At 37.6% G+C, this 144,179-nt stretch overlaps 3 protein-coding genes across 8 annotated transcripts; all 3 read left to right on the forward strand.

The window, feature by feature from the left end:
• Positions 1-46,644: 46,644 nt before the first annotated feature.
• RGS17 (regulator of G protein signaling 17) lies at positions 46,645-75,387 on the forward strand. The gene is made up of 4 exons (XM_028103368.2): positions 46,645-46,769; positions 63,938-64,027; positions 66,182-66,416; positions 75,146-75,387. Exons 1-4 carry the CDS (start codon positions 46,651-46,653, stop codon positions 75,332-75,334), a joined length of 633 nt encoding a protein of 210 aa, XP_027959169.1. The 5' UTR covers positions 46,645-46,650; the 3' UTR covers positions 75,335-75,387.
• Positions 75,388-83,391: 8,004 nt separating this feature from the next.
• Positions 83,392-95,198, forward strand: MTRF1L (mitochondrial translation release factor 1 like). 5 transcript variants are annotated; one of them, XM_028103366.2, is made up of 7 exons: positions 83,397-83,788; positions 87,940-88,019; positions 89,535-89,718; positions 90,215-90,378; positions 91,931-92,048; positions 93,469-93,605; positions 94,816-95,187. In XM_028103366.2, exons 1-7 carry the CDS (start codon positions 83,530-83,532, stop codon positions 95,014-95,016), a joined length of 1,143 nt encoding a protein of 380 aa, XP_027959167.1. In that variant the 5' UTR covers positions 83,397-83,529; the 3' UTR covers positions 95,017-95,187. The 5 variants fall into 5 exon arrangements, with proteins under 5 accessions (XP_087879960.1, XP_087879961.1, XP_027959167.1 ...); XM_028103367.2 differs by having other exon boundaries at positions 83,701-83,788; positions 89,560-89,718; positions 94,816-95,188; XM_088023834.1 differs by lacking the exons at positions 91,931-92,048; positions 93,469-93,605; positions 94,816-95,187 and having other exon boundaries at positions 83,392-83,788; positions 89,535-89,591; positions 90,215-90,346.
• A 7,704-nt stretch (positions 95,199-102,902) lies between these two features.
• On the forward strand, positions 102,903-114,150 carry FBXO5 (F-box protein 5). Of its 2 annotated transcripts, XM_028103364.2 has the most exons (5): positions 102,903-103,420; positions 109,292-110,006; positions 111,219-111,309; positions 112,224-112,406; positions 113,568-114,150. In XM_028103364.2, the coding sequence occupies exons 1-5, from the start codon at positions 103,324-103,326 to the stop codon at positions 113,817-113,819; spliced, it is 1,338 nt and encodes a 445-aa protein (XP_027959165.1). In that variant the 5' UTR covers positions 102,903-103,323; the 3' UTR covers positions 113,820-114,150. The 2 variants fall into 2 exon arrangements, with proteins under 2 accessions (XP_027959165.1, XP_027959166.1); XM_028103365.2 differs by lacking the exon at positions 112,224-112,406.
• Positions 114,151-144,179: the final 30,029 nt, after the last annotated feature.

The raw sequence follows: 144,179 nt of genomic DNA on the forward strand, positions 1-144,179 counted from the left end.
GTAGTTCCGGGAAGGGAACATGAGGGAGGGAGGGCACCGAGCGCCTTACAGACCTCCCTGTCCTCTGCATTTGCCACTCCCTCTGCCTAAAAAACTCTCCGCTGATCCTTCTCCTCATTCAAGTTTCAGTTCAGGTGTCATTTCTTCAAAGAGACCTTTTCTGGACTGTCTGCCTCATGTTGTTTTTCCCTAACAGTAATCTGCTTTGATGAATTTGTAGTGTTTACTGCTCTCTTAAATTATGATCAGTCTCCTTCAGCCCATATGGCTGAATGTACACTAGTACACTGAGCAATGCCAAGAACAGAATAGGTGCGCGGTACGGGGAAGGGATGAATGTTTTGTGGATGGGGAAGAGCTCAGTTTAGCATTGATGCGGTCTCTAAACGGAGGTAGTGCTGGGAATGGTTAAGTTCTCCCTAAAATGGTAGCTGAGAAGAGAATGATGATTATAATAATGACATATTTTTTACTGGGAATTTTAAGAACACTGAGGTTTAAAAGAAGAGCACAGATTCTCTGTACATTTTCCTTTCTTTCTTTCTTTTTTTTTCTTTTTTTACATTTTCCTTTCTACTCACAAGGAGCCATGGCACTAACAGGACCGGTAAGTTCATGAATATTCGTTGATCAGGTTTCTAAGGGGCGGAGCCTAAGTGGGAAGAGCACAAAGGGCCCTACATTGTGGCAAATTCCCTTTTCTCTCTCTTTGCATAAGATTATTTAATATTACCCATTTACATTTTGAAGAGTATCTTTCAAACGTATCTTATGCTATTTTAGCATAAGTAATGTGGCAGGACTCTTTCTAAGAGTAATTAGCTATGAGGTACAATTCCTTTTAGGATCCCTCCTGACAGCTAACAATAAAACCCCTATTGTGTTAAATGTGTGTGTGAGCACATGTGGGTAAGGAATGCATGGTGGGTGTAGCAGAAAAGAATGCATCAAAGTTGCCTAAAATGTAAATCAAGTCACTGACATACAAAGAGAAAAGCCAGGTGAGGGAAGAGGTGCCAGGTGAGGGAAGACCCTTAGTAATGAGGAGGAACTAGGTCGCAGCTCTTGAGAGACTGGAACCGGAAAGGGAGGGGAGCAATAGAGATGAACTTTTTGAAAGAACTAAGGAGAGGATTAAGTGGAGGAGGGCTAACAGCAGCCTCAGGTGGGGAGCAGAGCCAAGGAAGACCTCTCTTAAACATTTATTTTGGGTGTGGAGAGGACGAAGTTTGTTGGCAGTGAGAGGCAGAATTATCAATGGAGAAGTTTTGGGGAAAATGCCATAGACTTATCCGGAGCACTCGTTTTATTCATTCTTGAAAAATTTAAAATGTTTCTGTATCAAAATAAAAACAAATATATAATATTACTCATTCATTCATTCATTCATTCAAGGTCAGGCCTGGTACTTGGAAGAAATTTTGATTATTTAGCCCTATTTTGAGGTTTGCCTCCAGACTCCAGGGTAGTTAGCAGTGCCAAGGTAGTGGAATTTCCCCAAGGTTATGGGCAGGCAAAGGATTTTAGAACCATGGAGCATAATAAGCTCAAAAGGCACCTTGAAACTATCTGAGTCCACAGAAATAATGGGTTCTTTTTTCCCTCATCTCCTAATCACTAAATTTTAACTCATAGCCGGAAGAAAGATGTTGTGGGGCAACTATTACAAATTGGGTTTTCTCTAATGGCTTTACTGGAGGCATCCGAAATGACAAGAAGCATCTGCAGCTTAGAAGACAGAATAAAACATTCTCAATCTGGTTTTCCTTGTATGCTGAATGAGAAGTTTTAATCAAAGTATTAACTGTATTAGTCAATTGATGAAATGTTTGGTTGTTAAAACAAACAAGTAAGCAGAGACTTTCCTAATGATAATTTGTTAAATCATTCCAAATGGGGATGTCCGAGCTAGACAGTGTTGCCTTTCGTAATGAGCAAAAGTAAATTATCATGGTGTCAAATGAGTAAGAATGCAAGTTTAAAAAATAGAAATTAGCGTTCAAAAGAAAAATACCTCACAAACTCGTTGGGAAGGCAGTCTTTTGAATGCAAAATGAAATAAGGTAGATTTTCATACATGCTCATTCTCCTGTTTGAAGACAGAACAGTGACCTGTCATTCAAAAGTAGGGGAATAAACAGGAAACTGAAGCCCAGATAATAACAATGAAAGGAAGAAATCAGTGTTTAACTGCAAACCTCTCAAACTACAAAGCAGAAGCTATATTCATAATCTGTGATATTTTGTTGTTTGTTTTTAATACTGTACTGCATTTGGCTTTTATAGGAATAATCTGGGAATGAAGAATAAGTGATTTGGGGAAAAAGTTGTAAGTAAAATAGATCATGAATGATTGGGAGGCAGAATTTTTGTGCATCGCTCATGCAGTAAAGTTTCTCTTTTTTTTTAACATTTTTTTATTTTGTTATGTTAATCACCATACATTACATCATTAGTTTTTGATGTCGTGTTCCATGATTCATTGTTTGCGTATAACACCCAGTGCTCCATTCAATACTTATTGAGCATTTACTATGTTCAGACACTGATTCAAATTTATTAGAGAACAAAGCACACAAAAATGCCTGCCTCCATGAGCCATACATGTTTGATCTTTGATTTTTTTTTTTAATAGACTCCTAGAGGGAATCATATGTAAAGCACTTGGGATCCTTACAAAGCAGGACTATCAAAAAAACTGTATATGTATATTCTATACACACACACACACACACACACACACATATATATTCCTTATATATGTATATGTTCTTTATATATATGTTCTTTCACTCCTATATTAGGTGCAAATAAGTGATGCTAAACGGGGGTGTACCAAAGACATGGTAGCTATATCAGACTGGAATGTAATGGGAATTTTCTAGACTTTAATTCTTTTGAAAATTGACATGACTTGTTATCAGTTCATTTCAAACCAATATGTTGTACTACTACAAATGTATTAATTGCAAGTCAGAAAATACTGGAACAAGTATTCCTCCTAACAGAGGAAGGAGACTGCATTCTCCTGCCTTCTCTCATTCAGGGAAATATATGGCTGATAGCGTTCAAAGTTTTGGGCACAAGAGGGAGAAGTGAGCTCATTTTTCTTAGGCTACAAATCTGACTTCCCTCCAGGTTTTTCCCAGGAAGAAGCTGCCTGTTTTATGTCCATCCCTTAGTTGTTTCTTGCAGTGGCCTGCCAAACTTGCTTCCTAGTATGCTATGCTCTGAGGTACATTTCAGAGAATTTAGAGCGTAATTAACTAAAGTAGAAGATTTCTGAAGTACATCAGAAAATGTAGATCCCATTTAACAGAGGTAGAAAACCAAAAGGAATAAGTCCCTGAAATGCATATTTAGACAGTAAGATAGGAATGCAGTTTTATTGTGTCTAAGCTCTTGAAAAAATTATGTATGGAAGTTGTATAATACGCAGAGCCAGCATGGGAGTGAAATGAATAAAAATGAGTGAAGTTGTAAAAGAGAAGAGGCAGAGGCAGCTTAAAATTGCAAGGAAGGATGTGGTACTTTTTTTTCCCCCCCTTTGGACATGTGTTTAGGAAATTGCCCTGTGACTGACATGTACTCACAGTTTCCAATTATATTATAAGAGAAGCAATATTTCCTGGAAGAACTGGTTTGGGGCAATCCGAGCGCCCCTTTTACCTGTGATTTGTCTCGGTTTGTAATGACACATGCAGAATCACAGGATGGCTTTGTTTTCAAGGATGGCACTGAAGCAAGGAATGATGAATTATCAAGAGCTGTTACGGATTTGATTGTTGCCAAGGGGAAATGAAGGAAAGACGTCTGAATGTGTTCCTGGAAAAAAAATAAGTAAGGGTAGCTACGCTGTGGTTGCTATTTTATTTGTGTCTCAATAATGGACTTGAGAAGACATTACGAGTATTCTGCCACCACTTGCAATAATTTAAGGCTAAACCGAGCAAGTGATATTTTTACAGCTGGGACTTTAAAATATTTTTTAAAGTGATGTGTTGTTTGGGTGGAATTAAAATTTGATTATCCCTGTGCCTGATGATAGAAAAGATAGTATAGACTTTAAGAGGCTTATTTTGTAATTGTTTTATACAAATAGTATGAAAAAGTCATCATAGAATTTATTTAGTTTAACTTCCAAGAACAATTAAAGGCTTCATGGTGAAATGAAATCAGCTCAAATGAAGTGTTAAATTTGTTTTTGACAAATTAGATGTTGGGAGAAAACAGGGCATCCGTGGCTATGCATATTGAACTGCCAGAATGTCCGTTTAATCTTGACATGGGATTCAGGAGGGCCAGGTTCTAGCTCTAGCTGCAGAGGGGCTCAGTAGGATCTTGTGAATCCTAGCATGACAAAGAATTGTGATATTTAAGTGGGATCACCATCAGTATCACCAGGATGTTTCTGGGGGCTTCCATGCATCATCTAGGATTGCTGATCCACAGTGGACCACGATGCCTCACTCAGTAGTAAATCCTCTCTCCCAAAAGGAAGATTTTAGTGCAGACTCCATGCCATTTGAGGACCAACCTGTTCTTCCCTTTTCTTCTCCCGCTCTTCCTACTTCCAAAGACCAATATACTTAATCTGCAGAAAATACTTTCTCTGCTGCCACTTCCATGCCTTTCCTCGGACGTTTTTCTGTCTGGACTGCTCTACACGTTTCCCTTCCCTTTTCTAAACCCTGACCGTCTTTAAAGATCTAAGCTAACTTCCTGAGACCTTCTTCACGAATCCTTCTCTGGCCACCTTAGAGGGACCTGTCCCTCCACTGAAACTGCCTGCGTCACAACAGTGACCCTTCTATTCTTGTCTCCACCAGGAGCAAACCCTTTTCATTCCCGTATTCTCAGGAGAGGGTGGCATCTACACAGTCACTCATGCTGGACCCCCGGGAGTTGACCTTGAACCCCCTCTCACCCACACCCTGCTCCCAACTAATCTATCCCTAACCTGGGCTTAATTTACCTCCTGAGTGCTTCTTACATCTGTGCCGTTTCTACATTTCTGTTCTCCCCATTCACCATCATTGTCTTGCCTGCGGTAGCCTCCTGCCTGCGTTCTCACGTCATTCCGCCTGTTTCGCCACGGGTGCTAGAATGGCCAACGTATGACTTCTGTTGCTGCTTTACACTCAGAAAGCATGCCGTGCCTCCCCATCCCCTATGGATAAAAATCTAAATATTCTGCATGGCCCTCTCCATGATTCTTCCCAGCCTGATTTTCTCCAGTTGCTGTTACTTCTCAGGCACCTTATGCCCCAGTCACACTGAATGAATGAATGGGTGGATGGAATGAATGGATCCTTAAAAAATAGGCCATGCTATTATAAGCCTCCTTGTTTTTGCTCATGCTGTTGCCTCTAGATGAAATGTTTTACCTGCCTTTATCCACTTAGGAAACCTCACCTTACATATTGCTTTCAATAAAACTATCTCTGGCTACCCCTGGCCTAATTCCATGCTTGCTCTTCCACAAGTGAACACTCGGTACAGATTTTTATGATTTTATGAACTCACAGCTAAGTTATAAGCTTATTGAAAGTGGGGACTAGGGGTGCCTGGGTGGGGCTCAGTCGTGAAGCGTCTGCCTTCGGCTCAGGTCATGGTCCCAGGGTCCTGGGATGGAGCCCCCGCATTGGCCTCCCTGCTCGGCGGGAAGCCTGCTTCTCCCTCTCCCACTCCCCCTGCTTGTGTTCCTGCTCTCCGTATCTCTCTCTCTGTCAAATAAATAAATCTTTAAAAAAAAAAAAGAAAGTGGGGACTAATTTTTGTTGGGGTTGGGGTGGCAGAGGTGAGGAGAGCTATTTTTTAAAATGCCCAGCATAGATAATAGGTGTCTAGTAAATATCTATTTATTAGCTGTCCACAGAGCTGGAATCTTACGTGTCAACACTCTCTAGAATAGGCAATGCTTTATAATATAAGGTAGATATAGAGTGACGTCTGTTGGCCAAGTAACCCAAGATTAAATTGGACTGATGAAGTAGACATACTTGGGATGCCTCAGACAGGTTGATTGACGTTGACGAGATTTCAAATTCCTTGAGGCTACTCTGCCTAAGGTTATCATTTGGCGCTGAGTAGAACCCAGAGTCCTTCAAATGCTCTTCAGGCGCTATTTGATATGTCCATGGGCTCCTCTCTGTCCCCTGCCCCCCATATCCCTCTGAAGTCATCACCTCCACTCCCCCATTTCTATGATGCCCCAGCCACACCGCTGCTTAGCTGTTCATGCAATGGGCCAGAACATTCCTAACTCAAGTCCTTTGTTCCTCCTGCCTGGAATGGTCTTCCCACAGATACCCACGTGGCTCACTTCCTTGTCTCCTTTCTCTTTGTTCAGATGTCACCTTTTCAGGGACAACTTCCTTGACCGTTATTTAAAATTGCAAGTTCCCTCTCCCTTGCTACCTTCCACCTTGCTTCTCTCTATAGCACTTAGAGGTCCTGTGTGATTTTTATGTCTTTTACTCATTTCTGTATTCCAGGTACTAAAATAGAGCCTAGCTCAAAGTAGCCATTCAATGAATATTTGTTGAATAAATTGAGTGAATCCATCTGACATGTGCAACAGCTCTTCTTGGGTATTTCTCTTCGAAGAATCTTTATGTCCATGAACTAATTTCAGGTCCAGTAGTTGGTTAATGTCTGATCTTAGTCAAACATGTTCTGGCTTAAGAGTCATTTATCTTGGGTTTCACTCTTGGCTCTGCCACTTACTAATTATGTGACCTTGAGCGAGACATTCCAACTTTCTGGGTCTGGTTTTTCTCATTTATAAAACAGGGCTAATGATACCTAGTGAATTACCAGGGGTATGACAAATACTTCAACAAGCAAACATGTTGGTTGATAACTATTTTTATTTATTATCTGTACGAAGAACCCAAGAGGCAACGTGGCAAAATGAAGAGTCAAACGGATGTAGATTTGATGTCAGTCTCTACTGCTTATTAGCTGTATGATTTTGAGGAACTTGACCTCCTTTCCTTAAATAAAGAAGATATTTTATCTCAGAATTGATTGAAATACCAAGTGAGGTAATATACCATGTTTCAACAATTCTGTGTACAGGTGGGTTTTTTTTTTTCATATTTTAACATTTTCAGAACTCAGTATGTACTTGGGACTTTACAATCAGTGATGTCTTATGTTCAGTGAAATGGCATCTGCTTCAAAACTTTTATATGTTAAACAGGATGGTAATTACAGTTTAGACTCTTTGAGGTCACTCTGACAATTTTAAAACATTTGTCTCTCTCCTTTATTGGGAAAAAGTGGCTTTCAGTGAATAATGACAAAGAAGTGAATTTTTATCTTAAAATGTTTAATAGCCATTATTTTGCAGGTTGTCTTTAAAATTTGTAATTTCTTCTTCTTATTTTACACAAAAGAAGAGAAACCGTATATTTATCGAACGTATTAACCAGAAGGTAATTTGCTCAGCTTAGTTCCTTGTAATAAGAGGAGGGCCCTTTGTTTTTCTGGGTCCCTCTCCCGTATCTTCACCTTGAGTTTGGTTTACGCTTTCTCTTCCCTTTGGTTCGGTCATGGAGAACAAGAATAGAAGAATATCCTGGCAACCTCAGCAACCGTACTTTAACAGAACATGGTTGCTAGGAGAAGAGGGTAGTAGCCGCACTTGAGAGGACACGTGGTTCTGCTGGCCTGGAGGAGCCAGTGGGCTGTGGCAGAAACCACCAGCCAGGGCAGCCCTTCTCCACCCTGCCTTCTGCAGGAAGGCATGGAAATAGAACTCTCCTGCTGTGCCCTCTGTCAACTGGTGGTAATATTTTCTGGCCTATTTTAAATAAAATATACACACAAAGGGAATAAAAACTGTCAACTGGTGGTAATATTTTCTGGCCTATTTTAAATAAAATATACACACAAAGGGAATAAAAACGTGATTACTACTAAAGATGTCATCGTAAAGAAATGGCATATTTCAGCCCATTAGTCCTAAAACCCTCTCCTGTTACACAGAAACTACCGATGCAGTGTTGTAATCAACAGTAGGCCATTACTCAAATGCCGCATCCCCCTGTATGTTTTGTGGTTTGTTGTAGTGCCCTGGTTTTTAGTTAACAGAATTGGAGAAGAGTAAACGACAAGGACTATGTGCATGACTGCAAGAAATTCTATACACATTAGCCATGCTCTTTGCTCACTGGACTATAACCATTCGGAGATGGATGTATACTTCCATAATGATTTGCAGGGAGAAGGCTCATTGCATAGTTCATTTTATTCATTGCACAATTATGGCTGAGGTTCCACCAAGTGCCAGCCATGGAGTATCAGGGCCATGGCCAAAAAGAAATATTTTAAGATAGAATGCATAAAGCAAGACCCATACACAATGAAAATAGAATGCCTAATGTTTGCATTGTACTGCTTCTTTAGTTGATAAGGGCACCAAAATGTTTTGGGCCTAGCCCTTATTAGCATTTGAAAGAAAGCAATATTCAGACAAATAAACATTTTTGGATCCATCCACATAGGCTAGCCCTCATTTGGCAACTGTGATTAGATTCCTCCCCATGCACGGGGGGGTTCCTGAGGGGACCCTGAGTAACCACCTATGACATTGTCTGTGAGGGAGTGAGATAGGCCCACAAAAGTCAATGAACAATCCCTGGAGAATTTTAAGAACACTCAGATAGTCATCGGTCCTACCTGTTTTCATTATCTGCTTGATGGGTTCTGGACAAAGTCGGACTGCAGTATACACCTATTACATTCTGTAGCTGCGTTTCTTAGACTAAGGAACACGTGATTCCGTTCATCCAGTTGCGAGGCCTGTTTTCCCTTCTCTGAAGAACTGATTAACCAGATGGACGTGGAAGAAATTCCTCAAACTAGTGAGCCTCTGCTAATTCTTTGATTCTTTTTTCCCTTTGATCTGAACATTAAAAAATAATGTTAGCTTCCATTTGGGTATGCTTCAATCCAAAATAAAAATGGAAAGAGGTTACAGAGTGATGCGGCTATGACTTCAGTATGGAACTTAGAAACACTGTTTTTCTTTGGGAAAGACTAGAAATTCATATCCAAAAAGAAGGTTCTAGTACAGTGCATTATTCTACTCCTTCTTAGTCCCAGATCACATTTTTGGGAACATAACAATTCTAGAACTAGTCTTTCTGCATGTTCGCATATGTTTGTATACATATACACATATTATATTCATGGTTTTACTTAACTTGAAAGATGTGTGAGTTTTGCCAGGTTGACCCCTAGGGAAAAAATCAGCGACAGACTATGTCTCTGGCAGGCTACGTTTCGTCTCCTCCCTACTGGTGTCCCATCTGACTCTCCCAGCATCATCTGGTATCTGCTGTTAGGACTTACGGAAGGAGCGAGGTGATAAGGCTTATCAGCTTCCCTTAATAGAAGGCTGTGAAGGAGCAAAATGCCTTTGAAGTACAAAGACAGGTCACTGCGTCTGGTGGGATGTCAGGCATTGAATCTAGTATCTTGCTGGTCGGTACCACTTCATAACCACCTAACAAAGTCACCCAGAAGGTGCTAAGGCCACTCCTACCAGCCTCCATTCTCCTTTTATGAAGGGATTCTGCTGTAGGTAGAAAAGATGTCTGCCATAACTTTTAAATCAATTGCATATAATATGGTCACGAATAGAATATGTAGCAGTAGAGTGGGTGGGAACTTTGAAGTCTATGAGACTAGGTTCAAATCTTAATTCAAGTGCTTGTAAAGTGGAGAGTATTTACCCTTCAGAATTATAAAGAATAAATTAGGTAAATTAAAACATCTAGCAATCATGTTTTGTATCTCTTAGTACTTAAACTTTTATTCCCAGACTTCAGCAATCCTTTGACCACACAGGGACCTAAACTCCATTAATGAACTGTCCTTCATCCCCTTGATGTCCTCTCACTCCTGGATGCGAAAACTTTTGTAAAAGTTTGTCTCCAGATTGCTATTGTCTAAACGCTATTGGGCACATAATAGTTGTTCAATAAGCGTTGGATTAAAAGAAGAAGAAATGAAGGTAATGAACGTTTAAACCCACAGGTTATTTTTCTTTGCTTTTCGTTCTTAAGAAATATTTGACCATTTTCTCATGCAGTAACAACACATATTTTATCAAGAGCTACAGATAATAGCTGACTAGTTCACTGCTTTTTCCATTATTTGTCAAGGAACAAATAAGTCAAAGTGCCCATTAAGCTATTACACTTCATTCTTAAGTTACAATCCAACAAGACACTGAGTTGAAACAGCCACAAAACAGAGCTTCTGGATGTTTCTGCTATCACCAATGTTATTTTTAGAGGAAGAGGCCCTGTGATAAAGAAGGCCAGTCTCTACCTTTGGTCATGTTTTTCACATGCTTTCTACCATCTTCCTAAAACCTTGTAAGAAAAGTTCATTTATCTGAGATAAACATGAAAGTCAGAGATTTTCAGTTTTAAATGAAGCATTCAACCTAAAGACATGAAGGCCAGTGCTGTGACCCTTTTGTCCATCAAGTTCGACAGCTCAAATTTTGTAATGGGACATTTTCCCTCTAGACAAACAAAATATCCTATATCCCTCTAGACAAACAAAATATCCTATATTTTATTTATTTATTTATTTATTTAAAGATTTTATTTATTTATTCATGAGAGACAGAGGGAGAGGGAGAGAGAAAGAAGCAGAGGGAGAAACAGGCTCCCAAGGAGCAGGGAGCCCGATGCGGGACTCGATCCCAGGACCCTGGGATCATGACCTGAGCCGAAGGAGACGCTTAACCATCTGAGCCATCCAGGCGCCCCAAAATATCCTATATTATAGAGGTTAATGGAAACTATTATTTACGTGGTAATGGCCACAATGGCCATAGAGTTGTAATAGAATCATCTGTAAGCTGAAAGAGACGAGATTGTCATCTAGTTTGATCCTCCTCCTGTTGGGGAAAAGGCAGGAGAAACCCAGTGAGAAGAAGTAGTTGGCTTACTGTGATAAGGAAGTGAACCCAGCTTGACACCCATGATCTCAGTTTTGCAGTTGCTCTTGCTTACTGAGCGTTTAAGTGCAGAGCAAACACTTTGCCAGGCCTTTTTACGTGCATCACAAAATCCTCACAATAAGGTAGTGAGGTTAAGTCTTATCATTCCTTTTTTCTTTTTTTTTCAAATGAGGAAACAGCCCAGAGAGGCTAAGTAACATTTCTATATTACACAGCAAGTAAGTGTCAGAGCCTGTCTTCAGACTCACTGAATGCATTTTCCCCCAACCCTTTATGTCCTTTCCTACCCTATGCTTTTGCATATGATGTCTCTCCTACCTGGCAGTCCTGTTAGCCCTCTTTTCTCATTCTTTTCTTTTTTTAATTGTATTTACTTATGAAACAGAGAGAGAGAGGGGGCAGGGAGAGGAGCAGAGGGAGAGGGGCAAGCAGACTCTGTGCTGAGTGCCGAGCCAACACTGGGTTCAATCCCAGGACCCTGAGATCATGACCTGAGCCCAAACCAAGAGTCAGATGCTTAATCAACTGAGCCACCCAGGTGCCCCCCCACTTCCCTCATGCTTAACACCCAACTGAAATGTCACTACTTTGGGAAGCCACTCCAGCCCTCTCCTCTGGGTTCCGGTAACACTTTGTTCATACCTCTGTCAGAGCCCATACATTGTGGCATTATGAATCCTCTACTCGTGTCTTTCTGCCCACAACACTGTTGCCCACCTGAAGACTCTGTCTTACTTTTCCCTTACATTTCTTGGACTTAGCCTTACTCCAGGACGTAGAAGATGCCTAACAAGTGTTAGTTCGATGATTATATTATAAGACAAACTGTGTTTTCAAGAACTGGAAAGCTGATATATTCAGATTTTCAGAGCTGAAAACAGTTTGGATCCTAAGTATTATTTGTAGTTATTTGCGAATCAAGCTACAAATATTTCTTACAGACTCTAAATAAATTAAGTGCCTTCCCATATGGAGAGTTATGCATCCCTTTTACGATTCAGCCAATATGAATAATATATAATTAGATCATTTTTTCATAATCTGCCAAAAATTGGAGAAATGGCATTCTGTAACCAATTTGAGATCCTTCCTCTTAAAATACTTATTTGAGAATCATTTGGAGTAGTTTTAGAAATTTTGAATTCTGTATCTCTCTAGAATAGCATGTATAATTCAAAACCCCGCTGTACTACACATTCAATTATTAAACGGATAGATTTTCCTAGAGTAAATACATCCGGTATTCAATTTCAAAATAATTTATCAAATTGCGGCATTTTACCAGAACACAGAGTAGAAATATTTAAAATTGTGAACATAACAATACCACTTCAAAAATGTTTCTCCTGTTTTATTCATGTTGTATTCTTATTGCTGCTTCTGTTTTGTTTTTTTTTTTTAAGATATCTATCACATGGTGGCCAAGATGTATACCCTTAAATCACTTTTAATAGACTCTCTTTAATATCAAAGTACTCATTATGGAACATAATGATTTTCTCTCTGCTACTCAGAATCTTTGAATTATTTGCCAGCAGCTGAACAAAACTGAATTTCAAAAATATTGTGTATGTGCCCTCAGAGAATAAGTCACGTAAACTTATATTTTCCCCAAATTATATGAATTTTTTCCTCAAAAAAAAAAAAAATAAGATTACTAGTAGCCAGAATCACCGAGACGGAAAATAGGATAGTGCTTGTCACAGGCTGGGGGGTGGGGGGAGGGGAGAATGGGGAGTTACTATATAATGGGTTTACAAGGCAGAAATAGTTCTACAGGTGGATGGTGGTGAGGGTAGCACATTCTGAATGTATTAAACGCCACTAAACTGTACACCTAAAAATGGTTTAGATGGTAAATTTTATGTTTGTATATTTTACCACAATAAAATTTTAGAAAAAAAAAAGTCATGATAGTCCCTTCAAAATCTTTTTACGCTGGAAAAAAGTGCTAATGAGAAATAGGAGTTGGTCAGTGATATTTTACCAAACTTTTGTCAGAACTCCATTGAAAAGAATTTAAGAGCATGGTGCTCTGATTTCAACACCGGCATCATTAACTCAATGTATTTATTGAATAATTGATCCCAGCTTTCTGCTTGATCTTCAGTGATAGTTTAATCAAAAATCAGGCTATTAATCTGATTATTTTCACACTCCATGACAGGCATATTAATGCAAACACAGGAATCCATACATAAAAATAAATAGCATATCCGTGATGGATTAATAAAAATGATATGTATATTCTAGAAATATATAATTACTCTTTCAGAAATTCCCACAAAAACATATAAAACAAATACTAAACTCTTAATGGACATGCCTGAGATTTTGCATTATTATAAAAATTGTTTTTTGGAGATAAATGTTTATCTTATTTAATTTATGAAGATTATGTTAGCCACAACATTATATTTGAATGTGGTAACTATAAAAACTACCTGTTGAATGTGGTAATATTTTTAAAGATTTTATTTATTTATTTGACAGAGAGAGACACAGCGAGAGAGGGAACACAAGCAGGGGGAGTGGGAGAAGGGAGAAGCAGGCTCCCCGCTGAGCAGGGAGCCTGACGTGGGGCTTGATCCCAGAACCCTGGGATCAAGACCTGAGCCAAAGGCAGACGTCTAATGACTGAGGCACCCAGGCACCCCTGTGGTAATTTTTTAAAAAGATTTATGTATTTGAGAGAGAGAGAACGTGCATGTGCCATGGTGGGGGGTGGGGGGTGGGGAGGAATAGAGGGAAAGGAAGAGGGACAAGCAGACTCCTCACAGAGTGCAGAGTCCAGTGTGGGGCTAGATCTCATGACTCTGAGATCATGACCTGAGCTGAAACCAAGAATCACATGTTTAACCAACTGAGCTACCCATGTGCCCCTGAATGTGGTAATTATAAAAAAGATTAAAAACTTTTTTAATTTAAACATCCTGACTCAAAAATGTTTTATGGAGATTTAACTGACAACAAAATGGATATTCTATTTGGAAGAAGGTATAAAACCCCCTGCACTGAAAATATATGCCTGGGGATGGATGAGCAGGGGATAAGAAAGAAAGGGGGCTGGAAAATTATTTTGAGACTTTTGCCCTTCTCCCATTGATTGCTTATGCAATTTTCAATTTATTGATACATTGAAAACATCTCAAAGAACTACAAGAGAAACAGCACTGATAAAGAATTAAAATTACTGGGGCGCCTGGGTGGCTCAATCAGTTAAGCACCTGCCTTGGGCTCAGGTCATGATTTCAGGATCCTGGGATCGAGCCCCACATCAGGCGCTCTGCTCAGCAGGAAGCCTGCTTCTCCCTCTTACTCTCCCTCTGTGCACGCTCTCTCTCTCAAATAAATAAATAAAATCTTAAAAAAAAAAAAAGAATTCAAATTACTCAGTGGAAGCTCATCTATTTCCTAGTGACACAGAACCAGACTTCCTAAAGTTGTTCAGTGCTCTGAATTTTCTGTATTTAATGTTCAGAGTAAGTGTCATGATGAAAACGTAGAAATTAGATGGAGAAAAGCAGAGGACAAGCACTTGTTCTCAAATAAAGGGGATTTTTTTCCTCTAGTCACCAATTGTAAATGCATATCACTTGAATATTATAGTCACCCTACCTTGAATCATGGGTGCGTAACAGAGTGTAGAAGACTACGTACAGAAAAACTCATCCCTTGATGGTACTAGAAGGAGCATAATCATATGTATATACTACACTTCATACACACTCCAGTATTTGGGCTTGAGGACAACCCTGTAGGTATTAGAGGACTTTATCCCTATTTCACAGATAGAGAAACAGAGGCTCAGTGAATTTAACTGACCTGTTAAAGGTTACCCAGGGCTGAAGCCCAAGTCTTCTGGCTACAAGACCAGTGATCCTTTTGCTAGATCACTTTGAGTTTCTCTCCAGGAAGCTAAATGGAAATTTATTGTATATTTATCCCCTTATCTACTAAACCAAGGTTGTGTTGAGTAGTGCCCTTTGGGCCTCTCTCTGTTCTCCCTATCTCTGTGCACTCTGTAAAGTATATGTACCATTTATCCTACCCTTTAATTATCTTCCCCAGATGTGTTGCAGTATCCCCACCACTTGCCCCCTGTTTACTCCTCATCCTTGAAGAAAGGCAAGGAATGGTCATAATCAGGAGTTGGGTCCCTTGCATGGTAGTTAAGGGGTTTATGGAAGATAAAGTGAACTTTCTCCTTGTGGAACAAAGAAAGATGAAGCAAACCAATGCTAAAATCACATGTGCATCATTGCCTTAAAAAATGGTCACCATATTAGTTACCAGTGAAAAGACATCCCTGGAAAAGAGTGAGTTTCAGGGATACAGCAAGGATCAGGTCAGATTACCCTAATAGTCTAAAATGGAGTTCATCTGCCTCCAGATAGCAGGAATGTACCATGAAAAATGTCCGTGTTGAACACCACCAACCTAGGGGCGCCTGGGTGGCTCAGTCGTTAAGCGTCTGCCTTTGGCTCAAGGTCATGTTCCCAGGGCCCTGGGATCCAGCCCTGCGTCGGGCTCCCTGCTCGGCGGGAAGCCTGCTTCTCCCTCTCCCACTCCCCCTGCTTGTGTTCCTTTTCTCACTGTGTCTCACTCTGTCAAATGAATAAATGGGATCTTAAAAAAAAAAAAAAAAAAACCCAGAACAATACCAACCTAAAATCTGGAATCAAAGGAGACACCACATGTGCAGTATTTTTTTAATTAAAAAAATGTTTCAAGTGCATAGTACCTGGTTGTAAGACTAATTAATTACTGTTGATAATAACATTTCCTAAGTAACATCTTCATATTTCTTGGTTTCCTCAAGTTATCCATAGTCTTTGGTAGGACTCTCTTTCTCCTATAGGAGAGTGAAAATTTAGTATTCTGAAGCTCCTGATAATGTCAGGAGTTAGTCAGTCCATGTCCCCCCTTTTACTGGTTTCCAAATGAAAGCAAATCATAGAAGGAAATTGAAACCATAACTGCTTCTGTAACACTTTGTTCCTCAGGGGGTACTTGGACTAAAAGGAATGCACAACAGCAAAACACATTTAAGGTACAAGTTATATGAGTCATCAGATGCTGTTTGTATAATTCCAAAACATTCATAAGCTAAATTGTACTGGGATAATTTGTGAGCTATGTTCTGACCTCTAGCATTTCCAAGTCTCACTTGACTTTGTAGCTTAGAGGTATTTTTTTAAAGTGGACTGTGTCACTTTAGTTTTGTGATTCCCAAGCCCATTCAGCTCCAAGCCATGTATAATTGTACATACATTCTTTATTCAAAAGGCAGGGTGAATAAGGATGGAGTTGGAGGTGGGTGAAGACAAGAAACACTCTATGACAAAACAACCAAGTTAATGGATATTAATTTTTAGAATACTGATACCAAAATACTGTGGGTTCTTAGAGAGATCTTAATAAAACATATTGATAGCAGGAAGGGAAAAATGAAGGGGGGGGAATCGAAGGGGGAGACAAACCATGAGAGACTATGGTCTCTGAGAAACAAACTGAGGGTTCTAGAGGGGAGGGGGGTGGGGGGATGGGTTAGCTTGGTGGTGGGTATTAAAGAGGGCACGTTCTGCGTGGAGCACTGGGTGTTATATGCAAACAATGAATCATGGAACACTACACCAAAAACTAATGATGTGTGGTGATTAACATAATAATAAAAAAAACATACTGATAAAAGTTTTAGCATTAAAAACCAAACAGCAAGAACACTTTTGACTGTCTTAAAGAAGTGAAGACCTAAGTCTTCAACTGCTGCTATGAAAATCATGAAGTTAAAGTTGCACCTCAGTATTTATTTTTTAGAGAGGGGAGAGAAAGAGCGCGCGCACGCGCGCACACGTGGTGGGGGAGGGGCAGAGGAAGAGAGAGACTCTTAAGCGGGCTCCAGGCTCAGCACAGAGTCCATAACAGGGCTGATCTCATGATCCTTGAGATCGTAACCTGAGCCAAAATCAAGAGACGGACACTTAACCAACTGAGCCACCCAGGCGCCCCATGCACCTCAGTTTTTAAATAGATCAACAAAATAGCATTTTCTTCGGGCAAAGAAGACTTATCCAAAGTGGACAGTCATATACTTTGTAAGATTCTAACATAGCGCTTCTCTAGATGGGTTAAAAGATGAATTATGTCTAAAGTTTTTTAGAAGAAAAGAATACAAAACAGTAATGTTTTGAAAATTTTTTAATGATTTTCTTAAATAACTGGCTCACATTAAGTTTTCTTGTAGTAGTAAACATCTGTCTGTGGATATTTCCAGCTGAATCTGGGCATCACATTTCCATCAGTTTCCCTAATGCACTCTTTCTTTTTCGTGTAAGAAGCTCATGGTTTGATCTAAATATGTGTTTTGTCAAATACTGATTGAAAATTGATATTCATTTTTTTAATTCCCCCAAATTTACAGAATATTATTCAATGAAAACAGTATTTTCAACTCAAGTATTTGTACTAGGATCTTTATGCTTAAATTATGGATTTTAAGTGTTGTATCTTTGCATAAAACATACCCATACCTCTGGGAACATTAGTTCAACAGCCATTAATGATGGTATTTCCTTAAAAATACTCAAGGGTTTATTACACTTGACAAAATTATGAGACAGTTCTCCAAAATAACCACATTTTTCAAGAGTGAAATCCAGTATCTCAATACACCAACGGAAGACATTTTTACAATCAGTTGTGCTTTTAGACAATTGTATTTCTAGGCAGCCTCAACATGTGAATATCATTTTCTAATGACCTTAATTAGTAGGAATCTATTCTAGATTCATGATTTTTATAAACCAAACTTATTTTTCCATGTAACTTTCTGACCTCTAAAATTAAGTAACTATAAATACGAAAATTTCTTTAAAATATTTAAAAATGTTTAAATTTAGTCTTCCTAAATATGTTTATCCTTGCCTAAATCTTGTATTTATTATTGTATCGATTGTTGTTAAGTGGTGTTATTGTAGGCATTAGCAACTAGGGGGTGAAATGTATATTTTTACCTCAGTCTATTGTAGAATACCCTTAATAATGAAGTTATCTGCATCCCAATATTTCCTTTTTCATAAATTGATAATATTTCTTTTATCTAAATTGATTTCTCTAACACTGTAGAACAAATAACATTTGTGAAAAGGAAAATTTGATTATTCTGAAAGCTTCATATACTGTTCAGTCCTTAAGTTAATCAAAGAAAAGTAGGTCAACAGTAGATGGTACTGCCAAGAGAATCCTCTGTTAACGATTATGTGGACTATATGTTGATGTCTGGAAAAGATTTATTAACACCTTATCTTTTACCTGGACAAAAGGTTTCATTACACATTTAATAGACTAGGCCTAGATATTTTAACCAGAATGATACAAAAATTATAAAATTATGTAATTATAAATTATATATATATATATTTATATTACATGTATAAAATACTAGGAGATTTTTTTTCTTTAGCAGACTGTAAAAATGAGTAGATAGTGAAAGAAAAAACAAGTTTAAACAGATCATCAGTGTGGGTAATTGCCTTGAAAAAAAGATTGTGTAATCTTCTGTATCAATTTTAGAATTACACTTTTTTGTATACATCTACCCAAATTTTCTTAATATCACGTTTTTTTACACAAAAGTACCATGCCTCTTTAATGTGTTGATGGCAGAAGCAGCATTCACCAAATGACTGGACCACTTCCAAACTGTTCCTTTCAACCACTTAATCACCAACATTACAGTTAGTTTAGAACCATGGTTTTCAGTTTTATTAAAATTGGACTTTGTTTCTAGTTGAAACATTTTTTAGAATTCTAATTTCAAGAATATAAATGTTTTTACTAATTGGATTCAGTTGGCAAGATGAGCACATAAATGTAATCCTGCCTGCCCAAATCCCTTAAGAAAGAAATATATGTATATATAAATATAAATAAGTGTTTTATGATACCTCCTTAATAATAATGGAGGAAAAAAAGAGAGTACCATTGGCTGAATCTTTGATTTTGAGGCATTCCTGAAAGAAACAAGACAAAAGGAAACCATAGTCCAAAAAATGTTTGACAAAACTCTCTTATAGGTGGGAACAGTTTTAGAGCTTCTGCAAACACATAGTCAAAATACATAGGGTAGGATGTGTTTCTGGGAAAATCATTAGATGAGCAATTGGAACTGCATGTGGACCAGCTGAATTGTTACTCATTCTTTTTCCCCTTATAATAATCTGGGCAGCTGCAGTGTTTACCCTAGGCTAATGCAGCAAATATGGCTTAAAAAGACATGGTACTATCCCAGATGGCTTGTAATCCGAAATATAAATGGGTAAACCACATACTCCAAAGATAAGCTACCTGCATGCACCTTACCCCCAGCATGGCACACTCTGCACCCCACAGTCAACAGAAGTACCTGCAGATGGGCAAACAGATGGGAGTCTCACGTACCAAGATGAGTAGACCGCCAAGGAAGACCAAGACAGGCAAATATCATGAAAGAAATGCAATAATGCCAACAAATTGAGGGCCTAACATCTGGGAAAACAAAAAAAAACTTTAAAATAAGAATAATGATGTCCTCAGAGTTCATATAAAACATAAAATACCTCAAAATAAAAATAAAGTTCTAAAAAGGAAACAGTTAGACATCGGAAATAAAAATACATTTATTTGTAAATGTAACAAGGATAATAGGTCAGGTTTAATGCATATGAGATGTTTAATGAAAATAATAAAACATGGGTTCAGTTTTATATTGTACTTGGCATCTGTACGAGTTATTCACTGTTATATAAAACTTGTCACCCCAAAACTTGATAAGTAGTGAAACCAACAAATATTATCTCACAGTTTCTGTGGGTCAGGAATCTGGGCACAGTTTATTTGAGTGCTTCTGACATAATTTGTCTCACGAGGCTGCAAAGAGAGTGTCACCTGGGGCTTCAGTCATCTCAAGGCTCAACTGGGGACAAATCTTCCAAACTCAGTCATATGGGTGTTGGCAGAAGTCTTCTAGTCCTCTCTGGTTGTTGGCTGGACACATCAGTTCCTTACCACATGGGCTCTGCCACAAAATGTCAGAGTGAGGGAAGAGAGAGAGGGGCCAAGACAAGCCACAGTCTTTTTATAACCTAATCTCAGAAGTGACATCTCATCACTTTTGCCTTATTCCTTAATGGTGAGTCAATAAGTCCAACCCATAGTCCAGAAGAGAGGATCACACATTTGTGTGACTACAGGGAGGCAGAGATCATTGGGAGCCATTTCAGGTTCTCAAAAGTGCCCTCCCATTACATCATTAGCTCAAAGCTCAGACTCTCCTCTAAATCAGATCCAGGTCTGCTTAGGCATAGTTCCTTAATAAGAGCTCACTGAGCACTCCATCTGTAAGATGAAGAGACATCCAACACCCAATGGTGGGACAGGCAAAGGAGAACCACTATAGACATTTCTCTTCAAATGTGGGGAGGGGGGATGGGAAACTCAAAAAAATTGCTGTTCCATAGAAACTCTGGAAAATGTTGGGGAAGCTGGGAAAATGGTGGAAGTTCTTGATTAGATCTCAAGGGCTAGGATTAATTCCCCATGCCTCTCAGCTCTGCGTCTGAGACATCTTTCCTTTTCTTTGAAAGGTGGCATGTGTTTGCAGCCGAATAGTATGTGCAAATGTTTGCATTGTGAAAAACTAGAGGCTATGTGTATGTGTGGAGACACACACACACACACACACACACACACACACAGTTAAGAGTTTCTAGGTTATAGAATATTTTTCATCATTGTGAATATCTGTGTTTCCTAAATTTTCTGCAATAAACATCTTCAACTTTTGTAAAAGACACACACAAAACTTTTTTTTTTTTAAGAATGGAGGAAAATACACTTAATTCAATATCCAAAAGTAATCTAATGCACTACCTTTTATTACCAGATCACAAGACACAAAATGTATAAATCACATTGTCAGTTTATTAATTCATATTAAGAAATATTACTGCCAGCATTCTTTCCCTATAGCATTAGTTATGTGAAAACTAAGTCAAAATGAGACGATTGCTTGAACACCGAATCCAAGCAAGAGATAGAACGAGTAACCTGTATCTTCACAACGTAGGTTGATCAGTGTTTTCACTGTGGTACAAATGGTTAAAATGAGTCAGTCTGTCCAGTGATACATGGCCTTGAGCTGAGCTGGTTTTGCCTTCCCAATCTGTGTCTGCTGTGTGAAGAGATCATCTCTCTTCTGTTATCACCGTTTTCCTCACAGAATACAATTCAGTAGCTTAGATTTCAGTCTTAAAATACAATTGCATTTGTATCGTGTCTCCTAAACCACTTTATCCCAGCAGTTACAAAAATATCGGGGGATGATTCTTGCAAATGACAAACACCTTTATATTTGAATTCTCACTAATTTTACTCTCAGAGTTCTGTTACTTCTTTGTTACTTTCATGTACTGAGAATATTTTGGTTGCGCTTCCTAAATTACTTTTTAAAGATTCAGTGTCTTTGACATTGGTAGACTTTTCCTCCTCTAGAAACCTACTTACCACCTAAATAATAGTGCCTACTTCTCAGTTAAATGATGTAATATATTTAGTGTGTTTAGAATATTGCCTGCTGGCATTAACCGTGGTAATAAGAATGCTTAAGCATTTTAAACTATCCTGGAAGGGACATTGTAGGAGTTTGCATTTCCTTCAGGGCAGCTATAAATATGTTACCCATCACAGTGAATGTGGCATCGCTTCTTCCTCCAGAGATCTTTAAAAACGGGATTCATAATTTCAGTATAATTGATGTGCTGGCTGATTTTATAAAGTGAGAAATGAAATCAATGACCCCTGGTGTTCTGTTTTACCCTGATGATCCAATGGTAATTTTTCTCATGCTTAGAATTAACTTTCAGATAGCTTGTGAGTTATAGAATATATTTATAAAGGTGCATTTTGTGGTTCAATTACGGCATAAAAGAATTCTTGAAACACTTATTTTAGTGTAGTGGTCAGGAATGACTAAAGGCTGTGAGTTAGAAGGGATGTAATTATCCTTCAGGGGTTGAAGGTTGTTTCTCTTAGACCAAGACAGGAGAACATGGATTTCAGGAACTCTGCTGAATTATCAAACAGTACAATTGATCAGGCTAAAAGGACATCCCATCTGCTTTCCACTCCATCTTCATATGTGAATCCCTCTGAATAAAATCATGTAAACCTGCACAGTAAACGTATTATACTTGCAGACCGGGTGTGTGTGCTTTTTTTTCCAAAAGGTCAATGTCTTGGGCACTTACTTGATTTTGTTAAGGAAGAAAATGTAAGAATAATGAGTAAATGTGGCTATGAAATCCAAAATATTATTTACTAATGCCACTGATAGCTACAGAGACAACCAGACATTTTGTGAGTGATTTTTCTTTCAATTAGGGCCGTACTACTCAAAGCATATTCTGTGGACCGATGCTGGTATGTGAGCTGATCGCTACTGATCAGTCACAGAATATAAAGCAGTGCACTGTTTTCCTTATTCTTTTGCAAACCCCTGATCTCAGTGTGGACCAGTAATACTCATTTTAGACTAGAAATTTGAGAAGCACTGAGCTAGAGGATTATAGTTCCAATCAGTTCTGCTAGCCTGCTGTCCATGTTATGGCCTCAGGGTCTGGTCTTGACCTTGCTGCTCATCTGCTATATGACCCTGATGAGATTTACTCAGCTGTTTTGCATCTTAGTTTTCTCCTCTGTACGAAGGACGTGGCACTGATGATCCCTGAGCTCCTTTGCAGAGCTGTAATTCAAATTGATGCCGTGATTGAGTTTAGGTGTAGAGAAAAGGCTAGGTAAATTATGGCAATTAAAAAATTATACTATTAACAGATGCCTGTGAATCCTGTGTGAGGTGGAAACATGATTATGATAAGTGAAACAAATAGTATGCCCTATACCATCTGCAGAGACACTGTATTTCAACTATAAAAATACATCCACAAAGACGACTGAGCATACCTTTCAAAAACCACAATTTTAAAAGCATTGTGAAACTCTGAAGGCTATGCATTGACTTTTTTTCTCTGTTACCTAAATTTTTATAACATGGTTATATTCTTCACCAATATAAGTGAAGAAGTGGCATACAAAGGTATTCAGTTAAATGTAATACACCTACGATTTTGACTCTTTTTCTATATTCCTTAATGAATGTAACTGCTCTGTTTTCACTATTTGGAATATCCTGTGGCATCTCTCTGTTCCTTCTTCCTGTACCAAGTAAGGCTCTTCCAGAGCAAATACTTGTATATTTCCAGTCACTCTGGATTCAAAGAAGCTGTTCTGTGGACAGTACCTGTGTTACCTTCTATTACATTAAAAGAGGCACAGCTTCCAGCTAAGCTAAGGCAGGCTCCACCTGTCCTTTATATTACCTTCTAGTCTTCCCAGAAACCTTAAATCACTTCCACCTTTAAAAATACAAAAATTTACTCCCTTGACTCTACATCCTTTTTGAGCTATTCTCTACCATCCCTCTCCCCTTCACAACCAAACTTCGAAAGAGATGTTGAAGCTACTTGCCTCCCTTGCCTTGCCTCACCTTTGTACCTCACCCCTTCTAATCATTCTGATGCCCTAGACCATATATATAACCATTTTCTGATTGTCATTGACCCCCGTGTACTTAAATCCAATCAGTTATCTTGATTTCAGTGTCTATCAGATACAGAATCCACACTACAATAAAACAGAAAACAAATTTGCTAAGGGCTTTTTAGTAGCTCACAGATTTCTAAGAGGGCCAGTGGGAAGCTCTATAGCTAAATGTCCAGGAGCAAGGCCCAGCTGGGACATTTGTAGAGAAAATACCACTGCTACTTCTGTTCAGCATTGATAAAGCTCCAGGCTGGATGACAACCTCTGCTACTCCCATCCTTGAATAGCCAAACCCTTCTACCACCTTACATGCCAGAAGACCAATTCTCTGCAATGTGGCCATCTCTACCCCCCTTATAAATAAACAAAGCAGTCATTCATCTAAATTCCAATGAGTTATTCATCACTACATTCTCACAACCCAAGATCATACATCATGCCTGAATGTTCCACATCAATACTATCAACGTTCCTATTTTATGACAATGAGGTTTTCAGTGATATTTTCAGTATTTGCATGTGTGTGCATGTGTCTTTAAAAATAACCTCTTAGGGCGCCTGGGTGCTTCAGTGGGTGAAGCGTCTGCCTTCGGCTCAGGTCATGGTCCCGGGGTCCTGGGATCAAGTCCCACATCGGGCTCCCTGCTCGGCGGGAAGCCTGTTTCTCCCTCTCCCACTCCCCCTGCTTGTGTTCCCTCTGTCACTGTGTCTCTCTCTGTCAAATAAATAAAATCTTTAAAAAAAAAAAAAAAATAACCGCTTAATCTGAAATCTGTATTACAGTTTTTGATATGGTAAAACTAACATTGTCTCCTTGAGAAAAACATGCCATTTGGTAGTTTGCAGCATTAACAAATTCAGGCAGTTTTAACTTCTGACCTGACAATTTTAGCTTAAAAATATTTACGTTTTTCTTTGTTAAAATGTCGCTCTTTGGGTTTAAATTTAATTTATGTTGTAGCAGTTCTTACATTTCAATTCCAAGATCTCGCCCTGGAGTAATATTTACTGGTTTTGTTTCTTGTTTGTTTCTCCTTCTGCCCTCCCTCATCAGTATTGTCCAAGAATTAATGAGTTGTGTCCATCAAAGATTAGTACTAATGACCAAATTTCCATAAAAACAGACTCACCACTCTACCAGCTTTTTCTTCTGCAAGCTTGCCTGTAGGAATGATCCATTAATTAAAAATTAAAAGAAACTAGAAGATGTTTGTCGCCCATAAATCTGACTATGCCACTGGCCTTACCCTGTTTCAGCATTTTAAAAAAGAGATATTTTTTAAAAATCTGTGATGAAAGCTATAATAACTACTCTTTAATCTGCCCTAAAAACTGATGAAGAAAACTAGCTTTCTTGGCTTCATGAGATATTCACTGATTCATTGGAAATAAGACAAAATGTTTCCTCACCATCGGAATTCAGATAAAACATTTAATTAGAGATACAGCCTTACCTTGGAGGAGGTGGAGACTGGAATTTGTAGGGAGGAGTCTAGAGAGGAGGGAAGTTTTCAGATAAAAAACTGCAGAAATCTGCTTAGGGTCTTCTTGACTTGCTGGGTACTAGGCCATGAATGCATCAAGTAAAATTCCACAAAATCAAGCAAAGAAAGAGGCGAGAATAGCAAGAAACAACTCCCAGGGCTTACAGTTAGGCAGGAGGCCACTCAAACTCCAACCAGCCAGAGTAGATGGATAGTCCATAGTAATCAGCTGGCGCATCTAGTGGGGACCCTGGTAGGGTCAAGCCTTAGTAGGAGATCTGAATTGCGTTTGGGGTCATGGTTATTCTAGACCCACTAGCAAACCTTGCAAAGGGGCCTTCAGTGGATCATGCCTATCTGCAAGTAGCTTACTAGCCTGCCAGAACAAAGTCCAACTACCATTAAGAGAAGAAAACAAAATTTCTTCTTCAAATATGTGAGTGGATTAAGCAACTATTTGGACCTTATTTGGGGGGAAAATTTTATTTTTTAATTTTTTAAATTTTATTATGTTAATCACCATACATTACATCATTAGTTTTTGATGTAGTGTTCCATGATTCATTGTTTGCATATAACACCCAGTGCTCCATGCAGTACCTGCCCTCTTTAATACCCATCACCAGGCTAACCCATCCCCCCACCCCCCTCCCACCTAGAACCCTCAGAGACTATGGACTCTGAGAAACAAACTGGGGGGAAGTTTTAAAGTTATGAATTCTCTGCTTTCATAATTACAGGAACATTTAGATTTTCTGTTTCTTTTCTTATGTCTTTCAAGGAATTAGTCCATTTGATCTAAGCCGTCCATCATTGGCATAAAGTTGTTGATAGAATTCCCTTATTCTTTTAATATCTATAGGATCTGTCATGATATCCCTTTTTTCATTCTTGATATTGGCAATTTGTCTTCTCTCTTTCTTCGTTGACTTGAATTTATTTCAGTTAGCTAACCCCCACATTCAGGGACATTTTGGTCATTTCCAATCTTTTATTACTGTAAATTATGTTTTAATGTATAACAATGTGCATGTGCGATTTCATATTTAGAGATGTATCTTCATGGTAGATTCTTGGAAGTGAGTTTGGCTAGATCAAAGGGCAAATACGTATGTACTTTTGTTAGATATTGCCAAATTTCCCTCCATAATGGTTGAACCATTTTGTTTTCCCTCTAACAGCATATGGAAATTCACTCTTTACAGCTTTTCTGACAGGATATGTTGTCAAGCTTTTGATTCATAAACGTGATATTTGAATAGTGGTATATCAATGTAATATAATTTGCATTTATTTATGTTTTCTTACATTAAAGTACAATTATATACTTGTTTCTAGTGAACCATCTATATACATCTTTTGTCCACTTTTTATTAGGTTTTTGGTCTTTTCTTTTGTTTAAAAGAGCTCTTTAGATTGGCAAATGGTAACCATGCCCAGACCAAACAAATGCTCTCTGATAGTCTTCACACCTCTCGGTATTTGTACTCTACATATCCCATTGTTGTAGTTGCTTCTTCTGATGAAAATTAACCCTCTAAGCTCTAAATTTTTTTTTTTAATTCTTCCAGTTTAGCATTTGTCTACTGATTATGCTTATGGTAGTGTTACTTTTGTTTTGTTTCTTGTCATGCAAAGTCTTTTATTTTTTTTTTTAATTTGATCATGGTTTGCAAGATTTTCCCTTCTCCCAGATTATAAAGGAATTCACCCATATTGTCTTGTAATATTTGTATATTTTCAATGTTTGCATCTATGTCTGGGATATATTTAGAGTATATTCTGGTATATAGTTGGAAGATTCAATGAACATTATCTCTTTCTAAATAACTATTCATTTCTTATAGCACCACTTAAAAGAACCCTTTTCACTTTTATTCTGTACTAAATTTCCATTTTTTTGGACTCTAAATAGTAGTATGAATATTGAACTAGGTTTACCTATGAATGACAATGAAGAATGGAATATTGCAAAACAAGAAATCAAATTATTTTTGGTTTATTTAAAGCTAGGTTACCTAACTTGAACTATGTAAATTTTTTTTGTTTTCTTGAACTATGCAAATAATTTTTAAATACAGCACATAATAAAATGTGTGAATTAATTTATTTATATTGTTACTTATTCACCATTTTGTAAATTCATGTTGTTGACGTAATCCGACCAATTTTGCTCTCTATTCTGATCAGCATCCAGGGCAGAACAGCTCATAGTTTCATGCTGAATTGCACTAACACAAGAATGGGTGATGGCCCCTGCCTCCTCAAGCTTCTTCCCTCCTAATGGTGTACTTCAAAAGGAAAACTCAAAGAATAGATTTTAGTTCCTTTCCCAAACTGAGGTTTCCATATGAAAGTCAAACAATCAATCAACCAATAGATAGTCTATTTTGGATACCAACCATGGACTGCTGTACATACAAAAATCCTTTTCAAAATATCACCAACCCAATTAATGGTGAGACTCTTGATTGCCGACAACAACCAATTTACTAAGGCTAAGGAGGAATTTCTAATAAACTGTATCCTGTTTGTAACATCTGTATACCTGGTAACTGGGAAGGCAGCCTTTTCCTGCCAATTACAGAATTAAGGAAACACTTTTTTTTTCCATTTTACTCCATAGTCATTTCAATATGTTAACTAGAGAGTTCCAAATATTTCTGACATGCTTTGACAGGGACTTTGGTAGTGAGGAAGCTGTTGAGAATGAATAACGTTCTATATAACCTATCTTATGTGACTAGTTAAAACAAGGGATGCAGAGCCAAACAAAATGAAGGGCATGGATTGTTAGGAGGAATATTACTCAGGTGGAATCGATTTTGTCTGCCTGTTAAAACTCAGAAACACTGGGGCACCTGGGTGGCTCAGTCGTTGAGCGTCTGCCTTCTGCTCAGGTCATGGTCCCAGGGTCCTGGGATCGAGCCCCACATTGGGCTCGCTGCTCGGCAGGAAGCCTGCTTCTCCCTCTCCCTCCGCCCCTGCTTGTGTTACTTCTCTCGCTGTGTCCCTCTCTGTCAAATAAATAAATAAAAAATCTTAAAAAAAAAAACAAAACTCAGAAACACTGACTTGGGATCAACAGACCATTGCTGACTTTGGGTTGTGCAGACTCCTGTGTAAATGAACAGCCAACAGCCAATTGTTATGCAACAAGCCATAGAAAACACTATTAGCTTTGGAAACGGACGATTGCATAAATTTGTGTTACAAATAGGGATAGCTCTTCTCTTCGGAATAGTAAGGTTCATTTCCTCCTCAAGAATTTTTTTAAATGGGGCGCCTGCGTGGCTCAGTCGTTAAGCGTCTGCCTTTGGCTCAGGTCATGATCCCAGGGTCCTGGGATCGAGCCCCGCATCAGGCTCCCTGCTCTTCGGGAAGCCTGCTTCTCCCTCTCCCACTCCCCCTGCTTGTGTTCCCTCTCTCGTGTCTCTCTCTGTCAAAGAAATAAAATCTTTAAAAAAAAAGATTTTTTTTAAATGTTGGGAAAACAATTCCTTCTTATATTTCAAGAGTGACAAGAAACTCTCATCTTAATAGTCTTAAAATATATCTGAATTCTAACTCACCTACTGAGATAGGTCTGAGTTTCATTTCTTCCTTATTTTAGGTCTGGATGACATACTTAGCAACATTCAGTAAGGATCGTTGAACTGAACCCCTTTCAGTACATTTTGTCATCAGTCAGTGAGAACACAGAACACACATGAACATGGGCCAACAGAGCCGCCATTGATGGTGGATAGCCACCGTTTGTCCCTCTAGAATATTCTCTCTTCTCTAGCCTCCTGTGTCCCAGGAGACTGATCAGTATGGCCTCAATTGAAGAGCTTGGCCAATATGGAGCATGGCAGGAGGTCAAAGGAAGGCAGAAGGGATGCTTGGGATATTACTTCCTGCACAGTCACCTGAGCTGCCTGCTTCTCTTGATTTACCTCGGATTACAGCTTTGGTCAGAAGGCCTGTCCCAGTCTCTTAACCATTTTACTCTCCTTGTACCTGCATGACTAGGAACCATAACATCACTTATATTACCTATACCTGTCACCTGTTCTCCAGAATACTGCCTTGTCCTTTGGGATCTCCCTACTTTCCCCCACACACACACCCTTTTTAAACAACCCATTATTAAACACTCTTTAAACCTGACTGTGCCATCCGTTACCTCCTGGGATCCTGACTGCTAAACCCTCTGAAAATTTCACAAAATAGCCTCCAGCTGTCACAGGCATGCCTGTGGCACCTCAAGATAAGACTAGAGAAGTAGCAGATGCTAATAACACTTTCTCAAGTGGAACAAGCCTGTTTGGATAAAAAGCCAGGAACTGCCTCTTCTGGGCAGGGCTTGAAGAGGAAGAGAACAAGAAGAGAGAGTAGAGCAGAATCGATGGCTGCACAGAAGATGAGTGATACCTCTCCTTACGGTAATTGTAGTGAAACAACATTTATCTTGTTTTCTGGAATGTTTCATTTTATTTATTTTTATTTATTTTTAAGATTTTATTTACTTGAGAGAGAGAGAGAGCGAGAGAGAAAGAGCTCAAGCAGGGGGAGGGGCAGAGCCAGAGGGAGAAGCAGGCTCCCCTGCTGAGCAGGGAGCTAGATGCTGGGCCTCCATCTGGGGACTCCAGGATCATGACCTGAGCTGAAGGCAGACGCTTACCCAACTGAGCCACCCAGCTGCCCTCTGAAATATTTTAGAAGCCCCTCGGGAGATGTATTTACAGTGAAGGGGATGCCCTTTTACTGCAAACCAACCTAAAAACTTCCACTGTAACCAACTTAATGAAAACTGATGGGCCATCAAGATGAAAAACATGACACCATCTTTAGACTGATATGAGCTGTACATATAGGAATTTAATGTATGCATGTTCATTGATTTTCTAGATTTGTAAACCTTCAATTGCAAATCACGATCTTTATATTTTTAATTTTGTATCAGATATTTCACAGTTCATATGAAATCAAAACCAAGTATTATAAATTTATTTCTATAAGGAACAAGTATTTCCAACAGGTATTTAAATAAAGGCTTTTATAGGCTTCTTCACTGAATAAAATAATGTAACTCTACTGTGGAAAAAAACAGAAGTGTAGACAATCACAAGAGATTGACAAAATCATGCATCATGGATGGACTGAACTATCCAGCCTTTCTGGAGCATCTGGGATACGCCCATTGCCTGGCAGAGAGATTTACAAGAGGGCTGTTATCAGGTTCTGGTCACTTCTTGGATCCTATCGGAGGTTTGCCCTACAAATCTGTGCTAGAGCGCATTGCCTAGGAATTACTAATAAAGAAAGAAGGATCACAGACTTTGGAGATAGGCAGGCTTAAGTTTAAACCTATACTAGGTACCAGCTGGATACCAGGGACTAATCTCTCTGGTTTCAGTTTCCCTAGATATAAAGCGGCAATATCTACCTCACAGGTTTGTTTTGAAGGCTGCATGAGAACCTATGTAAAAACTGCTCAAAGAAAAAAAAAATCTGGTTGAGTGTAATGGCACAGCCCCGTTGGAAGACATTTTGGCAGCTTCTGACAAAACTAAACATATTCTTACCGTATGATTCAGCAATCACACTCCTTGGTATCTACCCAAAGGAGCTGAAAACTTATATTGACATAAAAACGTGCACACGATGTTTATAATAGCTTTATTCCTAGTTGTCAAAACTTGGAAGCAACTGAGATGTCCTTCAGTAGATGAATGTATAAATAAACTGTGATACATCCAGACAATGGAATATTATTCAGCTCTAAAAAGAAATGAGCTATCAAGCCATGAAAAGACATGGAGGAACCTCAAATGCGTATCACTAAGTGAAAGAAGCCAATCTGAAATGGCTACATACTGTATGGTTTGCACTGTAAAACATTCTGCAAGAGGCAAAACTATGGGGACAGTGAAAAGATAAGTGGTTGCCAGGGGTGGGGAGCAAGGGGAGGGATGAATAGGCAAAGCACAGGGGATTTTTAGGGTAATGAAAATTCTCTTACGATATTACAATGATGGATATATGTCATTACCCATTTGTCCAAATCCATGAAATATTAAACACTAAGAGTGAACCCTAAGGTAAACAGTGGACTTGAGGTGATTATGATGTGTCAGTGTAAGCTCATCATTCTGGTGAATGATGATAATGGGGAAGATATGCATGTGTGGGGGGTATATGAGATATCTCTGTACCTCCCTTGCAATTCTGTTGTAAACCTAAAACTGCTCTCAAAAAAATAGTCTTAAAATTTTTTAAAATAATTATCTGCATCCCACTTCTATTTAATTATATAATCCATTTCTCTCTAACTCAGTAACACAATGTCAGAAGCCCTACTTCATGAGGCTGACTTTTGCTGCAACCTATAATAATTGCAGTGTGTTTTATATTTTAGTATTTTAATGGTTTATGAATTATGTGGAATAGAGCAATGTAGTAGCATTTTTTCCAACAGCATGTGAATTTCTGATACATTCTCACTCTCCGAAGTATACTAATATTTCTGTTCCTACACGACAAATCATTACCCTCAGCATTAACTGAGCAGCTAATGACAGTGGGGCACTGCCTTAGATACTGAAGATACATATAGTAATTCGACAGTACCCTTCTCTTCAAAACATTCATAGAGAAAGGACAAAAGCATACAAATCAGTGTAATTACCAAAAACTGAGAGCGCACCGTGTGCCCAGCGCTGTGCTTATTATAGGGATCTTTTCATTTAATCTCATGCATTTTGGTGAATTATTAGGTAATGTTATTATCCTGATCTCATAATTGCATGACCTAGAGCTCAAAATAGTTAGGTAACTTGCTCACAGAGTAAGAGATAGAGCTTTAATCTGAATTTTCAACTCCTGCAATAGAGTATATTCTCCCTAACAATGCTAGTTCTGACATCGGGTACAGACAATTAAGTGTTAGAACATTGCTACTCAATGTGTGATCACATGTGATTCCTGCGCTGGTTTGCAAAACATTTGTTATTGGTCCATAACAAAGTAAATAATGCAATCGAGAGTAAGCTTTTAGAAATGTTTAGAGCAAATTTGACAGAGTAATTTTATGTCTATTAAATCTAATAATAAAAACAAATTGTTGCTTTATATTGCATTTTTCCCCATTTTATTATTTGTTTTTGTTGTGTTTGACCAAAGTATTGCTCCATGGCTGATTGGAAATTTAAAAACAAAAAACAAAAGAGGGGCGCCTGACTGGCTCAGTTGGTAGAGCATGCAACTCTTGATCTTGGGGTTGTCGGCTCAAGCCCCACATGGAGCCTAGAGCTTACTTAATAGGAAGGAAGGAAAGAGGGAAGAAAGAAGGAAGGGAGGGAGGGAAGGAGAAGTAACCTCTGTTAACATTAAAAAGAACAACACAAAACAAAAAAACACCCTAGTCCTTCACTACCAATAGTGTGCGAGTCACTCTTCTAATCCAGAGGATTAGTGGGATGGCAAAGGGTCAGAGGTGAAGTAGGAATTATGACAGTGTTATCATAGCATGAATAGCTAATGCTGAGTACTTAACTATGTGCTCAAGACTGTGCTTAGTTTCTCTCTCTCTCTCCACACATACATACACACATACCATATAAACCACATGTATACCATACACATGTATATATGTACATACATGTATAAATATATACATACAGTACCATATATATGTGTATACACATATTTCTTTGTATAGAGTTATCATTTAATATCTATACAACAACCCTAAAATTGTCAATTAGATACCTACCATGTCCATTTTACCTGATTATTTTCTGGATATCACTGCTAATATCTACTTCTTCCCCCAGAGTTATTCTTTGCTAAAAAACAAACCAATGGAGTTCCTCTCATTACCAGTGCTCTTTGGTGAATATATGAGGATGGAGAATAATTATGCTTCCCCCCTCAAAAAAAAAAAAAATAAAACCTGTCACTCTACTTCTTCTCTCTTTTCTGTATTTCAGAGGGTACTTAGTGGGAGGTTGGGAATATCTGTGTCAAGGGCTTCGGGAAAGCCTTTATTCCCTCATCATGCTTAGCTTTTCTAGTAACTGCTGCCCGCTCTTCCTGGAATGAGTAAAAATGTTTTGCTGTGTGAGTGAAGAGTGCTGGCTGAATTGATTCCATCACTTGTGTACTTCCTGGAGTTTGGTGAATTCGTTAAAAAAACAAAACAAGGAAATTGAGATGAGGTGGTATGAATTTTCTGACAGGACCATGTTGCTGAACATGAGTATGTTGAAGGCAGAGTGAAGGGAAGTAACTGTCTTGATTAAACAGACCTAATAATGACCATAAATCCTCTTCAATGAATTTTTACCTTGAGTAGAACACAGGCCAGCTTTTGAAAAAATTTTCTGGTTACTGGATTGTGTCTTTAAATGTTCCTTCTTCTATAGATGTCTGTTCGTGTGAGACAATATATACGGAATGTAGCTTTGGAAAGAATAGATATGCTGAATATATCTGAGGAGGTGGTAGAGTTAAGCTGTTCTTCGATATAGAAAGTATTAGGAAGTACAAGAGAGAATCCGAGGTAACCTACATTGGCTTGGGTTGTAGAGAAAGGTTTGGATTGCATGTAGGGATATTATGATAAACACAAACATAAGTGGGGTATAGTTTGTGTTTTGTCTCTTCTGGTGATGCTTCCATGTAGTATTATCCCTTTATTCCAATTTAATGTGTTTATTTAGACATTGCTCTGTATTGAATTTCCATAGCAATTATCCCTGTTTGTGTAACTATCTTAAATAATTATATGAATAATTACTATTGGGAGAAACAGTCTCTGGCATACCCTTTTCAAATGTGATTTTGTTTTCTCTACTGATTTTTTTTTCTGTTTACAGTTTGCCTTTTTTTTCCTTCTGTTGACTTGCTTATCTTTTTTTAAAAGATTTTATTTATTTGAGAGAGAGTGAGTGGGGGAGGGGCAGAGGGAGAGGGAGAAGCAGACTTCCCGCTGAGCAGGGAGCCCAACACATGGGGCTCCATCCCAGGACCCTGAGATCAGGACCTGAGCCCAAGGCAAATGCTCAACCGACTGAGTCACCCAGGCGCCCCTTAACTTTGCTTATTATCTTTTTTATGTGAATTGCGGTAATAAGTGTGTCTGCTCTCTGAAAAGCAATTCAGTGATTCCCAAAATGAATATGTCACATAGACGAAAGTGCTGTTACTGCTTCTCTAAGTCAACACATGATGATTCCATATTAATCAATGGTGTTTTCTAGAATGGCACAATGAAAGTAACAGGGCCGTGCTGAGGATTCTCATTGTCAACATGCAGTGTTTATGGCAAAGGTTTAGTCCCATTTCTATAATGTTCACCCTAAGCTAATGCTGCTATTCTAAACTAAAGCCAAGCCTGAATAAGTCAGGTAAAGAGTGGATTTTTTTTTTTAAAGTTCTACTTCGTCTGTATTGGTATTTTAGACTTTCTGCTATTGCTAAGTAATTGAGTGACCTTCCTCTTCATATTAACTGAGCAAATCTGACTTCTGTTGGGGAACCTGTCTACGCACCTATGCTAGAAAGACACCTTCTCTTTGTCTTATCTCACTTCTTTAACACACATTGACTGAGCTCACTGGTTCTCAAGCTTATATGTGATGAAGTTCCTGGAAAATATGGTGCTTTTCACCACTATCATGTTGATGATGTTAATATTGAAATCACTGATTTTTAAATTTATGTGTAAAATTAAATACTGGCTTTTATTATATTCCAAAGTATGCAAACAGTAGTAGATACCAACATTTTAAGAAGAAAAAAATGGGATAAACTTTATGAGAGACATTTCTCCTCCTTAAATTAATGTTTTTCTTCTGACCAAAATAGAGAGATGGTTCTATGTGGAGTGGAACACTTGATCTATCTCACAAAATTTCAGTTCTCAGTGGGAGCTTAATTGAGACACATAATTACTCCTTTATGTGTATCAAAATTACCAAGATGAATGGCCCAGCCTCTGCCCTCAAAGAGCTCATGCTCCTGTAGGAAGAACTCACAAAAGGCAAAACTATAAAACGGTATGAAATTGCAGATCAAAGAAGGTCAAGCATTGCTAAGTACCTTCCCATAGGCTGGTCTGGCAGAGACTGCCAGGAGAAAAAAGAGTGAGAGTCTTTAGGATGTCAGAGTCCAGTAATGTAACAGGCTTGCCCACGAATTACAACGCAGAATGGTAGGTGCACAATACTGGGTCAACACTGAGAGGGAAGCGCTTACTTCTGCCCCAGTGGGTAGAAGACAGAGGGGATGGTAAGTGAGATGAGCATCGAAGGGGTAGTATTTCAACAAGCTCTTTGTGACTGATTTTTCCTCCCACTTTGTGTTTAGGTCGAACATACCGTGTCTTTCTGACTCCTGGATATATCTCTACACACTGATCACAGTGCCCCAAGTTCACAACTTAGTGTGGCCTCAATCAGTGCTTCTCAGGCCTTACTGGTTATATGGATCATCAGGGAATCTTGTTAAAATGTAAAATCAAATCCACTAAGTCTGAGGTGGGGTGTGAGATCCTCATTTCTAACAACCTCCCAGGGGGTGCAATGGTGCTGATCCATGGACCACACTATGAATGGCAAAGGCCTGTTTTTTTTGTTTTGTTTTGTTTAAGATTTTATTTATTTATTCATGAGAGACAGAGAGAGACAGGCAGAGGGAGAAGCAGACTCCCCGCTGAGCAGGGAGCCCGTTGCGGGACCCGATCCCAGGACCCTGGGATCATGACCTGAGCTGAAGGCAGACGCTTAACCATCTGAGCCACCCAGGTGCCCAGAGACCTGGTTTTTAACTCTTTGTATGAGAACCTTGGCAATTACCAAGTCCATCAATCACCCTGGCAGTTATATTTAAAAACCCATCTTAAAATTTTGAAGAAAAATCTTCATGTAAACATGAAGACAGAAGTTGTCTGGGACTAATAAGAACAAGTATTGTGATTGTGATTACAGATTAGTGAATGCTGTTCACTTGGCACACTGCTAAGGTTACTAGTCATAATAGCAATAAATATGCTTTGCTTTCCCTTCCTTACAACTACTGAGTGAAGTGAATACCATTTCCCCATTTTACAGACAACGGCAGAGGTTAAGTAACTTACCCACTGCCGCCTGGCCAGGACAAGCCAGACCCCTATGACTCTAGTCCAGATCTCTCCTCCTCCAAGCCACTACACTTTAAAAAGCATAGTCAAAAGAAAAAAATGGAAAGTTGATAGAAGACCAGAATCATAGGATAAGAAATTGTGATGTCCTGTGGAATCAAAATGGGTGAATCTTCTGAGGACATCCATGCTGTCCGAGTGCCCTTATAAAATAACCCTGTCAAATAATGCTTTTAAATGTGTCCTGTAGATGCACAGGAGCCAGAACAAGGAGAGGGACTGACACTGATCTGATTCTCTACTTTAAAGGTAAAGGAAGACACAGCAGTGACTATATTTAATCTTACATATATTTACATACTTATAAATACATATGAAAATATTATCAACATGAAGAGAGAATTGCAGACTCAACATAATGTGACATTTTAGTGAGCTTTATATATCACCTAAGAAACGAAATACATGGATATATTTACTGATGGAGTCAGACCTAACAACCCAAAGTATTGACCAGAATCACATTCTCAGGAGTATTCCCTCTGAGTGCACAGAGATTACTTCTCAAATTCCTCGTAGTTTTAATGTAATCATAAAAATGGTGTTTTTGAAAACACAAAAAGTAGCCCCTTTGACCCCCCCCCCCTGCAAAAAGCAAAAACTAGTTTGGATACAACTCTTTTTAGATAAACATATCTTGAGACTGGAAATGACATTGAAAGCTTGCTCTGTCACATAGATAAATGCTGGCTTGGGTGAAGCAGAGTAGTTATCAGAAATGTTAAATTGAGGGCGGAGTTGTTTTCCTTCACAGGGAAAATACATCACAACCAGGAATAGATATCTGTACATAGTGAATTGCTTCCTTGTCCACCCCGGTGCTAAAGAAGGCCTCACGAATTTGGCTTATTTAGCAAGTACCTTTTTGGGGCTAAACATGGAATCAATGACTATATGGCAAAACTAAATGCTTTCACTAAACATGAGAAGATGGTGGCAATTATAATGAAGTTTGATTGTTGGATAAGGAGTTGATTGTGGGTACTATGAGTCACTTGAGACTCCGTTCATTTACATGTGATAAAAATTACAGTGTTAGTGGTGAAATGAAAAACCAAACTATTAGTATTCTTTCTTCACTGAGTAAGCCTTTGTGTAGATCCCTGAGATAGGGAGATTCTACCCAATGGGTACAAAAATTTGACAACCCACCCTATAAGAAATGATCTCTCAGCAAGAAGATAGTGATGGAAATCTTCAACATCTGTAGCTTGAAAACATTGTACCACACCAACTTTCTGGCAACATTAGGAACAGTTCTTTCCAGTGCTATCTTGAGAGGACTGTCACTTATTGAGTGCTTACGATATGTATAAAGATTTGTTCCAAGCATTTTACATATTCAACCCATTTGACCTTTACAGTAATAATGATGTACTGAGGTGTTCTATTATTATCAATCCCAAAGGGACACTTTGGGAAAGGATAAAGAACACTGTTCAAACTTGACAGTATGTCTTAGAGCTATAAGAATTGTATGTAAAAATTTGAAATCTCTGCCTTGGGAAAGTAGATTTTTTTTTTTTAATAATCTGAGAAATCTACCATATTCACTGTCACAATATTCAATATTTATTATGCATCTACTATTGACAGAAATTACTGCTAGATTCCAGGAAAACCAATATATATGAGATATATTTTTTCTTTCTCTCCTTTCTCTTAAGAGTTTTACAATTCTATTGGGAAACAATATAAAAACAAAAGAGATGAAGAATAATATTAGTCAACGCTCAAGAACTGACAATATGATCTACAAGAGTGTAGAAACTGATAAAAACAGGGGTTGTCCTCTCCCTCCCAACTGTATTTTGAAGAGAGTAGTTAGCTTGGGCAGGCCATTTCCAGAATAGTAACTTCAGAACTAAGATATTTTCTGTCTCAGGAGGCTGGGTGGCTCATTCGGTTAAGTGTCTGACTCTTGATCTCAGCCCAGGTCTTGATCTCAAGGTCATGAGTTCAAGGCCCATGTTGGGCTCCACGCTAACCATCCATGTAAAATTGAGGCCTCTGTACATCAGCCTCTTTCAAAGGGTTGTCAAGCCTCCATTTGAATGCTCAAGAATACGTGGCTTGATACCAACCTCAAAGGTAAATGAAGATCTCATCTGAGTATCAGATCCTTATATGGAAAGTAAGGAAGCAAGAGTCTTAATTGTTTCTATTCGCCAATCCATCTTCTAACATTTGGGATCCTACAAAGCAGATCTGTATTTTCTCCTACATGATATCACTTCAAATATTAGAGAAGTATGATTCAGATTTTCTTTTTCTTCATTAGAGCAAACACCTTTGTTCTAAAAATAGTATTCTTATGAGACTTTTTGATTTTTTGTTCTGTTTTGTTTTGTTTTAGTTCTCCTCCTTCTAGTCTTCTGAACATATTTCAGTTTCTTTCTTAACTTGTGGTGACTGGGATTAAACACAACCATTTATCCAGCCCAGAGAAGACCCATCACCAGCTTAGAAAACTTGTTTTAGAAAACATGCTTCTATTAATGCATTCTAAGTTTTCATTAACTATTTTGTTTACATTGTACTATTAATACTGAATTTATTGTCCAGTAAATCACCTAAAATTTTTCATATGCTCCTTGTACTCCATGTTTCTCCCGTACTTGTCTTACAAAGTTTTTTTTAGATCCAAGCTCATATCCTTATATTTATCTTTTTAAATTTCATCTTGTTCATTGCTCAAACTGTGAAGATATTTTTCCAGTTGAAATATAAGTGACATATAACATTGTGTAAGTGTAAAGTGTACAAGTGTTGGTTTGATACATTTATATATTGCAATACGATTGTAGCATTAGCTAACACCTCCATCATGTCCCATAATTATCATTTCTTCTATGTGGTGAGAATATTTAAGGTCTAGTCTCCTAGCAACTTTGAAGTATGTAATACGGTATTGTTAACTATAAGCACAATGCCGTTATGATCTCTAGAACTTCCTCATGTTCTAACTGCAAGTTTGTATCCTTTGACCAGCATCTCCCCAGTTCCTCCACCACCAGCCCCTGAACCACCATTCTACTCTGTTTCTACAAGTTCAGCTTTTTTAGATTCCACATAAAAGGGGCAACAAACAATATTTGTCTTTCTCTGTCTGCCTTATCTCACTTAGCATGTTGCCCTCAAGGTCCACCCATGTTGTTACAAATGGCAAGATTTCCTTCTTTCTCATGGCTGAATAATATTCCATTTTACATACATATATACATATATATGTATGGAATATATATGAGTGGAATATCATTATATTCAATTTTACATATGTATATACATATATCATATGTATACATACATATACGTGTGTGTGTGTGTGTGTGTACACACATACATACACACAAACACACCACATCTTTATCCATCATCCATTGACAAACACTAAGGTTGGTTTCCATATCTTGGGTAGTGTGAATAATGCAAGTACAATGAACATGGGAGTTCAGGTATCTTTTCTAAATCCTGTTTTTATTTGCTTTGGACATGTACCCAGAAATGGGATTGCTGGATCAGATGGTAATTCTATTTTTAATTTTTTGAAGAACCACCATACTTCAAAACTTTCATGTTTTTCATGTGGCTAAATCAATTTATATTCCTACCAACAGTGCATCACTATTCCCATTTCTCTACATCCTCAACAATACTTGTTATTTCTTGACTTTTTGTTAATAGACAATCTAGCGGGTGTGAGGTGATATCTCCTTGTGGTTTAGATTTGCATTTCCCTGATAATTAGTAATGTTGAGTATCTTTTCATGAATGTGCGGGCCATTTGAGTGTCTTCTTTGGAAAAAAGCCTATTCAGTTCCTCTGCCCATTTTTTTTTTTTTTTTTGCTGGATTGTTATTTTTTGTTATTGAGTTGCATGAGATCTTTATATATTTTGGAAATTAAGCCCTTTGCCAGATACATGGTTGCAAGTATTTTCTCCCATTCTGTAAGATGCCTTTTCATTTTGGTGATTATTTCTGTTGCTGTGCAGAAGCTTTTATGGTTGGATGTAGTCCCACTTGTTGATTTTTACTTTTGTTGTGTAAAGATGGTTTTTGATCATTGCACGTGATCCTGGAAAAGGGGAAAAAGCAACATGGAGTAAAACTGTGGTCAGGTGGAAATGAGATCAAATGTCCTCCTTACTTCTTGAAAGATACAAGTAATGCCCCCAAACAACAAAAAGCCCTCCCTCATCACTACCTCAGATTTATTGGTTTACCTTGCTAATAAGTTTACCGAAGCTTTGAGGGGGAAATGATGATGCTCAAGGATTAATCTTTATTCTGTAACAGCTTTCCCAGTACCTCACTATAAGAACTAAATGAAGTGTTTTCCAAGGTGGCCAGTGTGAGAGGAGCAGTCTGGGATGCCACTATCCATGCTCCCAGCCCTGCTGTGCCCCTGGGTCATGGGCCCTTCCAGAGCCACACAGCTCAGAGTCTGAAGTCCTAATTTTGTGCACAAGTATGTACTTCTCTGCAAAGGAGAAACCAATTTCCCCTGCCTCATTCTCCTCTAGCCTGCGAAATTAATTAGTTCCTTGACAGTCTATCTCCCTAGGGAGTTTGAGTGGAGGAAAAAAGAATTGGCCTCCCCATACTCAAAATTGTTTGAGTTTTAGTCCTTGGTTATGCACCCTTTTGCAAAACATTTTTTCTTCTTTTTTCCTTTATGACATTAAGAAAATTTGTTTTGCTTGAAACTAGAATCAGTTACCTCTAGAAAAGAAAACTATAACAGTTATACAGATTTTCCCTTCTGTATTTACAGCTAAATCCCGTGAATTATCATTAAGTACCACTGTTTAGAAGGACACACAGGAAGTAGATGCAAGTAAGGATTCCAGGCTGTGAATAGCCGCTATTTGCCTCGGCTCTTCAACCAGAGAAAGTCCTGTCACTAAGTAGCTTTCTCAGTAGTTTTTCCTCCCCCTCTGTGTGTGTAATTCTTTGGACAGTGCAGCTATGTAGCAAAATATGACAACAGACTGTTTTTCTTATATATAGTTGTATGCCAGACAGCCCAGGAGAAGTGTAGACTCCAAACCTAGTTGATACAATACAGAGTATAAATACCAAACTGCTGGTGTTCAGGGACACATACAGATCAGTCAGAAAAATAGGAGCAACCTGCTCCAAATGGTATGGGTATTTACACAAGAGAAATCAGTGAGTAGTAGTTTCTCTTTTTTTTTTTGTCAGAAGGAAAATATTGATGACACAACACACACAATTACCTCAGAAAAGCACAGAGAAGGCATTCGCCTGTAATTTCTTTTTAATTTTTTAAAAGATTTTATTTATTTATTTGACACAAAAAGAGAGAGAGAGCACAAGCAGGGCGAAGGGCAGAGGGAGAAGCAGGCTCCCCGCTGAGCAGGGAGCACGACCAGGGCTCCATCCCAGGACCCTGGGATCATGACTTGAGCTGAAGGCAGAGGCTTAACTGACTGAGCCCCCCAGGTGCCCCTGTGATTTTTTTTTTTTCTAATGAGCCAAAGGACTTAGAAAACAGTGAAAAGTCCTGCAAATCTACCATATTATTTGAACTCCTTTTCCATGCTTTTAAACTACACGGTTGCACCCAACATGACATTTCTCTATGAATTTTTCAAAATTGGATATTTAACAGTGAGAAAATGAAGGTATTCAATTCTCAAGAAGGTGATTGAATCTTTCTGCAAACTTCCGGGATAAGATATAGATAAGGACCTCTGTCTGGTATAAAGCTGTGTTGTATTTATGTATATGTGTATGTGGGGGGAGCGGGGGGTTCTGAAGAAAAAAATATAAATAAGTACAAAAGATAATAAAACAAATACTCCTGCATGCAATACTCCAATTAAACAAATACTAATATTTTGTTATTGCTTCAGGTCTTTGTAAAAGAAATGATCAGATAAAGTTATAAATCCCTCTTTTTCCAATCACATGCCCATCATTATCCCCCAGAAGCATCCAAAGTCATGGCTCTAGTTCATGCTTTTATTACTTTACTATATATATTATCTGGAAATAAAAGGTATTGTTTTGTGTAATTATGAAAATTAAGTTAACAATACAGGCTATATTTAATATTTTACAGCTGTTTTTTCCATTCAGTGTTATTTTACGATCTCCCCGTTGAATCCCATAGGTCTAAGTTATCCGTTTTAAGTGTTGTTTTATGTATCATCATATAACAAGATCCCCATCTTTATTTATTCCTGAAAAGATGAAAATATAGATTGTTTCCCATTGGAGTTATTAAAAATACCGTCATTAATGTCTTCCTATGCATATGTGAAAGTTTCTCCAATGTATAAATAGGAGAGTGGAATTTGTTAGCTACATTGTTATGTAGCCAATATTATTCTTCAAAATGATTGTATGAGAGCTTTTTGTTTACCCACATCCTCTCTCAAAATTTGGTGCCCTGTGACTTTTTAACTGTGCGGAAATCGGTTATGGAATAATTGTTTATTTGAATTTCTCTGATTACTGGTTTTGAGCATTTATTAATCTAATTTGGGGCATTTATGTTTTCCTCTTCTGTAAACTGCCCACACATCTCCTTTGCCCATTTTTCTATTAGGTTATTTGTATTTTTCAACTGTGATGTGTTACTTCTGTATTACAGATAATAATCCTTTGTATCTTCTAGTCCGGTTTTCATTTTTCACTTTATTTATGTTATCCTTATTTGTTCAAAGGTTTTTGATAAATTAGACTATATCAAAAATAATATTTTCCTTTTTACCTTAGTCTCATAAGAAATCCTTTTCCTGCCCTGAAACTATAAAAGCATTTCTCTATATTTTTATCAGAGTTTTATAATTGTTTGTAACACCTATCCCCAATTCATTTGAAGTTTGTGTGTGTGTGTTATAGCTTAAAGATGTAGTTTTTTTCGTGTTTAAATCAAATTGTATCAACACCGGGTATTGAACTTCTTCTGAATGATAATGGAAATGTCCTCTAATTTAAGCCATGATTGCATATATGCCTGAGTCTGTGTCTCAGCTCTATATAGATTCCTTCTACTGATCTACTTATGTATTCCCCTACCAATGACATACTGTCATAATTGTTATTGTTTTGTATTATTGACATGACATCACCACTTGTTCTTGTTCTCAGAGATATCTTGGTTTATTTCTGCCCTTTTATTCTTCCACATAAATTTTAGAATCCCTTTGTTGATTTCCATGAATGATTAAATTAGAATTTTTATTACAGTCATACTGAATTTATAGAATAATTTGGGACAACTAACACTTTGAAGATACCCCATTTCCCCACTTGAGAAAATAACCTATCTCTATCCAGGTTTATTTTGTATTTTTTGATAAAGTTTTGTAATATTTTCAGAAAGTTCTTGCACAACTTTTGTTAGAAATAGTGCCAGTTGTTTTCATTTATATAATTCATTTGCATGATGCCTTTCTTTCTTTGATATATTCTAATTAGTTATTGGTAGTATTTTAGAAAGGCATTGATTTTTGAAGCTTAACCTGGTATCCTCCATGAACTGTCTCTGATAACTTCATCTAATCTCTTGGAATTTCTTTGTAGACAACCACATCACTTGTAAATATTAAAATGTGTGTTTTCCTTCAACCCTTATTTACTTTTTCTTATTTTATTGCATTGGCTAGGAAATTAATAATTTTCAGTGTTGGATGTGATAGAGTTTATTGTCCTTTTCTTGTCATCAATGAAGTTGCCTATAAAATTCAGCACTCAGTAAGCATTTTTATGTTATCTACTATGTACCAGGCATTGTTACAATGAATAGAATAGACAAAAATCTCTACCTTCATGGAACTTATTTTCTAGTTGGTTAGACAAACAAGGGTGGATAGGTTATGCTTGGGGTAGAGTAAGGGAGGGGTGATTTTAAATAAAGTAGCAGGGAAGGTTCCCCTGAGAATGTAACATAGGAGTAAGGATGAAGTCAAGCACTGAGGGAAGAGCCAGTGCAAAGGCCCCGACATGTGACTGTACCAGGCATGGTTGAGGAACAGCAAGGAGGCCATTTTGGTTAAACAGAGTGAGCGAGGAGGAGAGAAAAGGAGATGCATTCAGAGAAGCGATAAAGGACCAGAGTGCAAAAACATTGGCTTTGACTCTGAGTAAAATGGGAAGCCACTGGAAGATTTAGAGTGGATTTGGGTGGAAGAATCTTTGCTGAAATCACCTACTTATGTTCTAGAAGACTCACTGTGGCTGCTGTGTTGAGACTAGACGGGAATGGAATAGGAAGAGAAGAGAAGAGATGAGGAGTAGCGAGAACAGAATGGAGTGCGAGGGGACAGTAACGAGGCCTCGCATTCGCTGGTCTGCTGATGTGAGGTCTGAATGAAAGAGGGGAGTCTAGGATGATTCCACAGGTTTTTGGTTTTCTCCCCCCTTGGTCTGAATAATTAGATAAGGCTTTTCATTTACGGAAAGTGAAAGAATTGTGGGAGGAACGGGTCGGTGGAGGAGGAAAGAGCATCGGATTGGAACATGTGCCTGAGATGCCAAGTTGAGAAAGCCCAGGGGAGACGTCAGGTAGGTAGTTGGATAGATGAGTCCTGAATTCGGGAAAATCATCTTTACTGGACTTGTAAATTTGAGAATTCTGAACAGGAAGCAGGTAGGTCCAGTAAAAGTCTCAATGAGTTCATCCAAAAAATGACAGAGAAGCATTCTAGGGACAGAGTATTGTGGCCAACCAAAATTTGGAGGTGAGAGACGAGAAAAGGAAAGAACAAAATAGACTGAGAAGTGCCTCGTGAGCTAGGGAGCGAATACGTGAGTATGGTGCCCAGAAAGGCAGGAGAGGAAAGCATTTCAAAGAGGATGGAGTGATCACTGTGTCACAGGTGCTGATTGGCCTGGAGATGTTTATAAAAGGACTCTTAAACTGAACAATCTGGGGACACTGTCATACATATAAAAACTGTTAGTGGTGGGAAGGAAACCCTTCCATTTCCCTAATTTATGTAGTCTTAAATTTATTTCTAGACTGTTCTAAACAGAGAATCATGGGATTTTACTTTAGCCAGTCATTAATTAAGTCCAACATCATTATTCTTATGAATTTCAGTACCTAATTGCTTCTTATATTTCACTCCTTCCTCTGACTTTGTTTTCTTCTGAATGAAGTAGATTATATACCTGATAACCTTTTAACTAGAAATGCTACAAGAATATATAAGTATTTGCCCATGAAGATTATTTAACTACTTCCCTTATGTAAACACAGAAAAATTTTTTTGATACATACCTTATTCTCCAATTTAAAAAAAGTCAGTGCTTGAAAAACATAATTTTTAAAGCATGAGCTCACAATACCAAAATAACCCAAAGTACATGATGGTTTTAATAAGTATGGCTCACAGTCACACATGACATTGTATGTATATGATTTACATACGTTGCATATTTATGAAAAAATCATGCAGTAGAATTCATTCCTTTTCCATGAGGTCATGCTATATTGATATTATTCTACTCAAAGTTTTTTTTTTTTTATCCTCAACAAAGTCCTAGGTCACCTATACATAGGTGACAACTCATTTGGCCTGCTTCATAAGGTCACAGGTAGTTCATCCTGTGTCCCAGCATTTTTCTCATTTGCCATGATACCGACATTCCACCAAAGTAATTTCCCTGGATTGGATGACTTTTTATTTTTCCACAATTCTCTACTGAATGAAAACGCATCTGGGGTGGTGGAGGGAAGGGAAGTGTTACCTTTGCAACAGGGACTCCTAACGGCGAAAAACGCACTTTGCCAATATATATGATCAAGATTCGGCCCCTGAAGGGTGAGTCGGATGGAGATGCAATGTCTTAAAAGAAGCTGAAAGAACACCAGAAACAAACTTGATCTTCCTCACAATTTTACATAGTTAGAAACCTTGCAAGCTGATTTGTAAAACTCAGTGAACCTGACTGTAAGTGAACACCAGGGGAGAAACAAGTTACGTACCCCTGCTACAGTCATTTAGACCTGTTCACCAGGGAAAGCGGATGAAATCCTTCTTGAGTAAAGAAAGAAGTTAAACATAGATTTTCCAACCTTGTCTCCTTTACTAACTTGATTTTGATTACGTGACGTCGTTATGATCATTTTATGTAGCAGATAAGGGTGGAAGTTTGTCCCTCAGGTTTTTAAGATAGTCTCCTGAAAAATTTTTGCTGAAAATTTTTAATTTGACTGCTAAAGCTTATTCATTTTTTTTTACCTTCATTTATCTCCCATCCCAATTAAACTATGTTCCCTTCAGCAGAGGCAATGGATCTTTCTTTTAATTTTTTCAGACCTTCTGTTTTCTCTCTTCTTTCAGCCAGTTGGGTGCGAAAGTAGCTGAAATGCGAAAGAGACAGCAATCACAAAATGAAGGAACACCTGCTGTGTCTCAAGGGCCTGGAAACCAGAGACCCAACAACACGTGTTGCTTCTGCTGGTGTTGTTGCTGCAGCTGCTCCTGGTACGTGGCTCTCTCAGTAGGACGTCCCCCCCCACCCCCACCCCCACGCTAGCTGGGGACTAACTAGAGTGAATTTGCAGCTTCCTTCTTACGATCCTGGAAACCTCTCAACCTGTCTCCTTTTCATCCCTTACGAGTAGCAATTATTGGAGACCATCCCTGGGAATAGAATATTTCCCCAGAATCTACATTTAAATTGAGATTAAGGTAAACAGTTGAAAACTTACTTTTTTATCCTGTTTTTCTCCATCCACCCTTCTTAAAGAGACAGGTAAAATGAAGATTAGGGTTATAGTTTGTTTAAGCATAAACAATATTCTCCAATGTTCCGGAAGGTACAAGAACATGAAGATAATATCGAGCAGTACTGTACATCATAGTCGATGTTGTGTTTTAGTTATATGCTGTTTCACAGGATGTTGATCATTCCGTCATGGAGCCACAAAACTATGGGTGGCCCTCTCAGCCACAGATGCCTTATAAAGGACAGAGAAAGAAGTGCCCCAGATCCATGTCCACAGGTCTAAAAGGCCAGGGGCTATGATGGGTATGAAAGCCAAGTCAGTCAACTAAAATCTCCAAACTAAGAGCCAGAGAGCCTGCTTTCCTTGGTGACTTTATCACTGACAGGTTCTGTGACAGCATCCAAAGTTTTAAACTCTGCTTTTTGGTTTCCTCATTGGCAAAATGATAAAGTTGGACAAGCTGATCCCCAAGGTTCTGTCCAATACTAAATGTCCGTGATTCAGGCACCTCAGGAAACCTGCTCCAGTTCCAAATTCCCCAAGTGCCTTCCAGTAAGAAGATCAGCAAGACCTAGAGTCCTAAGATTTATGTGGATGAGATTCCCCAGGGGGATGCTAGATTTAATAGAACTTTCCATAGAACCGTAAGTTTCGGGGTCCTTTAAGATCCAATTCACAAGTGGATCTTCTGGATTAGTAGTGGTCCTCTGGATCTCCCTGATTTACGTCAGAGCTCTGAAGAAAGGCCCAAATACTTGAATGATCTTCTTGTATATGATCTCCTCAGTTTCCTGACATCCTTTGAGGTTACTGGTATGATATGGTGGCATGATATTCTATCATTGTGGCCGAAATAGATGAAACTTGTTATGCTCTAGTGGTAGCCTTGGTGTTCAACAAGCTCTGTCCCTTTTAGGAAACTTCATTTCCAGAAAACCGTCAGACATTTTAGTAATTCGGAAGTTTGAGGTTTTATAAATATCAAAATTGCCTCCCAGACGATGATTCTTTGTTAAGGAAAATCATAAGTGACTCCTTTTCTTTCATTTTTAAGCCTTAACTATTTCAGATGGAGGAAATACTTCACAAAATTTTATGTATTTTTTTTTTTCATTGATCACTCCTAAAGAGATCATCTGTCTCTGGTTTGAATCCATGGAGTAAAGTGTAGTGACTTAATATGGTGGTTTGGAAGTCAGACTGCCTGAGTTCAAATCTTGTCATCATCACTGTCTGACTTTTAACAAGTTACTTAATGTACTCAAATTATAGTAATAAGAATCCCTACTTCATAAGGTTGTTGTAAACATTAAATGAAATAAAACACATACAAGCTGAAAACAGTGCCTGACACATAGTATGCATTTAAGAATTAGCTCAGTGGGGGGCACCTGGGTGGCACAGTCGGTTAAGCGTCCTACTTTTGGTTTCAGCTCAGGTCGTGATCTCAGGGTCGTGAAATTGAGTCCTGCATCAGGCTCTGCACTCAGCACAGAGTCCGCTTGGGATTCTCTCTCCCTTTCCCTCTGCACCCCCACACCCCTGCCTTTGCACACTTTGCACTCTCTCTCTCTCTCGCAGTAGCTCACTGGGTTATAGAACACTTCATATTGGCAAAAATAAAATCTCCTTTATAAAGAGTACCTGGCTTAGAATAATGTATATATATATATATTTGTAAAGATCTGCTTATGGATATAATATAAAAACTAATCTTAGAAAGGAAAGCTATTTTATTTTAGATTCTGTGTAAGACATCGCAAATATATTGTTACAAAGTGTTGAAGATTATATTTCTTTTTCTCATTTGCACTCTGCTATGTTCCAGAAATCAGTATATGATTTTATTTACCTGCTGAAATTTATTTCTGAATTGCTTCAGGATTATAACACCACCAAAACAGATAAGAGTACTGAAGTTTTGTTGCACTATATTCGTTTGCTGTCAAACAGCTATTTGGTGAGATTTGTTTTTTTTCCTCTCCTACGTACGTTTAGTGAGACTTGCTTTTATAAAGTGCGCACTGAATAACAAAACATTCAGCATGAGCTTGTGAGCATCAAACTGTCAAAGAACACAGACTATGGATGGAGAACAAAACAGGTTTTGGGAGCTGCATTAACTCTCCACACCTCTAAAGTGACGCCGATTTGAGCTCAAACACTTGGTGCATTGGATAAGGGCTCTGAGTTCTAGACTCAAGTGTCATTGTCAAGAACTATGTTTGTTAGCAATGAGTCATGGATGCCTGAGTCTAAGCCATAAAACACACATTTTGTAAATTTATAAATGATAAATCATAGGTAATTTATAATGTAAACAACTTGAAAAAAATGAAAGTTAAATCGCCTTAACTATGAATTCTAATTGTGTTATCTCACTGAGAATGAGAATCTCAATACACGCATTTTGAAAATATTTTTATATTTTGAGTTTAAGAAAAAAAATTTAAAACCTTATTAGAGTGGAAAAACAAAAGAAATAAATGTTCTTCAAATTTTCCAGGGTAGGTCAGAGGAGCAGAACAGAAAGAAACACTAAAAAATGTTAATTTGGGGACCAAAATAAAGTTAGAAATCAAAATATGAAGTAACTGTCAGTTGTAAAAAGGAACATTTGTCCTGTAGCTGCTTTCTCCTCCTTTTAAGGAAATAGAATGCTAGGAAAGTAAATTTCTATATCTAGTAATAAATACAAATGCCTCACCCTAGCCTTACACATTATAGGTTTTTTCAACAACATAGTATTTCCCTCAGATTTGCATTTCTCTTTCATATTTCAGTATCAGCTCCTATCCCATATTGAAACTTATTCCTATCTTAATAAAATTACCACTGTGCTTTGGAGGGAGGGGGGATGATACAGAGATTAAGTACAAAACTGCTGAATATTTCCATAGTTTCCTTCCAACATCTAAAAAGTTGGGACTTAATCCATAATGACTTGTTAAGCCCATCTGTTCTCTGTCCCTTTCAAGGAACCACTTCTGTCCCCAAATCAGTCTCTTTCCCTTCTCTCCCCACAGCCTTCCATTTCAAGAGGAGAAAACAAGGGAATGTGGTTTAGAGCATGTGAGCTGTGTAACAGAAATGAATCATGGAGGTCTGAGTTTGGGCCATAAAATGAACCATGTATAAATTTGCAAGTCCTTCTATACGTGGGGCTAAGCTGTTCCTGACCAGGAGGACAGAGAGTTTTGTGAAGACCACTTGTCTAAAGGTTCAAGGTTAATGTTCCTCTGACATCAAGACTCAAACAGAGGTAGTTAACTCTCTGCCCTTTTCTTGGTGAGAATGAAATCTTTGAACGATGTGGGCTCCCCACCAAATTGCCATCTCCAGGACAGTAGGGAGCAGTGAGGACATTCACACACGTGCACTTGAGATGACACGTGTGACGAGGCATCGCAAAGTAGAAACTGCTGTGGGCTCCCAAAAGCAAGGGTCCCCAAGAAGGAGATGGAAAAATAGAGATTTCAAAATTTATGTCAAGCTCAAAGCTAATTTCCAGATTGTCCCACGAGCCCTCTTCCAACATCAGAGGTTATGTTAAAATAACCCAGATTTTTTTTTTCCCCAAAGAAGTCTTTAGGTGCTAATCCATCCCTGTTTTAATTCCTTGTTGTTCCTGGTGGTGTCCTATCGAGCAAGACAGATTTCCATGTTCAACCATAACAAATTAGAACTCAAGAGACTTCAGCTCTCATCTCTCAATCTCTCCAAATGTTCCTATTGACTTCTCATGCCACTTGGTGGGCATGAGGGGATGGCTCCCGGCGAGTCCGGGGCTGGGGGCACAGCCCCGGGGAATGGCTCTGTCTTTAGCTATTTTACATATTAGACTTAGGTATACGCTTTAAAAAAAAAAAAAAAAAGATTCATTTATTTGAGAGAGAGTGGTGGGGGAGGGGCAAAGGAAGAGCAAGACAGAATCTTAAGCAGACTCCACATGGAGCCCAATGCGGGGTTCAATCTCACGACCCTGAGATCACTACCTGAGCAGAAACCAAGAGTCGGACACTTAACTGCGCCACCCAGGCGCCCCAAGCTTTTGGCTGAAAGAAAAATTGGCTTTGTTAAAAAAAACTAATGTCTAGAAAATGCTGTGTCTAATGTTCCAGAGAAGGAAACTGAAGGCTTCCCTGCTCTCATGAAGCTCGTTGGTGTCAGAAGTGAGGCTAAAATACACCTCTCTTAATATCCAGTCCGTTGTTTTGTCCACTTGAAGATGACACTTCCAGACTTTTCATTTCTTGGTTTGATATGAACCATTTCAAAACGTCTTAGTTTTCAAATTGAATTCACAGTCCTCATGCACTACTGTGTACTGCCTATGAGATTTGGCCCACTGCATTGGATATTCTTCATTCTCCTCAGGAGAAATTGTCCCGCAGACTGAAATTAGCTAGCCCTGTGAAAGCTAAAATTCTCTCCCTTTTGGACACATGACTTCCCAGAGTTCCCAGACCATGGGACAGATCCGACTAAGTAAAGGTTCAGCACTTCATCAACATGCTTTCGGCTGCCCCCGCCTCCATTCTTAAGAAGTACCCCCCCCCAGTTTCTGTAATTTAAAACAGTGCAAAAATCATGTCCTATTTTATCCTCTGATGCTGTCACACTTTAGCTATCTGCCAGTGAAAATACTACGACACATGCTTTAAACGCCTAAGGTTATTTTTCAAAAGGGAAAACAAAATCCACATCTGCTCCTTGGTGAAGGAACCACCCCTGGAAATAAATCTGCTGACACTACGCAAGGTGCATCATTTCATCTGCGGCACCAGTGATAAACACTTCGCCTGTCACGCTCAGAGGCTTGATTCATCTCACATGGGAGCGTAAGTTATGTGCCAAGGTCTTCCGAAGTACTTGTAACCAGATCATCACAGGTATCACTTACAAACAGCTCTACGGTTTTGAAACTCATCTCACCGTGGTATGGGTGAATTTCCTCAGTAGTTTCTGTGACTTATATAAACCTAAAACTCAGACAATCAAAAGCCATCGACTAAAATGAACCCCAGTTTTCCAGGCCACATCCACAAAATCAAAAAGTGGACGTGAGGACCATGAACCTTCTGTACTGCCACACATTTGTTAATTCTCTCATTTACAGTTTATTAACATTTATGTCTCCTATTGCCTGATACAGTTGTACTTCATTGGCTTTCACCAGATTCTCCCTGCCTCTGCATCGACAGAAAAAGTTGAATCCAGAGAGGTCACCCTCTAGAAAGCTTGGTATTCAAGCTGTCTCTGCCAAGTCTGTGTTATACATGTATGACCAGAGGGCCATCTATCGGAAACTGCCAGAATTAGAATGCCTTGATCCTTTTCCATCGAAGGCATACCATTGGTACTCTTTCTGACTCTGTATTTACTATACAGTTTTTTGAGTATCCCATGGTGGTATTTAGATCATCAATGGATGGAAAGATGGATGTGCCTAAAACAAAGTAACAGATGAAAATGTTATGCCCAGTCTCAGAAGAATAGAAAGAATGAGCCAGAGAAGGGCTGGAGAAAGAAAGTTAAAACTAATTCAAGTCAGAAGGAGGCAAGGGGCAGCTTAGAAGGAAAGGCAGCTCACAGCCAGCTGATTCAGTGCGGAACCAGGAATTGTCCTGCTGCATGCTGGAGTCAACTATGGCATGATAGCCCTGAGGTGTGGAGTATAAGAAGGAGAGTGTGTGGTGTGAGGAGCCTGGTAAGGAATCTGAGCTATAGGAGGATCCGGAGAGGCAGAGAAGGGGAAAGTCAGATGGCATAAGCCTCACAGAATGTGGAAGAGGAGTGCCAGCCCCCACCTTGCCCTGTGGGGAGTGTGGGAGGAGCTGCCTGAGAGACACCTTCAGAGAGCTGGGTGCCAGGTAGGGTCAGAGCAGGAACATGGACTATAGGAGGCTGAGAACACAGGAAGTGTGCTTGCCATGGAAAGGGAGTTCCAAAGAAACAAGGAGTATCCTCAGAGTGGAAGAGAGAGAGGAGCCTCACTCTAGCAAAGAAGCCCAGAGGCTGATAGGAGGAAAGATACTGTAGGTATAGGGGTTGAGAGTGTGTTCTGGGACAGGGCCCTGCATGGGCACATGAGCGGGGTACACTGGCCTGGAGATCCCAGTTGACTTCAGATCATTTCAGGGTCAGACTCAGAGAGCCTCTCTCGAATCTCTGCTGACTCACTATCTGTGGTGATGTGGTGAGGGCCACCTGGGTCTGGATGGGCCAGGGTGTGGCAGACGTCTAAGATGACCTTGGCATTGAGCTGGTGCTCTTCATACCCATGACCATGCCTCCCTCTACCCTGAACAAAGCTCAACACAGGGAGGGCCAGTTTGACTCCCCAACTCACTCTACTGGTTTTCATATTAGTGATTCTCCTTCTGTTTAACATGTATTTCTGTTTTGGGGGTTAATACCTTTAAAATTTATTATGTGGATCTTATAGTTGAATTCATAAAAGTTCATATCGGTCAGTTGGCACTGGACGTTCCTGTAAACATAAACTAAAGTTTCATACTTTAAAATAGTCAAAAATAAGTTAGCTATTAACATATTGACACATAGTAGGTGTTTAATTAATACTAAGGTGTTAAATGGATGACTGAATTTGGATTTTCTATTTGAGTCCAACTTTATAAAAATATGAAATATGAAAATTTGTGTCTCAAAAATTAGTTTAAAAAATAACAGGCATATTCTGTCTGGCCTTTGTATAATTGTGTGGCAAATGATGCTTATTAGGCACCAGATTTCTTCTCATGCACCATCTTCCTTCATTCTCCCTTGTGTGTATGCGCACACGCGTGTGTGTGTGTGTGTGTGTGTGTGTGGTGTTAGCAATAATAGTAATATATAGTAGCACTAGCAGTAATTAGTAGTAGAGAGGGCCGAAGGTTCTGGGGGGAGAGCACTAAAATCTCCTTAGTGTTTCTGGGGTATAAAGTCAAGAAGGACAAAATAGAAGACTGAAGAGATAGGCAGTGACAAGCAATAAAATGCCTTTAGTGCTGTATTAAGGAATAAGGACTTCCTACTGCTTTGGATGTAAGAAGGGACTGAAGATTATTAAATGAGACAAAGCCCATTGTATGTTTTAAGTCTGTCCTTCTGGAGGCAGTGGGAAGTATGTGGGAGGACAAGACAAAAAACAAGGAGAATTTTAGGAGGTTTTGTAATAGCCTCAGTAAGAGATGTTGGGGGCCCCAAATAAAACAATGATAAAAGGAATGGAGAGATTACCGATTCAAGAGACACTGGATGTACAGTCAAGAATTTGCAATAGATGAGGAAGAGGAGGGGAGGATACCGCCATGTTGCTTGCTCCCGTGGCCAGGTTGATGGCGGCCCCATGAAATGAGAGGACACGGCCGTAGGAGGTTGTTTAGGGCAGGACAGGTGGTGAGCTGGACTTGCTCTGTTGAAGGCACCCAAGAGTTAGCTGCGGAATGAAGCTGTGAGCTAAGGACGGACACCTCAGGAAATTCCAACGTTGAGAGAGAAAGCAGTGCCAGTGCCTCATACATGGAATGCAGAGAAGAGACAGTCTGAGGGGTAACACGAAACACAGTCCTGGCACAGAAGCCATGAGAAGGGCTTCACAAAGAAGGGAATGACCGACGTTGCCAGGACCCAGCCCACCAGGGAGGTCCCAGTGCGGTAAGAATCGTAGGACATCTTGTCATCTGCCCAGCTGGAAGCTTCTCGGTGAGCTCTGGGAGAATCAAGCTTCTCTTTAAAGTGCCCAACGAGGGGGCGCCTGGGTGGCATAGTCGGTTGAGCATCTTCCAACTCTTGGTTTCGGTTCAGGTCATGGTCTCAGGTTCATGATCTCAGGGTTGTGAGATCGAGCCCCGCATTGGGCTCCACTCTCAGTGCAGAGTCTGCTTAGGATTCTGTCTCTCCCTCTGCTTCTGCCCCGCCCCCCAAGTAAGTAAACAAATCTTAAATAAATAAATAAAGCGCGCAAGGAGGAAGAATTTAGAGAGAAAAGCTGCCCATGGTGAAAATAAGTGCACCCCTCCTCAAACACTGTGAGGCACCCCGATCTCGGGTGAAGGTTCAATCTGAGGAAAGGTGGAGTTCCCTTCTTGATTTAATCAAAGCAAAATTATTCAACTTCTAAAGCATTGAGAAATTCAGCCCTTTAAATTCCAGGCCAAATTCATTAACAATATAAGAACTTCCCCTCCAGCATCCCCAAGTCAATAACAATATCAAGCATACAGTTAGGACATTTTTGCTACCCCTACCCTATCTAGAAAATGTAGTCGTTGATACATCTGATTGAAATAAGTATTAACTCTTTATTTTTTTTTCTTATTAAAACTATTATTTCTTTTAGGCCTGGCTTACTTTTTCAAGGTTTAGGCGCAATAGACCTATGAAAATATGCCTGCTATTTTAGGACATCATTCAGGAATTACTTGTTCCTTGTCAGATACAACAATAAAATCCACTTCTTCGGAATATGAAGTTTATTATGATATTATTAAGTATGATAAATCTGCGTAATTGGGTTGTAGAAATATTGTAACTTCCAATGCTATAAAATTTGTATCTTTGTATCAGATGTCAAAAATACTATATATCAGTGTACACCTGGGAGCATGGGTTCCTAAGTAGAAAGCAAATTTCTACCATTGCTAATTTTTCTATAAAGCACCATAGCTTATTTAAAAGTACAGGACCATTTTAATCACCTAATTCCATAAGTAATGGCAGAATAATAATTCCATGTGTTTTATTCTAAACAGATGTCGTCTTGCCATATTTAAAGACTATATACAAATTCTAACACATCTTCCTCATATAAATAGCCTACTTACAAGAGACAGCATGGGGTAGGGAAGAAACAGCAACACTGGCATTAGGCCTGAATGTGTCCTTGTTCCATGACCTATAACTGTGAAATGTTCGGCAAGTGACTCAATCTTTCTGAGCCTCTGTATCTTCATCTGTAAGATGTTACTAATAACATTCATAAGTCAGTGAGTTTACATTTCAGTACGTTCTACGTCCTGAATATCCCTTATTGATAGCTATTTCTTCTGCCCCCCAACCCCCCACGAGTTTTGGTCTGCAAGGAAATTACCAGATTTTGTAGGATTTGACCACTCTATGCTCACATGTTGTCAGTGAATGTAACAGAACCCTTTCCTGCATTTTCTATCCCTGGCCCTTTCTCCCGAACTGTCACATTCACCTGCACAGGTACAACTCAGCATTCCTGGAGCACGCACCACACTGCCATAGGAGTCCCAGACAGCTGTATGTTCATTCTATTCAGGGACTCAGTTTCTCCACAGATCAGGATTATTGCTTTCAATCCTAATTGTTCTCAGGGATGCTTCCCGCCTCCTCCCATACATGTTCACACACACAGGAACTAGAACATAGAAGGCGAGGGGTGCATGGGGGGACAGATAGTGACCAGCTATCAGATGTCTTTCTGAGTATCAACTGCTAGAGTCCTAACTCTTTCGCTCTGCTTTGGATGATAGGCACATGAGTTAACCAAAACCAGAAGCCTGAGCTCCAGCTTAACTGATGCATTTAAAGACTTAGATGACTGCTTGCCATTTTAATAACAGTGTCTACTAACTAAATAGAAGTCCATTTGGCCTTTTCAGATCCAAGATATTTGCTTTCCCACAAAAGCATCAACTTACTTAATTATGGCTTACAGGAAAAATTACAGTGGGTTGAAGGAAGAACTTAAAATAGGATTTCAGTCAACCTGAGAACTGAAATAGAAGATTCTGATGATTGGCGTGTATTACATAAAGTACATCTAAATATTCAATCCTGTACTTCTCTTAATTTTAAGGGGGAGAAAAAAAGAAACCCTGTTTATTTATTTATTTTTTTTATTTATTCGAGAGAGAGAGAGAATGAAAGATAGAGAGCACGAGAGGGAAGAGGGTCAGAGGGAGAAGCAGACACCCTGCTGAGCAGGGAGCCCGATGTGGGACTCGATCCCGGGATTCCAGGATCATGACCTGAGCCGAAGGCAGTCACTTAACCAACTGAGCCACCCAGGCGCCCAGAAACCTTGTTTATGCCAAATAAAAAACTTTGGTTATTTAACTAAAAATAAGCTTTACATAATGGATCCAGATTTTAACTATGTAATAACTTGTTAGCAGTTGGCCTTCTAAATCAAATGTGTCGATGAACTAAAATACATAGCTTGGAGTTTGAAATAAAAATGTTATACCCATGGAAAAGGGGAACCTTTGAAACCCGTCTTTTCAAACAGAAGCATGTGTAGAGAGAAATTGGTAGCAAAGAAAGGATGAGTAGATAAAGAGATTTGTCTTCAGTTTCCATGCATCAAAAGAAGAAATGATTGCTTACATATAACCCAAACTGGAATGAAAATCGTTTGGAGAATCTATTCTCAAAATGGCTCTTTTAAAGAGTTCTCAATAAAAAAAAAAAAAAAAAAATTCTTATCTGCTAGATAGAAACCTTGTCAGATTAATTTGTTTTAAGAACATATGACTTATGGGGTGCCTGGGTGGCTCAGTCGGTTAAGCGTCTGCTTTCAGCTCAAGTCACGATCCCAGGGTCCTGGGATCAAATCCCACGTGGGGCAAAAAGCCTGCTTCTCTCTCTCCCTCTGCTGCTCCCCCTGCTTGCACTCTCTCTCTCTCTGTCAAATAAATAAAATCTTAAAAAAAAAAAAGAACATATGACTTAAGTTCCATATTACCCCAGCAAGAGACATCAGAGTTCGAACAACTTATTACTGGAAAGGATAACTATAATGTTAATAGGATTAGGCTTGCCTTTTTTTAAAGACTAAATTATTCCTAAGTCAAATGACTTAGGGCTGGGGACTATCCAGAACATTTTCTAAATACCAAAAAGGAAAAATGGGTGCAATTATGCGCACCTCCTGAGATTAAAAGTATCCCCTTCGAGTTTGATTATTTCACTCACAGAAAAACTGAATGAGTCTTCTCCAATTCCTTAGAAAGATATAATTATCAAACCTCCACACACATAAAAATAGATATTTTTCCAAATAAGGGTAATTACTCCCAGAAACTTTTTCAGTTTTCTTTTATTCAGATTTGATTTAAAAGGATATTTATAAAGGCAACACAGCCATCTAGTGGACAGATTTTTAACAGTGGATTATTTTATTTTGGAGAGGTTTAAGTTTATGAAATAAAAACATAAGCCAAATAAAATACTTGTTTTATGACACATGATTCTATTTCTCATATATCATATGATTATCACACATGATTACCAAAAGCAGGGGGAATATTTTGGGGGACAATGTTTTGTTTTGTTTTGTTTTTTTAGACAAGCATTGTATCACATTTCCAGACACAAATTTCTAGCCACCATTCCCATCCCCACATACCCCATTCAAAACCGAGCTGTTTTTCCAAAATGTATACAAAAAAACTGACGAGGTCGAAGTCAGAGGCTTGACGATAACTGATTTGTGAGAAATTATGGATGGCCTATGGTTACTGCCCCACCTTCTGGTGCCTTTTCTCTTCCATTTGTCGTTTTTTCTAAGCAATGTATCAGTGCCATTCTCCTTTCTGCATTCCCTTCTCAGTTACTCTGCTGATGGGAGCAAGTTGTACTTCCCAGGAGGTTCTCGGCAGTAGCAACACCTGATCCAGTCATGAGTAGCGTCCTCTCTTCTCTTCCTCATTTAGGCTTTGCCGTCAAAATCCTCTGTACCACTCCTTCCTGGTCATCTCAAATTCCAGGGAATTGAGAAATTGCTCCTTGCCAGTATCTACTGTATATTCAGCCCTCTGGGCAGTAACTCCTATAGCCCGATAGTCATGGGACAATGCCAAGAGAGAAGGCATTTGCACGCAGTCAACTGGTTTGTCCTAAGAGGTTTCCCTCTTCCAACATTGAAGAGCAATCAATCTTTGTAAATAACTAAAAAGCTAAAAAAAGATCACAATTAATTCTTTTATATAAAGAGAAGTGGCATTGAGTAGTGAAGATGAACATGAGACCGGAAGTCAGAAGATGGGAGTTCAAGGCCAGCCCCGATAATGGTTTAATTGTGGGAATGGTGTAGATCAACCTCGGGGACTGTGTCCTCTAAAATAAAATGGGAATGATGAATAACAAATCCCCTGCTTACCTCACAGGACTGTGGTGAGGAAGAAGTAGTAAGGTAATGTATGAGGAAGGGTTTTACAATAATGGCAGAGTGTAAGGCTTTATTTCCTCAAGTTGAAATTAAAAGGTCTTTGGTAAACTTGGAATTGTCATTTCAATATGTGACTAATTTGCCCTTACATTTAATTAAGCATGTGTAATAATTTGCCTTTTTGTCTCAAGTTTTTAGTCTTTGCTTTGCAACCTTGTGTAGTGGGTCTTAACATTATCCCCTGTATGAGAGGAGGAAAATAAAGCAATAAAAGCAAAAGTCATCATAAAGGAGGTATATTGTACTTTTGGAGAGCACCTCATTGTCTTCTTGGCCTGTTACATAAGCACACCTCACTGTCTATTCTAATGTATCACTCCCACCCTGAAACATCTGATCGGCCCATTTTGACCTACATTTATATCATGCCTTTTTATGACTCCCAGCCTCTTATATGTGATTTCCCCCCCTCTGCTTGGAATTCCCTTTGTCCCAGTCTTATCTGAAACACCTGCCTTCATTGTTCAGTTTAATCATTACCTCCTCTGCAAAGCCTCTCTCAATTCTCTCATGCAAAAGTGTAGACACTGTAACTACCTAAGAAACATTATATGCATACCACTATTTTAGCTCTCATTGCAGTGCTGTGTGATGCTTATTTACCAGTCAGAGCTGTTCAGTTTCAGAGGCTCTGTCATATTCATCTTGAATTTCCAACCCAGGCAACATTGAATGAACCAGGTGTCTCATACATATTTATAAATTGTTGTTGACTTCTAAATAAAGCTGTAGTATTATTTTACCATGGTATTTTTACTGGGGGAAAAAAATGAAACATTTAAAGAATAAACTACCAATTCTTTTTCAGAGCCTGAAGGATGTTGATTCCATTTTTGCACTGGAAAATTTGAGGTAGAAGCTGTTAAATAAAAAAAGAAAAACTGATATACTGTGAGAATTTTAAAATACTGAATAGTATCTGTCTTTACCAATGACAGTGGATCTTTCTTGAGCCTTGATGTCATAGTGAATTAAATGCAAGCATCCTATTGATTCCACAGCTGAGATTTTGTGTAAATTTATGTGGTTTTGTGATCGGCCTCCATCCTAGAGTTACCATGGCTACTGCAAAGTTTTCATCTTATTTGCAGCCATTTCAAGGGCTCTCCCTAAGAACCAGTTGTTTTTCCTATAAAAGTAGACTGTCTTCCCAAAATAGGCCCCACACACATCCATGATGATGAATCAGTAGGTAAACTCTGTAACGGGCAGCAGGTAATGTTTTCCCCACCCTACTCATCCAGCTCAAAAAATTCACCCACACACAAGGAAAGCATATTTCCTTATTTTCTGAAATGTATCAAATGTATTTCTCCCTTCTCAAAGTCACCAATCTATAAAATGTCTAATGGGGTTTTAAATGCTTATTTTCGTATACTTAGCCTAGATTATTGGCACTGTCTTCTATAAAATACTTAAGCTTTGATCAAGACTCCCACAGTGAGCATTATACATGCATTCTGCTCTCTTTATGGCTTTAGTTGCTTAAAAAGCAGAAATGTTAGTTAAGAATGTTACAAACATTGTAAAAGTGAAAAAAACATGTCTCCACATGACTACTCCTGACTGTTAAACTTGGTTTACTTTTAGAGCTTTTCTCAAGCACATGAACTATGTATATGTTGATTTAGAGCAAATATTTCCTGTCATTTATTACCTTAAAAAAAAAAAACTCCACTATATTACTTAGATCAAGACCAGCTGAAACTTAGTCATTCCTAAGACATAGATGGCAAGCAGTCTAGTACCAACTCTGTTATCATTTTATCCATATCTCTTCATCTTCAAGTAGCATTATTAGCAGTTCTTCATAACTGGAACTTTGAAACCAATTTTTTAAGGATGGTAGTAAAGGAAAGTTAATTAAAAGGACCCTTGACAATTGCTGAAAGTCCATTTCTTTCTACAGGGCAATATTTAATCCAATATTAGATCAAGAAACAAAGTAAACACTGAACAGCTAAGCAATTATTGAATATCTGTTATAAGCAGTTTTAGTACAAATGTGTGTCCATATTTTACCATCTGTAGAAATGAAAGATATAAACACAACCCAATATTTCATGGTGATCACTCTAATATGGTGGCATTTGGGATGTTTGCAAATATCACAGAAACAGATATAAGAGCCAGAATTCATGTTCAGAAACTTGTGAATCACGCATGTGGATTCCAGATTTGTTACTCTACAGCAAAGACACAATGGAGAACAAAATTTTTTTTTCTAAGATATTGCCTAAAGTGAAGTATAGCTACATTTGTGTGGCTGTGGAAATGGAACAGAAATAAATTCTCAAGGAGTTAATTATTTAATCAGTGAAAGCAAGCTCATTATCTGGCCTTTTTATGGTACCTTACCATGTGTGTGCACATACACATACAAGCTCAGTAAAGATTGGCAGAATGAGTATTAATATCCTATTTAAATACGATCTCTCCAGAATTTACAAAAATTTTGCACATTTTATATATTTGGCATCATGAATTTCTCCCAGGAAATTTCACAGGATATTGTCAATATGTATTCCTGCCTCCTCCCACCCACTTTCCCATAATTACTGGAAAGATATCAAATTCCAGAAAAGCACTCCTACTCAAAGATACTTTGAGAGAGTAATGGATCTCCTCTCAAACACATGCCTGACAGAAGTGTGTTGCTACATGGAGGGCTGAGGGTTCTGGACTGCCTTGAGCTGCAGACATATTCACAGAATCCACATGCAGAGACATAAACAACCACGCTGCTCTCTCTGAATCCCACCTCACTGTTTTCCCCGTGGCTACCCCACACTGAAGGCATGGAGGGTTCTAACCCTGGAACTGCTGCCTTTCTGCAGAGCACTAGTCAGTTTGCTAGGTGTTTAACAATCAGCGTTTCTGCTTCCCAGAATCTTTTGAGCCACACCACTTTTGCAATTCCCACTGAGTTCTCTTTTCTCCCGTAGTCCACTTTCCCAAGTAGATTTTCCTACCTGATCTCTTTCAGTTGCAGATTGGCTCCTCCTCCTTAGACTCTTCCCTTTCCAGCATTCTCTCTATCCTTACCCTTGCCCATGAGAATCAAAGAATGAATTAATGTTTGGGCGCCTGGGTGGCTCAGTCGGTTAAGTGTCCGACTCTTGCTTTTGGCTCAGGTCATGATCTCATGGGTTGTGAGATTGAGCCCCATGCCGGGCTCTGCACTCAGCACGGAGTCTGCTTGAGGATTCTCTCCCTCTGCTCCTCCTCCACCACCAGCACCCCCCCCGCCGTTCATTCTCTCTCTCTCAAATAAATAAATCTTTAAAAAAAATGAATTAATGAGCCAATGTCTCCACTTCCATTACCAAGCTTCTCAGATTTAAGAACAGTGGCTTGTTGGAATCCTTGTCATACTAAACCCCCTTCCATTTGCCACAACCTTCTTTGGTGCCCCTTTTCTGCATTCACACAAGTAGTATGTTGCCTTAATGCCTATGAGAGAGCATGGTTTTTAATAGGTACTCAATAAAGATTACAGATGTGCATGACAGAATTGGATTCACATTCCAATCATACAACATATTCCGTGTCCGACGTCGGGCGAACCTACTAGACAGCTCTGTGGCTCAGTTTGCTCATCTATAAAACGGAGATAATAAAATTAGGAAAGGACGGTACCTGACACATAATAGGTACTGGGAAATAATAGTTTCCATTTCCCCTTGTTGAACAAATGAATGTCTGACAAATGAAAGACATGTTATCCGGACTTTTGCTCTCTGACAGGCTCCAGTGAAGCTTCTTGGCTTCTAGACCAAGGGATCAGTTTGCTAATTCAGTAGCTTGACTTTTCAAGGCCATTGAGCCATCCCAACCACCCTGCTTCTTAGTATCACCCATAACCTCCCTCATTACACCTCGTTTACACCTAGAACCTTGGGTGTTCCACCCTCTCGTGCTGCTCAGCAGAAGTCTCCCTGAATCAGACAATTCTTGTTCTGGGTTACTAAAGCCCATGGGATTATCCTAGCTCTTGCAGGATTCTTGCAATCCTGCAGAATTTTCAAATTTACATCCTAGAGACACAGAGACGCCTCCGATCCAGTGGTCCTCCCCAAATCCTCACAGTGGCTGGCCTGTCCCTCCCAAGACATTGAAGACTGACTAAGCGGGAGGAAAGGGCAAAGACAAAAATATAAATCCCGTAGTTCAAACTTGAGTGGATGGAGGAGTGATGGTATCAGGGACAGAACACCCAGGATGCAGAAAATGATGATGTGAATTTAGCAAATTTTGTTTCAGAATCTGAAACATCTTATCTTTTTAGCTATCAATGGGAGAAAATAAATGGAAAACAAGCTATGAATAGAACTAACCAAAAGTCAAAATGACATTACTCCAAAGAGTAACATACTGATGCATATCAAATACTAAAGCACATAATCATGTGAAGTATCTGGGAGATTTTAAGTAATTCAAATTATTAAGGATGAAGTCAGAATGTATAACAGTATCCATTTTTGAGATTATTCATTATTTTATTAAGTAATCATTTTCATTTCTTTAGTGAACATAGGCTTCCCCATCATTTTTAAATGGTGTCACTCTTTGTGCACATATATATATATATATATATATATATATATTCTCACATAGTTGAGAATAAAATTCTTCTGTGAAATAGTTTCCTGCAATTTTTTTTCTTTTCTTTAAGTAATTGGTTTTCCCGAGACAAAATAAAGTGTTATACTACCTTGCAGCCTCACTGTTAGGAATGAAGAAAGAGGGGAAAATGCGGGAAGACCCACACATACCACAAAAATGGAGAGTATCCAAGTCCTAGAGGAATGGTAAGTGTGCTTCACCTTGTAATCGTGTCTTGTGTTTGTATACCGGTTACATCTACTCAGTGCTGGAGTATTAGCTCTTGTGTCCTGGTACTGCTCAAAATGGTTTTGTGAAATGAATGTATTCTCAGTCTGGGAGATCTTATTTGTGATGGCAATTGCTTTTCATCAATTTTTCTATTACCTATGTTAAGCTATCAGGTAAAACGCTGCCTGAGTTTCTCTCTTTCAAAAAGTAATGACTGTTAAGGTGAATTAGCCCCTGATTGCCCTAATTCTTCTCTTTCCTGTGAATGTTTTTTCTAAGCTTTTCTCTTTATCAGGGAAGAGTCTAGAACACATAAAAAACAAACAAACAAAAAAGATTACATAATTACCTAAGTTGGTTGGTCAGAAAGGGCACCCAGATGGTCCCTGGTCCCATTTCCATCAGAACAGACTCTAACCAGGTATTTTCTCCAAAATGAACATCAAGTTCTCATTGCAGTATCTACAAAATAAAATTAAAATACAAGTAGATTACTTGTATAATTAAAGGTGCTTTCTTTTTCTGCTTCCTATGAAAAGATTTTAATGTTGGTGCCTCATAGTAATTTTTCCACCTTTAAAATTTTTTAAATGAACGAGGAAGTTCAGACATTTTGGATTAGTAACAAATCTATTTAAAATGCTTGGTCAAAAAAATAAGAAAAGATAAAATACAAGTACTTCTTGGACCAAATGTATTTTGGGTTGGAAAATTCTTTTTTTTTCCTTTCCCTTTTTTTAAAAGTTTTTATTTAAATTCCAGTTAACATACAGTATAATATTAGTTTTAGGTGTATAATATACTGATTCAACACTTCCATACAACACTCTGTGCTCATCACGACAAGTGCACTCCTTCATCCCCATCACCTGTTTCACCCCTCCCCCCACCCACCTCCCTTCTGGTAACCATCAGTTTGCTTTCTATAGTTAAGAGTCTGTTTCTTGGTTTACCCCTCTCTTTCTTTTTTTTCCCTTTGCTCATTTGTTTTGTTTCTTAAATTCCCTATATAAGTGAAATCATATGGTGTTTCTTTCTCTAACTTATTTCAATTTGCATAATACTCTCTAGTTCCATCCATGTCATTGCTGAGTAATATTCCATTGTATATATATATATATGGGCTTCCTTATCCATTCATCAAGCGACGGACACTTGGGTTTTTTCCATAATTTGGCTATTATAGATAATGCTGCTATAAACATTGGGGTGCATGTATCCCTTTGAATTAGTGTTTTTGTATTCTTTGTGTAAATACCTAGTAGTGCAATTGCTGGATCGTAGGGTAGTTCTATTGTTAACTTTTTGAGGAGGTTGGAAAATTCTTAAATAAACCAATGGATAGGAAAGCAAGATCTGGATCAATTTAACCATAAGAATCTCCAAGCTTCTCTTTTCCATTTCTTTGAAGTATAACCAAAGGGAGTAATAACTGGCGGTTTCTGAATGAACATAGTCCCTGAAAACTTGAATATAAATATGTAGAAAGTCCTCAGTGTCATTATAAAGGCCCCGAGATTTTTAGCTCTAATAATTCCATTCATGGGTAATACTTCATTCATAGTATTTAATAGAGTAATACTAGAGCTTAGGAAAATATGTGACAAGTGTGTACAATGTATTCTTATTTTAGACCCAGTGACAAATGAAAAAGTAGCTAACAGAGAGGAAAAGAGAAACTGCACCTTATGGCTTTAAAGTTAAACTCTACATCAAAAAATATAAACAAAGAAATTAAAATCTACACCAGAAGCAAACAAAAATTTCAGTTTGCCCTTCAAATTAATGCATAGGGTGTCTTTTTCAATTTGCAATACAGTGTTAAGGTTTGAACATGTCTGGGCTTCATTATGAATTTATGATGACCATGTGCATAGTGTGTATAACCCCTTGCTATTCGAATGCTTTGCTCCCTAACACACACCTGTGCCTAAACAAATTTTTCTTAATATCCAGAAATAACTAGGCTAGTAGTCCTGGCAGATACTTACCAGATCAGGCTAAACAAATTATCAGTGACCACTAGATGGCAGCAAGTGAATAGCAATTTCTATCTTTTCTCCCCTACCTGGACTAAGTATTCTGAGGTCAGAGTTGCCTTTGATAATGGCCCAATTCTGTCTTTGCAGCCAAAACCCCACTTCAGATGAAGTCTTGTCCTGGTCTCAAAATTTTGACAAGATGATGAAGGCCCCAGCAGGAAGAAACCTTTTCAGAGAGTTTCTCCGAACAGAATACAGTGAAGAGAACCTACTTTTCTGGCTTGCCTGTGAAGACTTAAAGAAAGAGCAGAACAAAAAAGTCATTGAAGAAAAGGCCAGAATGATCTATGAAGATTACATTTCTATACTATCACCAAAAGAGGTAAAAATCTGGAAAATATTAATGTGGGCTTCCTAAGACCAAGGATAAACGCAAAGGGACCTCTGTCCACATTGGGTAATGCATGGGGTATGGACAGGCTTGAAGGCTTCCCTGGGCAGATAATTTAGATTTCACTCTGACAGTCTACTTGAACACAGGTTTGAAGGCTAGGTTTCCCCATTATGCTTTGATCATTTATCTCTCGCTGAATCGTGGGGTAGGCTACTTGCTTTTCAGAACTAACATTACAAAGCCTATTAAATACAATTTGCTTAATACGGTGACTTACGCTAAAGAGGAAAAGAAGAATTTACTGTGGGGCAGTGTTTCTCAAAGTGTGGTCCCCAGATCTCCTGTCTGAGAATCACCTGGAGCATTTGTTTGAAAAGCAAATTCTTGAGGCCTACCCAAGACTTCTAAATCTGAATTTTTAGAAATAGAGCCCAGGAATCTGGACTTTTAACAAGCTTTCCATGTACATACTAGTTTGAAAACCCCTGTAATAGGAGCTTTAAAAAGAAAAAGAAAAAGCTATCATGTTGATGCTTATCATAGAATTTTTATAGGATTGAAGAATGGGCCTTTATGACTCATTCATATTTTTAGGGGAGAGATGGGTGATAGCAATTCTTTTATTTATTGCAGTTATCCTGTTATTCAAAGTGCAAGCTATTTTTGCCATTGCCGAAACATACCTAATAAACAAGGAACATTTCAAGCAAACAAATTAACAATTTTCCATTAACTTTTTAAGAATTAATTTGATCCTAAGTAATGCTCCAGCTGCCAGGGTTAAAAGCACTTGCTGAGGGAGGAATGAGTAGTGTAGCCAGGCCTCTGGAGTGCTGCGTGACAGAGTTCCAGGGTCCTTTAAAGTGTTTGAATTTAGAGGTTCCTGAATGCCTTCTGTTCTCCACAACACTCTCTTTTTGTCTTTCCCATCTCTGTGCATTTAAATGTCCTGACCTGGTACCTTCTGCTCCACGCTCCTCTCCTGTGTGCCCATTTGTAAAGTTCCCTAGAAATAGGCTCTGCTCATTGGTGCTTCATCCAATCTGGGATGTGGCCCCAACCTGCCGTAAGGTTCGGGCCACATCCCCTCATCCTGAAATCTATAAAACAAATCCATGTCTACTTTATCAATCTATGTTTGGAAGGCTGTATAAAGGATTTAACTCCTAATAAGGTATACCTTAGTAAGTTTAAAAAATTTGTTAGGTTATAATTGCCATTGGTATTCCAGAGGACTCCAATAGTATTGTCTCTATAAAATGAGAAACCTGGAATTGGATACGCGAAGATTGTTTTATTTTTTATTTCCCTCATTAATATAGAAAAAGTATTCATAGAAACAAGGTGGGGAGAATTTTTTCTGTAGCCTCAATGCATTTATTACTGATGCCACTTTGTGGTTCTAACATCAGAAATACATTCTTCAGGTTTGTGGTCTGTCTGGAACCTCAGCATCTAGCCAGTTCTACTTGGATTTTATTAGCATATGCATTTCACTCTCTTTTTTATTTTAATTTTGCATTACATGGCAAAGATATCAATGGATCCAAATGTGCCCAATGATATGCTTCTCTTGCCCATAATTGCTGCTTGGGAAGATTATCTAGCCCATTTCTCGCCCCAAAATATATAATACTTATCATGTGACAATGATAATTGTCTCAATTACCTAGTCCGTTCTTTGTACTACCTATGATTGGTGTTCAATTTAAAAGAATGTTGGTAGAAAAGGTATTCTCCATATGAAGTACCTAGAATTCCTTTATTTTACAGTCTCCATTTACTAGTTTTTAGTTTTTATGGGAAACACTTTCCCATTGTCTTCACACTTCTGATTTTCAGATGTCACTGATTAATGGAGCTAAATTGTAAAATAGACAATTTTTATAAAATTACTTCTTTGGGCCATAGTTTCAAGCTATCTTAGTTATTGATTACTGAAATATAAACTATTGGAATTTCATTGTTTTTGCAAAAGTAATGCAGTTTTGTTTTAGCCTGATTTCTTTATTTTGAATATGAGTTTCACCAAAAAGTCATTAAAATATTATTTCCTGATCAAGAGCACTACCTCTTCTAGATTAAATGGACTAATATTTAGTGTAACAGACATATATCTTTTCTCCTTTGTGTATCTATATTTGGGCCATTTAATATCCTCAAAATACCACAGAGAGAGAGAGAGAGAGAGAGATGGAAGCAAAATTCAAATTTTTATCATTTTGCTACTTGTGTGCTGACTTGTAAATAACTCTTGACATAGAATCTAAATGATTGGACTGTATGAAGTGCCTTTGGTTAGTCAAAGGATTGTTCTCCTGTCAACATAGTAATTACATTTGGTCATTTGGTCATTGTTTAGTAGCAAAAACAAATAAACCAAAAGCAGGTATTTGCAATTATAAAAGAAAATTGTTTACAAGTTATATTTTAAGCCAAGGTATAGATATATTTACTCTTGAACCATGACCTGACTCAATGATACACTCAGAATATGGCATGCGCTTTCTGGCCACCCCAGAGCCCTTTCTAAACTATTATACCTCACTGACCTTTCTGTGCAAAAACTTGTCAATCTCTAATCAGCCACAATACAATAATAACTGTCTGATGATACCGAGTTGTCACCTTCCAATTCTGTTTTCCAACAGTGGAGAGAACACATGTCACATCAAAACAGCCCTGACTATATAGTGGTGAGAGCACTGAACTAATCATTCAGGGGCACAAGATTCTGGTTCTGGATCTGCTTCAACCTGATTGTGTGGCCTGGGATAAATTAGTTCACTTCTCTGATTTGTTATTCAGTTGCTTTGTTTACCAAAATAAAGCTAAAAAGGGACACAGAGAATAGTAAACCAAATCCAGAATGACAACTGTAAGGCTCTTTGCTACTACTCCATTCTCTTCACCAAGTGATGTGGCTAATCAATCATGGTTCTTACTGCTATACCCAGATCCAACCAGAGAATTTCTCTCAACACAATATTCAAAGCAGCTGCTACAAACTAACTGGAGTTGGGATCCATTTCCCATTTTTGGGCTAAATAATCTGGCCTTTCTACCTCTGAAATTCTATGACTGTTTCTACTTATTCTGAATATTTTTATTTCTTTTATTTTTTTTAAAGATTTTATTTATTTATTTGAGAGAGAGAGAGAGAGTGAGAGAGAGAGAGCCCAAGAGGGGGTAGGGTCAGAGGGAGAAGCAGACTCCCTGCTGAGCAGGGAGCCCTATGCGGGACTCGATCCCAGGACTCCGGGATCATGACCTGAGCCGAAGGCAGTCACTTAACCAACTGAGCCACCTAGGCGCCCCTATTCTGAATATTTTTAAAGAACATGAATATTTGAATCATTTATAAAATAATGACTGAACAACTAAAAATTGTCAGGATTGCATTCTTAACTAGAACCTCATTTTTCTTCACTAGACTCTCATTTTATCTTAATTTGATTGAGTTATCATGTTCCTCTTGGTTAAATGTAGAGGAAGTCTACATTCTCGAAATTATTTATATCTAGATAACTTATTTTCTTCATGAAGCCAGTATCCTTGAAATTACATTTCATTACTCGAAGAGCATGTTTTATGTCTTTTTAATAACTTGAGCAGTATGTTTTAAAATAGACGTTTGCAGTCAGGAGACAGTATAACTTTCATTTTTTGGTATAACATATATTTCAAGAGGGAAAGGACAAATTTTAATTAAAAAAAAACTAAAAACACATAAAGAAGAGCATTTTTCAAAAGTAAATTTTCTATGTGATGTTCTCAAGGAGAAAATAAATGGGGGTAGTAAAGAGGAATTTAAGATTGATAATAATCTTGCTGCAGATAGCAGATGCTAATGGCAGTTTATATTTATTAAATATTGAAAAGACAAACCCAGCAAAATTAAGAACTTTAGTAAAAATTCTATTTGGGTTTCCTGGGCTGGCCCATGCAACTCTTGAACTCCTGTAAGTTTGAACCCTACGCTGGGTGTAAAGATTACTTAAAAAATAAAATCTCAAAAAAAAAAGTCTATTTAAAAGCTATTATCTACTATAAACAGCATTGAGCTATTGAATGAATAAGTAACTATAAAAAGACATATCTATAATGAAGAAAACTGTTCAGTTTTCTACAAATCTTTTTAGTGATGGCATTATCCTTAATCTGGGCTGTAATCCAGTCCTGTTACTACTTAACATCCTTATGACACTGAGCAGCTCATTTCAGGGGTCCCTGACCTCAGCTTCCTCATGGAGTAGAGTAATGGCATAGAAAAAGCTCAAAAACTCACTAAATCTCTAACTTTACAGTTTTCTCCCCCATGGTGATTTGAATAGTAGTAGGGGTTGTTTGCATCTTATGATTTCATCCTGAATTTCCAGTTGTTATCTGGGAGAAAAAAAGCAGTAAACCTATTTAAAATCCAGAACTATCTAAAAATAATGCATATGTGATAGACATGTGGATTCTGTGTTTGGAAGTACGTGCCTCTTTAAGCAAAATTATGTGAATTAGTACTTTTGATTATTTAAATTGGCTTTTCTAAACAGGACTCGTTTGACTGTATTTTCCCAGATTAATTTCTTTGTGCATGCATATTATCAATCAAAAAATATTTGTTTCCTATGAGCCAGATACTGGGTTAGATGTTGGGAATATGTTGGTGAACAAGAAAAACATTGACCTATCTTTTACAAAGCTTACATTTCAGGACAGACAAATCATCTCAAAAGCAAATAACTAAAAATTGTGAGAAACATTATGATGGAGGTGGAGGTCAATGGTATTGTTTAGAAGAGGGGTAGTCAGGTAGGGTCACTCTGAGAAGGTAAAATTCAAGTTGATAGAAAGTCTGAAGACACTGTGCTTGATCAAAAATGTGTCATGATACTGAAGGTCAATTATTATTATTATTATTAATATCACTTTACATTGGGCTTAAACTTTGTTATTGACAAAATGGTCTCACATATATAATCACAATATAGGTCTCACAAGAATCCTTTAGCCACTAGGACAGAGGGCACCATTTTACAACAGAGGAAATAAATGGATTCTCAAAGAGGTAAACCAACTATTGTAGGACACAAGCCCAAGGTCTTCTAATTCCAAATGTGGTGCCCTTTCAACTGTAATATGCTGGCTAGTAATCCCATTGCCTAGTATTTTCTTCATGACACTTCTATAGACTTCTATAAACCCAGCCTTAGAACTTAAGACACCATGAGAAACAGCAGTCATAACCACATGCCTGAACTCTCCCTCAGACAAGCAAAATAAACTTTCCCATCATTTGGACCATGTATCAGGAATATGGCTGCTGCACTTTATGATTGTGCTGCACTTAATCATCTTTGTTCCAAGAAATAAATTCCAATAGTTTTATTTATAATTATTTTCAGTAGAAATAATCAACACAAAATAATATGACTAAAAGTACACATGGTATAAATTTATTAAAACTAATAGGAGAATCCAGTATTCTTTATAAAATTTAACATGAGAAAACCAAATTTAGTTAAAATTAAAAAGAATATCTCCAGTGGCAGAAGATATCACTGGTAAAATTTAATATGAACTTATAAAGGAAAAAAGAAATATATCAGAATTTTACTTCCACAAGAATCCTAAATAAAGCAACTTTGGTAAAATTAAAAATAAAATGGAAAAAAAATGAACGAAAAAACTTAATCATGATATCTAAAAAGTTGTTTAAGGAATTAGCCTAATTAATTTAAGGAGAGTCTCCACAAGGGAAAAAGACTTTCAGTGAAAATTCATCCTTTTCAGCATAATTCTGCCCCAAATGTCCATGAAGTCAAAATTTCCGTTGCTTCTTGATGGCTAGAACAGAAAGGCAGGGTCAACACTTGGCATACAACCTTCTGGCAATATTCACCTATCTCGGTGTTCTCCTCCACTGGGTAGGAAATGTAGCAAGATTAAGCAGGTGTTATCACTCAGTTTGAGCCAGGTTTTCCCAAGCCACACTAGCAAGACTTGTGTCTTCATTCCCTGCACTTTACCACCACACTCTTGTTGAACCTTCAGCTCGCATGACATTTTTTTCCTAACTAGCTTGTGGAGTTGCAGGTGGATATTTGTATGTTTGCAAGCCACTTGCTTTCCTCCTTCCTCTGTCTCCTGCTCCTGGTGCAAGTGAATGCTTCCCAGTTCCCTGAGGCCTTTCACAAAGTCATGTAAGCCTTGTAAACTTCACTTGCCACCTCTCAACACCGCCATTGTTCCCAGCACCGCCACAGCTGCTGGGTGAATGCTGCCAAATCCACAGGAGCTGTGCGGCGCCCCGGCCCACAGGAATACTTCTTTTTCTGTTAATGCTGTGACTGCTGCATTTTACCCTCCCTTCCCCCACCTAGATATGAGTCTGTGAGGACTGAGTACTACCAGAATTCCCATTGCCCAACGGTACCTCTTGTCTTGTGCTTCTCAACTTTCTCTTCCCTTGGGATGAGTTCTTTATGGGAAACTTCTCAGTCCCTTAGTCATTGGACCCCAGATTAGATGAGATTATGAGCCGTCCAGGTGTGCCTGATTCCTATGGTGACTATGGCTCAGGCCCAGGCTGGGATCCACCCCCACTAACTTGTATCATAGATGTTCCACAATCTGAAGCACAAAGATGCCACCAGATGAAACTCTTATTGTTATATCCATGGGGTTTATCCTTGTTATTTGACCTCTCTACACTTCTTTTGACTGACAACTTTTCCAAACAAGCAGACATTAAGGTAAATATTTTATTTTTTAAATAGAAATAGCAAATGAGTTTTTGTTAGAGGTTACTAAATGTTGGATGACTTTCTCTGTGATCTTTCACTATGGTTTTTAATTTGCAAAAAAATAAAATAAAATTATACAGTGAGAACTCAAGACATTTAATCATTCAAGGTATTTTTATTTCTCTGTCTTAAGATAATGGATATGGTTACAGCCACAAACAATTATACTGTATTTAATTATGCTGTTATTTAAGAAATAAGTGATCTTCTTTCTTTATCACTAATCTAACATTTCCCTCCTCCATTGAAACAAAAAGTTATCAAGTTTGAAAGTAAGAGCAAAAACATTTACAAAAACAGTTGAGTGTATTTGGTAAGATTTCACCTTACCATAACACCACTTTTCAGTATGAGATCAGCTTGAACTCCAGTGTCAACATATTCCTACTGGGTAGAAAGATAAACAATATTTTTAAATAAAAATCTTAGGGAAAAATTCTGTATTTTTTATTTCTTTGTACTGATGATGACCTCAGATGGCTCAGATAACACAGAGAATAAAACCTAAATGATCCATTTCCAGAACTTTTTTTTAAAGAATTCCTTAAGACAATATATAGTTCAGCCAAGAAACCTTTAATTTTTTCTGTAACATTGGTCTAGCTAAGCCACAGAAATTTAGTCTGGATCACCATTTCCCTCTCATAGCACCGGTCTCTGGGATGTAGCAATCAACCCAATTCCACATGGTCCATAGAGCTCAGGAATCTGGGCACACCCAGACAGAATATGAGCCACTTAAGTCATTAGGACTCTCTCAGACCCCAGGCTCAATCCATACAGTAGGGGAGAAAAGAAGCCAGAACCAAAAAGCCTTTTGCAAAATGCTTACGACAAAATGTTCAGCTATAAATATGAAAGGTTTGTATAGACATGAGTACATCATGAGACAGATAATATAGATCGCAGTGCTCTAGTCCAGGTTCAACAGTGAGGACTGAGGAAGCCAATCAGGACAAGTTTGTGATGGCTGGCCTCTTAGGTTTTGCTAACATGTCACTTCAGGGCAGAACTTACTTCCGTTCCCCAAGCCTGCCCTTATTGCTATTTATTTTTCCCCAGTTCCCTTTCCAGGAGTCCTACCAGCTCCAACAGGATGAGCATTTAGTGACGGAAAACAAAACAAAACAAGAACTATCATTTGCAGAATTTAATTTATTTTGGCTTTTTAAATAACACTGTACTGATTACTTGCATGGGTATTCTGAATTCCTACTTACATTTCTCTTTTCAAAGACTCCACTTCAAGCAATTGTTCTACTTAATCTTTAGAACAGAGATTTTAGATGTATCTCTGGATAAGGACCATAAAGTTCTCTGTGCCTTGCCAGGTACCCCCAAGACATGGAAAATGCCTGCTCTGGTTTTGCTCTACTACACCCTTCCATGTTCCTGGTTTCTTACTTTGACGCTATAGGATTTGTTGGGATATTAAAACTATCAGGAATCAGCACTTGATATCATGCTAATTTTTGCCAGAGAACTACTCTCTGACAGATTTTTACCTTGTCCCATCAAGAGAATCACCCCAGCAGTTACCTAATAGGAGGAGATAAATTTGTCTTCTGGCTACGGAATTCTCCAGTGCCTCAACTATGAATAGAAATGGTCAAAAACCCAAGTGAATGCATAGAAAAGATAAATCCAAGGAAGCCAGGATATCTGAACTAAATTTCTGGTTTAAAAAACAAGTTGTTTTTTTGTTTGTTTTAGTTCAACTTTTGAGGAAGAAAAGTATGCAAGGTTAGGTAGTCTCGGAAAAGGTAACCTCAAAAAAAAAAAAAAGGTAATGTCAAGATTTTAGGTAGTTGGATTTAACTCTTTGAAGTTTCTCTGAAATGTCACAAACCTTAATTACTTAATTGAAAGCTTTTGAAAAAAAATTTATTTAATGTATCTGCTCTTATTTCTTTTTAGGTCAGTCTCGATTCTCGAGTTAGAGAGGTGATCAATAGAAATCTGTTGGATCCTAATCCTCACATGTATGAAGATGCCCAACTTCAGATATATACCTTAATGCACAGAGATTCTTTTCCAAGGTTTTTGAACTCTCAAATTTATAAGTCCTTTGTTGAAAGTACTGCCAACTCTGCTTCTGAATCTTAATTTTCATTAAAAAAAAATCATTTTGGAGGGCTGGGATGGGAAATAAAGGTAATTAAATAACACCAGAAACTGAGTTCCTGGAGAACTACAGTTTAGCATTCCTCAGGCTACTGTGAAAATACAACCATATGGTTTTTGTCTCCATTTTTATCAAGGTTATCCTGGTTAAGTTTGGAGAAAACACCACAGAATAACAATGAATTGCCAAATTAAGTTTGTTTTATTCAACACTCATTCTACTTGCAAGCAAACTGTATTTGTAGTCCTATGAACAGTCTCCTAGTGTATCCCCAGAGACTGCATGTGCAAAGTAAAACTGCTTCATTTGCCACATAGCTGTTGTAATATTTAATCCAATGGCATAACTTATATCTGTATTTAAGGACTTTTGTGCAATATGGTCTTATAGAAATAATTGCCAAAAAAATTGGCTGTGGTTTGCATTTTTAAATATAATCCGAGACAGAAAAAGCCAATTTTTAAGTTGTAACAATGGTATTCAACATGCTATATACTGTGTTCAGTACACTCATTTTGAAGCCAATATTTCTGTACATGGAAAAAGAGCTCTTTATCTCTGTTTGTTGGGAAATCCTAACGGGGGATTCCTCTGGTTGTTCACTGCCAAAACTGTGGCATTTTCTTTACAGAATAGTTTGCTATGTAAAAAAACAAAATAAACAACAAATAATAAGAAGAAGAAAAGAGAAAAAAGCACAAAACAATTTGAAGATATTCTATCTCAATGACAAATCAAAGAGTGATAACTGTTTTTAATTGTAATAGAAGAAAATCTATGTATATATCAGATGTCCAATACTGTAATTAATTTATTAAAGACTGGCTCTCCAGTTCTAAAACGGTTGTGTAAAGTATGTACTTTAGCAAGAAAAATATACTAAGCTCAATAACTTAGTTTTGGAATATAAAAAAAAAGGATTTAATAAAGGAATGCCTAAATGTAGCATCATAAAACATTTTGATGAATAGCATCTGTCCTGTGGCATATTTTCCTTGAAAGCAAAATCCAATGAAAAGCTGTTTTTAGCCAAGAGAAGTTTTGTAAGGGTTATGAAGAAGATAATTCTCTACTTCAGACCTTAACTGTTTTCATAGTATCTTCAGAATGACTTATTTTAAAAATGTTAAAACTAAACTATTACTACTCATCCATAATTGAAAGGCAGTACAGTGCTCAAATCTTCTAGCTGCCATATTATTTTTTATAAGTACCACTAAATCTTTAAGACAGAATACTTGCCTGGTATTGGCATGTTCTTTTGACATTCAAGAAAACAGTATCCTATCATGTGCACACACAGAAAAGTCAGTGTCATATTTATATCAAGGTGTTACATTTGAATATTAATATCCCCTGGAGGCTATTTTTTTAACTTAATAAATATAGTATTGAGTCACCTAAAGGGAAAGTTTTAAAAATATTTATATCCACTGAGAATACTGGCCTTATATTAAGGATGATATTAAAATTATGGGTTTTGTCATTTTTTAACTACCTCTCATTTTTTAATTTATTAAACATTTTTAAAATAAACGAGTTTGGGGTTTTCTTTTTAAAATTTATTTTACTTGAAAGGTTGGCATCATAAGTTTCTTTTTCCATAAAACTTAAGACATTTCAAGGATTGTTTTTTTAAGTGAATTTGATTTTCTAATTTATATAGAATTCAGGAGATATGGTTAAAAGGGCTATTATCTATTCCCTATGCAAATATTTTAGCTGTTGCAGTGTTTGACAAAATGGGATTTAAAAAAAGTTTGCCGAGTTAGAAAACAAAATGTTCTGTTTACACTGGCGTTGCTGACTATCCTACCATATTCAGCACTTTTAAATACATTATTTATGAAAATGTAGTTAGAATACAAGATAGAAAATATTTATATCCTTTCTTTTAATAAATGCCTGTTTTTGTCTGAAAGTGTTAGTGTGTTAAGACATACTTTATCCATGTCGATTAGATATTTCCTGTTTGAATAATAGCTTTCAGTAATATGTTGAAAAAAAAATAGTATGAAGATGTTTACAAAAAGTCCTATTTTTTTCCGAAAGAGTGAAGAAAAACCTACAAGAATCATCACTTCTATTGTGAAGTTCTATTGTTCCTAAATTATTTAATTTTTTCTTGAGTAGAATTGAGTTTATTATGCTCCTATGATGTATTCACATATATGTTGTAATATCATACTTGTTGCTATGTTTGAGGCACAATAAATTGGTGCACATGACCAGAAAATATGTAATATACTATGATACACCGCATGCATCAATCTTTTTACATGTAGACTTTATATTCTTGTTGTTACTATATATGATGGTGACCTGCTAGCCATAAGTTATCTTTATAAGATACTTTGGACTATTAGATGAATTGTCTGTTTGACAATACCTTTAATATTTTACCAAATGTAAAAGATAAGGGCCCTTATAAAGAGTCCTAATCTCTAACCTGGGCATTTGTAGAATACAGACTTTGAAGTTAGTATATCCTTTTGAGACATGATTAGGAAGTTGGGTTGAGAATGATTCTAGAGCAGATTTACACATCAGACGTTGGCAGCCATGTTATGTGAGCATTTCTGCGCTAAATTCCTATGGGGGGAGGGGGAGGTTTCTCATTTAATTTCAAAATGTTTGAAGTTTCTATCTACGAGTATGTGTATATATTTGCAACTCTACCAATTTTTAAAGTATGGTATAACTCCTTCTGTTTTAATTACAGAGCTATAATAAACAAAAAGCCCTCAACTGGTGTCTATGCTACCATTCCAAGAGCACAATATTTGTTATGATAGAATCTGACTTTTCCTAGTGAATATATTCCTCCCTGGGGACAAATTAGCACTTTAGAAGGTACACTTTGTGTTTTAGATTGTCAGGATATCTTTGTGTACTGTTAGAATCTGCTAATGCACACAGGAAGAGATTAATGCTCTTTCTATAGTGCCTAAATTCAGATGTGTCTACCATGGAAAGAAAAGTGAAGGGTATAGATTATATATAAATGTATATAACTAAATTGGAGAGCCAGATTTCTTCAGAGATGGATCTTGTACATAGATCACACTAATAATGGATGGATGATGCTTCTTCTTCTTTACTCTGGATAATTGTTGTTATGTTACCCAAAGGTAATACAGATGTTCCAACAGGGTTATAGGGCAGCTGTAAGCACAATGGGTGCACTGGCATATGAACAAAAATAGCAAAACACAATTTTGATATCAATGTTATGGAGTGCAAAAATCAAGACCATAATGTGGTCTTTTTAAAAAAAAAAAAAGTCTTAAAATATGTACATAGGATGACCAGTTCTGATATTTGGTCATGGTGCATGGGGTGTTTATTAGTATCCTTTAATGCTGCCTAGGTTCTTACTTACAGAATGAAATGCATATCATATATTTACCTGATAGTTCAGTTTTGCAAAAGGACTATAGAAATAGGTAAATAATGTTTCTATATTAGGGGCAAAAATACATTTTCACCCCATTAAGCTGACTTAAAATAATACCTGATTCTTAACTTTGAACGTATCCATTTTTTCTATACACTTTTAACATACTGAAAAAATGTCATATCGTAATTGTGACAAGTTACATTTGCAAAAAATACATGTCAGATGCTTTGAGGAATAAATACAGAAGGAAGAAATTTTAAATACAATCAGAAAATAGGAAAATAAGAACTCTTTCAAAAGCCACCTAAAACTTCTTAGGTCTAAAATGCCTATAGATAGAACCCTATCAAACATGAATTTTAAAAACGTTGCTCTGGATACAATGGCATATTATTTTGAAAGGTGGTAAAGACAGTTCCACAAAACTTTCTTGCCTGTGTATTTATATTGACAGCTGCTGACCCTATTTTTCAAAATATATTATGCAAACATTTATATTTGCATGCTTTTTTGAGTTCTTTTTAAATTTCTGACCAATATAAAATGCTTGTTCTCCTGAGAAAACAGTATTAAATCTGTAAAAGTTTTAGTTATTCCTCACTTGTTACAACTGCAAATATTTATCAATAAAACTGATACCAAAAACTTGGCTTCTGATCTTCCCTGCAACGTTCTTCATAGTATCCTTGCAACACATGGTAGTGCGTAGGTTGATACAGGTGTTCCCCAATACCAGGCTTTACTTACAAATTTGAATTCAAGTTACATTTCTATCTCATGGGACTTTGGGCAAATATTATATTGAACCTCTCTGAGCCTGTTTCCTCATCTTCAAATGGGGAATAGAATACCCTTATTTACACGGTGGGCGTGAGAATTAAAAGTCAACATGGAAAGAATAAAGTGTTACATATATTATTACTACTTTATCAAACTTTTCCAGCTCAATAATTATTCCCTTTTCAAGAATGTATGAGTTAAATGCCACTTTAATGCACTTTTCCCCAATTCTTTAGAAAAGCATACTTTAAAAATCTGATTTAATTATTCATCCACGCTTATTTTAAGATGGAGGACTATGTGAATCTGTTACTGCTTTGCTCAATATGATTCAAATTCAGTTTTCAGTTCATGAACATCACACTGAACCTACAACCAGGAAGTATGTTTCTTTCCATGACACACATACACAGATATATGTATATAGATGTGTGTATGCATGTGTGTATAATATTGTAGGTTTAAAATAAATGTTTAAATAAGATAAATAAGTCATTGAAAAATTTTATTTCCAAAGGAAATAAAACAGCATTCCCAAGGACAGGAAGAATATAAACGTCAAATAATTTGCCAAATAAATATGGGAAACAAAGCTAAAACTAAGTTATGAGAGACTGGCCATGAGAAAACACTGAAATTGGCATGGAATAGAAACATTCTGGTGTGTTTTTTTTTAATTTTACCATGAAAATATGAAAATAAAAGAATAAAAGGTGGTTGTGTGTTCATAAAATTTTTCATTAAACCTTTTAGTTTAGAATAGTTTTAGATTCACAGAAAAATTGTGAAGATACCGCAGAAAGGTTCCATATACTGTACATCCATTGTGACATTTGTCACAACTAATGAACCAATATTGATGCATTAAGTTCACACTTTATTCAGATTTCCTTAGCTTTTACCTAGTGTCTTTTTTCTATTACAGGATTTCATCCAAGATACACATAATATTTAGTCATCCTGTCTTCTTAAGTTCCTCTTAGTTGCAACAGTTTCTCAAACTTTTTTTGATTTTGAGGACCTTGACAGTATTGAAGAGGACTGGTCTAGTTTGTAAAATGTCCCTTAATTGGAATTTGTCTGATGTTTTCCCCATGACTAGACAGGTATTACCAGTTTTTGGAAGACCACAGAAGTGAAGTGCCACTTATATCACATGATATCAGAGGTACATACCACCATCATGACTTATCACTGTTAATATTGACCTTGGTCAATCTGGTTGAGGTAGTGTTTATTAGGTTTCACCACTGTAAAGCAATACATTATTAGATCATATTAGAGGTAAATGTACTGGACATTAAAGCTGAGCTAAAGAAATTCTGAGCAGATTCCTCAGTACTGCTATTAGGTTCCATTAAATGACTGCTAACAAATACCATGGAGAAAATATAATAAGCTGGAAAGTGCAATGGGAAAATAAAGCTCCAACACTATGTTAGCTTGAATATTCACTTAATGGAGGTGAAAGTGAAATTTTTCCCTTGAACTATCTTTACTTTATCCTTTACATTCCTTGGATAGTAAAGACTTTAGTTTAATTGTCATAAGAGGTAATTTAAATCAGTAATCATTTTGCTGAGTGCTTTTCCATATTGCCCTCAACAGAACAATGAGTACTGATTATTGAAATAATGTAAAAGACTTGATTTTTCCCCCTTGCTTTAACCTATTTGTCATAAATACAGCTTCTTGTATATGATTTTAGGGTGTTTGCTAAATACAGAAAAATAATTTCAATGTGTTGGTTCTGTAAAATTTATCATATTGAATGTGTGCAGTTTTTTGCTACCATGTTCATTGTACTTAATAATCTATATCCATATTTTGTAGTCCACTCATAATAGTGGACCATAAAGGAATTTTGAATGCATGAATGCAACTTGAGACACATGCTTGGTTATTTTGCAGTGTCAGAATAACTGTAGGTGCTTATAAATTGAATAGATAATCTAGATTACTTTTCTTCCAATTTAAGTTGTTTTGGGTTTTTATTTCCCCATCCTTGAATCTATTTTATTATTTTACCTATGTAGAGATAATAGACTTCCTGAAAATGCTAGAATCTTCAATATGTAATAATAGAATTTGAGCATGACAATAATGTAAGGAAATTCAGAAGTCTCCAACTATTTTTTTTTTTGAGTTTTCAAAGTAAATCAAACTACAGTTGTTTTCATTTAACTATATTGTGGAAACCTATGGATATTATTGTAAAATGCACATGCATTACACTTTTTAAAAATGTTTTGAATTAATAAAGAATTCACCAATGTATCCTTAGACAAGTTACTGTTTCCTCATTGGTGTAACACTATAGGAGTAAAAGGTACACTTATTTATATTACTTAAATTGCTTATACATCTTAGGGAACATAATTTCTGGCTGGATTCTTCACAGCGTTCCATCAGGTTTTTTCCCTTTTATAAATAATATTCTTGAAATGACTTGAGAATTCAGCTGAGAAATTTACTGCGTTCAAATGACTCCCACCAGTTCTATGGTTTAAAAAAAATTCAGAGTTTAGACTTGGGAAATAGCTGATTCTAATAAAGATAAAAAACGACCTGATCAGTCCTGTTCTATACTTGGATCAGAATTAAAATGGGTTTCAACCACTATCTTAAAGAAAAACAATTTTATAAAGCACTGTGGCTTTAATTCATAAAGTGAAACGAATAGTTGAGGTAATCAGTTGGAGCTTTTAAGTAGCAAAATCTATTTTTGCTTTATATAATTTGGAGAGTCATCTCATTCCTCCACTTCACTTTGCATTTGTATGTAGAGCTAAGGAGTGAATAGAGAGAATGCAAGCTCATCTTACAAGAATTTTATACCTAACCTCAGTAGTTTTGATTAGACGACTTCAGGATGACTTAACCTTGCCAAGGGCTCCCGTATTTACCATTTGATTTTTTAAAAAAACAAACTGCAAGAGTGTTCAGTATTTCAGCTCTCCCAACAGTGAAAACATTTAGTACACTGAGCAAACCAGTCAGGTGATGGGAATTCCCAGATTGAGTCAGCCCTTGGATCCCCAGGACTGTCTTGGTTATATTTACACCCTCCTATCCATCCCTCTGGTGGGTTGTGAAAAGCTCTTTTGAAAAATTCAAAGCGTTATACCAATAAACCTCAGTATCCCTGGCACCAATCCGCTATCTCAAGGTTTTTGGAGGCAGGTGGAGGTTGGGCTACCGAAGGCGGGACTCTGAAGGTTTTGCTGCGCTGTGGTTTACTGGAACACGGAATCACTCAGTCACTTTTAAAAGTAGCTAACGATAACTCGGAGTGAGACTGGAAGGGCAAGAGACTCGGTGAGGACGGAAGTCGTTTGAAAGCAAGTAAATTTCGTGGCACATAAAGGCAGGAAAGCAGATTTGGGGAAATCACCCTCCTTGTTGCCTTCGAGTAGACTAGTCCCGTCCTTACCCACGGTCGAAGAGACATAAGCAGAAAAAGAGGAAGAGGAGTAAACACACATACACACAGCGATGCCCATCCTACAAATCACTCTTGGAGACGAAAAGCCAGGCTGGTACTGGAAAGGACTTTCGTGGCTGTGTCCTCAGCCCCGCTAGCGGACTACACTACTCTCCACTGCGGTACTCGAGATCCTCATTCAGTGCTTGGGAAATAAATCCTCGAGATCGGAAAACCGGGTGGCCAACTTCAGCATCCCCCTTCCTGCCCAACACACGGCCCTGGTACATTCAAGGAGGCGTTTCCGACTCAGCTTCTGAACGAGCCGGGGATCTCCGGGACCCACTCGGATCACTTCCCGCCCCGCCCCCTTCCGGCCTCCGCGAATAATAAGGCGTTTAAACGTTCGCCACTAATTTCCCACCGAGGCTTTCGGGAGGCCCTTTAAAACTGGCGCGTGCGCCGGGCTGGGCACGGTCAGTTCTCGCCCGATTCCAAACTCCGCGCGGTGTCGCGAGATTCACTATCCGAAACTTCCGGCTCTGGTCGAGCTGGGGGGTTGCAATTCAGCTATGAGGTCTCAGCTTCTTCGGAGTGCTGCTCGGTGTCTGTGGGCTGGCAAGGTTGTCAGCCCGGCCCGCCGGCACCTAAACTGCGGAAGCCTGCCGCTGGAGGAGCTGTTCGCTCGCGGCGGGCCCTTGCGGGCCTTCCTGGAGCGTCAGGCGGGATCTGAAGCCCAGTTGCAGGTCAGGGGGTCTGAGCTGCTGGCGGCGGCCAAACTGCTGAGCGAAAAGGAGCAGGAGCTGCAGGAGACCGAGCACTTGCTACACGGTGAGGGCCGGGCCCAGGGGAACGGGATTCAAAGCCGATTCTTGACTCTTCGTTTGATTTTCCCACTATGCCGTTGGTCAGGTGTTCACACCTCCCCGCGTTAGAAGTTCTTTACTCAGTTGCAGCCCTTTCTGGTTTGGATGAGGTCAAGGCATCGTTGTGTGCGTTCTCATCCCATCCTTTCCTGTTTGAGCCCTTATAGTCCCTTGACACAATGCTCCGCCCCCTTTTACAGAATTTAAGTTTACTGATTGCCTGCTGTCTGGCGGATCTTTAGCTCACCAAGGACAAGTGAGGGACTGTCTCTGTTATGGGCTTGAGAGCAGTGTTTCTCAAAGAGTAGTAAAGAGACCACCTGCGATAGTGCCAAGAGAGGTGCATAGCCAGACTTTGGACTCAGAATCCGAGACCTAGAAATTGGCGTTTTTAACAAGTTTCCTCAGTGATCTGGTGTGCATTCAAACATGGATGGGTCCTAAGTTTCTGCATTTCTACACCTCCTCTTGGCTAGCATGGCTCTAGAGAGGGTCACAGTGTATTCAGGGAGAGAAAATTAATACCACAGCTGAAACGTGAGAACAGATACCTGAAAAGACACCTAGGGAAAGCAAGGAGAACTTGTTGGGAAGAGGCCTTGTGCAGGGATAAAGGTCCACCCTTAGAGAATACTAAGAATAGTTTAACCTTTACTGATCTTTTACCATACTCTATTATTCAGGCTCAGTTTTGCTTAACTATTTTTATGTATTAACTCATCCAGTTCACATACCAAACTATGAACTAGGTACTATTAGCTCGCGCACGAGAAGAGGAACATGAGGCATAGATGTAAAATAACAGCTCAGGCGAAACAGCTTTTAAGGAATGGAGTTTGGATTGGACAGACTCCAAATCTTATGCTTTCAATCACTGTACTCTTTGTTAACCAAGGAACAGGCAGGTTGAAACATTTTGTAAGGGTGAGGGTGTGAAATACTAATCTAAAAAGGTTGATTTTTATCCTGTTGGCAGAAGGGAGCCAGCGGAAGCTTTTAGATTGAGGGAGTGAATGTTAGAAATGGCTTTCTTGCTTAGAAAGCTTGATTTGAGGTAGTTTCAAAGTCAACCTGGAATAAGATTGCAGATGCCATGGAAAACAGAAGACTAATGCAATAGTCTAGGTGAGAGGTAAGGAGCATCTAAATTAAGTGATTTAAGATAAAAAGTAGATGCCCCAAAGTGGAAAAAAATTAACCATATTGGGAAAAATACTTTTGGGGGAAAATTAAATTGGTTTCATAGCTTAAACCAAGCTTAAAAATCAAGTGGATTTAAGGTTTAAATATTTTAAAAATCAAGCTATAGAGAAACAATGTTAGAAAATTGTTACTGGCAGAACACAACTCACCTTTATGTAACGATAGAAAACATCACTGAGCAACTCCTGAGTTACTTTATGTCAGACACCTCTAATTACCAAAAAAATAGGGAACTACTTTTTAGCTTACAGCCTAGTGAAGAAGAGCAATGTTTAAGAAGTAAAAATATAAGTGGATAAGTGCTTGTTTTAATTTCTGCAATAAAGAGCAATGTTATAAAAAGCAAAAACTGGCTTCCCGACAAAGAAACTGGATTTGTTCTTACAGACTGTGGGAAGTTAGCACATGTTTTTAAGCAGAGAAGTGACATCTTTTTAAAGAAGGATTAATATTGGCCTCAGTGCTGAAGATGGATTGGGAGTATTTGCCAGGGACCCCAGTGGCTGACAGGCCAGTGAGGAGGCTGTTAAAACGGTCCAAGGAAGAGGTGGTGGTAAGCAGGAACCTCACCAACAAGACATTCTAACAATAGTCTGCATTTGGAGGCTTATGTCCTGGGAAGGGTGAAGAGCCAGAATTCTAAGAAAAATCTTAAGCTTCTGGGTTCAGAACATGAGTGATACTGTTAATTAAGATGAGAATATAAAAGTTGGGTAAATTTTAGGAGAAAGATGTTTTGCCCTGAACAGGCAGCCATATTTAACTAGGAGTACCTGTAAGGACATTCAGATAAAGATCATGGTCTAGGAGAAAAAACTACTGGCACAGGAGAAAAACTGAGCCTGAATAATCATATGAGAACTCTCAGCATATACTTGATAAGGTAAAGCTTGGAAGCAGATGAGAGTACTCAGGAAGAATTTGTAGAGATACAAATAAGATGCTAACAAAGACAGAAATACATAGTATTTGAGGAGCAGGCAGAGGAGGAAGTTATAAAAGATCAAGAAAGAACAAGCAGACCTTTGGGACCTTGAACAAGATAAATGAAGGTATAAAAACCAGCTAAAATTTCAAGTTAGGGATTGTTGATACCTGACTTAAAAAGGGCTCTTTTCAGCTCACATTGAAATAAGCCTTTAGATTTGGCAATTTTGTCATGGGTGATTTTAATAAAAATGGTATATTGATATGAGTATGAAATCCAGTGTAAGAACTTGAGAAGTAAATGACAATTAACAAGAGAAATAATAAACATGGCATTTAATCTCCTGAAGTTTGGATAGGAAAAGAGGGGTGACAACAAGTGGGTACTTGGAAGGTTGAAGAGAAAAAGACCCTTTTACCTGTGATAGGTGCCCAGTAAACATGTTGATTAATAATACTGAATGAGAAAGAACTAGTGTATTTCCATTGCCTAGAAATAACTACTCAGTTTAAACCCTCTAGAGCCAATAACCATATATGGCTGATGAGCACCTATAGTCTGAATTGAGATGTACTGTAAGGATAAAATAACACAACAGATTTCAAAGACCTCATATAAAAAATAATTTTTAATATTTTTAAAGTACATGTTGAAATGATAATGGTTTGGGTATACTGGGTTAATAAATAAAATGTAGTATTAAATTACTTCTAGACTTTAATTCCAATCTGCTTAGCCTTACAGAAGAACTGCACTTCAGAACTGAAAGGCACCTTAGAGGTCACCCAGCCCAGCTCCTTCATTTTTCTCACGATAATAGAGACTCAGAGAAATTGTAAATGCTGGCCTAAGAGAACCTTAGTGGTTGAACTAGGACTAGAATTCCTTTTTCCTTTTTCTATTTCAACCCATTTGCCATTTCACCAAATTTCTTCCATGCCAGATTCTTGCCAGAATAATTTCCTGCCTTTCCACCAACACTTCCCATCATTGCTTATCCCAGGGTTTGTGTTGTTGTTACCTCTCCTTGAGTTAATGCTTCTTTCCATTTTCTGCCCATCCCCCAAATAAACACAAAAACAGTCTTTTAGTGTGCTACCATTTTAATATTTAATCAGCTGGTGTTTTAGGTTGTTATTCTTTGTGAGTTTTTCTCCCCTAGAAAATTATAAAGAAACTAAAATTATCTAAGACCCTGCCTTGAGAGCAGGTCTTACATATTATTATCTCTAATTCCCAGCATAGTTGGATCTTCATAAATGAACAAACACACAAACTGATACTTTGGAACAGTCCGATCTTTCACCAGAGTGAGGTGCTCAAAGAGAGCTATGTGTAAGAGCTAAAAAAATTTCTCTTCTCTCCTTTCTGAAGGTTGCATGTTGTCCATAGGATAGAGGGATGAGAAGGTATATTTTGTAAGATAAAAATGAAAATTCAAAAGATGCAATAAGAGTAAAGCGAGTTGAGGGGGGAAGTACTTCATGTAAACATTCTGTGACCATGAGGCAGGATCTAAATACTTGGGTGGATATTTATTTTATATTCATGAAATGTTTGTTAAAGAGACAATAAATTTCTATTTTTTAATTCCATTGTGGTTTAACTGATGGAACCTTCTAGTCCCCTTCTGGTTTAACTACTCGATGTATTTGTTAGTAGTCTAAGTTGGAAAACTAAAAGCATTTTTTAATATGAATATTTCATGGAGGTAGAATTATAGAATAGTTTAATAGCTTCTTTATTTTTCTGTAGATTCTTATTTTTTATTTTACTTATACTTCTATCATCAGGAAAAATGTTTTTTGTTTTAATAAAATAAAAACTAATGCATAAAATGCCACTTGTAATTAATGGCAGTTATTAAAGGACAAGAAAGACATTTTATTTTTCCCTTCAGCTACAGTAATAATAAAATAATGACTTTGAATTCTGTTGGCAGTTTGACATTAAGGAAAACTTAAGATACTGCTTTATTTTCGCAGATGAAAATGAAGACTTAAGGAAACTTGCAGAGAATGAAATAAGCTCATGTCAAAAGGAAGTAACTCAGTTGAAGCATCAGGTATGGTATCTGTGCAAAGAATAGAGCATTTGTGCTATTACTTCTAATGAATTTTATTAGAAGTTTATAAAAACAACTCAAGAACCAAGTAGCTTGTTAATATTTAGAATTATAAACTTTTTTAAAGCAGGAAGAAGCATACTCCATGTGGTCCTATTTTTATCATACCCCAAAGATTGGAGAGCCGTGGGAAAAAAGGTGACTGTCACGTTGATAGGATTTTTTGGAAAAGCAATGAAATAAATATCAGTATTATATTTGCCCCCTCTTTAGGTTATTTAAGGGAGGTGGGGGGGGGGTAGACCATGGGTAGAAGAGGTTATGGAGCAGTGGTAGAGAGTGAGCTCCTTGGCAGCAGGAATATTTCTTTCCGTTTGTGTCTCTGGCACTGTTAGTGTGCCAGGCCTAGAGTGGGCCCTTGGGCTTTTAGAACTGAATTGTAGTGCTTTGGTTTTATATCTAGGAGAATCTATAGGCATTAGATGAATAGTAATCATTATATTAAATAAGAACCACTCTTTGCTCATTCTGGAAACCAGAGCTTAAAGATTTACAATAGTTATCTCTGAGGATATAAGTAAAAGGACGTGGCACGGTGAGGAAGGAGCCCAGGAAAGGGGGAGCTGAATTTAAAGATTCTGTCTTTAATCACATAATGGACTCATCAAAAGTTAATGTCCTTACCACCCATTCCAGAGGGAAAGTTCCACTTTGAAAAGTCTCATGTAACTTGTCTTCTACCGATTTTCTAATTTTGTGAAATAAAAGGACATACGTTCTCTTCCAAATTAAAGAAGCTTTAAAAGATACAATGTGAGGGTTTTTTTTTTTCTTTTCTGCTGTAGTAAGCTATAGATTTCAGGACAGAGTTAGAATCTTCTTTTGCATTCTACACAATATAGTGTCCTAGTCACAACAAACTCTTTTTTTTTAGTCATAAACCAATTATTTAATTGAAGCTATAAAAAGGCAATATAATTGATAAAATAATTAGGAAAGAATATTTAGCATGTTTCAAAAGATTTAAAACAGGAGCAGGACACTTTACAAAAAGTTGTGTAGGAAATAAAATTCTTAAACTATAAGTAGAAATGTAACATTACAGAGTATCTTATAAAATACAATGACAGAAACATAAAAGGACTATGTATGCTCTAAGTCTGAAAACTATTAGTAGTGACTACATATTTAAATGTACAGTTCTGGGTTAATTAACTGAATAGAGAACTGACATAAAATTATACATGAACATCAAAAAGAAACAAAACAATGCAATGCAACATAAGTTTCAGCTGGACCTTACAGCATTTATAATATAGTTGTTACACTAATATTTTATAGAAGTTATGCATTACTAGATGGTTCTTATTGGCAAGAAAGTTGAGCAATCAGCAATACTCTTTGCTTAGAGAAACTTTAATATTTAAAATCTTGCATCTAATCATTTAGCTTTATTTTTTGTTAAGTTTTAAATAATTCCTAATTATAGGAGGGGTGATATTTTTGTATTTACAGATTATTTTACTTTTGGTTCCCTCAGAAGAAACAGATGAAAATGATTTGATCTTGGAGGTAACTGCAGGAGTTGGGGGTCAGGAGGCAATGTTGTTTACTTCAGAGATGTTTGATATGTATCAGCAATATGCTGCATTTAAAAGATGGCATTTTGAAACCCTGGAATACTTTCCAAGTGAAATAGGTCAGTAAACTGTTTAAGTCGTTTTGGGAAGAGTACGGATTTAGTTTATCTACATGTGTACTGGGATAAGGGTTGGAAAGACCATGAATAAGCTTTAGAATTTATTGATAAGGAAGCTTACCTGATTTTATGCTCATCATTTACTTAATAATTTTGAGTACAGATATGTCAGTTTTGAAGTGGTCTATAAAATGTTAGTCATTCACTACTTGCCATTGAATGATTAATGGTCTTTTAAAAGGGGCCTTTTAGACATGTTATTCAATCAGTTCATTAATACCATAAATGCTTTATGTTTACTGGTTATTAGCAATAAAGGTATTAAATATTAAAACACTGAATATCATGGATTTGCTAAGGTTTTTCAATGTGTTTTACATTCTGTATGCTTCTTTTGTTTCGTAGCTCTTTTCAATGTATTTCAAGATGGTGGAAGTGATGGTCACTTGTTTATAAATCACAAGAATAATAATTCTGTTTTCCCAATATTTTCAAGGCGGCCTTAGACATGCATCTGCCAGCATTGGGGGTTTAGAAGCCTATAAGCACATGAAATTTGAAGGAGGTGTGCACAGAGTACAAAGAGTGCCAAAGACAGAGAAGCAAGGCCGCATCCATACTAGCACCATGACTGTAGCAATATTACCCCAGCCAACTGAGGTAAGGCATCACAGTCTCTCCTTGGAGTCCTGGGCCCAGCACTGCCCCCATAGTAACAACTCATTTTACGAAACTGATATTCAGTACTAAATTCCTTTTCTTTTCATTTGGCCTTCATCACATATTTTGGGTTTTCTGGAGACTCTTTTACCTCGGTCCAAAAAGTATGATTTCATAACAGATGGTAACAATTTATAAAGATGTATAAAGGACCTAATGTTGCACTATTTATTAATTTTTCTCCACCAAGCTTAAATTAGTTATTCTGAGATCATCTCTATAGAAGAAACATTATTAATCTACTTTAAATAGGGTTTACTGATTACTTTTCATAACGATTTTTGCTTTGTCTGACTTTCCCAGAGTGTTAATAGTAAGAGTCATGTTTTAACAAGGGTAACTACTTAACAGAATTGCTGCATCATAACCCAATCGCACTAAAATGGAAATATATTGTTACAGTGCTCATAATGAATACACTTCATTCTTACAAGCAAATTCTCAGTCTGTGTATTTGTAAAAAAAAAAGTTGTTTTGCTTCCATCCCTTCTGCTGAAAGTGATAAGAAATATATGACTTGTTTTTCCAGGATGAAGTATGAATGACTGGTGGAAAAGGACTTTAATTGAGGGTTTCTAGTAATTTGGGGGAAAGGTGCTATTTGACTCTAAGTTCCTTTCTTTAGATCTAATTTTTGTGTAAATCCTAGATGTGGCACAGAACAGTTAAGGAAGAGCATGCAGTAGAATAAATGGCAGGAGCCACATCTAGATCCTAGTCAGTTTGGTTTAAGCATGTTGGAGATGGAAGTAGTTTACAGGAGAAGATGGGCTGAAGTCCGTATTTAATGCTTCTAGCAACCGTACAAAGGAGCCACGTAGGGAGACACTGAGGGCCTATGCATGGTAGGAGACCTGCTGCCAGAGTTGTGGACAACTGTCGCAGAGGGTCCACAGCTGTTAATGAAACAGAGCTTTTTAAAGCTAGTGCTCTAGATGGTGACTCCCAACATGAGCATTAGGCTGATGCTGGATCCCAGTGTATGTATGACTTCTTGGCTTTGCCCTGTGCTGTTCCCATGTGCCTCTCCCCTGCCTCCAAATATGTTTAAGTCCTCCTTTATTTAAAATTAAACAAAATAAGCCTTCCCACTGTTCTTAAACTGGCATTGTTTTTTTCCCGTGTTGTCTTTTTAAACTCAGAAATAATCCACAAAAGCTCACATTAGTTCCTGCATTCCCATTTCTAATATTAACTAAGTTCTTCTGTTCATGTGGTAAGGAGAGGGTAATTTTACAGAGAAGTCTAGTTTTTGAGGATTTGGAGGCCTTGTTTTTGTTTTGTATTATATTTTGATCCACCACTCTTCTAAAAAATAGATGTTTTAAAAATGGTATTATTCCAACTACTTTATATTCTTAAAATGAAAACCTTCTTAATCTTCTATTTTATACATGACATGTATTTATATTTATAAATGGATAGTTCTTGCCTTTGAACAGTTCGTATACATGTGATATTTTTAAGTCCCAGTATTTCCTCTTGTGTATAGATTAATCTGGTGATTAACCCGAAAGATTTGCGAATTGATACTAAGCGAGCCAGTGGAGCTGGAGGACAGCATGTAAATACCACGGACAGTGCTGTCCGGATAGTTCATCTTCCAACAGGTATGTACTTATCCCTTCAGCATAAAACTTTGAAGAAAGAAATCAAATTCTGAATAACTTGACTAATTCTCCACTGTAATAGATCCTTAATTACCAGAATATATACTATTATTAAAGTATATAATATATTATTATTAAATACTTTATTTAGAATCCTTAGATGAAACTCTGCAGGATAATTGCAAAGCCAGGAAGACGGAGGGATCTAAGCCCAGAGAATTTCCATACTGGTGACCATGAAGAAAAGGTGTGGATAGTGCTTCCAGGTAGCTTCCTGAAGCTTATACTTAGTAAATATCACTATTAAAAGAAAATCCGGGGCACCTGGCTGGCTCAGTCCGGTACAACATGTGACTTTTGATCTCAGAGTTGTGAGTTCAAGCCCCACGTTGGTGTGGAGCCTATTTAAAATTAAAAAGAGCACCTAGGTGGCTTGTACTCTCCCTCTCTCTCTCTCTGGCAAATAAATAAAATCTTTAAAAAATAATTTAAAAAATTTAATAAAATAAATAAAAGAAAATCCTCAGAATGAAGTCATTATCATAGGTTCTTCTTTATCAGAAAGTGCTCTAAATCACTATTTCTTAGCCTTCTTTGAAGGGAGGAGACATAGACTCCTTTGAGAAAATGAAAGCTTGGACTCGCCACCTAGAAACATGCTCACCTGCAAAGTGCTGCACTTAACTTCCAGGCCTGCTTCTCCATGAAGTCCGCCCACAAACCTCCAGCAGTTCTGACTGTAGATAGGCAGTGGAGCAATATCTAAATATTTCTTAAGTCTTCCGTCTACTATCAGGGAGCACTAAATGTGCTTTACAGTCATTACTGCAGTGATTTACATGTGATAAAGCATATGGATAGCAAACCTCAGTTACCTAGAAAGAATACAGGAATCTCTTACCGTGACCAGTCTCAAATAGGCATAATTCCCATGGATCAGCCCTGGTTTATAGGAGCAGACTGATAGGTTTTTGTTTTTTAAAATATGAGGATATCCTTGAGTTAAACTTTATGATGTCTATGTAATACATAGTATGTAAACAGGAATAGGAAGAAAATGGATGAAAATCCTCATAAAAATATGAATAGTGACCCTCTAGTAGTAGGATTAACTTTATTTTTGTTCAGTGATGAGTAATTATTATTTTAAAAAAATTATGGTGGCTAGCTAAGGGCATGGGAAAACAATCCATATTAAATGATTAGTGCTTATTGTTCAGTATGTCTGCCTCCAAGATGAATATATTTTCAGTTTTCTAAGACCTCTATAAAAGTCATTTATTAATAGTCTTCCTTTTTTATTAGAGTTCTGTTTTTTCTCCTTATAAAGGTAGAAAAAAAAGAAGGAAAAAGTATTCCTTGAAAATAAATGAAGATTTTCCTATTAAAACTCTTTAATAATTCTCATAACACTATTCAGGTGTTGTTTCTGAATGCCAACAAGAGAGATCTCAACTGAAAAACAGAGAGATGGCTATGAAGAAGCTGCGTGCGAAACTGTACAGCATACATCTGGAAGAGGAGACAAGTAAAAGATACAGCGCTAGAAAGATTCAGGTAGAACTGTATTTAAAAGACGCTCTGGGGGAGCCTGGGTGGCTCAGGCGTTAGGCGTCTGCCTTCAGCTCGGGTTGTGATCCCGGGGTTCCGGGATCGAGCCCCGCATCGGGCTCCCTGCTCGGCGGGAAGCCTGCTTCTCCCTCTCCCACTCCCCCTGCTTGTGATCCTTCTCTTGCTGTGTCTCTCTCTGTCAAATAAATAAATACAATCTTTAAAAAATAAAAAATAAAAAAAAAAGATGCTCTGAAGGATAAAAGTATTTTTAGATAACTCAGTTTTTATACATGTTAAAGTTATTTCAATGTATTTGTTAAAATAAGGAAACAATTCAAGTAGCTCAACCTAGGGTTATCTTTGTTTCATAGTAATTTTAAATCCCTACCCTGGTTTCTATATTCAAGGGCTTTTCTCAGACTTTTATTTTTTTTTTTTAAAGATTTTATTTATTTATTTGAGAGAGAGAGAGACACAGCGAGAGAGGGAACACAAGCAGGGGGAGTGGGAGAGGGAGAAACAGGCTTCCCGTCGAGCAGGGAACCCAGTGCAGGGCTCGATCATGACCTGAGCCAGAGGCAGACGCTTAACGACTGAGCCACCCAGGCGCCCCCTTTTCTCAGACTTTTAATCAAAGTTACTAAAAAAGGATATATGGAATTCCCATTTTTGAATCCTTTGAAAATTATGGAAGAAAGTTGGAAAGCAAACTGAACTACTTTCTTCCTATTTGGTATTTACTTTTATAATTACAGAGCCCTTTATTAATTTATGGGAATTTATCACTGTGTCATCACTGAAAATGATCAGATTAATTCACAGATTTTAAATATAGATATAGATATATATTTAGCTACCATTTGAATACCATCTCTGTGCTAGGCTATATGTATACATCATCATGGTGTAGTAGGTATTATTTGTTTGTATTTTATGGATAGGGAAACTAAGTTTAAAGTTGAAATAAATGCCTGAAGTCATAGAGCACTGAAATGGCAGAGAGAAGATCAAATGCTACAAATTTGTCGGCCTTTAAAGCCAGTATTCCTTTTTTTTCTATTATGTTTCTATGTTATTTGAGGATTCAAAATGTTTAAAACTTGGTTCTTACATTGTGTTTCAAATTATAAGTCAAGAGCTTAAACTCCAGATAAGTTAAATTTATAGGTTTAGTTGCCCTGAATCTAACTGTATCTCATATCTTTTTATATAGGTTGGAACTAAAGGAAGGTCAGAGAAAATAAGAACATATAATTTTCCACAGAACCGGGTCACAGATCACAGAATAAACAAATCACTTCATGATCTTGAAAGTTTTATGCAAGGGGAGTTTCTGCTGGATGAACTTGTACAATCCTTGAAGGATTATGCTGATTATGAATCTTTAGTAGAAATTATTTCCAAAAAAGCTTAAATTGATTTATTATTAAAGACTTTTATAGCTTATGAAAATTCACAGCAAATTATATGGTGTGTAAATACTAGTATTCTCTTAAAAAAAGTGAGTTAACTCAGCTGGAAGTAATGTGTGTATTTTTAAGACAGATAATTTATATAAATCTTCTCTTAGGGTATTAGTAAAAAAATACACAATACAATCATGACTCTGGTTATATATTTTGGACTCTTCCTATGAGAAGTACACAAACAAAAACAGTACTTTGTTTTATGTAAAATGTTTAATAAATGATCACAAATTTGGTTTAACTAATGAAAAACCTCAAACATAAAATAACAGTAATATGATAATAAATACTGTATTAGTCAAAGTCCAATTAAGAGACAGAAACCATACCATGAATTTGAACAGGGCTAATTTTGATAACAAAGAATTTTTAACTGATAATAGGATAAGCTATTAGGGGATAAGAGTGAACTCATACACTAAGATTGAAAAGAGTACCCAAGGGAAGAACACCTTTGGAAGGGGCTTCCCTTCCCCCAAAGGTGGAATCAAGCCTACTGGAGAGAGCGTGGCTTTGGCCCACTTAACAGAAAGGTTTCCTGGGCTGCCCTGGGCCAGAGCTGGTCTGCAGGTGGTGGTGGATCAGGTCTTGCAAACAGAAAACCCTCTGGAATGGTAAGCAAGCAGCCTCCCACCCAGGATGTCAGCAAAACTTGCTATTGGGTTAAGCATCAGTTTGTATCTGCATTAGTGAGGATTCTCCAGAGGAACAGAACCAATAGGATGTGTGAGACTTATTAGGAGGAATTGGCAGGTATGACGTACGGAGGCTGACAAGTTCAAAATCTGCAATGTGAGCGAGCAGGCTGGAGAGAGCCCAGGGAACTGAGGCTGCAGTTCCAGTCCAAAAGCAGTCTGCTTGGAGAATTCTCTCTTGCTCAGGGGAGGCCGGTCTTTTTTCAGGCCTTCAGCTGTTTGGATGAAGCCATCCACATTACGAAGGGCATTCTGCTTTACTCAAAGTTCACTGACCTAAATGTTAATTTTATCCAAAAACCCCTTACAGAAACATCCAGAGTAATGTGGACTAAATATCTTGGCACCCTGTTAACACGTGGTCCAAGAGCACCCTGGGCAGCTGTGCCCCAGATCAGAAACAAGAAGAGAAGCCCCTTCCTCCTACATGTCCTTCCACCATCCCCTACTGACAAAGCAACATGGTACCAAAGGACACAGGTCCAGCTGGGGTAGCACAAAGTAGGGCAATGATGGGTAAATCTGTTGCCAAGAGGCAACAATTTGGTAACTGGCACAAACACCCATATATGTTACCTAATTTAAATAACTGGTATGTTTTCATATTTTCTTGGTGTTAGAAGTTACAAATATTAAATATTTCCATTTGCATTGTTAAAAATAAGGACATTCTCCTCCTTAATCATTCACTATCACACAACAAAATTCACAGTATTTCCCTAATATCTTCAAGTACCCAATTCAGATGTCTTCAATTCCCCCCAGCTGCCTTAACTGGCTTCTTCAGACCAGGATCCAACTAAGGATCACACATGGCATCTGGTGGTTACATTGTTTAAGTCTAGAACAGCTCTGCCAACTGCTACCCCTTTTTTTCATGACCTTGCACTGAATTTTCATTTCAAATCAGGCTACTATGGTGTCATTTAACTTGTTCCTCAAGTCACAGTATTTCCTACAAACTGGAAGTTAGAGCTTAAGACTCAGCTAGTTTTGCATACTCCCTTTCCTCATTAAAATATATATAAAGTAAGTCAGGTTTGAATGCTGATGTGCTGAGATGTACTAGGTTCTCTAAAATACACTGACAGATGAAAGAAATGACTTCACCTTTGTGAAAGGAGAAGAATTATTGTTTAAAGTGCGCTTAAAGCTGAATCGGCATGATCTTCTTCAGTATTTTTTCATCAGAAGATTTAAAAGAAGTTTAGTGGCTCTTATTTACCATGGGATTCCTGGTTATGATTAGCATTTCTGTGAGAAGACAGACTCCAGAGAATTAGGGCCTAAAGAGGAAGGAAGCATGGGAATGTCTGCTTGAGGCTGCACAGCTGTAAAAGACCTCTTGGTGTTGACAGGAACACTGAGTACTTAAGTACTTACTGTACTTGATAAACAGGAGACACCCCATTGTTCTCCCTGGGTGTGTGTGCTTCATTACAAGGAAGAGTAGTAAATTCAACTAGTTTAACTAGGGAAGGGAAGGGGGGGAAGGAAAGGGGATAGGAAAAGAAGAAAGAAAACTGTAGGAAAAGTCCGTTATCCCATAAAGAAGTAAGAAAAGTTGGAAATGCTGACTCAAGTTTTTGAAAACATGAGATACACGAAGGACTACAATTATGAGATGAGCTCTACCTGGTAGAAAATGAATATATGTTAAATTTATAGTAGTTACAACAAGGTAGGCTTTCCAGAGGAAAAAAAATGATTTAATTATTAAGGCTATATGACTCAAGTGTTAAAGAACTACAAGACATTTAGTTAACCCCCCAAACTGCATGCCTTTCTCTATTTGTTGGAATCTACAGTAATATGAATCCTTGTTAGCATATATACTACATAGATTTAAGACTATATTATTGTGGGCTAATGTGTTTCTTTTCATAAGTCAACCTGTATAAATTAGCCAGATTTCCTTTAGAGCTTTGTGCTAACTTTCAGAGTAATTTTATCTTGCTAATTTATTCTTAGAATTTTAAAGCTGGCCAAAGATTATCAAATACGTCAGAATTTTAAGAAAAATCCCTCTCCCTTGTAACACTCTGCTCATGAAAGGCACTCGACCTTCACCAGAACATTTGATGAAAATGGCTTTCAGTGACCTACACAACTCAAGAATACAGCAAGACCTGTTCATTAGACCATATTCCGTCCTGCAAAAGGCCCATGCAAGCCTGCATCTTCCAGTTTCTTTTGGCTTCCTTTTTGAATGAAAAGGACATATCTACATGTTACTAATATTACCACGTACTATTACTTAATTTCTCTTGACCTCCTCTCATAGGTAATAATTAGAAAAGTTGGATTGAGATTATGAAGAGTCTCGAATGTTGGATTTCGTTCTGTAAACAAGAGAAGCTATTAAAAGTTATTTCCCCCCTTATCCGTCTCGACGCCCGCTTTCCCGGTCCCATGGGAAAAGGTGTGAGAGCTATACTAATGAAGGTGGAAAAGAGCTTTTGATCAATTTTTAAACTTCCTGTCCGTTAGAACATCACAGCTGGTTAGAAATCATCATAGTACCTAGATAATTCTAACAATATAAGACATGTATCAGTAGGTGTTTTATGAACACATGCAGAGTAACTGGCAGATTCTGGTCTGTGAAGTGACATTGGCTTCCACTTCACTAAATAAGTTATTCCTAGGTCAGGGAGCAGAATAAGCATGTACTGCCAGACCTCTCACATTGTCTCATTAATGGACAAAAATGTGTTTTCCTCGTTCTTGTTTCCTCAGGACCTAACATTATGTTACAATAGGCACTAAACAGACGCCTAAAAGGCAATTATATCTAAAGTATTTGTCTACAAATCTGATATATTGTTCAGAAAAAAACAACAGAACTGAATTTCAAAGTGGCCTACAAAAGCAGTTAATCAAAACTCAGCTGGAATGGCAATTTTGAAGGGGCATAAACAGTGACTATGTTTAAAATTTGACTTGTCATATTCCTCCATAACCCATTTCTCACTGTGTAATCTCCGTTTCCTTAATGGCACTACCATTTTCCCTCTCTCTCAAATTTGAAATGTAGTCATCTTAAAAAAAAAAAGTCATATTTGATTCCTCTTCCTCACATGCAGTTTTTTGCTAAATCCTACTCTCCCAAACACTAATAATCCTCACTGATTCTATTACCACTACTCTTGTCCAGAATTACTTCTCTCTTGGACTACTTTTATGGGCCCCTGACCTCTCCAGGCATCCTCTCTATCTGCTAATTCAGGTTACACATGCATAACCGCCAGTTTCATTTTCCTAAAATCCAAGGCTCTGATCTTGTCACTCTTTTACTCCACAACTTAATAGGTTCCTACTGTGTTCCAAATAAAGCTCCAACTCCTAAGTGTGCATACAATACATCCATATCCATATCCTGCATCATTCCATTATCGGCCCATTTTACTCACCACCCCCGTTGTCACATCAAATTCATTTTTTCTGATAACTGCACTTGCATTTAAGCTTTCCCCCATTATGTTCCTTATGCCATGCTACCCTCCTCCCTGGTCCCTTAAAAGACATCCCCAACAGCACTGGTTTTCATCTAGGGGTTTGCCCCTAGGGGCATTTGGCAATGTTTGGAGGGGACATTTGGCAATGTTTGGAGACAGCAGGAGTTGGAGGCTAAGGATGCTGTTAAACTCCCTACAATGCACAGGACAGCCCCCCACAACAAAAAATTATCTGACTAAAAATGTCAACAGTGCTGAAGTTAAGAAACCCTGCCCAGCAGATTATTCCCTTATCCTGGCATATAAAAGTAATGTCTCTGTTCTCTAAAAATTCCCAATGTAACGTGATGTATTTATCCAGCGTTGCATTATTGCTAAATCTTACACCCCTTATTCTCCTCCCCTCTATGCTCATGATGCTTTTATTCAAAGATTATTTACTGAGCATCTGTTATGTCTATTAGATGGCAGTCCCAGATGGTAAGCACAAGCACAGGTACCATATCCCAATTATTTCCAGATACCCTATGATGTCTTGCATGCCGAAGGTCTGCAATAAGAATTTGCTGAAAGAGGGCAACTCTCTCTGTGCTTCATTTTGTACCTAAAAACTCAACAATTCTGATATTAATGTACAGGAAGAAAGAGGTTACATACATCTATTGACATCTACTAAAATTCAAAATGGCCATTTCTACGTTTCTCACTAAAAATGAAATTAAGAGAGGGGCACCTGGGTGGCTCAGTCGTTAAGCGTCTGCCTTCGGCTCGGGTCATGATCCCAGGGTCCTGGGATCGAGCCCAGCATCTGGCTCCCTGCTTGGCGGGAAGCCTGCTTCTCCCTCTGCCACTGCCCCGCTTGCGTTCCCTCTCTGTCAAATGAATAAATAAAATCTTTAAAAAAAGAAAATAAATTAAAAAAATAAAAAATAAATAAAAATGAATTAACAGGGAGTCATGAACCCACTTAACAAGTTGTCAGTTAAAAATATTTCATAATAGGGGCACCTGGGTGCCTCAGTCGTTAAGCATCTGCCTTCAGCTCAGGTCATGATCCCAGAGTCCTAGGATTGAGCCCTGCATTGGGCTCCCTGCTTGGCGGGAAGCCTGCTTCTCCCTCCCCCACTCCCCCTTCTTGTGTTCCCTCTCTCACTGTGTCTCTGTCAAGTAAATAAATAAAATCTTTAAAAAAATTTTTTTTCATAATAATCAATTAAACCTCTAACAATTAAAATCAACATTAAATAACTTAATAGCCTGAAAAAGACTTTCATAAACTATTCTAGTATGCCATAAAATATGCTTAGCTATGTATATTACCTTATATTGGTACAATAATTTTAGTTTTTCCAATAATATATCTTAGCCTTTTCCTGAAAAAATAAATAACTGCTGGAGAATATCTTTTAAACAGTGGGTAAGAGCCAATATAGTCCAGGTGCTCAATTAATTTAATGAAAACCCTTCCTCCCCTCAAATTTCATACATTTGTCTACATCTGAAAATAAAAGAGAAATAAAGATGATCTCTAAGGCCAAATGGGGAAGTAATGTGAAAATGTACTATAAACGATTAGGCCTCCAGCAAATACCACCATTCCTCAGTATAACACAAAGGGAAGTACATAGACTTAACAAGCAGAATGGGATTGGAATTTCTGCTTAGTAGCTGTGTAGTTCTGTGAGAATTAACTTACACTTCTAAGCACAATCAAAAATGAAAATAATGCCAAGGTTATTGTGAGACTTAAAGGCTAACATCTACTAAATACCTAGAAGGGGCGCCTGGGTGGCTCAGTCATTAAGTGCCTGCCTTCGGCTCAGGTCATGGTCCCAGGGTCCTGGGATGGAGCCCCACATCGGGCTCCTTGCTCCGCGGGAAGCCTGCTTCTCCCTCTCCCACTCCCCCTGCTTGTGTTCCCTCTCTCGCTGTCTCTCTCTGTCAAATAAATAAAAAAAATCTTTAAAAAAAAAATGCCTAGAAGACAAAAAGCTACTATAGTTTTAACATTCATTCAATAAATCACTCCCTGGCTGAAATCCCTCCAACTACCACAGTAATCAGAAGAACTCAAAACTCCACATGTAAACGTACAAAATCCTTCAGGATCTGGCTTCTCTCTCTCTCTGACCTAATCTCCCACTCTTGCACTTGCTCAATGCGCTCTAGACGTCCTTGTAGCCCCGAAACAAGCCAAGCACTTTCCATCTCTGCCCTCTGCTTATTATACAGATCTCTGCACTGCCCACTCAATAGTCAGATCTTGGTTCAAAGCTCCCAAGCCCTCTTGACCACCCGAAGTCATTACTCAATGCCCTTACTGCCCACTTTCTACCCCATTATCTTGTTTTATATTGCTTTTTCCTGCACTGAAATTGGTAACTTCAATTTCTTTTCCCTTAGTATGTAAACTTGAAGGATAGGACTTTTGTCTTTTCAACCCTCTATCTCCCAGACCTAGCTCCAAGGCCAGGCTAAGGCAGGCGAGTGGGACACCATCACTGAGGCGCAAAACTTTAGGGGATGCCCAAATTTCAGTAATCCAGAAAAATACTAATTTAAAGCAACATTCTAAAAGATGAAAAGTAATGCAGAACACCATGATGAATTCATTATCACAATTCTGCACAAAGCGGATCCACCCAGCACTTGCAGAACTCACCCCATCTCAGCCCTGCCTCACCGGGACTTGCCACCAATTTAACTGAACACTTAGCCGTAAGTCAAGTATTAACTCTCCCTAAGGCTGCAGAAAAGCAAGAGGGAGAGCCGCAAAGACGGAGATTGGGCTTTTTGGAGCTTACACCCCGTGGCTGCACTGGGCTGTGGCCAAAAAGCTGAACGCAAGGAATGTACTCTCACCACTTAAGTGCATACTCTGAACAAAGTTCAGCATGACTAATAATATGGTGCCAGTTGTCATCGAAGACTTATATAAATACTTCGACCCATTCCCCTGCCATCACTAAAAAAATCATTCCCTTGCCTTGAGGCCTCCAGCCCTAGGGTGTGGGAACCGGAACTCTTACGGCAGGACGTTTTATAAATTTATTTTGTTGCAGGACTACTGTCTCTTGCGCTTGGACCCTGAAGTAAATAAAAACCCAGAAAAGCGTAGATACAAATTTAATAAACTTAACGTCCGTATAAAGCAGTGGTGACTGGAGAACTGTGGTTGAAAATACAAATAAATATGCTTACAAGAAGTGACTCCCGCCATCACCCCCGCGGGAAGGCCCTTGGGAGACGCAGCCCCAGGTCTGCAGCCGTACCAGCCGCTAGACCCGCCATACGCGCAGGAAGCCACGCTCATCCACCCACCGCCGCCCGCTCCTCTGCCCGAGAGAAACGCAGGGATCCCCAGCGCGCAAGCGCCACCCCGCCAACTCTGAAGCGACGGCCCGCCACAGACGCCTGCGCAAACGCAGAGGGCAGAAGGAGGGGCGAAACGGAGAGGGAGAGAGGAGCGCGCCTAAATCCTAGAGAGGCGGGCTAAGAAGGGCTGGGGGGTGGGCTCGTCTTCCGGAAAGTTTGGATTCCCGGACGATCGGAGTCGCCGCTCACCAAACACCCGCTTGTGTGCTGATCGAAGAAAGTCGGCTACCCTTTGTACCCACTGGAGATCTTCAGACAGAAGCCGGAGCTGCCTTCAGGATGAAATTAGGACTTGCAGGACACCTCTTCCCAAGACGGAAGGAAGCCTGGCGGGTTCACGCATGCGTGGTAGGCTACCTCCACGTGCGGCCTGGCCGCGGCCTCCCCGCGCTGGGAGGCCTCGCCCCTAGGCCCGCCCCCTCTCTCTGCATCTTTCCGGACGCGCGGGGCCGGGGAGAAGGAGGGAGGTTGGGCCTCACAGCTCGGCCCCGCCCCGGCAGCCTCCAATTGGGCGTGGGTGAGGACGCCCCCCTCCCGCCGCCTTCCTATTGGGGCGCGCGTGCGAGCCACGCACCCCATTGGGTCGTACGGATTTGGGCACCAAATTCAAAGATTTTAAAAGTACCAGCTGGCGCCTTTTGGGAGATACAGGTCTGTGAATCGGACGACCGGGTCCTCTGCTGTGGTGGCTGTTTCCTCACCTGAGGCGGACCCCACTTCCACCGGCATGAGCCAGCGCGCTTGCCTCTGCTCCCCACGGCCCCCCTCCAGCTCCTGCCGCTGCAGCGCCCTGACAGCCGCCGGGCGCCCTCGCCCCTCAGACGGTGAGTGAGGAGGAGAGGGTGCGGGGAGCACGCGTTCCAGGAAGGGGTGCGGGGTTGGGGAGCAGCTACGACCGAGCCCGACCCCCTCCCGAGTCCGGGCGTGCGCCCCACGCCGGGCCGGGCCGAGCGGGCGTCGGCGGCGGTTCCTGGGGTAGGGGGGGAAAGAAGGCTGGGGCTCAGGGAGGGGAGGCCATGGGTGCGAGGCGAGTGGCGGGCCCGGGTCCCTCCCTCCACGCGGAACCTGGACGCCAGCTCCGAAGGAGGTGACGGTGTCGGCCTTTCAGGGCGCCCTTCTCCCCTTTCAGGATCTACCTCTCCTTGTCGCCACCCCGCTTGAAGAGGCGCCAAATGCCCCCTCCCCTCCCCCACCTTGGGGCCTGGGCTCTGACAGGGCTCGCGAGCCGCCGGCCCCCGGGGTCTGGCCAGGTGCCTGAGCCCCACTCCCTGCGCCCCTTTGCCGTATTTGCCCCGCACCCGCAGGTCCGCCGGCAATTTCCCCGGGTTTTCGCCGCCTCACTCTTGCTGGCGGGCGCGGGAGATCCTGCTGGCTTATCTCCCGCCTCCTCCACCCGGCCCGCGCCCTAAGGGGCCACCTCTTCGACCCCTTAGGATTTCCATGGTCTTACCCCTACCCACTCCCGCCAAGTGGAGGGACCCCCTCATCGGGCCAAGCTGTACAAGGAGGTCCAAACAAAAACATTCTTTTTTTTAAACCCCCCCTCTCCATTTTTCCCTTTGCCCAGTAACTCGTTTTCAAGGCCTGGGGTCAAAAGGAGGAAGGCTGGGGGGGGGGGCGGGTGGAAGCACTTTTTAATACAAAACGATGAACTTGCCCTTATGTAGCTGATTTTCTGAGAATTGAAGAATTATTTTTTTTCCTGCGCTCCTGAAGAACTAGGTAGTCCTTTATTCCCAAACTCGGTTAGCGTGGAAGGCACTCAAACGGATATTTTTATCCTCTTTGTTGCTATCTGAAAAGAGATCCAAATGCATTTATTTTACCTCGGAAAGCACCAAAAATGTTTTTTTTTTTAATTAGCGATTCGATTTTGTGATATTTGGCAGTCACTGAAAGATGCTCCTTTCATTAGAAAAGGAGTCTAGAAAACTCGAGGAAAAAATAATTTTAACAGGTTAAATCTATTTCTAGATGATCCTCAGTCAGAAGCCTCCCCATGAAGTTCTGAAGCTTGATGGTTTTAAGAAGTAGTATTTTGATTATTTAATCCAGTCGTCTGGTATTACCACTTTGCTCCTCAGAATATTTGCTATCTCAATGAATTTTGTTCCCATTTTACAAATTTGAGAAAATGAGATTAAAAGTTTATTGCCTCCAAGTATTTTTGAAGGCGGGCTTTCCTAAAATTTCTCTTAGAGATGGCTGATTTGCAGTTTATGGCTGCAAGCCTTGGGGGTCTCAGACTTTTAAGGAATAGCCATGCCTAACATTGGGCACATGGTGATAATCTTATAGTAGGTATTGCAGATTGTAGAACTTAGTCATTTAACATTGGGATAGTTGTAAACATTTTTAAGCCTTGTAACCTATTTAACTACGGGTATTTTAATATGGAGCGTTTGCTCTGACTTGGAAAGTTAAATGGAAGTCCAACTTGGTACAGTTAACTCTAATACCACCTTTTCATGATTGGACAGTGTGTTGGTAAATGAGATTTTTAAAATGCAGCATGTTGAATCTTCACCCTACAACATGAGGTAGATATTAGTATCTCCATTTTAAAGAAAAAATGAAAGGAACTAACTGAATATTTTATGTCACAAAGCTAGTCAAACGACTAAGCAAATATTTTTACTTGAAGTTGGATCTGATTCCTAGAAAAAGTGTATAATCTGGAATACAGTGTGGGATGTATTTTGCTACTTTTAAGATGTTTGTGATTTGCAATAAAAGCATTATGAAAGGATTTGGTTTAAAAATGTGATAAAAATACCATATGTGATGGGACTCTGCCGTACATTTAGTCCAGTTTTATGTTCTTAACCCCATTTTGGAGATGAGAAAACAGGCTTTAAAAGTTAACTGCCTCAGTTTTTCCTGACTCAGCAAATAACACTTTATACCTTAGATGCTGAAGACTTAAACCCCAGGGTATTTTTTTCATTTCACTTTCTCTCATTCAGCATCCAGAGCATCAGCAGGTTCTGTTGACTCTCCTAAGTAGATCTCAGATCCACCCAATTATCTTCCATTTCCACTGCAGTCATCCTGGTATCAGTTACCCAGTCTCTGGACGCCTGTGATACACACTACTAACTAGTCTTCCTCTTTCCACTTGTACCTTCCTACAGTCCATTCTCTACAGTTGCCAATGATCTTTTGAAAATGTAAACCGGATATCTCAACTCAACCCCTCAAGGCTCTTTATTACACAGTGAATAAATCCATCATACCCTGAAATTCTACAGACCATTCTACCTCTCCAATTTTAAAGTATATTACATAATTAAAAAATAATAATAAAGTATGTTACATAATTTCACATTTTAAAACTAAACCTACAACCAGGATCCAGATTTTGGAACCAATAAAAGGAACCAGAGTTCTTGGAGAAATAAGTAATTCTAGGGCTGGAACAGGAAAAATACAAGATGAGCCTAGAGCATCTTTTCATGCCAGAAAGTAAGAAATGCTCCAAAAACAAAATAATGGAAGTATTTCAAGTGGACATGAACTTAACAGTGGTGAAAGCTGAAACAATTTGATCAGCAACATTAATAAGGCAATATTGGATTATAACCCAAAGTCTGTGAATCTATACTTGTCTACTTTTTTATATACTTTTATCTCACTTTCCAAGTGAGGTAGTGGAATGAACACTGAATTTATAGTCAATAAGGGTAATCTGTCTCTCTTAACTACGTGTCAAAATGTGGGCAAGCTACTTAACTGAGCTTCAGTGTCCTCATTTGTAAAAAGAAGGTAATAATACCTCTTCATCCTACATCAGAAGGTTGTGAGCAAGTGTTTGAAAACAAATTGGAATTGTAAACTTCTAAACAATTATAAGATGTTTGAATCATCATTAAGTCTAAGTTTTAAAGAGCTGTTCATATTCAAAGTGTGGTGTTGAATGAAAGGGTTCTACAACAAACATAGTTTCCCAGTAACTGGGTTCTAAAAATGAGCAGAAGAGGGGCGACTAGGTGGCTCAGTCAGTTAAAGCGCCTGCCTGCGGCTCAGGTCATGATCCCAGGGTCCTGGATCAAGCCCCACCTTGGGCTCCCTGCTCAGCTGGGAGCCTCCTTCTCCTACTGCTGCCTGCCGCTCCTCCCACTTGTGCTCTCTCCCTCTCTCTCTCTCAAATAAAGAAGTAAAATCTTAAAAAAAAAAAGTAGGAGCAGAGGAAGAAGGCCTTTGAAAAGAATTAAGTTTCTGAAGTACAGTTAGTTTCAGGCCTCTTCCCTTTAGGCAACTAAACAGTAAAATATGTCTTTGTAGGTAGCTTCTACTTTTTTATCCTCAAATAGAATGTGGCTGTATGTAAGTTGTACTTAATTCTTGAGGCAAAAATTAAAACAATCTCTTGGAATTTTTTAATCTCCTGGGTGGAAGAGAACCACTCAGAATAATTTGTTCTAGAATTATGGTTAATGTTGGTGTTAGAAAATGTATATTCCTTATTTGCTTTTTATGTCCTTGAACTTAGTTTGAAACTAGTTTTTAGGACTACTCCAAGGTTTAATGGAGTCCTGGAGCATATACTCTTGTCTTTTGCTGTGTTAAACATTGGGAATTTAAAGAGACTACCTACCTACAGAAGTCCTTTTAGTACTTAAAGGTTTTGCTCTAAATAAAAACTGTAAAATTAACATGGACACAGATTACCAATACTTAGTACAGACTAACCACACTGACTGGTACATACACTGACAGGATAAATTGTTAACTACCTATGATTGGCTTGCAGGGGGAATAGTAGGTATGGAAGACATTTGAAGCATCTGCAGTTCATATACTCTGCCTTCAGTAATACTAAGTAATTTTCCTGAACCCATCTACTATATTCCTTCTCAGAATTGTGCTTTTGCTCAAGTTAACCTTCAGTGAATGCTTTTTCCAACCTCTACTTCCTGACAAAATCCTAGTCATCCTTTAAAGCAGTGGTTCTCAACTGAGGAATGGCAGAGATTTTGACACCACTGTCTCCCCAACCCATCATTTGTCAATGACTGGTGACTGGAGACATTTTTTATTGTGCTTCAGGCGGTAGGGGTTGCTAATGACATCAAATGGGTAAAGCCTGCTGAACATCCTAAAATGCCCAGAACAGCCCCCAACAACAAAGAATTGTCCAGTCTAAAATGTTAGTAATGCAGAGATTGAGAAACATGGCTGTAATATATTTTTAAGTGCTGCCTGTTAATTGTAGCTTGACTGATTTCTTTAGGCCATGGGGGTGGTGATACAATCCTAATAAACAAGTCTTTGGCTTTTTTAAGCTTAAATTTGAATTCTGTGAAGTGTGAATTCTAATGAATAATAACCAGAAATAATTGCATGGTTTGCTAATAGTATCATTATTGGTTCTTCCCTTTTATGCTACTTATCATAAATAGCAAGTACATTATCTTCTCTAGTTATTTAAAACAACTGAACAGTAATGCACACTTGCTGCCCAACCACCCTCACATTCTTGTATCTTATACTGATTATAGTATTGTTCTTATTTACGAAATCTTCTGATTGGTACCTGAACTATTAATTCCTCTGGCTCTTTGGTTAATTAGTCATGAGAAATCTTCGTTCAGTAATTGAAGATCTCAGAGTTTCTATTTCTAGCACGTAATGGAGATAAAGGGAGATGTCCCTCTGCTTGAGTTCACTATCCAGCAGAGTAGACAAACACCTTAGTTATATCAGACTCACCCATACCACTGATCCAGATAAAACTTAGAAAGTTGTGGGGGTTCAGGTAGATTTTAACTGATCGGTGTTTAAATTTACTGACTTTGAGTTCTTTCTCTAAGCTTACTTACAGATTTCTTGATTAACTATTGTAAGGCTTATAATAAACGGCTAATGTCTAAATCTTAAACATTTATTACTTTAAGGATTTCTCTGACTCCAGACCCCACTGAATGCATCACATTTCCTTATTTGTTCCATAAGTACAGATAGGTGTTAAATAGTACCTTTTTCCAATATTTTTTACTCAATCAGCTGGAGACTCTAAAAGTCAAATGTTACAATTATGCACTAAAAGCAATCTTTTGAAGTCCCCTTTTAAGAATAAGATGTACTGGGCGCCTGGGTGGCTCAGTTGGTTAAGGACTGCCTTCGGCTCAGGTCATGATCCTGGAGTCCCGGCATCGCGTCCCAGATCGGGCTCCCTGCTCAGCAGGGAGTCTGCTTCTCCCTCTGACCCTCCCCCCCTCGTGTGCTCTCTCTCTCTCACTCTCTCTCTCAAATAAATAAAATCTTAAAAAAAAAAAAAGAATAAGAGGTACTGGGGTGCCTGGGTGGCTCAGTTGTTAAGCATCTGCCTTCCGCTCAGGTCATGATCCCAGGGTCCTGGGATCGAGCCCCACATCAGGCTCCCTGCTCTGTGGGAGGCCTGCTTCTCCCTCTCCCTCTCCCCCGCTTGTGTTCCCTCTCCGCTCGCTCTCTGTCAAATAAATAAATAAAATCTTAAAAAAAAAAGAATAAGATGTATGTACTTAACTAAGATTTAAGTACTATTTCCTCATTGTCACATCTCAGTAAATAAACTTGAATAATTTCATAGCTACATAGGTAATACATAATACTGAGAGAATGGAAAGTAATTTTATCTCTGTATATCCCAATTTAAGAAGTAGAGATGTATGAAAATTTTGTCATTAAGTAAATGGTTTTTTGTTGTTTTATAGGTTGTAAAGAAGAAAATTCTACTCTTTCTGTCAAAATGAAATGTGATTTTAACTATGACCATATTCATTCTGGACTTAAATTGGTAAAGCCTGATGACACTGGAAGACTAGGTTCCTGTCCTGCATATTTGGAAAGTTCTTATGAAGACTGTATTAAGGACTATGTAAGGTTATCAGATATTGGGTCACCAATTGTGAGCCCCAGGATTGTAGAACTTGAAACTGAAAATGAAAACAAGCCCTTCCATAACAAAGAAAATCAACATGTGCAACAAATACTTAATAGTTCAAATGAAATAGAAGAACTAGAGACCAGTAGACCTTATGAAGACAGTGGCTATTCTTCATTTTCTCAGCAAAGTGGCTTCAATGAACATGAAGAGGGTAGCCTTCCCTTGGAAAATTTCAGTGACAGTCCACAATCCTGCCTACAGATGCAAAGCCCAGACCAATATCCCAGCAAAAACTTGCTGCCGGCTCTTCATTTTGCAAAAATGGTTTGTTCAACATTAAAAAAGAATGCCAAGCAAAATCCTAAAATAGATGGGGAGAAACTAAAGGAATTTATATCCAGTGAAAATTTTAAACTACAGAATATAATTGGCAGGAAGATGGGCCTAGAATGTGTAGATATTCTCAGTGAACTCTTTCGAAGGGGACTCAGACATCTCTTAGCAAATATTTTAACACAGCTCAATGATATGGACTTAATCAAGTAAGTATGATTACTTTTGAGTGTTAGTATAATCCATTGAACATTTTTGTTGGATGACTTGGGACTACCAACTCATACAAAGACACAAAATAGGGTAGTCTTTTTGCATTGTTTAATTGAGGTAATGACTGCCTGATGGCTGGTATCTGACCATTTATATGCCACTAAGATGAAAGAAAGATAATTTTTTAAGTAAACATTTAATCCAGTTATTTCACATTTCATATTTATGAAATATTAGGAAACTGTTTTTGTTAAATTGGGATTTTTGTTCCTTTTCTGAAAATTTCTAAAATATAAGAAATTTTCAGCTATATCATACATGCTTAACTATAAAACAACATCCTAGTTCTGGTATATAGGACCAGTAGGGTTTATGACTTCTGTCATACTTGAAAGTAAGAAATAGTTGCTGATGTTTGTAGGCCATTTTTAATGTAGGCTCTCCTTGGTTTGACTGAAAATATGGAAACCCACAAATGATCTGATTTTGACTATTTCTTAGAAACCTTATCATTCCTTATTCCACCAAAGATCAGTTAGGATGAAGTAACAGAATTAAGTTAATTATACAGACCACTGGATTAGAGCCTGATGAATCAGATTCATTTTTTAGCTTTTTGAAAAAAAATTTAGAGGTACTCTGCGAGTGTTACTTTACACTGGTCTTTACGAAATATAGCTAAAGCAAAACAAAAGTGAGTATGGATTTTTATTGTTGGCTAGCTTCTTGGGGGATGATTGACATCTAGGTTGTACTTCTTTTGTTAACAATGCGTTTTTGAAATTGATGTCTACTGATAGCAGTGTGTCCTACAGTACTTTGAAATTTGGCTACAACTTTTATTGATATTGAACAGCTAACATGGTGTCGTATGTACAATGGGGGCTACTTATTTGGTGTTTGCAGATGTTGTGAAAAAATGAAGTACAAAGCAATGGTTCTTAAGCCTGAATGCTCTTAGAATGACTTGATAGGGAGCTTTTAACAATAACCCTGGTCCTCTTTTTAAACCCATAAACCCAAATGACTAGGCCTGGGGCATTCTAAAATCTTAAGTACCTCAGGCAATTCTGATGTAATAAACAGGTTTGAGAAGCACTACTAATAGAAATTTCTTTTTTGCCCTGTTAATGTTTTGTAGTATATTTATTCCTTTTAGCTCTTTGTGATGCTTTAACTGTTTCCTTTATAATCTTTTACTTTTCCAGTATGTCTAAAGTGAGCACAACTTGGAAGAAGATTCTAGAAGATGATAAAGGGGCATTTCAGTTGTACAATAAGGCAATACAGAGAGTTACTGTAAGTCTTTGCAGTTGATGTTTTCATTTTAAAATATAACAGCTAGTGCTCTTTACCTTTACAAATAGTGAAAACTGGGACAGATAACAGGTAATCTGGAAATCCTTTACATTCACAAAGCATTTTTGCTTTTCACTAGAACTCCTTAAACAAAATTCAAAGATAAAGGAATCCCACCTAAGTCATTTATTTCTTGAGTTCTTCCTAGAAATGGAATGTCCAAAAGGGAAAATTGCTCAGTTCTCCAATAATATAATAGGAGTTGACCATATAGCTAATCTTCACTGCCATTTGTATTTTTTCAGTTAAATTTTCAACATATTGAAGATTTTTAGTGCAGAAGGGAATTCATTTGCCTTCCAAAATGAACTTGGTAAATTTGGAGATGTTTCTGAGGGTATCAATACATGTTTGAAATTTCAGGCCTAGGGTTGGCAGACTTGGGTCTAAATTTTGGTGCTGCTACTTATATGCTGTATAACTTTAAAGTCAAGTATTGCTTAAGTTATCCGAGTTCAGAGTCTTTATTGATAAGGTGGTATTAATGGAAAATTTTCTAATCTAAAAGGTTTGGAATCCATTCATCACACTGATGTGACACTTAAACATGACTTGCCATTTACTGGTGGTGAAAAGGATGACTTTGTTTTGGCATTAGTACTTTATAAATGATGTACTTAATGCTATATAGGCTAAGTATTTAAAGTGCTTTCTCAATTTCTGGTTTGCAATTTCTGTATTGTCTGTGTATAGTGTGTGGCTGTATTTAAAGCATATGCAGATAAATTGGATGTACAGATAAATTTTTACATTCTCATTTGCCCTTTTTTACATGTACAAACAATAAAAATGCCTGATTGTTGAGAATAAAACAGAATATTTTTAAGTCCTGTTAAAACATTTCTTTTAATTAGGAAAAGAACATTAAGCTTTCACCACATGCTTCAACAAGAGAATATGTTATGTTCAGAACCGCATTAGCTTCTGTTCAAAAGTCAGCAGCCCAGACTTACACCCAAAAAGGTGCTCAAACCAAGTTATCCGATCTAGGTGATCAGAAAGGTTCTACTTACAGCCGACACAATGAATTCTCTGAGGTAATTTTTTGTTTGTCAATAAATTAGAAACTTACGGGACACTTATTGTTAAAAGGATTTAGAGTAAGAAACAGAGAACTTTAAATTTAATTGTAGCATAATTAGAACTACTAGGGAATTGTTAATGGGGATTTTATCTTATAGCCCCTTCATTCTACTCTCAGAAATGTTGGCCACCAAGAAACCATTTCAAGTAATTGATTTCCTAATTCAAGTAATCAAATTAGGAAAGTACACAAAGATGTCTTTCTATGTAGAAAATAGATACCATTTGACATTGCTTTTGACGGTTCAGTGATGTTAAGATCTAATTCAGAAATACTAAAAGAACCTTGATTTTAAAATTTCTTACCAAACTGTTCGATATACATTTTTACAGTTGCTGCCTTTGATATCTGAGGAACAGAACTAAACAGAAAAAGGGCCAGCTTTCAGAAATTGAAGCCTTCCTATTGTACTTTCAAATCATTGGATAATGTGTATTATAAGTTCTACTCAGCACATGGATAATTTGGCAAGCTTAATTTAAGAAACCATAATCTTACCTAAGAGTGCATATTTGAAATAAAATGTTGACTGCTGACTACCTTCATGTTGGTCAGTTAAGTATGAATTATATATAGTGAAGTTTAATTTTCTGTCTTAAGTGTTGATGATGTAATTACTAATACAACATGTAACTTTATTCAGAAAACATATTGAGCATCTGCTGTCAGGTAATTCATGGATAAGAAAACATGGCACCCTTCATAGCCTTGCAATCTAGAATGGACAATGGCTACATAAAATTAAATGCCATATAATGTGATAGGTGCTTCTAAAAAAAAGAACTAGAGGTTAAAGAGCAACCAACTCCCAAGTGACACTAGGAAGGCTTCACAGTAAAGGTGACATTTAAGTTAGGGCATTGATGTGTAAGTAGCATTCATGGAATAAAAGAGAACATATTTAAAAGCATTAGGAAATAGCCACTAGATCAGTTGACAAGTGATAATTATCTCACTGAACAGTGAGCTCCTTAAGGGCAGGAGTTGTCTTATGTGTGGCATGGGTCCTTTATTCATATATTGGGGAAGGTTCAGAGGTACCTTCCTTGTTTTTTTCTACCTAAATTACATTCAGTCCTCACTAAAATTTGTTTATGGATTTTCTTCTTTCTAGGTTGCCAAGACTTTGAAAGGGAATGAAAGCCTTAAAGCCTGTATTCGCTGTAATTCACCAGCAAAATATGATTGCTATTTACAGCGGGCGATCTGTAAAAGAGAAGGCTGTGGATTTGATTATTGTACAAGGTGTTTGTGTAATTATCATACCACCAAAGAATGTTCGAATAGCAAACCCCTAAAAGCCAGTTATAAAATAGGTCCTCTACCTGGTACTAAAAAGAGCAAGAAGAATTTACGACGATTGTGATGTCTTGAAATCAATTGTACCTGATCATGAAGGTTAGAAAATGTTAGGTTTTAATTTAAAAAACGTAAATGTATTTTCATTTCCAATTTTGTGTTGAAATCAATGTAGTACATGGGATTTTTTGCCCTGGTGAATAAAGAGAGTATACAGCCTCTTAAATATTTTACAATTTAATGTGAAAAAGTTTAAAATTTGGTATAAATCAGAAAATTAAAATATTTTAAGGAAAAAGGAAAACTCTGATATTTGTGATTCAGGGATAGAATAAAACTGATTCAATTTTTATGCTAAAGGAAAGCCATGCAATTTTACCTAGATAATCTTAAATATATATCTTGTTTACCATCTATTAACATTTGAGACATTTTATTTGCCTTACCAAATTAATACCTATCGAAATAATCTTCTGGAGTCTCTTAATTTAAATGTTTTGTCATCTTTCTTTAACCTCTTTTTCAGTGTGTATATTTCCCAAAAAGTACTCTTTGTGAAATCTTTTTCCTATTTGTAAAGTCTGTATGTTTTAATATTTTTGTACATATGTAAATATTTCTGTATTTTTTTATGTCAAAGTAAAATAAAGATCTCTTGTGTGTATATATATACATGTAAATTTTGTACCTCTTATGAATAAAATTGTTACAAGCTTAATAAGTAATGTGAACTTTTTACTTTGATAAACATCTTAATCTTAGAAACAACTAAATTACAAAACTAAGAGACTGCATTTGTATGTGTGAAGGTGTTGGGTTGGTTCCATTTGTGCCTCTTCATCTGGGAATCTTGTGACGTTCCCAGGTTCCATTCTGATCCCAGTATTCTCCCACTCCCAGTATTTAGTAGTTGTGGAGTTGGGTCTTGAAAGAGGCATCCCAAGATGATGCAATGCGAGACCAAGGAACACTTTGAGAAATACTAATGTATTAATTCATCTATTACTAAACTAATTAAAACTATTGGTTAAATAGCTACATAAAAATACTAGAAAGATTAAAAATATGTAAAATAGAATGTTATCTTTGACTGCATTCAGAACATCTGTGTTAATAAGAGCCCAAGACAAGGGTACATACTTTTTTATTCTTTAATTCTAGAGTTGATTGTGTATGAATATGGAGAAATTCTAAGAGTTTGAACTCAAAAGTCCTAAAGGTTTAAGGGTGGGCCTCAGATCCTCTCAATAGAGCTTCAAAGACTCTCAAGGCCTTTGCCTCTCATCTCAGTGGACGCTTGAGGTAGAGGATTTATCTTAAATGGATTAATGGGTGTGTCATCCAGTAAAACTGCCCATGAAATTATCATCGGTGATGTAAGCAACTTGAGGTAAGACTGACAAAATGGACAACATTCAAAAGTATAATTTGGTGTTTTGATGTATATACATACATGAAGCCATCGCTGCAATTAAGGTAATGAATGTTAAGTATCCCCGAAATTTCTTCCTGTCCATTTGTAATCCCACCTCAGTTCCCAGGTGTAATCACTGATCTGTCACTGTTGATTAGTTTGCCTTTTCTAGAATTTTATATAAATAGATTAGTCAGAGTACATACTTTATTATTTTGAGATTCATCCATTTTGTGTGTGCCAGTATTTATAATTCCTCTTTCTTACTAAGCAGTATCCTGTTGGATATACCAGTTTGTTCATACATTCACCTCTTAATGAACATTTGCCTCCCACCCGCCACCCCATTTTTTGCTATTAGAAATGAAAATGCTGTAAACCGTGTACAAGTCTTTGTAAGATAAGCGTTGTGCTTTCCTTTCTCTTAAAAATAGTAGTGGAATGTTTGGATTATATAGGTAAATGTATATTTAGCTTTTTAAGAAAATACCAAAATGCTTTCCAAAGTAGTTACACATTTTACATTTACCAGCAGTGAAGGGAGTTGCATTTACTTCATGTTCTCAACAACACTTGGCATAGTCAGTTTTTGTAATTTTAATCATTCTAAGAGGTGTGTAGTAGTATATCATTGTTTTAATTTACATCTCCCTAGTAACATGTTTAACATCTTTTTGTGTTTGCTATCCATAAATTTTCTTTGGTAAAGTGTATAGTCAAATGATTTGTTTTATTAGTGGTATTTGAAGATATATATTTTAGATAAGAGTGGTATATCAAGGTGTGGCTTATCTCATTTTTTTAGCTGTGCCTTAGAGTTTTTATTTTTGATGAAGTCCAAATTATCTATTTTCTTTTATGGATCATGGTTTTGGTGTTATATCTAAAATGTGCCTAATCTAAAGCATACAGATCTTCATACTTCTAGAAGTTTTATAGTTCTCAATTTCACATTTAGGTCTGTGATCCACTTGTTAAATTTTGAATATAGTATAAGAGGTATGGGCCAAAATAAGTATCTGCTTGTTCCAGCACCATTTGTTGACAAGACTACCCTTTCTCTATTGAAATGACTTTGCATCTTGGTAAAAATCAGTTTTACATAAATATGAAATATTTCACGACTCTATTCTGTTTAATTGATCCATTTGTCTCTCAAGCTCCAATCCACACTACCTTGATAACTATCTTTAAAATAAGTCTTGAAATCAGGTAGCGACATAATTCTTTTCTTTCAAAAAAATTTTTTTGAGTTGCTTATCCTCGGTCCTTCGCATTTCTACATATATTTTTTAATTATCTTGCTAGTTTTTACAATACATGATGGAATTTTGATTGGGATTGTAATGAATCCATTAATCTATTAGATTATATTAGAGAATTGACATCTTGAGTTTTTCAACCCTTGAGCATAGTTCTATTATTTACATCTTTACAAAGTTTCTCTTAACAATATTTTATCTTTTAGTTGTACATGGCTTTTACATCTTGTGTCAGATTTAACCCTAAGTAGTTTATATTTTAAGTGGCATTTTTAATTTCAATTTTTTCTTATTAGTATATTGAAATGCAATTGGTTGATTTTGTATCCTACAATCTTGCTAAACTCACTTATAATTGAGAAGCCCATCAGATTTTCAATGTAGATGATTTTTGTCTTCTGGATATAAAGACAGTTTTATTTCTTCCATTGTAGTCTATGTGTCTTTTATTTCTTTTTCTTGCCACATTATACTGGCTAAGACCTCCAGGAAAATGTTCAATAGAAATAAAAAGACATCTTTGTCTTGTTCCAGATGTTAGGGGAAAAGCATTCAGAATGACGATAGTTGTTAGTTTTTTATAGATCTTCCTTATCAAGTTGAGAAAGTTTCTATTCCTAGTTTGTTGAAAGTTTTTATAAAGATTAGATGTTGGGTTTTGTCATGTTTTTCCTCCATTGATCTATATGCTCATATAGTTAATCTTTTTGAGTTTTTTAATATGAATTTAATTGATTGATTTTCAAATGTTAAAGCAACCCTGCATTCCTGCGATTAACTCCACTTGTTCATGATGTATTGTCCTTTATAGGTATTGTTGGAATCAATTTGCTTCATACTAACAATTTTTTCATTATATTCATGAGGGATATTAAGCTGTAGTTTTCTTACAATGTCTTTGGGACATATTTTCTGCTTTTCAGTTTTCTGAATATTTGTGTCAAATTGACATTATTTCTTCTTTTACTGTTTGTTAGAATTCTCCAAGGAAACCATCTGAGTCTGGAGGTATTTTTGTTTTTTTGTAGGAAGGTGTTTAAAATATACTCTTTTCAGTAAATATAGCATTATTCAGTTATCTGTTTCTTCTTGGATGAGCTTTAGTAGTTTACGTCTTTCAAGGAATGTTTCTATTAATCTAATTTACTTAATTTTTTGGAATGAATTGGTCACAATATTACCATATTATCCTTCTACTATTTGTAAAATCTGTAGTGATGTCCATTTCTCTCATTGATGATATTGGTTGATTGTGTCTTATTCCTTTTACTGATGAGAAGTTTATCACTTAGATTGATCTTTTCAAATAATCAGTTTTTGATTTCATAAGTTTTCTCTCTTTTCCATATCATTTTTTTTTGTTTTTGTTTACTTTCTTCTGTTTACTTGGAGTTTAATTTGCTCTTCTTTTGCTAGATTCTTAAGATGGCCGCTGAGGTCAGTGATATGATCGTTTCTTCTATAGGTGTTTAGTGCTATAAATTTCCCTCCAAGTTTTGTCTGAGCAGTAAAATATCACAAATTCTGATACTTTAATTTTATTAATTTACAAATGCTTAATAATTTTCTTTCTGATTTATTTTTTGATCCACAGGTTATTTAAAAGTGTGCTATTTAGTTTCTCAATATTTTAGAATTTCCCAGGTACCTTTCTTTTATTGATTTCTAATTTCATTGTTGTCAAAGAAGATACTTTATGTGACTTGAATCCTTAGTTTATTGACAAATATTTTATGGCCTAGAATATGACCTATTTAGGTAAATGTCTCATGTCTACTTGAAAAGATGATAAATTTTGCTGTTCTTTGGTGTAATGCCTTATAAATGTCAACCAATTAGGTCAACTTGGCTAAGAGTGTTTTCATATTTTATACTTTCTGATTTCTGTCTACTTGTTCTATTATTGAGAGATGGGTATTGAAATGTCCAACTGTAATTATGGATTTGTCTATTGCAAATTATCAGTTTTTGCTTTATGTATTTTGTAGCTTTGTTATTAGGTACATAAACATTTAAGATGGTTATGCCTTCTTAGTAAAATACTCCCTTTGTCATTTTAAAATGAATTTTTAAATTCTTGGTAATATCTTTGCTATGGAATCTACATTGTCTAATATTAAAATAAACACTCCAGCTTTTTGTTGTTGTTTTAATTAATGTTGGCACTGTATATATATCCCTTTCATCCACTGTTAACTTATTTTTTATCTTGTATTTGAAGTGTGTTTCTTGTAGACATCATATAGTTGAGTATTACTTTTTAATAACTCAATAATCTCTACCTTTTAATTGCGATAATTAGGCCATTTTCATTTAATATGATTATTAATATGATTAGATTTTACCATCTTGATATTTGTTTTCCATTTCTCTCATCTGTTCTCTTTACATTTTTCTCTTTTTCTGCTTTCTTTTGGATTATTTTTATGATTTCATTCCAACTTGTTATTTAACTAGCTATAATTCTATTTTGTTTGATATTCCACTATAAGGATATACCACATTTTGTTTATTCACCACTTGATAGACGTTTGAGTTGTTTCTACTTTTTGGCTATTATGAATAGTGCTTCTATGAACATTTTATATACAAGATTTTGTCTGAACGTATGTTTTTGATTACCTTGGGTTTACCTGGGAGTGGAATTGCTGAATCATGTGGTAATTATGTGTCTAATTTTTTTAAGGAACTGCCAAACTATTTTTCACAGCAGCTCCTTTGTTATAAATTCTCACCAGCAATGTATGATTGCAATATATAATTCCTTTATAATCTGGATGATTCCTATTTATTTTTCTTGTCTAATTGCCATGGCTAGAACCTCCAGTACAGGGTTGAATAGAAATAACAAGAGTGGACCTCTTGGACTTTTTCTTGAACTTAAGACATTCCTCTGCCTGTGCCATCATTCTGTATTTGGGTGTTTGGGAGACAGATAAATTATCCCTTTAGCTCACAGATCCTTAGATTGAAAAAAAAAAAACTTGTACTTGAGGAATTGTATTTCAGGAATATGTCTAAGGAGCCTCATCTACACCAAGATCAGATTTAGGTGATGATGGATTTTCAGCTGAAGCTATAATAGCCTTTTTTGAGAGTTTGAGGGGAGGGTAAATGTAATTTTCATGTAAGAAGGATGTGAATTATTGGAGACCAGAAGGCAGACCATTTTAGTCAGCCTCTAAAATGCCCCCACAGTGATTCTAGCTTTTTGATATTTGCATCTTTGCTTTACTGTACTGTAAACTTTACTCAGGTTTGGTCTATGTAACTAATATATTTGCATCTTTGCTTTACTGTACTGTAAATTTTACTCAGGTTTGATCTATGTAACTAATAGAAAACAGCAGAAGAGATGGCATGTCACTTCTGAGACTAGGTTATAAAAGACGTGAGTTTTACCTCTCTTTCTCTCTCATGTCACTCACTAAGGGAAGGTCAATTGTGAGCAGCTTCTGTAAAGGCCCACATCGCAGGTCACTTAGGTCTTTGAAAAGTGCCAAGTGAAGAATTGAGGCTTCCTGCCAATTGCTAAGGCTGAGTCTTCTTGAAAGCAAGTCCTCCAGTTCCAATCAAGCCTTCAGACAACTATAGTCCCTGCCAACATGCTGAGTGCCACCTGAATCATGCAGCTAAACTCCCAAATTCTTGAAACTGTGAGGTAATAAATGTTTGGTGTTTTAAGCCTGTAAATTTGGGGGTGGTTTGTTACAGAGTCATAGATAACTAATACAAAGTGGCCAAACCCTTCTAGGAGCACTGGGCAAGAGAAAGATAAAAAGAAGTCTTTCCTCACACCCTTTGATTAGCTATATTAATATTAAGAAGATTATGTCCTTGTATCATATGACCTCACTGATATGAGGAATTCTTAATCTCAGGAACAAACTGAGGGTTGCTGGAGTGGTGGGGGGTGGGAGGGATGGGGTGGCTGGGTGATAGACATTGGGGAGGGTAAGTGCTACGGTGAGCGCTGTGAATTGTGCAAGACTGTTGAATCACAGATCTGTACTTCTGAAACAACGCAACATATTTTAAGAAAAAAGAAAAAGAAGAAGATAACAGGAGAGGAAGAATGAAGGGGAGTAAGTCAGAGGGGGAGACGAACCAGGAGAGATGATGGACTCTGAAAAACAAACTGAGGGTTCTAGAGGGGAGGAGGGTAGGGGGATGGGTTAGCCTGGTGATGGGTATTAAAGAGGGCACATTCTGCATGGAGCACTGGGTGTTATGAACAAACAATGAATCATGGAACACTACACCAAAACAAATGATGTAATATATGGTGATTAACATAACAATAAAAAATTAAAAAAAAAAGAAGAAGATTATGTCTTCCCCAGGACTCTTGAGACATGTAATCACTTGGTCTGGAGTCAATACTGGCATACGTATAGGATGATAAGCCATCTTGCAGCTATGTAGAATGTTCTCTAAGGAAAAAAGTCATGCTCTCAGACCAAAATAGGTTTGGGACTGGTATGATCACAAAAAATGGACTATTTTAATTTTAAGTCTGCTACATAAGGGAGAGTGAATAAATTTTAAGATGTTAGTATTTTTGTGGTTACTGTGATATATATGGTATCTTTAAAAATTACTCATTTTTTTACAGAAATTCGCAGTACTGGCTTAAAGCCTACTGGAATATCTTTGTATTCTGGCATCCAAAGAGACACTCTGTGTTTTATGGATTGAATATAAATGAAGTAGATTCCTCACACAGTTCATATTGTGACAAGAATACATGACTACATTCAGAAGGGCCCTTAATCAGCTGACCTTGGTCAAATGTGGTCTGACTGAGTATATCTGATCAGTGGGAGCCACCATTTAGTGGCCAATGCTGTCTCCCAGAGGCCTTTATTCTAATGAAGAAAGTTCAGGTTTGGCAGTCCTATAGCAGCTGTTCTGTGGTCCCTTAAGGAAGCTTTTATTTCAGCGTTTCTGTTAAAATCTCAATATGTTTGTATACATTCGTCTCTTGTGGATATTCTCAGTGTCAGCCATACATTTCACTGAAGCAAATACTGTTAGCATATTAGCACTGAATCTTAGCTTGCCTTTAGCCAGGGTTCATGCTGGACTGATTTGGCACCCGAAGTTTAGCATTTCCAAGTCTTCTAACTGGGAAGTTTGTCATGCGCAGTTAATAATACATCTTGAGGACCTGACAAGAAGACTGCACACACACAAAAAAACAATGATAGTTCCTTTACTATCATTAAGTAGTTTCTTAAACTCATAATCTTATCCAGATCATTAGGCATGTTCCCTTTTCCCCAAATTCGGCTTCGGCAATGTAAACAACACACCACCACAAGATGGTGCTCTTATAACACCATACTTTTGAGTTTGTTCATTCATGTGAAGTTTAATCTAAGAATGGATGAAACAGTATTACTGTTCTATGAAATTTGTGTTGTCAGATTATAAAATAAAGTCCGCAACATAGTGTTAAGCTAGGATAGGTAGATGTAAACTATTTACTTTTTGGTCTCAAGTATCAAGAACGGGTCTTGCTTATCTTCACCATTCTTATCCATTGTTGATATTAAAGTCTAGATCTGTACTGTTCAATGCAGTAGCAACATGTGGCTACTGAACATTTGAAATGTGGCTTATCTAAATCCAAATGGAGACTTACTGTAAATGTAAAATAGGCACCAGATAGTGAAGACTTGGTATGAGGAGAAGCAAAATCTCTAATAATTTTTATTTTGACTACTTGTTGAAATAATGATATATTGGATATACTGGATTAAATAAAAGTCTTATGAAAATTAATCTCTAGTGTGGCATCTAGAAAATTTTAAATTACATATGTGGCTCTCATTACATTTCGATTGGACAGTGTTCGTCTATGATCACATAACAAATAAGTATCAGAGGAGTCTTTTTGGGCCCCATAACCTAAACAGGTCACAGTATAGTACCTGAATACTGAGATCTACCATACATTCTAAAAATAAGTCAAGTTCTAGGTATGGAGATGAGAGGGCATTGCTAGAATTTGAAAGAATAGAGGTCTAAATCAACTTGGATAATTTTTTTCGGAACTCCTACTACTTATGGTTTTGCAGTAAGTTGCTCTTCATCTGACCTTTGCCCCATGCTTACTCCCAAATTGACAGGTAACTGCTGTTATCAGGTCTTTGTGTTCCCATCACTCAGGAAATGCTTAATACATATTTGTGGCATGGATGAAGGCAGGAACAACTATATGGATTCAAGGTGACTTCTCTGGGAAGTCAATGAAGTGCCAGTGAACTTGGGCTTTGCCTCCACATCCCCAGTAGAACCTGCTGTGACCCTTTTCAAAAAGCTTCTCTGCTCACTTTCCTCAAGAAGATTTTCCTTTCTTCCTAAGCTTTGAGAGAACCTACAGTTGGAGGTTTGTAAAATACTATTTTGCCAATACCCTTTTTGTTTTTGTTACGAAGGTTTATTTTTTGGTCCAACATCCTTTTATATATTGGACATAGATGAGAATGAAGAGTACAAGAGTCCAGCTGTAACTTGTCATTTGGATTCAAAAGGATTATAGAATAGACAGTGAAAAGAAGTTACTGTCATTCAGGTAAAAGGGAAGAGGAAGGAACCATCCCCTTCTTTCTTTTAAGCACTGATGGTTAAACATCCATTGCATTTTGTTAATGTAGTTCTTGTATGTTGCCAATATGCAGACGAGAACTGCACCCATAAACAGAAGAGGCCACATTGTCATATATTAGATAAACCTGAACTTTTATTTGTCCAAAGCACCTGGAGAATATCTGTGTCCCAAAATGGAAAGAACAGTAACAGACATTTTTGTTTTGGAATTCTGACTTTCCACGCACTATTAACATTGGGCAAGTTCTTAATGTCTATGAGCTTTAGTTTTCATATTTATAGAGAAGGTAATAATGACTACCTGATAGTAACAATGATTACATTAGGGAATATAGGTGAAGACTTAATGCAATATCCGGTACATAATAAATAAATGCAGCTGTTGTATTTTTTTTTATTTTGGCCAAAATATTAATGCTCACAAATATCTGGATGTTTTTGATAGTCTAAATAAAGAAGGTCCTTCCTAAATAAGTCTATAATTTTGATAAGGTGAGAATAATCTCATGTTAAGTTTTCCATCACCTATAGTTTTTACTCTTAAGAATTTGGCTGTTTTTGTCCTCAGTATGTAAGTAGAGAAAGTCACCTTATTACTAGAAAATAATTTTGTTAAAGCATAGATTGAATAAACGTTTGTATGACTTCAAAGCTTACAGAATTTTACTATCATTTATTTATCTGTTTATTAAAAAGCATTTATTGAGTGCCTTCTCTGTGCAAGGCAGTATGCTGGGTGATGTCAAGTGCAGTCTTTCTCAACCAGGGTTCCAGGAGAGAATTGAGCTTTAATGACATAAGGCATCTATTATATGTAATAAATTAACATTTCTCTTAGGCATTTAGACTGGCACTAGTTATGAATCTTCCTTGTAGTAATTAAGAAAATAATCACTCAAATAATTCATATTCTGTGGATCTGATATGAAGTCCAGTTGAAAAAGTCTAGGGGGTAAGGAGAAAGAGGAAAAAAATACTAAATTCGCTATAATTGCAACAAAATAAAACACAGAGTAAGCAAAATATAGTAAGAGAATGGAAGGAAAATTCTAATGAGAGAATGAGAACAAAGGAAATACGGAAAAAATCTTGGGCAATGATAAGAATCACCTTTTTTCTTGTTCCCTCCCCTTCCCTTGTTTTTTTCCAAATGTGCAAATATTTTACTATGCCCTGTGATTAATTCAGAAAAGAACTGGTCAAGGAGCTTGTATGGTTTCTGAAGCAATGGTAAGCTCTGTAGGAGAGTTAACACTAGCCAATCACTGTGTGAATTCCAGGTGAGAATGCAGACAGCCTCAGAAGTCCCTTCACTACTGTGAAGAAAAGAAATTCTCGTTACCCACTTTCTTTGCACAGTAGGAAAAAGTGGTATCTATTTCATGCCAAGACTTAGGAAAAATCCACTGGAAGTTGTTTTTAAAGTCTTCAGAACAAGGTGGCAGAAGAGGAGAGTACGAAGTGGTATTAGAGACTGTGACAACCCGAAGAAGAACGTGCATTGTTGACCTAACTTCAGGATACATTTATTTTTAAGGACTACCACTAAGTTTTTAAAAAGTAAACTTACTTTTTAAAAAAAATTTGAGTATTTTTAAGGACGAATTTTTTCTTTCCAGAGGAGGAGTTAAAAACACTCTAAAAGGTTAATGGGTTATGCGTAGATAAAAGTGTAGATAACAGTAACGTCCCTGGGTCAGCCTACTGAAGGATCAATTTTCTAGCTTTAGAGCATATTAGATCATGTTCTTTCTCTGTAGATAAATTATTTTCACATGAAGTCCCAGATTCTCAGAATGTGGATGCACTAGGCGTGCCTGGGTGGCTCGGTTGGGCGCCCAACTCCTGATTTCAGCTCGGGTCATGATCTCAGGGTCACGAAATCGAGCCCTGCATATCTCTCTCTCAAAGAAAAAAAAAATACATGCCCAATTACTCATTTAATGCCATCACCTTCTTTCTGAGAGACCCCAAAAGGAGCAGAGAGCATGGTTGGGGGCAGTAATTTCTTACCATTCCAGGGAACACTAGGAATTAATAGTCTTTCTAGACACCTCCCGGCCTCCAGGGAACAAGGTGCTTATCACTGCTGGAACTGAGGGAAAGAGAGAAGAGAAGATTAAAAGGGCAACACTTGCCACCCTCCTCTGCTACTTGAGCACAGGAAAAGCATCAGTATCTAACTTCCTATAAAATGCCATGCGGTGGTCATATTGCACCAGTTGGCTTACATTTAAGGCCTATAGGCTTTAACCACTTGAGAGTATAGCCTGATAAACAAATATTGTCTTATTCTGCACCTGCATTTGCTGGGGGGGATGCAGGGTACGGGGTGCAGAGGAAGCCTGTACCTTAGGAGAGCATGACCCAAGAATCCATGAATCCTGAAAATTCTAGCACAACGAAGAAAGAAATGCCACAATGCTCATTAGCAAGTCATTCCTGACAAGATGTTGTCATAGCATCATGCTCATGCTTTGTGACATGTTGACAAATACTTGTTTAACTGAAATTATTTCTAGTAAAACTTCTAATGCTGCTCTTTATCACTTGAAATTTTGATTTACAATTTTTTTGGTACAGTTGTCCCTCTGGAGACTTTGCTGTGTGTAGCCAGTATGCGAGGGATCTGCATCACGTTCACTGTTTAGAGTCTTACTCAGCTTTCTTATGTCTTGTTCCTGGAAGATTTCCTGCCACTTTCATAAGCCTATAAACTCTCCAAGAGCCAAGAATGTCAGTCAACCTGCAGCTTTCTCTTCCTGCTTCACGTAATGCTCCTTTTCTTTGGTTTTCCACCAGAGGGCATAATAAACCTATCTAATACACTGTTTGGCATGGATGCTTCCAATCACGAAGCCAAACTTTTTGAATTTGTTTAAAATGGTTCTAATTTCATTACCCTAAGGTGTTGTGGTGAAAAGTAGGGTCTCTGGAGCCAAACTCTCTGAGTTCAGATCCCAGCTCTATTTAGCAGTTCCAAGGCCTGGGAAATGCCTCCATTTCCTCTCTAAACACCAGGGTTCTCATCCTTGTAAACGGAGAATAATAGCCTGCCTCAGACTTTGGTGAGGATTACAGGAGTATAGACCCCTGCCTAGAGCACTTAGAACCCTGCCTGGCTCATGGTTAAGTACTGTGTAGGTGAGAGCTCTCTGAAAGTGTATGAAAATGGCACTTCTACTTATCTAGGAATTACCTGGAGAGCATTGAAGAGTTGATAACTACTAAATAAAGCTAATTACTGCCATTTTTGAGTGTTGGGTATGTGCCAGGCCCTAGTGATATGCATTATTACCACGCAACAGACATATGAGGGTGAAGTCCATGCTTATGTGTTCACAGATCCATCCCAAGGGCCAGAACAGTGCCTGCACATTGGAATTGTTCAACAGGTATGTTTTAAATGAATGTAAACTATTTTTATTAACCCACGTTCACAGATAAACAAGGTTCAGGGAGTTGATGTACATCTCCTAGGATCACACAAGTAAGTGGAATATGTTGTATATAAACCCAAATTCTCTCCAAAGCCTATCTTCTTTCCATAGGGTTTTCTTACTTTAAGAAAAGTTGGGAGGGTTCAAAGGGTTGAAGAAAATGAACTTTGGTTGACTGAACTGCCAGGCTGGGCTGTGTTTTTATACTGTTCGCAGGGAGAATGGAAGACGTTCCTTTTAGTAATACTTTATGAGGATTGTTTCCTCCAGAATTTAAATGGTGCTTAGTCAACTTAATGATGAATTACTTATTCTCAAGCAAGTCTAGCAAATACTCCTAACTCACATTTTCCCTAAGGCATTTTGCAACCGAGTTTCCATAACTGAAATGAAATAAGTACAACATAGAGGAAGAAGAACTTCAAAAGCCCACTTACACTTAAATTTATTTAAAAAGTTTTAATTTATTTTTATTGAGATATAAGTGACATATGACATTATATTAGTTTCAGGTATACAACATGATTCGATATTTGTGTGTATTGCAAAATGATCACCTCAGTAACATCCATCACCACACGGTTACAATTTTTTTTTTCTTGTATGAGAACTTTTAAGATTTACCCTCTTAGCAACTTTTATTTTTTTATTATAGTAATTATCTTTTTAATATACCCTTGAGTTTGCTTTTCTTCTTAGCAACTTTTAAATATACAACACGGTATTGTTAACTATAGCTACCATGCTGTGCATTAAATCCCCATGACTTATTTTTTTATAACTGGAAGTTTGTACTTTTTTGACCCATTTCACTTATTTTGCCCACTCCCTACCCTCCATGTCTGGCGACACCAATCTATTCTCCGTATCTATGAGCTTGTTTCTTGTTTTTGTTTTTTGTTTTATTTTGTTTTGTTTTGTTTAGATTCCACATAGTGAGATCACGCAATATTCATCTTTCTCTCCCTGGCTTAGCACAATGCCCTCAAGTTTCACCCATGTCGTGTGGCAAATGGCAAGACTTTTTTCTTTTTATGGCTGAATAACATTCTGTTTTTTATATATATCGCATTATGTATATATATAATTTCTTTATATTTCTCTTTATATTCTTTATATTTCTTTATAAAGAAATATATTCATTGATGAACACTTTGGTTGCTTCCATGCCTTGGCTATTGTTAACAACGCTGCGATAAATTTGCAAATGCTGAATTTACACTTAAATGTACTTGTTGGAGGACACAGTGACTGGTTCACAGTTCATGCTCAGTCTGTGTTTGTTGAGTGCCTGTGTGAGAGAGGAAACAGAAACCAATAACTATGGGTAAGTATTCTAGTCCCTCTGTACAACATGTGTGGTCTGCTGGCCGGCAGGACCCAGAAACTGGTTAGAAATGTGAAGTCTTCGCTCAGACCTACTGAATCAGAATCAATAGTTTAATAAGATCCCCAGGTGATTTATATGCACATTAAGTTTTGAGAAGTGCTGCTCTTGCTAGTATGGTTAATTGTGGAAAACAAATGCTTGATTCCCATTAACTAATCAATTAATCACATTTTACTGAGTATGTTTCAAAAAACAAGGAACTGGAAGAAAATTTATGCCAGGCACTATAAAACTCCAAAATATTTTTTGAGGCAAGGAGGGAGAACTCCGTGTGAATGTGTCAAAAAATGGAAACTACAAACATTTATTTTTCCTTTTTTTAGAACTTGTACCCTTCATACCAATTTAGGATAGGTTTCTCCAATTTTATAAAATGATTTCTTATGTGGATTACTTGTATGAAAGGTTTGATTTCCCCTTATTTATGGGTTTATGTAGCCTGAAGTCACTTTATTGTCAATATTACTCTTCACTATATGGATGAATCACCAAAATGTGTTTCTTAAATCCAAGGTAGAGTTGGATAGCCAAGCTTAAATTCATGGAACTGTCATTCTTTGTAATAGATATCTCATGGTAAATTATAAAACTTCTCTGCCTATGAAAAGGCAAATCTGCAGTGATATATATAGATTTCAGCTATATGTAAACATATAAAATCATCTCTGCCTAGTATACTATATAATACACCTATGCACATATTATATATATTAGACATGTATACATCTATAGATATCACTTTAGTGATATTTAATATATATAATGTATTTTATATGTAGCACCACTAAATGTGGACAGTTTTTATAAAATTTGTAATATCATCTTAGATCTTTTCAAAAGTTTGTAGGCACAATAATTGTTATAGTAAAAACAGAGATTTTTGTCTTTGTAAATCCTTAAAAAAATTATAACACAGTAACAGCCCTGAAATACTTTAGTAGATTTTTTTTTCCTTTTTAGTATTTAACCATCTGTATAGTCCAGTACTATTAAGAATTGATAATAAACTAGGAATAAGAATAAAGCCTGGTTAACAAATTCTTTCATTAGGGGCGCCTGGGTGGCTCAGTCAGTTAAGCACCTGACTCTTCATTTCAGCTTAGGTCATGATCTCCGGGTCCTGGGATTGAGCCCTGTGTCAGGCTCCACACTCAGTGCAGAGTCTGCTTGAGATTTTTCTCTCTCCCTCTCTTTCTGTCCCTCCCCCTACTTGCTCTCTCTCTCTCTCTCTCTAAAATAGAAATAAATAAATGTTAAAAAAAATTCTTTCATTAAATCGTCTACACCTGTATTTCGCATATGCAAAATTGAAGTCTTTCTCTCTCTTTTTTTAAAGATTTTATTTATTTGAGAGCGAGCGAGAGAGAAACAGCATGAGAGGGGAGAGAGTCAGAGGGAGAAGCAGGCTCCCCACTGAGCTGGGAGCCCGATGTGGGACTCGATCCCAGGACCCTGGGATCATGACCTGAGCCGAAGGCAGCCGCCTAACCAACTGAGCCACCCAGGCGCCCTGAAGTCTTTCTTTTTAAGAAATGGACTTGATTACTATCCTTGGATAAGTCACTTGTGCCTCTGTGACTTGAACTCATCTGTAATATAGAATGTTTTGATTAGATTATCTCTGAAATTACCATGAATTCAAAACCGAAATGGTAGTGTTTCTTTCCCTTTCAATCTCTGTGAACCTGCACAGAATCATAAATTTTGTAAAATCATAGATTTTACATCTCTAGTGTTCTGTCCTCCCTTCAAAATCCACTTGAATAAAACACCAGCATTAGTTAGCTCGTTGTTTGCTTGAGGACTCTTTCCTTTCTACCAAAAGAAAAGGGAAAGAAACAGAGTGACATCTACTGCAGTGTATTCACCTGAAAAATACTGGCTTTAACTTTCTATTTCATATTTACTTCCGTATAGCTGGGGCTTTATTCTGCGGAAAGTAGTTCTGTACTCGTTTATGAAGACAGCTGTGCCCTCTTGCTCTTTCTCTCTCCCTCTTGTATACTATTATAGATGCTGAGTCCATAGAAACTAAAACGGATCTTTGGCAGTGTTGTAGTGACTATCGAAGCTGTTTGGAGATGTAGTCGATTTGAAGAATTGCCTCAATAGCAATGGAAAATATTTATGAAGTAAAATCTCTGTTATAGAAATTTTTAACCTATTCCTGTTTTATTTTAGTTGAAAATGGTTTCAGTGTATTATGGAATTCATAGTCAGGGGCCTGATGTTACTATTCAATAGCCATAAGAAAAAGGAATATGGAATAAAACGAAAGGCATACTTTGATGTTATTTTTGCCAGTGAAGTATGTTCCATGGGAATTTGATCTCTGAGGACTGACAATCAAAGCATTCTCAAGGGATTTCTAGTGACAAATTTTTCGTGATATTGGAATCAATGGCAGAGAAAATTTTCACTAATGGTAAGACCATTTCAAGAGCTTCTTAATTGGTCTCCCTACTTCCACTTCCATCAAATTTCTACCAAGTATAAAAGTGGTATTTATAAAAAGCAAATCAGATTATGTGCTATATTCTCCCAAGGAACCAAAAACCTTAGGATAAAAGTGGTCCCATCCTCAAGGATGGTCTTGGGAGGGACTCTGTAGTGGAGGCCATCTTCATGGGTGTTGACCTGCATGTAGGGCTCAACACTCAGGAGGTCCAGAATGTCTTAATGCTCTGTTTTCAGTCTCTTGAAATCCTTAATAATTTTGCCTTTGAACTTACTTTTTTGTAAATGAAGTCTAATGGGACAACCCTGCCTTGTTATTTCCTTAAACGGGTTAAAAAATATCTTCCGCAACTTTTTTAGTTGTTTTCAGTGGGCAAGAATATTTGAATTACTAGTTTGCCATTCCCTGCCATCAGAGTCCTGCCGGATAGATATTTGAGCTCACATTTGGTTTCAGTAGTGCTTATTTATTTGTTCTAATTTACTTTTTTTGAACCAATTTTTATTAACATGTATTTCATTTGGTTTAAAATTCATTGTCATAAAGGGAGTAATGATGTGCTCTTCTAATTCTTTTAAGCTTTATCTACAGTTCTTTTTTTCTTTTTCAGTCCTGATATAATTTATTTGAGAATTCCCTTTGTCTTCATGAATCCTGTTGAAAAAATAAATTTTAATCACCAATTTCAAATAATCAGCTTTTAACTTTTGGAGTGATTTTCCTTTGATTTCTATCTTATTTTTGCTCCTGTCCTTGGCAGTTTCCTTCCTTTTATGTTTTTGCATCTCTGCCACTGTTCTGATTCTATATTCTTGAGTGAAATAAATAAATAAATTTCAATCGTGCTTTTATTAACATATACAATGAGGGCAATATATTTCCTTCTCGATACCATATCTGCAGTAGGCCAAAAGTTTTAATATGTATTATTTTCACTCTTGTTTCATTCTCAATGTTTTATTATTCCCAATACTATTTATTTTTCGATCCCACAAATTATTTACAAGTAAATACATTAACATTTCTAAATGAATAGAATTTTGAGTCTACCCTTTTGCTCTTGACTTTTAACTTTATTTTACATAGAAAATACAGTGAGAAGGTCCATACATGAGATTGATTTTTTGAGATTTGCTTTGGGGACTAGTATGTAATCCAATTGTATAACTCATCTATATTCCTTGTGAGTCTCTTTTATTTTCAATTGTTTCTATTTTTATCACGTAGTGATTGACAGGATTAGAAGCAGGGTGTTAGTTTCTCCTAATTCCAGTCTATTTTTTGTTTATTTTTATGCCTAGGATATAGGTCTCTTGACTCTACGAGTCCCAAACTTCTTTGGCAGACCCTGAACACCAGCTACAGACCCTTACCTCTTTAAGTTTGCCCAAATCTCTGGTGAGCCTTCAACCTCTCAGTAGCCTCTTCTGGAACCAGTAAATAATATTGGAATCAAATCATGAACGTCCAGGTATTCATGATGCCCTGAAGCCCTTTGAAAATCTCAAAGGTTAAAATGTGTTTGTTCCCAATATGAAAGTTGCCTTATCTTGATATTGAATTATATTCAAACATTGGAAAATTCTGTATGTGCAGGGATAGTATCCAGATATTGTGATTTTAAAAGTGCATTTCTTCAATCCTCACAAACGGACCAGTTCTTTGTTTACTACATTCCTTGGGGTAAAAAAGAAAACCTCCATAGTTGAGAATCTTTTGATATTTAAATAAGGCTTATAGAATAGTTTTAAAAATATATGTCACCTCAAGAAAAGGTGGGAAGTGCTACTAATAAGTATGAGATGTGTAAACAGAAATCTTGTGCATATGTATATTACTAATACTAGGTCTAATATATAGTTCCAAGATAGTTAAAATACATAGTTCTAATGACAAGTTTTTAGAAAGACTCCTCCTCTAAGTAAGTCCCTGGGATACTATTCCTAAAGATGTCTCCCCTTAATTTTGAGTAAGTACAGGAGGACACAAGAAGAGGGAGCCTGCCCTGTAGCAAGTCAGGAAGGGCTAAGGATGAGGAAAACTGTGAAATGTCTGCCTGGGGAGTCGGATATCCAAGAAGCAAAAAAGCAATACTTCAGATATTACCATAATCCACTGTATCATATGATTCAATTAAATTGTACCCAAGAGGAAGAGAACAAAAAATTGATTATCCAAGTGAATACCATAATCTAGTTTACCTTAAAGTTAACCAAAAATTCTATATAAATTACAATTCTTTCTCAGCAGTAACTTCCTCTTATTCTTTTCCTCCTGTTTGTTTATTTAGTGTAGGAAAGTGGTAATTTCAAGACTTGGGTTTGGAATTTAGGCTGGAGAAGGGAGTGAGAGAACAGACTCTTCTGTTTCAGTTTCAAGTATGTGGGCTTCCTGACATAGCAATCATGTACTTTCCATGTGGTCTTGTTAACTTAATAGATGTCTGGTTTTGGGGAATCAAAATTCAACTAAAGACAAATTGTGGTTTGCTTTCCTTTCACATACTGTTTCCTTGAGATGAGTTGGGTATGAATATTTTCACTTCACTTAAAAAATAAACTGTCAACTGAATTAAATACTCTTTTTCCTTAACCAGTACATTTCTCCTAGGTGGGAAAACCTTATAGAGAAACCAAATTTATTATCAAAAGTGTGCTGGTGGGAGCATCTGGCTGGCTCAGTTGGTAGAGTGTGTTTCTCTTGATCCTAGGGTTGTGAGTTTAAGCCCCTTGTTGAGCATAGAGCTTGGTTAAAAGAAGGCAGAGGGGCTTATGGTTATTCTAAGTTTGGTATTCAGCTGTGAGGGCATGATTCATGCTTCTCCACTGTTGCAAAGTAGGGTGCCTTTTCCATGGACATGGCTCAAAATACCTAATGGTCTAATTCTTATTGTTTGGACATTTTCCTGTAATTCATGCAGGCTTCTTCCTGAGCTAAGTGGCATTATATATCACAGTTTGCCTCATGGTAATTCCCTTCCTTTGGCTCTCTGAGGGGGCTTCTGTCACATTAGTTACACATGTACTAGCATCTCTAAGAGTGGATTATTTTTCTGTCTTTCAGTATCCTGTTTACGTATGTTATGTGAGGATTTATCCCCCAATCCTAACCATAATTTATGATTTATTTAATTAAAAGCTCTATTCCTGTGGACTCATTAATAAAAGCACCACTTATTTAAATCTAGCATATTCTGCCTCGCAGTCTCTAGCAGGTGTCAAACATAACTTTCAGTGAATTGAATTGCTCTGAGAATAAAACTTTCTTCAGGTTTATATAAAAAGTCGGAGCAAAATGTTTTTTGCCTTCTCCACAGACTAGATGTGGAGTGGATCTGTGAACACTGGCAGGAGTAAGTGCACAACTCGAACAATCATCGTAGGACCAGCGGATGCAATCATTAATGGACTCTAATCTGATTAACCTTCCTTCATGATTTTTCCAGGTATACAGCCATGTATACTTGATGTATTTGCCATGAGAATTTTTCTATTTTACTTTCAGAAATGAGAATAATTATGGCAACTAACATAATTGAGTGCCTTCTATGTGTTAGGCACTAAGCTAAGCTTTTACATGGTGTGGACTAATTTGAACCATGTAACCCCTTTTCTTCTCCAAGAAGCCCTCCCCCCAAACTGGCACTTTTTTGACTCTCATTTTAAAAACGTTTCTCACGAGACTCACAGAGGCTAGGTAACCTAAGCCCAGGTGTATCTGTCTCCCGTCACAGGAGCCTTAGGTTTGATACCCTCCCACCAACTCCATCCATTTTGGGCATTCAGGATCTTTGTATTTTGCTCGCTCTCCTCTCTGCCTTTCCCTATACAAAACAATCTGCGTCTATCTAGAGGGGTTTACTTTGACAGTAAACATCACTTTAAATTTAAGTCAAAGTGTCATGTCTTGAAAGAACCCCTATTTTTGGCCTTATCCCTAAGTGAAGTAAAGTAATATATCTTGTGGAATAAATTTTGGTATTGATGGGAAGATATTTTGGGAAAATGAACCTTGCTAGATGCCTCTGAAATCATACCCCACAGACGTCTATCTCCTTTATCTATGACTAAGCCTGACCTTTCAGAGACTACTGGTTTCTTTGCTCTCCTCTCCTGGGGCTATGAGTGCCATCTCAGATGTAAAAAGAGAAAGAAAAAAAAAAAAAACCTCAGGCTATATATGATGTAGAAGTGAGTCATAGGAAGAAAATGATAATGTATCTATTCCCAGACAACAATTATATTTAGGATAATCAACCTTTCATCAAAGACAGGGAGCAGACAGAGTTATTTTTTTATTCCTTTTGCAAAATACTTTATAACGTACTTCAAAAATTTTTTACAATAGTTTTTAACAAGATTTTAAGAGAAATAGACATGCCAGACAGATAAAATGATGTTTTAAAATGTGATTTAGCATCATGTAATTGGTTTCCATACTGATAATTCTCTTTCGCATATTTACACATAAGCACTATGTGTCAATTTAGGAGATGATGATTACATCTATTTTTCATTTTTTCTGTAGTTTCCATTTTATAACAAGTCTATATTATATTTTTAAGTGCTTTACCAGTTGTTCTTTAAATTCATTTGAAATGGGTTTAGCATAATCTTTTGCTGTGAGACATCATTGATTTAATAACTTTTACAGGGCAAAAGACTACCAGGTGGAAATAATTGATGATGCTGAAATATTAAGCATATTATTAAAAGTGACAGGTTTATTCAGGCAGATTGAATAATGCAAGCATGAATGAGATCTGTGCATATTACTATGAGATAATATAACTTTCAATAATTCAGACCTGAGTTATCATTAAAGTCAAAAGAAAAATAAAATTATTTTAAAATCCTAGAATACTCTTAATGAGCCTTTCTCTTATCATAATGTAATATCAAAATGCATTAATTAAATACTTCCATTTATTATTTTTAAATGTTCACTAAGATCATATAATTAATCACTAAAGTCAGAATTGGAAAATAATAAGTACACGTTTCTAATTGTTAAAAGTGACTACATATTTCTGTTTTAAAATGTTCTTAGAATATTAAAATGAGTTTGAAAGATAAAGGCCATAAAAAGCTTTCATTTATAAGCACCAGAGTGTGCTGGTTAGATGGTTACCAGAAAGATTATAAATTTGATGTAAATTGACCTTTACAAAAATATTTGGTTTCAAAATACAGAGGGCTGTGGGAAAAGGGGGCAGAATAGAGGTTGAAAAAAGGCAGCCCCAGTGATACACACATCAATCATTCATTCACACTGGGGTTTATTTTTATACAGGGTGCCAGATTCTGTTAGGCACAGAGGACTCATCTAAGAAGATGTCAGAAAGGAGCTTTGCTCTTTTGGCACCGACAGCACCAAGTCTGGTGGGGAAAACAAAATTAAACAATAATAATCAAGTGTGATGGATTTTATAGATCTTTATCCCCACCATACCTGACCATGAGTAGATACATCATGGAGATGACCATTGACTGAATATTTGTGTCTCCTAACTCATATATTGGAATCCAATCCTCAATGTGATGATATTTGGACATGGGGCCTTTGCAAATGATTAGACCAGGAGAGCAGAGCCCTTGTGAACAGGTTTAGTGCCCTTATAAAAGAGGCCCCAGGGCGCTCCCTCGCCCTTCCACCACATGAGACACAGCACAGTGAGAAGGGGGCATCTGTGGACCAGGAAGCAGGCTCTCACAAGACTCCAAATCCGCCACCTCCTTGATCTTGGACCTTCCAACCTCAGGAAATGTGAGAAATAAATTTCTCTTGTTTATAAGCCACCCAGTCTATGGTATTTTTGTTACAGCAGTCATAACGGACTAAGACGGAGACCTAACCTAGCGTAGGGGAAGAGTCAGCAAAGGCCTTCCCTTCGGTTGAGATTGAAGAGTGTACTGGAGCTAAGTAGATGGAAAAGAAAGGAAAGATTTTCTGGACAGTCAGAGTATGTTCAAAGGTCAGAGGAAAGAAAGAGCATGATCGTAAGAGGAACTAAAAGAGTGGTGGGGGGTAAGCCTGGGTTTTCATTCTCAAGTTCCTGGCAGTTCTGGTAAGCTGCCATAAAGGGGTACATTCAAATGCTGATGGTGACTTTTAACAAGAAGGGTTTAAACAGAAAAATGGTGAGGTCAGATTTTTCTTTTGGTACATTGCACTGACTGCTTTATGTAGAGTAGATTAGATTTTTTATTTTGTAAAAATGAGAATAAAAAGAAACCAAAAGAACACACCCCCCAAAATTTTTTTTTTCTCTTCCAAGAAGAAAAGATGCCAAGAACATATGTCTCTAGGATAATTAGAAGTTGGATTTAGCAGGTGTGCCTGGGTGGCTCAGTTGGTTAAGCATCCAACTCTTAATTTTGGCTCAGTGGGGATTCTGCTTGAGGATTCTCTCCCTGTCCATCTGCCCCTCCCCCTGCTCCTGCTCTCTCTCTCTCTCTCTCTCAAATAAATAAATAAATCGTTTTTTAAAAAGTTGGATTTAGATTTTTTTCACTTGAGATGTTAGAATAGGCCTCACCTTAGAGAAACAAGTAGATATTGTATGTAACCAGTAACCATATACTACACTTAAACCTTTTTTGACACCCAATGCACAATGAGAACAAAGAAAACTAGAGTTGGATTAATCAGTGATTATTGACAGCTGATGATTTTTTACTTCTTTAACAAATATTTATTTATTTATTTTTAAAGATTTTATTTATTTATTTGACAGAGAGAGAGAGGTAGCGAGAGCAGGAACACAAGCAGGGGGAGTGGGAGAGGGAGAAGCAGGCTTCCTGCTGAGCAGGGAGCCCAGTGCAGGTCTTGATTCCAGGACCCTGGGATCATGACTCGAGCCGAAGGCAGACGCTTAATGACTGAGCCACTCAGGCGCCCCAGCAAATATTTATTTAATATCTTCTCTGTACCTAGCATTGTTCTAGACATGGGAGACACAGTGAACAAAATGTGGTATCTGCCTTCATGGAATCTGTAGACTATATATTCTGAATCTAGAGGCTTACAATTTAAAAATCTTAAACTTAAGCTGTATAACTTCGCTTATTGCCATGGCCTGCCCAGCCTGCCATTCTTCACAGTCCTAAAATCTTTAGCCACTGAGCCCATTTAACCTCCAACTCTATGCCCGCATTCTCTTCTTCCTACAGGGCCAATCTTGTCATGTGTTATAGGAGTGACTGGGCATCGAGGATCCCGGGGAAGCTGGCTCAAGTATGCCTTGCTGTGGCTCTTGCTCTGTCCTTGGTACCATGAGTCCCCTTGAAGTGATTTCCTGGTTTATACTTGAAGGATTGGACCCTGAACCTCACCTATCCTGCCAAAACTTCCCAATGCCTTGACTCTCTGTCAGTGGTCTGTCCCCCACCACTTAGACAGACACTGTGGATGATAACAATGGTGATGATGGTATCAATGATGGTGGTGGCTGCAATAGCAACGATTTCTTTTAAAGATTTATTTATTTATCTTAGGGGTAAGGGGCAGACAGAGAGGGAGAGAGAGTCTCAAGCAGACTCCATACTGAGCACGGAGCCTGATGCAGGGCTCATCTCGGGGCTCAGTTTCACCGCCCTGAGATCATGACCTGAGCTGAAACCAAGAGTTGGAGGCTTAGCCAACTGTACCACCCAGGTTCCCCTGCAATAGCAATTATAATACAAGCTTATACTTATCAGCTGCTATTACCTTCATTCATATCACTTGGCCCATATAACTTTCAGTTTAACATTTTATCCTTGAACACATCTCTTAATATTTGTTCTGCCTTCCAGGTTTATGGATTGACGTGTCCATCCTGAAGTAATAGTACCATAAGCTCTAGTTATTGACTGGTGTTAAATAATAGCTTCAGTTATTTTTTCTTCTGATGGAAAGTTTGTTTTGGCTTAGTTTCAAGCATTTCTAAAATGTGAACATTTAAAAATTTTTATTAGTGGAATTGGAAATAGTTATTTTTGTAATTTCACAGTTGCTAAGGTTTTAAAATTTCAGCACATTTTAGTAAGAAAATTAAGACTAAATAGCTAGGGCGCCTGGGTGGCTCAGTTGGTTGAGCGGCTGCCTTCGGCTCAGGTCATGATCCTGGAGTCCCAGGATCAAGTCCCGCATCGGGCTCCCTGCTCGGCGGGGAGTCTGCTTCTCCCTGTGACCCTATCCCCTCTGATGTCCTCTCTCTCTCTCTCTCATTCTCTCTCTCAAATAAATAAATAAAATCTTAAAAAAAAAAGACTAAGTAGCTAGCACCAATTCAGTATCAATGCTCCTAGTTTAGATATTTAGAAACTCATTAGTTGATTAATTCAGTCAATAACTACTTACTGGACAATTACTGTGTGATGGGCACTGACTGGGCTGTTTTCAGGAGATGCTAGTCCCTCTCGTGAGGACTAACATCCAACATTTCACTTGTGATGACCAGATAAACCATGCACCATTGGCTTGAAGGTTTATAAACGGCTTGTGGAGGTGATTTATACCATTCACTAAATCTTTTCTAAACAGATAATAACAGAGTGCATTATACTTGAAAATGCTTTCAAAAATTATTAAGCCCCCAAAACTGCGACTTTGGATTTCTGTACTTTTGCCATGTCTTTGTCCAAGGTACTGTTTCCTTTCTGTCCACACCATTGTTTGTCACTTCTTTTCACCACTTAAAAGATAGTAATTTAAAATTTACTTATAACCAACAGATGCACTGATTTACCACCAACTCTATGAATGGTGCTAATGGACTTGAGAGATGCTTGGAATCCCCCTTCTACACATTCCAAGCCAAGAGCCACCCTGTGTTGTGTGGGGAGAGAAAAAGTTGAAGACATGGTATTTTGATTTTCTTATAGACTTATGGACAAATTTGAGGGATATGAGTAATATGTATGAAATAACAAATAGTACACATGTATTTAAATGCTGAATTTTGAACTATTCTCAACTATATTTGAGATTCCAGGAAGAGGAAACCTAACAGAGACTTGATCTGGGTGGAGGATGTTGGGTTACTGGGAGTGAGAAGGATGCAGATCAGGGAAGAGATGTAACATGGTCTGGAATCTGAAGGATGGGCACTGTGGTGGGAAGGGGACATTCTTTGGGCAAGAGAGGGAAGAGTATGGATGAGAGCAGGGGAGAAAGGAGTAAGAAGTATGTTCACAGGAATTACAACCTTAGAGTGTAGCACATTACTGGAGAGTATGTATTGTGAGTTATTGGAAAATTACATTGGATACTTTAAAGCCAAATTATGAAAGACTCTGAAAAACCAAGCAAATAGTTTAGGTAGACACAGAGGGAGTGAGGCAGATTGATGTTGATGGCTGTGTTCAAACAAGGTGGATCATGCAGGTGTTCCAAATAAATAGAACCAGGAAGACTGGGTTTGGAAACCATTCTCTTTTCTCACTTGAATCTGCTTAGAAATCCTATGTACCCACACCCTCCATGTAAACAAAGAAAAAGAGCAAAAACACCAGTAAGATATCATCAAATAATAATCAGGTGTATCAATGACTATCATATATTTGCATAATGGAAAGATTTCTCTCTCTGCCTTATGCATCTTATATCCATAAATCTCCAGATTCTGGTCACTTAAAAAGTGTTACATAGTAAAGACTCCAGTAAAAAGACAAAAGGCAGGACAGATGTTTATTTTTGGCAAAAAAAGTGGGACAAATGAAATATCATTCTCAGAAAACCCTTCACTCTTTTCTAGGCAATCTATTTAGTATTAGAAAGAATATGGCTAATGTCAGAGGTCTTATTACTACATGATATTCTTTCTACTTACGGAGTAAACAACCTTCTAACCATATTCATGAAATAAGACCTTAATCTCTTTTGGATTCTTTAAGAGACTGTGCTTCAAAGGTGATGTGGAATCTGGCATGCCATGAGCAATTCTATAATGTTAAATGCCATTGATTGGATTTGTGCAGCCCAGATATCAGACACCACTCAACAAATTGAATGTAATATTGTTGAAACTGATGACAAAGAAGGAAGGACAAAAGGGGATTAATTGTCAATTAGGATCTGAGGAGAACATTTGTTTATGGTTACTCACATTTTTAAAGGTTATTTAGCTACATTTTAAAAGTCTGGAAACATTAAGTCACCCTTATTTCTTTTCAAAAATGCTGGAAATAGGAAATTACAACTATAAGGAATATAACTTTAATTTAATATTTTGACATGCATGTGTACTGTAGTAATAAAATTCTAATTTTTACTAGAAAAAGATGAAGGAAATAAATTGCTATAGGCCATCAGTCTACCCCTTTTGTATACTAAATGATGATTCATATGCATTCAACACTGGTCAGAACATTATTCATATAATGGCTACTTTTCTAAGCCTCTAAATTTTAAAGCAAAGTAGAAAACTTGAATAGGATTCAGGGGAGAACCAGACATCCACACTGTTAGAATATTAATGCATAAATCCCAAGAGAAGAGACTAAAGAAACTAAAGTTACTTAATCTAGGAAAACAAATTCAAATATGTGATATCTTCTCTAAGAACAGAGTAAGAAAAAAACCCAAAACACTAGCTAAAAGATGAAGATTTTGAAATAGGTATTAGAAGAAAACAAAACAAAACAAAACCTTCCTTACAATTAATTCAACTAGACAGTTAAAATATTATCCTTTTAGGAGAGAATCATGTTCATTCATTCATTCATTCATTCACTCATTCAACAAGTATTTCCTGAGCAGCAACTAATGTACAAAATATACAAGATCCCTGGTTTCTTAGATCTAATATTATAGGAGGAGGAATGGACAGTAAAGAAACCAATATGTTAAGAGTTTCAGATATTAAGAAGTGTTATGAAGAGAACAAAATAAAGCAATGGGAAAGAAAGTGGCCAAGTTGGGAGTTTATACTTCAGACTGGTGAGTTAGGGATGTCTCTTTGGAGGTGGCAACACTGGCACTGGAACTTGATGAAACAGGGAAACAGCCATGGAAAATCTAGGAGAAAAGCACTGTAGGCAGGGTGAATGGCAAATGCAAAGGCCCTAGAGTGGGTCTGAACCCCGGAGACTCCTGGGAGGCAGAAGGCCTGCGTGTGCAGAGAACAGGTAAGGAAGAGGAAAGGAGCGAAAGATCAGATGGTTGATGCTGATTCTGCAAGCTCTGTGGGCTATTCCGAGTCCAGTGGGAAGCTACGGAGTGGCTGCCAGTGGGGCAGAGAGATAGGATAAGTAGATTTCTCAGTTTGCTTCACCACTGGGATTTGACAATAGCACGCCAAATGCTGGTATTTTTTTTTTTTTGATTGTTTGCTTCCATAGAAAAGAGTTTGTTCTAAATTTAGACATAAAAGCATTTAGTTTTCCAACTAACTTCAATATCCTCAAAATAATGTCTCAGTCTATCGAAGAAATGTGTCTGAAAAGACTACAGGAATCTGGTCCTCTTGTGAGCCTATTGAGATCTCATCCTTTCTAACTACCGTGCCAAGACAACATTCTCACTGTATTTCCCATTGCTTTAAGATAAGAAAGGATACGATTTGGATCTTGGACATGAAATTTGCCCTTATGAATAATATTCACCATTAAATTAGATAAAACTACTGCATTTGTTTTATTTTGTTTCCTAGCTTCATGGTATTGAATCCATACTTCCTATGTAGGCAAGTATAGATACGAAATAATCATTTAATGTTTAGTAAGCTGGAGAAAGAAGAAGGGGCTTAGGAAGTATTACTACTTCTATCACTTGCACACTACCTACCACTAAATACCCAGAAAGAGTGACTGTCCTGAGGTCACAGATGGACTATGGACTGGAATCCTGAATTCCCTGTTACCTTCTACAACTTTCTAGAGAAAGTCAAACCTAGTGTCTGAATAAAGACTTTCTACATATGCCAGCCTTTAAAATTCCATGATAACTTTGGCTTTTAGTTCCATAAGACTCTTATTATCAAAATGAGTCTTGGTTTTTTGGTTTTCTTTAATTATAGGAAATAGGGGCGCCTGGGTGGCTCAGTCGGTTGAGTGACCAACTCCTGATTTCAGCTCAGGTCATGATCTCAGGGGAATCGAGTCCACCTTTGGCTCCAAGCTCAGCAGGGAGTCTGCTTGAGACCCTCTCTCCCTCTGCCCCTCCCCTCACACACACATGCGTGCTCTCTATCTAGAATAAATAAATAAATCTTTAAAAAATTATGGGAACTAGATTTGTGCCTCTGCCCCCACCTTCACCTCCATTTATCTAAATAACACTAATTTAAAGCCTCCTTTGGGTGCTTGAAGAGATTCAGTTAAAGGACAAAGAATGTGACCACATTCACTACTGTTCTTCTAAGTTCTCATACTCTGTGGAAGTAAGTACAGGAAAGTCGGGGCCAATTAACAGACGCCTGGTATGATAAATTATTTCTTTCTCACTATTCTTTAAGCTTTTGTCCAAGCCACCATTTCCCCACAGTGCTTACAATAGTCACTTATACATAGTAGATTTTCAGCACATTTTGTTGAGGAAATGAATATGTGCTGACATTTAGGATTCTTTATGAAATTCTTAGTCATAAAATTAGTATAGGCTCTTATTTTCTACCAGAGGCATGACAAGAAAATATTTATTCTATTTCAATGTTGAGAGGCACTGACATTCTTTGTAATATCTGACTTAAAATGACTTTATGTTTTACGTAACTTACTACCAAAAAGGACTTGAGGAAGCTTGACAATAATTCAATGAAGCAAATCAGTCAAAATGTATTGGTATTTTCTCTGTGCCTGGCACATCAGGATGTGACGGGGATACGAGAATGGATGTGGTGTGTTCTCTGCACCCAAGAAGCTCACTGCCTTCTAGAGGCTAGCAATTAACTAGAACTCAAGCACTCAAGACTGCAGAGGTAACCCTAGCAAAGTACTCTAATGCAATAAGAAAAGACAAATGCAGTAAGACCATAAAAATCATTACCATTCTGACGAAGGAACAAGAGTCCTGCACTGGGTGGCGGCAGATATATATATAAAAACAAAAACAAAAAAAAAAAAACCTGGGCTAATAAAACCCTGGTATAAATGAGTTGTCCTCTAGTAAGGGGAATCATAAGACTTTCTTAGAATTACTTTTATGGCACTAAATTTATCATGCTTGTCTTTTTCAGAGTGTAATGCAAAACAAGGTTGACACTACTTCTGCAGTTATACAAATACAGAGAATTTTAAAAAGAGTATATTTTTCTAAAATCAATACTTGACAATAGCTGATAATGCAATCATGGATTGTATTGTACCTCCATGAGGATATTCCTGAAGGAAATAAAGAAGTATAGTCAGGCTGAGAGTATTTTGGTTATCTGGTTTGATATGAAAGTTTAACCTAAAAGTTATAGACAAGAGTGTATTCCATATCCCAGGTGGACCGACTACTGTACCCGCTTTTGTCACACACCAGGTACTTCCTCCTCCAGGTGTAGCACAGAACATTTATACTGTCTTCCTGTAAATGCCGAATCACTTTCCAGCAACGTCAGCAATTTCTTCTTCAGAGGCTGGCTCCTTAAACTCTCCACCCAACTAAAAGACAGGTCTGTAAAGCAGAAATTAGGTTTCTTGCAAGTAAGATTTGGACAGCACTAGATTGATAACGAGTGTCAGGGACCTGCGGACTAATCCAAAGAAAAAGATTTTCCTACACAACAAAATTGAGCAGTGCTTGGACAAGGTAGCATGAGAGGGGAAATCACCTCACCATAGGAGGCTGTCCAGAGGCTCACGGAGGGGGCCGCCATCAAGGAGAGAGGGGGTAAGGGAACTCCTAGGGATGAGAGAAAGGACTTGGTGCTTTTAGGTG

The sequence above is a fragment of the Eumetopias jubatus genome, unplaced genomic scaffold (genome assembly GCF_037043125.1).
Source record: "Eumetopias jubatus isolate StellerSeaLion01/CBP00866 unplaced genomic scaffold, mEumJub1_p1.0 scaffold_6, whole genome shotgun sequence".
Taxonomy (NCBI): Eukaryota; Metazoa; Chordata; class Mammalia; order Carnivora; family Otariidae; genus Eumetopias; species Eumetopias jubatus.

Bases quoted from the DNA above. Each gene is read 5' to 3' on its own strand.
- MTRF1L (XM_028103366.2), top strand. From the start codon at position 83,530: ATGAGGTCTCAGCTTCTTCGGAGTGCTGCTCGGTGTCTGTGGGCTGGC. The intron at 90,379-91,930 runs GTAAGGCATCAC...TCTTGTGTATAG, and splicing joins TATTACCCCAGCCAACTGAG to ATTAATCTGGTGATTAACCC. The intron at 93,606-94,815 runs GTAGAACTGTAT...CTTTTTATATAG, and splicing joins ACAGCGCTAGAAAGATTCAG to GTTGGAACTAAAGGAAGGTC.
- FBXO5 (XM_028103364.2), top strand. From the start codon at position 103,324: ATGAGCCAGCGCGCTTGCCTCTGCTCCCCACGGCCCCCCTCCAGCTCC. The intron at 103,421-109,291 runs GTGAGTGAGGAG...GTTGTTTTATAG, and splicing joins GCGCCCTCGCCCCTCAGACG to GTTGTAAAGAAGAAAATTCT. The intron at 111,310-112,223 runs GTAAGTCTTTGC...TCTTTTAATTAG, and splicing joins AGGCAATACAGAGAGTTACT to GAAAAGAACATTAAGCTTTC.
- RGS17 (XM_028103368.2), top strand. From the start codon at position 46,651: ATGCGAAAGAGACAGCAATCACAAAATGAAGGAACACCTGCTGTGTCT. The intron at 64,028-66,181 runs GTAAGTGTGCTT...CTGTCTTTGCAG, and splicing joins ATCCAAGTCCTAGAGGAATG to CCAAAACCCCACTTCAGATG. The intron at 66,417-75,145 runs GTAAAAATCTGG...ATTTCTTTTTAG, and splicing joins CTATACTATCACCAAAAGAG to GTCAGTCTCGATTCTCGAGT.